This window comes from Manis javanica, chromosome 12 (assembly GCF_040802235.1).
Source record: "Manis javanica isolate MJ-LG chromosome 12, MJ_LKY, whole genome shotgun sequence".
Taxonomy (NCBI): Eukaryota; Metazoa; Chordata; class Mammalia; order Pholidota; family Manidae; genus Manis; species Manis javanica.
In genome coordinates this window covers 3552806-3674701 of record NC_133167.1, presented here as the reverse complement: position 1 = coordinate 3674701, position 121896 = coordinate 3552806, and the positions used below count along the sequence as shown (strand labels likewise).

Here is a 121896-nt window from a genome sequence, read left to right as displayed (position 1 = left end):
CCCCTGCACTCAGCAGCCACTGCGGACCTAGAGAGGGGTCCCCCTACGGCCACTGCTTTGGTGTCAGTGAAGGCAATGGGGTGCTGGGCTTGCTCTCCCATGTGGCAGTCCAGCTCCTCATCCTCCTACTGAGAACTGAGAGGAGAATCTCAGGTGGGAGGGAACTGAAGAAAGGGATTCTTTCAACCTGCATAGGAAGTGCTGGGCACACACCTGACTCCCCAGATGTGAAACGGACCTGAATGAACATGCCAGAAGGCTTGAGAATTAGACTGCAGCGTGGACCACCAGCCGGGTGTCAGGGTGGCCTCTGGACAGCATACAAACAAAGTGGACCAGAACAGTCCTGCCAGGGCTCCAGTCCAGATTGTCACAGGAGCCATAGCTCTCAAACGAAGGTCAGGACTTGTGTGCCAAACCCAGACGAGTGGCTGCTTTTAAAACAGGAGATTTGTAGAGGATCCAGATTGCCAGACGTCCAGTATGGCAGAAAACCACTCATCAGCTCAGGTGGTCTCTGGAATGTGTTCCCAGGGCTGCTGCACAGACTTGCACAGCCACACGGTCAGGTGGCCCTGATGTAGGACACCTACCCGTACTTCCATGTTCTGAGGTTTCAAACATCTCTAGAGAGAGCGCATGGGCACCTGCCTTGGCAGTGAGGGGGAGAGATTGCCTCCTCCAGGAAGGCACCTGAGGGCAGTGGGGGCCAGAGGACCAGCAAGGAGAAGGAGAGTCAGCTGCGAAGGAGAGGGCACTTCGGACCCTCCCCGGCTGTGTTTGGTGGCGTGGACACACCATCACTTTCCAATACTGAATAGGGTCCTTTCTTTGGGTCCAGCACGCGATTGACCATTTCTCACTGAAAATGCTCTTGACTTGGGTTGTGATTAAGAGCAATAAACAGACATTTTATCACTACCTGGATGTCTCTTCTGAATTGGAGAAAGGGTGAATGATGAGTTACTCCTGAGGAACTGGGCTCAAGAGCCCCTTGCTGTGCTTTACACCTCACAGTGGGATGGCGCTGCCTCCGTTTGACCTGTCATCTAAAACCTACAGCTCTGGCTTCGCTGGCTTGCAGCGTCCGTTCTGTGCTGCTGTTTGGCACCTGCCTGAGCTTTGCTAAGGGGATTTTTGCCTTGACCTCAGTTCTCCCTGGCAGAAATGTTTCCAATCGGTTATGGAAACAGAGGGGTGATGCAAACAGTGGGGAAATGGGATACATCTTTTAGATTCGATGACTGAAGCTTGGTTAGTACCCTTCCCAGTTTACAAAGCACTTTCCCACCCAGCAGCATCTCGTTTAAGCCTCCCACGGGTCTGCACTGGCTCCTTGGGCCAGCGGAGTGCTTCACTGTCACACCAGCTGTGATGAACGGGGTTCCATCACTAGACAAGAACTGAGTTAAACGCGTGGGTTTGATGTCAGGAGCTCTCCACAGGTGTATCTTTTATTTAAAAATGCCAATCATGCACCAAAGAATTTCACTTTTGATGGGATTTTAGGAAACTCACAGCTAAATTTAATATTAACTTGAAATAATAAGCTCACACGGGGTTGTTGTGACTTCTGCTTTCGCCTCTGTAAGACGCTCTGTAATCTACTACTTTCCATTATGCTCAATCACGCGACATCTCTCAGGCATGTAAGGGATTTTGGATTTTATCCAAATGGCAGTAGGAAGCCACAGAAGGGCTTTGGCAGGGAGATGCCCTGATTGAATAAGAATACAAGTGGATCAGTCTGGCTGTCACATGGGGAATGGAGTTGAGGGGTAAGGGTGGGAGGCGAGAGATGAGCGTGAGACACGGCAGGGTCCTGGAGCGGGTGGCAGCGGAGGAGAGGACAGACGCAGGACAGTTCTGGAAACAGGATGCCAGGAACTGGTAACTGTGTGGCAAGGCCACGGGGATGGGGCCGGTCAGCGAGGAGGGAAGGAAGTGCAGGAGAAGTTAGGGGACACAAGGGGGGAGGGTCGTGGGCACCTTGTCCACGCCGGTACCTAGACTTCCATTGCTTGTGAGACTGCAGAGAGAGGGAGACGGCAGAACGGCAGGGGAAGGGTGCCTCCTTTCTCAAGGGCGTCAGGGACTCGGGCACAGAGCAAGCTCCTCGGCATGGAGCTCTGGTCTCAGGCGTGGCCTCGGGAGGCGTGGGGTTTCTTCTCTGCTGAGTTCTGGATGGGGCCTCGCCATTTTCAACCCAGAAAGAAAAGCCCTTGGGGGTGGTGGGAGGCTGGGGGCAGATGTCGCCGTCTGAGCTCTCTCCTGGGCATCACCCACCACTCCCTTCCCTTTCCCCACCGGTGTGAGAAGATAAGGGGGCCGCCTGCTCAGTCCCTTGAACGTTGTCTCCTCTGCCTTATCCCCTCTCCCCAGCTGGGGACCCTCCCCGGCGACCTGCTCCCCCCACCTCTGGTCGTGAGCAGGACATGGTGCTGGGTGGAGTCATGGAGCGGCTCTGCCGTCAGGAGGGCTGCCCGTCTTTCCTCTGTCAAGTGCCACCCCTGCCCGGTTCTGTCTGTGGGAGATTCCAGTTTGTCTCTGGCTTGGTGGGAGTCCAGAGCCATCAGAGACCTGCGGGGGCAGGGGCAGCAGGCAGGCGGGAGTCCTCAGGCCGGTCAGCTGGCCCCAGGGGAGTGCGGTTGCCTTCCACGCAGCCGAGGCCTGAGTTACAACTGGGCAAGAGAGGGAAGGATGTCCCCACGTGAGCATCTCACAGCCATAGCCGCGTGGCACTCACCCAACAACGTGAGTCGGATAAACATCTGTTCTATAAGATTCTGTCTACAGTTTCACTCAGAGAGCTTTTCTAACCTAATTATGTGTGTCAATCCCGTGGCTGTAATCAGCGCTCTTAGGCTGACCTTCATGAACAGTCCAATTTGGATGGCTTTACGGGCTGTCTCGGGCAGCCCTTGGGTTACGCTGCACGTGAACTGATTATTGTGCGACGGGGCTGAACTCTGCAGCCGCTGACCTTTAATAGGCACGTTAATGGTGATGGAGTCTTGGCACCACCGTGCTGTTTTGGCTTTGTACGTTGAAGTATGGATAATGGCAGACATGTCTGGCAGATGATAGAGGGACCTGAATTGGCTCCAAGTTTTGAGTACTCGGCGAGTTTGCCTAAGAGGGAACTGGACGATCAGCTTTGCAGCCCTTCCCATCTCCCATCGCCCACCCCTCACCTACTCCCCATCCCAGCCCTGGGTTAAGTGGGGGGATCACAGGTTAACCCAGTTAGGCTGGCCAGTCAAGATAAAATCACGCACGTTGTCTCCTTGGAAACCCAGAAGAGTGAATAGCCACTTTTTTATTTTTCACGCTCTTTCCAGCTGTTTCTTATCTGGAATAAACATAAAGGTGGAACGTGAGTGAGAAGGGGCTTCAAGCTGATTTGGGTGTTTATATTGTTATTTGGTGCGTTATATCAAAAGCCTTTTCCTAGCCTTGCTAGGTTATGACTGAGTTTCTTTTATGTTTATAAAGCCACTTCTCTTTCTGATGGTTAGTCCTGTAATTCCCATTTGCTCAACTTCTCTCCTTGCCCTGGAGAATTCTGGCGTATAACATGGCAAGCCCATGGGCATCATCTCATCAAATGTGGTCATTTACTTTTAAATAAGAAACCAGTGACCCTAACGTTTCAAGTCAAGCTATGAAGCTACTTTATTTTTGTTCTTCCTGCAACGGAAGATAAATATAAAATTAGAACATCATTTCTTGAACGTAGGTAAAGTAGACTCAGTTGTTTTGGGGGACATTAACAATATTCAACCATAATAAAAACTTAATGGGTAAAAGCAATCCTGATATATAATAAAGATTAGCTTCATTTTATGAGGCAGGCTGATCTCCAGTGAAAAGAGTTGGAGTAAAATAAATCACCTTACCTTCTTCTGGCAGATAAGCATCTGGTTGTGTCTAATGTTGGGTACAGTGTGTATCCTTCAGGGCTCACAGTTGAAGCACTGACATTTTCTGTGCTATTGTGTAGCAACCCTGTCTCTTAGAAAAAAAGCAAACCCAAATGTACTCAAACTCCCCTTTGCCTTTTCCAGAGCCAGATTGTCTGGTTCTCCTGCCAGACTGTTTTTAACTCCTTGGCATTTATGAGACAAGAGTAAATAAGGTGCAGCAGAGCCCTGTAAGCGAGGTGGTGCTGCATAGGAGAAAGAGCAAGGGGCTCAGTGATAGGCCAGACGTGGCATGAGCTTGCTTGTAGGAACTGAATGTTAGATTGCAGGTACTCGGGGAGCTGGCTGATTCAAGTTGGTAGCTTGAAATTGGCCATCGTGGGAGTGTTTACACCATGGAAACTGACTAGTGCTATGAATCAGGGGTCTCCCTATCCAACAGCCAGCGAGGCTGCTAACGCCACCAGCACCACTGCACTAAGGCTCTAGGGGCGGGTCGGGGACCTGGACACTGCGTGGGTGTGTCAGCAGTCTTTGCAGCTGGGATTCCCTCATCCATACCCTGGTCCTGCTGAGTTCTGGGCCAGAGAAGCTTTTTGTGCTTGGTCCCTTTTCTGTGAGCAGACTTACCAAGCATTTAAAACAGACAGGAAAGTGCCTGGTACAACAGGAAGTCCCGAGGAGCAGCAGGTGGCAAAGCTGGGTCAGACTCAGTTCCAACCTCCAAACGCGTGTGGCTGTCACAGGGAAGGTTTAGGCAGAAACATTTTAGGAAACAGTGCGGGAAACTTGTTTAAAATCTATCATTTTAATCCTAGCTGCTGATCTTACCCATAGTAAAGAAAATCACGCTAAAAAGATGTTTTTGCGACGTCCCAGGCAGGTGATGAGGGAAGGGAATCATCTCCTTGGCTTTGGGAATGAAATTTCACAATGCGGAGATGTGGCTGACACGGGGGTTCCTGCTTGTGGATTTCTGAGCTAATTGCAAACCAGAATCAGATGCTTTGAAATCTCAGCTCAGGCTTTCCTGCCTGAAACCAGTGCCCAGGTGTGGCCATACAGCCAGTAATGAATCTGGCTCTCAAGTAGTTTGAAACTTGTTTTGACTGTCAGCCATGTATTTGAAGAAGTCTCAACACCAGCTATCCAATTTCATTTCATGTAAATGTTGGCTCTTATTTCCTCCCTCTTCCTGCCAGTTGAAATTATAAGAAACCCATCATTTGCAGGTGGAAAGAACATTTTGTGAAGTCATTTACTAAGCTGTGTGTTATGAAAACTCTTAGCCAAAAAGGGGAATCCTGAAGAAATTACGTTTCACCATTTTCCCCTCCATTCAGATCACCTGCCCCTCCTGTTGTTTTCATTTCAAGGGGGCCTGGGCATTTTTGCAATTTCACCAGCATAATCCTTTCAGGATTGCTTTCATTACTAATTGAGGTCTTTCGAAATACCAAGTTTTTTTTTTTCCCCAGTTAAATTAGTTTTAGGTTGTTAGTGGTTTCACAATCCGAAGCTGGAAAAAGTTACGACTTGGAAAAAGGTAGAAAGTCATGGAATCATTACGTTTAGAACCTCATGGTTGGAGGGACCCAACTCAGATTTTCTACCCCACTGGCTCTTCGTCAGGGTGACTCTGCTGCCCAGAGGAAATTAGCAATGTCTGGAGACATTTTTGGTTATCAGGACAGGGAGCAAAGTGCTACTGGCATCAGTGGGTGGGGGCTGGGGGCTGCTAAACACCCTGCATTGCACAGGACCCATCACCACCCCCATCGCCAAAGGATTAGCTGACCCGGAATGTCCATAGTGTGCAGGCTGAGACGTGCTGGGCTTCCCAGTGAATGAATCCCTTCTGGCCACGAGACAGCTCCAGGGATGGAGTAGCTCCACCAACCGTTTGCAGGAGAAGCGTTCTGCCCCAGGGACTCACCCACAGTATCAGGAGCAGGTGGCAGCAGTCTGAGCAGGAAGGGCCAGGGGACCCAAAAGAATTCATCTGGGGACAGGGAAGCCTTGGGTGCCTGCTGCCTGTCTCCTGCGCTTAAGAAGACATACACAGATTTATTAAAAGAGATGGACTTAGTCTGTTTGATTCCAGAGGGCAGGTTTAGAAAAGTTAGGCCCTGGGCAGGTGACAAAGTCTCACCTAAGAATGTTTTGGGGGCTCCCGGCTGCCTGTGGTCCCTCAGTTCACAGGTAAGAATGTCCCGTTTCCTCTGGGCCCTTTGTTTACTTATGTCCATGGCTTCCTGCTTTGTCCCGTCCTTGCGGATTTGGTTTTTTGGCCCAGGCAAAGTTCATGCTAGGCTGGGGGGCCAGGAGGGGACGGCGAGGACTGGCATTCCAGGGGCAGGCCTGTTGGACACTCGCAGCCCACAAGCGCAGTCCGTCCTGGCGCTGGTCCCGCTGGAACCGCCTCCGTGTCCCGTCAGTCAGTGCGGTGGGCTATCTTGGCCAAGCCTATGAATCTTTCCCAAAAGGAAAGAAGAAAAAGCAAGCCATTCATTTAAGGGTTAGTGGGAAGTGAGTGTGTGTGTGGATGGCTTTTAGGATATCACTTGCTCTCCCAGAAACTTTCAATTGCCCCATAATAAAAACACAGAGCACCCTGCTCTGGGCGGAGAGGGGGTTTGAGCATCTCCTGGGGGCGTCTTTGAAAGGCTGCCCCTCCGCAGCCCTAATCACTGCGGCACGTGGCTGACACTCAGCAAGCCTGCTTGGACTCACAGGATGGAGAGGCGCAGGAATTGCCCTCCGGAGAGCTGCACCTCCTCCCTCCACCGCCGACCCACCCTGCTCGTTGGCAACGCCCGTTTGGGCAGATGTGCATCATCTGGCGGGGCTGTTTGTTTGCCCAGCAGCCCCGGAGGCTGAGGACCAAGCGCCCAGCTTGACGCTCTTCCCTGCGGGGGGACCAGGACTTGGCGCACCGTGGTGGTAGTTGGGATAATAATAATGTTTTACGTTAATATCGCTGCTTTCATCCAGACGGATTTTTAGGCACTCCACAAGCTTTGTGAGGTAATTAGAACAAGTTGTAACAGTTCGTCTGTCGTTGAGCGTGGTTTCTGGGTGAGTCATGGGGTGTTCTGACCACACACAGTGCCAGGGTATTGATCATGGACAATGTAGAACCAGGGCTTCCTGTTGAGCTTAAAAGCAGCCAGGCTTTCGTGACTCAGAGGACTTGACGGTGGGGAAGGGCTGCCAGCGCACTTTACGCATCACTGGTGTTTGTTTTGTTTTTTTATCTGTCTATAAAGCCATGTGGAATCCTAATTTAAAGATAGAAAAATCCCCACAGGACTGACTGAGTCCGGAGGGCAGAGATTCAAAGGTCCTGGAGCCAAAGGGGGTCTGGTCTCCAGGACCTGTTGGGTGTGAGCCTTCAGTCTGCCCTGAGAACCCCTCAGGGGGTTTCTGCCATAGGGGCTGAAGGGTCACTGGGAGGCTGTGTACCTGGTCCCTGCCACCTGCCTCTGGCTGGTTTCACAAATTGGACTTCTATGCAGAATTTCAGCTGGAGGAAAGGTTGCAGTGTTAAAGAAAAATAAACTGTAAACCTGGTATTACAGGTGACAACCAGAGAGGTTGTGTGTGTGGTCTGAGGTCACACAGCTAATGCCAGCCAAGCTGGAACAGGACTGAGCTGTCTGTGCTGCCAGCCCAGGGTGTCACCAGTGGCAGTGCCAATTGCAGAAGGAAGGACAACCCTTTCAGGGGGTCAAAGGACTGGCTGACTCCAAGGGCAGGCTGACACGATGGAGAACCCCATTCACCAGAGCAGCTGAGAACCCCATTCACCAGAGCAGCTGCACAACAGGAAGGACCTCTTTTGCCTGCTAAGCTGTGCAAGGTCACCTGTGTGTTCCAACAGACTCAGTGTACACTGTGATAATTGACTGGCCAACCATCAGGCAGAGGGTGAGCTACAGTGTTAGCCCAGGTGCCTGACCCAAAGGCCCAGATGTTTCCACTGGTGCCACTGTTCATTCATTCAGTGGTTCATCCAGCAGGTATCACCAGCCCCCACCATGACCAGACACGATACCAGGTGCTGCGGTGAGGATGCAGACACTCAGCTCTGTTCCTCTGACTTCTGAACACACACACTCTCTATCCAGGGGTCACAACCTTAGATGTCTCCGCCGGGCAGGCATTGCGTAGGGGTGGGTGGTGCAGGAGAGGGCTGGGGTGCGGACAAGGTTGTCGTGGGCACCTGCCTCCTGGCTCATCTGTCTGTGGCCAGGCAAGAGTTCAGGCCCAGTGTTTTTTGATCACTTGGTTTTTCGGAGGAAGCCAGATACCTGGATTTTTTAAAGTGTGAAATAGCTGATAAATATTTAAAATCAGAATGAATTTCAAACTATTGGCAACTCATTCAGTTGTCAAAAATAGTGGAGAAAACAGAACATTTCCAGGGGCTGGAGTCAACCCACCGGCCAATAATAGTTAGCCTCTGTCTGTCCGAGCTGGTTTTGTTCAAACTGGAGCAAATGGCAAGCATGCAGGGAAGGGGAGAGGCCACTCAGCACTTGGCCTCGATGGAGTTTGCAGGCTGCTTTCTGCATCCACCACGTGAAGGGTAAATGTAATTACATACAGGCAGTACCATGTGGTGAAAAGTAGCTTCCATGAGGAATTTCTACATTTACTGGTAGAATTGCTTGCTGTTCTCAGTAAAAAGAAAAAAATAACATTTCAAGACAGCAGAAAATTTTCTCTGGCTCTTCATTTGAGTCCTTCTTAGGAAATCAAAGATGAATCATTTTCTCTTAAGTTGAACTTAGACTAGAAGTTTCAAGTGACCTGCAGGCTACAGTCTCAGGTAAATCGGTATACCCTGCGCTCGGGCGGCGGTGGATTTTTCTGTTCTGGTTCAGCCATCCATCCAGGTCGACTGTGTTTAAATTGCCTGTGTTCTTGGCAGAACCCAGACGCTGGGGGAGACCGCCACCTCCATTTGGATGGAGTCAGCCGCTGGCGGGAGGAGTGGGGGGTGAGGCTGGCTTCACCTTCTCCAGCTACAAGGAAGGCCTGGGAGAAGCTGGGCTGCCAGGCACGTGGGACAGCAGTTCCTGCTAGAACACAGAAGGGCTGTGGGGAGTCTCAGTAGGGTCCCCTGTCACCTTCCAGGGTCTGACACCCAGACAGTGGGGTGGGGCGAGGTGATTAGTCCTGAGTTGCGAGTGGTCATGCACATTTCTGTGTGGGGCATTTGGCAGGGCAAGGACCTGCCAGGACTCTCATTTTCCTGATCCCAGGCTGAGATGGAGGCTGCTGCTTTAGCCTGGTTCTCGGAGTGACTGAGAGCCTGCAGCTGTCCTTCAGCAGACATACGTATAAGTGAGAACTAGCCCCCTGTTGTTTAGGCACTGAGATATGTGAGCTGTTTATTAGGCAGCATAATGTAGTCTATCCTGACAGATAACAGGACCGGCTCTGTAATCCACTGCCCCTAAATCTCGCGGTCAGTGGCCCATGGGATAGTAGCCAAGATGGCACCATTTCCTGGAACTCCTGCCCCCTCAGGGAGCCCAGGGAGCCTTACAGTAACCAAGTTGCAGGAAGGTCACTGTTGGTCCATTCTGGCAGTCCCAGGGGATAGAAGCTGCTTGCATCCTGGCGGTCATTTGCACAGCAGCTGTGGTCCCCCCTGAGCACAGTGCAGTGTCTCTGCTGTCCCCTCAGGACATCGTGAGTCTGGCTTCCCTCAGGCTGTTTGCCACCCCTGGCACCTGGCTCCCCCGGTGTGCATGCGGCCCCTTCCCTTAACTCTTCAAGTACAGCAAGGCTGGGGCTGCCACAGCCCACGCAGGTCAACCAGCCCAGGCCGGCGGGGGCCATGCCCTTTTCTGGAGCCCACACGCCCTGCATTTGGAGGGAGAGCTGTGATTTCTCCTTGTCCCAGGGTCCTGTTGGTCTCCCCTGAGACAATCTTCCAAATTCCAGATTTTTCCAGGGTAGAGGCAGCCTTTGACCTTCCGTACCGCACAGGGCAGTTCAGCCCTTCCATCCAGCGTTCCTGTCCCAGCAGAGGGCTTTGCCTTTACCTTGCTTGGTGATGACTGGAGTGTTTTTTTAATCATATTTTTCCCCCAAAATAGAGTAGCAATCTGTGTCCAAAGATAAATCCAAGTGGCCAGCTAGGGAGACAGGACACTGCTGCCCCTGTACATGGTGTCCCCCACTTTCCAACCAGTAAGGCCTCTGGAGCTTAGGACTCGCCTCAGAGCAGTGTGTCACCAGAGCCTTCACGCACTGGCCTGTCCTTGGCCTCGTCACACACCTGAGTCTGGGTCTGTCATACCAGGGTCCCCATCCCCAGTCATTTTCAGTGTTCCTTCATTGGCAAGCAGCAGGCTGGAGTCCCCTGCGTGGCCAGCAAAGCCACCGTGTCAGGGAGGTGCTGATGGCTGCATAGCCACGCTCTCTCTCCCCACTGCAGCCTGGTGGCCCACTGGAGGGCCTGGGTCTGCGTGACATAGACCAGCACCGGGCTGGGGACAGTGTCAGTTTCATTCCTGAGTCCCTTCAGCACACCTCACCCCCTGGATCGAGGACAGGCATGCATGTCCTGTGCTGCTGGACCAGGGATGGAGGCACGTGGACGTCCACACCAGACCTCCGGGATCTCCTTCGGCAGGTCCCTGGGTTGTAGGAAGACCTGACACCTTTGCTGTCCCAGCACCTCTTGGAACTGGAGGTGGAGCTCCTGCTGAGGCATCTGCTGTTGGGGGGCCCACATTCCAGCCTCTCGAGAACTGAAAAGAATGTGTGTGTCAGCCCTGATCCTTGGGAAGCAGGGGAGAGTGGCAGGACCACGGCTTCTAGCACCCCGGCAGCAGTGCACTTCTGGACGTGAGAGCCGCACTAGGTAACTCTCACGAATGGGAAAAGCACGGAGCATGGGCGCGCCTCGTTGCTATCATCGCCTGTATTCTCTGCCCGTCTACTTTCTCTACATCATTTCACAGCCCCAGCATTTTCCATATTAACATAGAGTATTCTAAACCGCCTTTTAAATGGTTTGTAATTTCCCACTATGTGACTAATCATGATAATTGGACATTGTATGGGTTAAACTGTGTCTCCCCCAGATCCATATACTGGTGCCCTAACCCCTAGAAGGTGACCTTATTTGGAGAGAGGGGCTCTACAGAGGCAATCAGGTTAAAATTAGGGCATGAGGGTGGTGTCCTCTGACTGGTGTCCTCATAAAGAGAGTGAAATTTGGATCCAGAGATAGACCTACACAGAGGGAAGATCCATGGAAGACACAGCGAGAAGCCGACTGTCTGCAGGCCAAGGAGGGAGGCCTGGACCAGATGGCTCTTCATGACCTCTGAGCGACTAAACCTGTGGACACCATGATCTCAGACTCCCAGCCTCCAGGACTGAGAGACGATCCGTTTCTGCTGGTTAGGCCCCCATTGTGGTGCTTTGTTGCGCGGTCCTGGCAAACTCGTGCAGGCATTTCCATGTGTTTTGCTCTGACAAATGATCCCATGAGAGCATCTTCACTGTGTGTAAAGAAGGCTTGTGCTTTTGCCTTATCAGGATTCCCCCCGCATGCCCGCCCATCCCTGCAGGCCTTCCAGCACCCTGTTTTGGTAGTAGCCCCTCTCTGCATCCGGGGGCCCAGGCTGCTGTGGTCACACTGCCCAAGGTCCTTGCTGGACTTTTGAAACAGAAGTGTGGGGACCCTGTTTCAGACTCTCTGCACCCCCCTCTCCCAGCCCAGCCCTTCTGAATGCTCGGTGGGATCTGCTGAACCGGGGAACCGTGGCAGTGGCGTGGGCGCTTGGAGGCTGGTAGGGGCTGGTCTTTCCCATGGGCTCATGAGCCACCATGTGCATCACGGAGTGGGAAGCTGGGAGCTCCCGCATCTACCCTGGCTGGAGGGGAGGGTGCTGGGGAGGGCTGCCATAGGGGGGGGACACGGGCAGAGAGGGCAGCCCCAGGTCAGCCAGTGCCAGTGAGGGGAGGGGAAGGACACGCCGCAGCCCCCTGGCGCAGCCTGCTGTGACGGCCCCTCCCGGGACGGATCTTACCTCCTGATGGAGTAAGTTAATAAGTCCGTGTCGTGGAGTAGAATTCATGAGTTTTGTTGAAATGCTAAAAATCTGCTGCTTAAAATATTGTAGTGTAAATTTTTGAGATGGAAATGTCAGTTTTCTACACATAGTAAGAGTAAAGGACGTTTGCTGTGCAGCCAAGTTCCATCTTTAAAAAAAAAGGGTGTGTGGGGGGGTGTGGTTCATTGAGCAGCAGGGAATCTGGGCCTCTCCCAGGTGGACTGGAGCTTCAGAAAGGTCTCCACGCAGCTGGAACTGAAAACCAAGGCCGCGGCTGGGGCGCAGCGGCTGGGCGACGGCTCTGTGTGCGTGTGCGCATGCGCAGGGGCAGGGTCTCGGGGACCCACCCAGGGTCTGGAGGTCCGGAGGCCTCACTCGGGCAGCTTGTGCAGCAGCAGTGATTCAAGGCCCTGCGTGCTGGTGTGTGGGGGCGTCACACTGGCCCACTCCACCCGTCTAGGGCCCTGGAGGTCAGGCCAAGACCTGCCCGTGCACAAGTGGAAGTAACCATGGGCACGTCCAGCCAAGGATGGTTTCTTGCCAATAAGCCTGCATACTGTCAACGCAATGGCACCCATTAAGCAAGCTCCTCTGTGACCTGGGACTCGACGGGCTCCGGTAGTGTTGCCCTGGTACAGGGATTTGGAAGGTGACCCTGTACTGTCAGCGCTTCATTTCCTAGGCTGCCCGCGGGTGTGGATGATTAGTGTGTGCACGCATGTGTGGGAGCGTGGGAGCACATGCTTGTCTGTGCAGACATGTGCATGTGTGTGGGTGCATGCAAAAAAGAGTGTGAGAGTATGCATGAGTATGTGTCGGGGTGTGTGTACCTGTGCATGAGTGTGAGTACATGTATGCCGAGTGTGGACATGTGCACACGTGATTGTGTGCTCCTGTCTGAGGGTGTGCTCATGTGCATGTGCACAGGTGTTGGCTCTGATTCTGGGTTCATCCCTTCCCCATTGCACATGAAGGAAGAATATTCTTGATTTTACTCCTTCACATTCCTCAGAAGTTCTGATGAAGGCTAGAAAGCACCATTCCTGGACTCTGACACAAGTAAGTGCTGACCTTTCTGGGCAAGGATGTGCAGAGGGGCCGACTGGTATTTACACTCCAATTAGCTCAATGCCAGGATGGCTGGAACAATGCGGTGGATGTACGTTTCCTCCAGAGCCTGGCGAAGTCGGGACAGGATGCTCTCCGGAACGCCCACTTCATGCAGAGGAAAGAAGCCAGAGGACAGCCCGTGGACGTGCAGCAGTTAGTGGTGCCCCCTGCACCACCGCAGAGCTCTCTGGAGGGGTGTGGAGCCGTGGTGTAATGTCAAGCCTTGGTGGGAATCATGAGCTCAAGTGGACACCCTGGCCAACGTGCTGAAGACCACGGCTTCCAGATTGTTCTGCCATTGCTGTGTGGAGCTTACCCAGGGATCCCCCGAGATGCAATGATGCAGAATATTCTGGAGGGTGAGACCACAGTGGGTTGTGGGAGAGAAGGAGCCAGCAGCCCACTGGCCTCTCAGGCCCCAAGCTAAGTGTGGTGGTGTGTGAGCTCGTTCGGTCCTCATGGACCACAGGTCTAATGAGCTACTTGTCTAGGCTTCGGGACCAGGGAATCGGGAGAGCTGGGCGCAGCTCCCACTGTGCTGCAGACCTCCCACTGGTCTGGGCATCTGGCCCTCATCCTCATCAGGATGCTGTGGCAGGAGTGTGATGCCTGCTGCCAGCAGCGGTCTCCTCAGACCTTGGAATCCCATGGCCGCAGTTCCCAGCCCAGTGAGCCAATGGCCTCCTAAATCTTTGTGTGACGCTTGTTTTCTCTTGGATGGTGTGAGTTCCCAGACTTCAGGGAGCGGCCTTTGCGGGCCTTGCACTGCGGCCCTCACTCAGACCCTGCTACAGCTCAGCCGTGCTGTGTTGTGGCCCCTCTACTGCGGCTCAGGGCCATGTGCTTGGAGGAAAATGAACTTGTGAAAGATTGGGTGGATGCACTGGGGTCCGGCTGTGTGTGTCTGGCTCCAATTCCCATAGTTTCCTCGAGGCCCTGTTGGCAGCACCGATTTTCCATCCTTTCAGTCGGCTTTCTCATTTACATGCTCAAGTTAAACGCTGGGACACATGAGGTTTGCTGCTAAACACACCCAACTGTGTTTTGTGGACATAAAGTCATTTTCTTTTTCCGGTAAGATGATGATGGGGAAAAAACTTAGACATCAGGTTTGATTAAAGAACATTGTTCCAGAACATTTATTCTTGGTTATGAATGAGGGCTTAAGCATCAATCTGGGGTGATTTCCCTCCAGAAATGTATGCTTCTGGCCACATTCTCACTTGGAATGCTTTTGAGAAAAGTGGCTATGTAAGGCAGGAAGTTCACTGGCTCTCTGCTGTCGTTTTATAGAGCAGGAAACAGATACACAGACGGGATTGTTCTCCCACATTGTCAGTCATGACGGGAGGGGAGACCAGGCTCCAGAAACCCCAACTCCAGGCTTGGTTGGGATTTTCTCTGCACCCCACCATCCCTTTTGATTTTCCTGACAGACTGAATATCCTGCTTCTCAGTAATGGTAACCACCTCATCTTGTGTCTTGATAAAAACTCCAAATCATTGTGCACTCTTTGAGGTAATATAAAAGCTTTGAATTTGCAATTCTAAACTCCCTTGCAACTCAAGGAAAATCATGATTTCTTTATAAGATGTTAGACTTTAAAGTACATCTAATTTGATTGGAGGAATAGCTTTCTATGATCAGCTCACAGAAAATGGTTATTATTACCATGCAAAAGGAGTTTAGAACCACTGTAGCTATTGCTGCAGGAACTTACAAAAGGAAATCTTGGTTTGTCTCCATCTTAGTCAATCAATGGGGGTATTGATTTTTGCCATCCTTAAATCAATTTACACTCAGTCACATTGACTGTAGGAAAGTGCAAACAGGCTTATGGACCTTTATTTTTATTTTCTACTTTTTCTTTCCTCTATAAAGAATAGACCAAATAAATGGAAGATATGGAAATTTTGCTACAGAGTTGGCTCAAAATAATAGCACTCTTTCATGTTCTCTCCAGAGTTCCCTATTCATGTATCATGATGCCAAGTTTTGGCAAATAAGCCAAGTTTGGATTAAGTTACAGCCAAGTATGTTGCCTTTGCCCATTCAATTTATTCTTGGCAAACATCAGAGAGTATTTATAATGAAGTCCCATTTCGAGCATTCTATTGCCCCAGTGGAGTTCTAATAACACTGGGTATTTATTTAATGTCTAACTCTAGGAGTTCAAAGTGCTTTAAAGACATTCCTTAACTGATCTTAATATCCCTGCAAGATTTTACAGATTGGGAAAGTCAGTCGAGGCATGGAGACTTGTTTGAGATCACCCAGCAAGACCTCGGAATTCTCCAAATTAATCACACACCTCCCAGCATTTAGATGTTTCTGTACCTCAGATGGCGATGCATTCCCAACCTCTTATCTAAATGTTGTTTAATAGAGGGTATTTGTTTATTTCCCCATGGAGATCTCTAATTAAGGAAAGGAGGAACCCCACAAACGCTTCCATTGGTATGTCGTAGCACTAATTGGGCAAAATATCTTTTAAATACTTAATTCATTTTGGCAATGAAGTTAGCATTTTGGTAGCTAGAAAACAGACAGTTTGGGAGGCTTCCCATTTGGATAAAGAGACGGAGGTGATTTTTCCATGGCCCTTGGAGGAACTTCACACTCGCCTTGGGTGTGTGTGGAGGGGACGGAGATCACAGTCACAGGGCTGTGGGGTGCGTGGTTGAGAGGCCATCAGAGGGAGGTGCTCAAGTCTCTCTGGGCATCAAGCTGAATATTATTTCCATCCAGCTGTCTGCTGTTCTTGGGCACCAGCTATAAGATGGTTATTTAGCATTTTCTTGGCACTTTTTATGTCTGTCCAGTTACATGTCTGTTAAACTTCGTGTTTTGCCTGAAACACAGAACATACCGTGATGAGCTCATGGAAGATAATTGCAAGAAGGAGCAACGTTCGAAGTGCAGGTGCTGCTGGCAGGCAAGTGTGCAGTTCAGATGCTTTCCTGCGTCTCACATGTGGTGAGCAGTGGCTATTTTGCCCGATGCTTCTTTGAAGCTCGTGTGGAAAGGCCGCTCCCAGGACTTGTCCTGATGAGCGCAGGGGTGGCGTCTGCTCCACCAGCCCCGGCAGAGAGAAGAAAAGGCGCTCGTCTCTACAGCCCGCTAATTTTACAACTGCCTCATGGCCCAAGGGTCCTCTCTAGGAGTGTCAGTGGGAGCCCGGATTTGAGCGTGTACTGCCATTTCCCACATCCTTGTCACCAGGGAGCTAAATGCTGGAGTGCACAGCAGCCGGGCCAGTTTCATGTACTGGTTGAGAGGCCTAACGGGGCATTCAGGGGCCGACTCTGGAGCTGGACTGAGTTCGAGGGTCGGTGCCACTCAGCAGCTGTACCTCTGGGAGCAAGGCCCTCACATCTGCAAAGTGGGAATAATAACAGTGTCTGGCTCTTGAAGATGAAATGGGTTGATGTGTGTTAGACATCAAGACTGTTCTTGGCACATAATTAGAGCCTTGTTGGCTTTACCAGCTATTGGTGCCATTCCCGTGAACATCATGGGGGAAGATGAAGTGCCCGGCTTCTCTCCCGTGGAACTGATGGCACAGGTTAATGGTAAGACAAAAGGAGCCGGGGCCAACGTCAGCAGCACTGAAAGCAGAGGGCAGGCAGAGGCCAGGGACTGGCCGGGCCACGCTCAGGCCCCGGGGCCAGCAGTCAGCCGCCCGCCCCATGCCATGCCTGGGGAGAGAGCGAGCCCTGCTGCTGGGGCCCGGCGGCACCTGTGACGTCTCAAATTGACACTCACCCGAGAAGATGCTGCAACATGAGAGAAGGACACAGACTCATGTCGCAATCAACAGGAAGAAAACGTATTTTAAAAATTTACTAGAGGAAACGGTGGGGAAATGTGGACATCATCTTCTTTCCCCCCTTTCAGATGCTGTGCATGAGCTATGAGGCCATAAGATGGGGAACAAAGGGAAATGGAAGATTTAAGAAAACATGGTTAGAGAAAAATGAAGTTGTAACTGAATTTAAAATGGGATCCAAAAAGGTAAAAGTCAGGTAATTCTTGGACTCTTTCAGGATGAAGCAAAAGAAATGGAAGAATAGTAGAAGAAAATACAATAGCTATGGATGAGAGATACTGGTGTTTCGACATACTGATGACTTTTATTCCTGCAGAAAGATGTCTGATACCCGGAAGAATGCTGTGCGAGCAAACGAGTGAACTCATCTCCCTGGACTTTCACACCAACCAGACCACACGAGGAGGAGACACTCTAGCTTGACATTAGTGAGAAGAGACTTGACAGAAACAAATAGTAGTGGGAGGCCATTCCTTGGTTGTAAAGAGATCACATAAAAAAATGAGCACGTGGATTGGAGTGCTGTAATGAAGCCCCGTGAACCGAGAGCTCAAGTCTCTGGATGCCCTCTGCAGGGAGAACCCAGCACCTTCAGCTGCCCCAGGTGCCCTTTACCAAAGCTGGTATATATTTAGTTATCTAAGAAAACAAAACAAAACATAATTTTCAAAGAGCAGAAATAGTACTAGCCACATTCTTTGACCACACAATTCAGTAAAACTCAGGCGAAATGACAAAGCTATAAACAGGAAACTGCAGGCCCAAGAAAATTAAAACAAAGCAAGACAAAACAAAACAAAACATTCCTATGTAACTGTTGGGTCAAGGATGAAACCAAAGCCACAATTCTAAACTACTGAAATATGTGATGTGCAAAAATGCAGCCTCGGTGATGAAGGAGGTACAGTACAGCATCGAGGACATCACAGGACATCCGACATGCCTGACGGCGAGGAGCTGGGTGCAACATCATGACACGGCCTCACGTTATTGCAGTGACATACCATGTGGCCGTTAAATGTCTTTGCTGACCCAGAAAGATGGTATGTTTTAAGTAAGAAAGCCAGGTGTATAGAGTGATCCTACTTTTTAAACTGTGGCTGTGTTTTATCTGGGGATGATATTTTTTCCTTTCTGCTTATGGCTACTTCCTACTTTGTCTTGATGGGCAGATACTAATTAGGTATCAAAACAGACAAACATACACAGGTAAAAGAAGGGGCACTGAGGATGTGACATAATAGCTGAAGGAAACATCTAAGGACTTTATGTGGGTTCATGAGCGTGTGGAAGTCACTGTGTGGGACTCTGCCTGCATAAAACCTTTTGAGAATTTATGCATAATACACACTCATTTAGATAGATTTTCACTAGCAACTTTATGAACATCCTCTGAACAGGCCCCAGTGGATGATGTCCCCTATTTGTGTGATGACCATAACCCACTTACTAATCGTAATGGTTTAAGGATCCTGAGGCGAGTTGGTAACTCACTTGTAGGAATGCGGTGGCATGTATAAACCAGACACATTCCTCTGAGCTTCTTTCTGAATGATGACCGCAGGGTATGATCGCCCATGACACTCAAATATGTGCCTGGGTCCAGAATCTACTTGCCAGAGACTCTGACTGACAGATCAGGTGCCTCAGATACGTGGAGTTGGGAGCTATCCTCCAGCCTTTACATGATGATCCTCGAACTGCCCTAGGCCATACCCAAGACTGGATATGGCTCCTGGGCCATGGCTGCAGGGGCCACTGGACCTGGCTGGGCCAGTCAGAAGCTATTCCCATAATATGGACCTGGGATCCAGTGAATTGAATTAGTGTCCACTGGTGTGTGGGGTAAGAAGTGGATAAATGTGGGGCTGGGGAAGCCGTGAGCTCACTGGAGCAGAAAACACTGACTTGTGAGGGTGGGCATTCTACAGGGATGCAGAGTGCCAGTGCTGAGAGATTATGCAGAGGGAGAGAGAGACAGAGACAGAGACAGAGAGAGACTTGGAGAGACAATGGGGGATGGGTAGCCAGGCCCACGCAGAGGCGCCACCAGGCTTGTCATGGGCTCCACGAGGCAAACCTGTGCCCTCCTAATAAATTTCCCATTAACGCTAAGTTGTGATTGTGTTACAAGCAACGAAGCAATTAATAGCCAGGCCAAATATTTTGTGCTTGAAATTTAGCAAATTCAATTTCCACATTAGGAAACACTCAACAATGTGAAGCAGCCTGAAAATGTAAATAATACTTTAATGGTATTCAAGCTTTTTAAAAAAAAGATAACAGCATGCAAACATTATGCACAGACTTGGAAAACAAAACCTATAAAGCAAAAAAATGCTGAGCAATAATAGGATACATCTATGAGTTTGTACAATTAAAAAATTGTTTACAGGACCAGGTTGCATTTAAGAGTTAATGGAACATCTGTGGGAATGTGACGTCATAAACTAGAAATGTTCGCAACAAAAGTTTCTAGCTAAGAACCATGATACACAAGAAGCAGCCACTGAAACTGGTTGCTCCTAAATGGAGTAATAGAGTGATGGGATTGGCGTAAAGGAGGTCATTTGAGGATATTATTGGCAGGGCCTCCATCTTAAGTTGTCAGATTTAGCAAATAAATGTACAGGACTCTCAGTTAAATTTGAATTTCAGGTAAACATTGACTAGAGTTTTGTGGTGTATGTGTATCCTAATACTGCATGAGGTAACAGTAAAACCTTCATTGGTGATCTGAAATTCAACTTCAGCTGGGTGTCCTCTACGCTATCTGGCAATCCTACCTCCATCCCAAGTATGGCTTAATTAGTTTTCAGAAGTAATAGTTACTGCATCGCCTTTGGCTTGCTCTCTCACTTCGGACATTCTTGACCTTCACAGCTCTGTTTCTTGTAATCTCTTTCCACCAAAAGGTACCTTCATAATGTGCATCACAGCAAGAGAATTGAATTGCTACTCATGCCGCGTGACTTGGCATCGCCAGTGACACTGGTACATTGAACACGAAACACCTGCAAAGCAGGGTCCACGTGACTGGAATGGCCTCTAAATTTCCTTCGGAAGCAGGGACGGAGGGCGTCTTGGGAAGGCAGACAAACCAAGTGGGAACCTTCCTGAGTCCTCCCCTGTCCCAAACCAAGTGTATTAGAACCTCATATCTAAAAACACCCACCAAGGGTTATTTGTTGAATTGATGTATTAATAACATGGATGCGGCGGGACAAGCGGCTTACCAAGGTCGGTGAGAAGATTCAGACCTGGGGGCTCTCTACCCAGGCCAGCTGTGCTTGGTGGAACTTCGAATACCATCGAGACCTCAGAGACCCTTGGGTGGTGGCGTTCCTGCGGTCGGAAGGCCCTGTGAACAAACGACCAGAAAGTACCAGTGAGAGAATAAGGAGGTGCAAGAGTACTTCCGTGCCCTTACCCTTCTAAACCCGGCCACTGTGGGTTATATTACTGTTTGGTTTACTGGAATTCACCAAGAATAAAGAGGGTGTGGATCCTTTTTGAAAAGGGATTTTATTCTTGTTGCCATGCACTTGAGTCAAAAACTGAAAACAGACACCTTGACCCACCAATTTCTTGGAAGTAAGAGCCTGTAAAACTAAATTGGACTTGCTTCAAAAAGAAAACAAAGCAGCTTCATAAATCCTGGAGCCTGGGGCTGGTGCCCTTTGTAGAAGGAACTGCGCTGCCCCCTGTCGGCCATGTGATGCACTAGGGTCTCGTGCTCAGTGGGAATTCCGGCCCTCCACCTGCAGGGCAGGTGGTCATCACCCTCCTCCGCCTCGTGGATGAGCAGACTTAGAGTGGCGAGGCCACCTGCCCAAGGCCGTGCTTGCTGTGAATGGCAGTGCTGGGATTTAACTCTCCGAGGGTTGATCTGAGAAGAGGTCTCTTGGTCTCTCAGAGACAAAAAGGTAAGACAACTTGAGGGGCATTCTGTGTTCCAGCCTCCGGTTTCTAGGTCTTTCCCTAATCATGAATCCTGCCTGCTTCGAGCGCGCAATAGCCTGCCTCTCTCCACCTTTTCTCCCGTGAGGACAGGACTAGGATGAGCCCCACTACCGTCCCTGTGCTGTGGGCCCAGGTGTGATTGGTTACCCATTCCCACGCTCGCCAAGGCAGTGAAGAACTTGGGGTCTGGGGAGCCCACCAATAAAAGCAAGTGCGTGAACTCCCCTCTTTCCCCTTCATAGAATGATGTCTAAACCTGCTGAGCACCTCTTTCTTCCTCCCCTGCAGCATGGAGGTCATAGTGTCTGCTCCCAGGGTTCCTGTGAGAGTTAATGGAGACAATTCTGTAGACTTCAGCATGTACCTGCACAGAAGGAATTGAATATTCAATAGATATTTGTATTCCTAGATTAATAATGTTCATGTCTTTCAGCCATTGTTTCGCTTCAATCAGACACTTGCATTCTGATCCATTCTCCTGTACCGGGATGAAAAGACCCTCCGTATACGGCCTGCAGGCACTAGCAAGCACCTGGGAGCAGGGGGGCCCTGAGGGCACTCTAGGAATAAGGCTAGTCCTGTGGCTGGAGTCAAAAGGCTGCACGGTCCAGTCAAGCCCTGGCACAGCCCTGATGGACAGGAGGCTATTTGAGTCCATTCCAGCTGGATAAGAAGTCTGGGCCCAGTCCAAGGTCAACATAGTGGACGGCCCACAGGTTTTCCCTTCCAGCAGCCCACATCTCTGTGCCTCTTGTAAGACGGAGGGACCAGAAGCCTGCTGGCGCTGGCTGCCAGAAACCTAGTTGGAGAGGCTTCCAGAGGTAGAAGGCTCTCCCATTCCCGAACCTAAGTCAGTTATAACACTAACCTCGAACACTCAGGGCTGAAGGAGAAGGTCCATTCATTTGTTCCACCATCATGTGGTCTCTGCTGAGGGGCTGCACCTGGGCAGCCTGGCCAGCACCCTCTGCCCTCTGCCAGCCTGGCCTGAACACTGGGACTCCACCCAGATGTCCAGGGTGCAGGAGGAGCCAGCTGCCTCCGTATCTCACCTCTTCCACTTGCTCACTTGCTCATGATCTGAGCCTCTCCCAGGCCAAGCCTCTGGGCCCGGAATCTCCTGCAGGTGCACTGTCTTGGCCTCTTTCTCCCCTTCCCTGCACTGTGCAGGTCCCAGGACAAAGGGCATCCCTCGGCCTCCTGCCCAGGACCCCAGCCATCTTCCCCAGGCTGCCTTCTGCTCAGAGGCTCCAGCCAGCGGTGACGCTCTGACCCTTTCACCTGGCCCCCACTCCCAGGTGACCTTGCACCCTCCCACCCACCCCCAACCTTTCTTCTTGTGGAGTACCTGCAAAGCCTTTGCTGCCTGCTCCCTGCTGTCTCCACATGACAGCCAGGCAGATGCTTACCAAATAGACTGTCATCTCCTTCCATAAAGCCCCCTAAAACCTCAGTGTTGCTTTTAGAATGGACTCCCGGCTCCGCACCATGGCCAGTGCCTGCCCCGTCTGGCCCTGCCCCTGAGCTGAGAGCCCCACGGGTCCCTCTCCCCATCCTTTGTTTCTTACAATCATTAATTGTGTCAAGCTCTTTCCTGCCCCAGGACTTTCGCACACACGGTAGGTCCTCAGCCTACATCACTCCTACGCCCTCCGTAGCAGGGCCTACCCCTCAGCCTTGACTCAGCGTGAGTGTTGCCCCTCAGTGTGGCCGACCTCACCATCTCGGCTGGGGCTTCCTGCCCCTGAAGCGTTCTACCACTTGCCTCTTTCTGCATAGCACTTACTGGGTCACTGCCTCGGCAGTGAGTGGAGGGTCACAGAGACAGGGCCAGACCCTCCCTGGTCCCCCGTGTCCCCTGGGGCCTGCACAGAGCATCCTGGGACTGGTGCGTGATCCATGAACTCAAGCTCACCTCTGTCAGCAGGCGAGTGAGGCAGGCTCATGTCCACACTCTGCTTTCCTTCTGTGGTCTTCCTTATGACAGACGGTTCTCCTACCTCAGCCCCAAGTCGTCAGTCCCATTGCCTTTTGTAATGTGTCCAAACTGCAGCCCGGTGCTCATCAGGCAGAGAGGCTGGCACACTGTGGGCCCTTTGGAAAGACATCTGCTTTTGGGCCTTGTCTCTGTGTGTGCATGTGTGTGTGTACACGCCTGTGCACACCCCTTGGCTGCTAGCTCCAACGGGCATGGGCCCTGTTGAAATAATCTGCGGCGAACCAGTGTTTGCATCTGACCCTCAAAGCAGGCCCGGCTGGGCAGCTGGAGGCCTAGGAGGAGGCTGGAGTGTCGTGGGTGGACACAGACCTGAGACAGGAGCTTGGGGCCTGTCTGACGGCCTCCTGGGCAGCCCCACCACAGATGCTGCTCCAAGCTGGCCTCCTTGACCTGCTGTGCAGGCCTCTTCATGCCCTCCAGGCACACATGTGAAGTCGCCCCAGGCAGGACGTGGAGAAGGAAAGGCTCTGGTCACTCAGGCTCGCGGTGTGTGTGGGGCTTGTCGGTGCTCAAACACGGGCCCCGGGACCGGCAGCTGCAGGCTGGTGGCCAGGGCTGGGGTCAGGGCAGAAGGCAGGATGGAGCTGAGGCAGGTCCGAGCTGGCTGGCCACAGCAAGCCCTACTGGGGTGTTTGTAGAGAAGGAGGGGGTGAAGGCAGGGTGCAGATGTGGGGCCTCTGGGCAGAAGGCAGGGAGCACAGAGGGCTCAGGTGGAAGATTCTGAAAGAGTGTGCAGAGCCCAGGGTCTGGGGGTCTTGGGGTGCCTGGGGGATAGCACAGCTCCAGCAGTGCCAGTGCTAGAGGTTTCCAGCCTGGGCCTCCGAGGGGCTCAGACAGCTGACGCCCTGCTGGCACGGTCAGGTTACCCTCACACACCCAGGAGCCTGGTTTAAGGAGAACATGGAGCGTGTCCCCACATATGACACCTTCTCCTTGGGGCATTACACTGGCCACTGTGAGTCTGCACATTGCATGCAGAACAGCAGTGCAAAAAGATCTAGAGGACACTGTCTCTTCCTCAGTGCTGATGTCAGGGCGCCAGCACCGTGGGCTATCTGGGGCTCTGGGGCCCACTCTACTCCTGGCTCCCGCCACAGCCTGCATCAGACCGGAACATCTGCCCGCTGGCTGCAGCCCCTCCCGAGCTGGCCGGCTCTCCAGGACCTGAGGGCCAGGGGCTGTGGGTATGGCCCTACCCCTGGGGGCGCTTAGCTTTGCCTTTTCATGAACCCCAGGAAAGCCACCCATCCAGATGAAGCTGCTGGTGGTTCCCTTTGCAAAATGACCAGTAAGCTTTTGATTTGTCTGTCCTGAGAGTTGAGTTTTTCCCAGGTTTTTTTTTTTAGGAGGCAAAGCTGTAATTCAGTTCATTATGGAAACGATGGCAGAAACGTGCTGGCTTTCTTCCTTCATCTGTAAAAACAACCATGAGGTCCCCACCTGTCTCCACAGAAAGTTCCTGAATGCTGTGGGACTAGGAGGATGTCTGAGGAATTACTCTGGTTTCCAGGGCAACATCCGGGCCGTGAAACGTGGCCGCAGGTGGGGTGTTGTAGAAAGGACCTGGAGGTGGTCCAGTTTCTCAGGGCGGTCCCAGCCCTGACATCACTGAGGGAGGAAGCAGCCCCCCCTGTTAAAGGCTTTTATTCCATTTCTCTGGTGTCCATCAGGCACTGGGGACAGCACCCACCCCGCTCCCGGCACAGCGGCTCCAGGGGCCTCAGGAGACCCCGGGGTGGGCACCAGGCCTGGCAAAGGAACCCTGTCCTGCCCTCTTGGAAACAGGGCTCTGCGGGGTGAAGGCAGACCATGTTCCCAAGTGCAGGGGGCCCAGGAATGCTGGTCCCGAGTGGAGCATTGTGAACTGATTTGCATCCAGGCGAATGCATGTCCAAAAATACGACGGGCCTCCTTGTTGTGGACATGCACGTGGGGAAGCCACGCAGCTTGAGGGCCACCAGCGGACGAGTCCAACTGACAGCAGACAACAGACACTCCGTTTACACACCAATTCCCTTCTCCACTCGTGGGAATTGTTCCACAGGTGGAAAGGAGCGGTGTGGCCCCATGTCAGGGCATATGCAAGCGGCTGTGCGTTCTAGTCCACCTGTGCTGGACATGGGTCTCTGTCCTGGGCCCCTGTGGCTACCAACCCCGGTCTGCTGGTGCTTTCTGTCCTCATACGGAAGGACAGCGGGCTCTGTGGGAACGGGTGCCCAGCCCGTTTCTAAAGTGAGTTTTGTGCAATACCTGGCATGCCTCCCAGGGTGTAGATATTACGGCTGACTCTTAGGGCATTTGTTTTCCTTCTTTATTCCAAGTTTTGGGAATGTTCTGCATCTTTTATTGGCTGTGTGCTTTGAAAACAAAGGTCCTTAGATTTTCCTTTAAATTGAGAGTCTGTTCATCTATGAACTGCTCTCAGATTCATCTTAGAGGGTCTTTGCCAGAATTGTAGGAGTAAGACAAATGCCTCATTACGACGTAGGGAATCTCAATATCTTATTTTTAGCTTTAGAAACTTACAGGTCTCCTTTGGTCAGACTATATGCTTGTCACGTCTGCATCCCATTCTTCAGCATCTCTGGAAGGCAAAGGAGGCCGAGGGCGGGAGTGCAGCCCCAATGGACTCAGTTGGCGGCTGGGGTGGGGGGGCATCTCCGGCGTCAGGGCTGCGCTCCGAGTGCCCTGCGCCTACATATCTGCACTCTGCACTGGTGGCGGGAGCCCTGCAGAACCTGTCAGTCATGACAGTGATCACAGAGGAAGAGTGTTCTCTCTCTCATCCAGGATTTGAGCCAAGACGGGAATTCAGCCATGCCACCTGCCTTCGCCTGCTGCCCTCTGTGGGCCGGACCCTCCCTGCTGACCGTGCCTCTCTGCTCTCTGCGTTTGCACACAGTCCTGGAGAGTCAGCAGAAGGGACCTCACAACATCCAGTCAGCAGCCTCCGTTTCTGGGAAAACGTGGTCCAGGAGAGAAGCGGGCCCTGTGCTGGCCATTTCCTTCTCTGGCTTACTCTCTCACGGCCTGTGGAATCATCGTTCGAGAAAAAGTCAGGGAGATGAGGCGACTTGTCCAGGTAGAAAGGTACTTATTTTTGGTCTAGGATTCAGAGGAGATCCCTCAACAAAATGAATCAAAGAACCCTCATCTCTTCCCTAGGGCAGGTGTAATGTGGCCTTTGATGGCCTCTGATGGTTCTGGGCGCCAAAGGCACGAGAGGAGCTCCCAGGGCCAGAAGGGCAAGCCCCACGCCGGCCACGGGCACACAGGCCCCGAGCAGAATCAGCTCGATGCTGCAGGGGTGGGCTTGGGCCGACACATCTAGACCAACTTAATTTTGTTGCCACTGGGTACGTTTGAAACCTGTGGGTGGCTTGCTCAGGGTACAGGTTTGGGAGACTTTCTTATATAAGGGTTTCAGGAGTTGCACTGGCCACGAGGCATGGTGCGAGGAGTTTTAAACCAAGTCAGCCATGTTACCCTGAAGATTTCAAGGGCATCTATGTCAGCAACAGTCTCCCATCATCCCGCTGACCACGTAAAGGCAGCTGGGTGGATGGTCGGAGGATAGAGCCTCCCTAATAAATTTCTTAAACCAAAGGAAAAAAATAAAAAGAAACAACACAACAAAGGAGATCTCTCAAGGGCATTCATTCTTTCATTCAACACGTCTTCACTGAGCTACTTCTCAGGGGCAGGCCTTCAAGGACACGGGGGAGATCCTTTCTCCCCAAGGACACAGACAGACGGACAGCTCTCCTTTTCTGCAGCCCCTCAATATTGAGGTTTCCTGGTGTTTTGAACCATGCCTGTTCTTTCCTTCTTGCTCTCTGCAGCCTGTGGAGAAAGACCACCTTCCCCAGTGAACCGGCCTTCAGTGCAGCATAGAGTGATTTCCGAGGTCCAGTCCTCCCGGGTGTGTGCCTGCTGCTGGACCCAACCCCCAGATTTCCAGCAGGCAGCTCACCTTGCCCCCTGTGTGCTGACGCTGAACTTGGTCCCCCCTCACTCTGCAAAGAGCATCTAGCTCAGCACCAAGCATTTAGCAGCTGTTGTCCTTGCTTCCCCTCCCCGCCAGCTCTGTCCCGGGGACAACGGTGTCACTGCTCACCTGCCTTCCTGCCCTGGGCTCAGGACCTGTGCCCTGTCTTCCTCAGCCTCTGCAGTTAGTCCTGTTGATTCTAGCAGAAATGTCCCCTGCCCCAGCCTATGGTCCCCAGTCCTTGACTAGGGGCTGCTGCAGCTTCCTAGTGGGGAGGATGACCCAGCCAGCTCAGACACCCGAAGGGCGGCCCCAGCCAGGGGAAGCCTCAAGGCAGAGAGGATCTTCTCCCCCTTTCATCGAGGCCCTGGAAAAAAGAAAGTTTTTCTCTTTTTATTGACTGGCACAGTCCAGGCTGGTGCATGACTGCACAGAGGGCCTGAAGCCCCTTAAGCTGGCTCCTCTCTGCACATCTGGCTCTTCCAGCACACAGGTGAGGCTCCGGCCCGGTGGAGACCTCAGCTCCAGGGCAGGGCCTGTCCCACCCCTCCTCCCCCAGGTGTATGTGCCCGGCTCCGCACATGCTGACGCAGGAATGGAAGGGCTCCTGGAAACAGGAACGAATGGGCGTTCTGGGGGCAGAGAGAAGTGATAACGTCTGTTGAAGGTTTTATTTAGTGTGAAATAATTTCTCCCTTTATTTACTGAAGCTTTTTCCTTAGCAGTGAGTGTCCAAAGCCATGCTTAATTTCATAATGTATTTGTTTATTGCACATGGTGATGTCCAATCCTAAATTCTCTGAGACTTGGTACTGAAAGTTGGCAGAGGTAAATGCCATATGTAATCTCTTCAAAACTGGCAATTTTGGATGTCAAATAATAGATGTCACATGAATTTTATTATTATTACTTTTGTTACCTACTTGGGCACTTAATCACTGAAAATTAGTATAATTTTTATTTAAATAGATTTTCAGGTCCTTAAAAATGCACTGAGTTCTATTTTTTGGTTACTTAAAGATTTGATTCTTGAATAATGACTACCTACAGAAATTTAGAGTGGGAGGTGACCTTGAAGGACTTTCCCAAAATTTGGGTTGACAACTTTTGCAAGGGGCTCAGGGGAGATAGATTCAACCAGGTTTTCATCTCTGGGTGGTTTTCATGACTGTGAGGTCACCTGACACCCCAGGAAAGAGGTCTTTGTATTATTTCTTGCTCTGTGATGTCCGGTGTGGTCTTTGATCTTCTGAGCTGTTGTAAATTTTATGGTTTATGCAATTCAAACTGTCAGACAACTGCTAAGTACTTGCTCGGCAAAGAAAACTACAGCAGACCCCCTCTGCTGCACAGCCACCCTTTAACAAGCTTCTCTAGGGTTACTCCTGGAGGCATGGACAGTCCAAGCAAATATTTGCACAGAGAATTACATATTCCAAGGGCATGTACTCAAGTGAAATTCCCTTTCCAAGTGCCCGAGAGACTTAGGTATCCCCGCTATGTGTCTAGAAAGGTAGAGGTGAATGGTTGGTCCTCTTTGACTGGCCTTGAGTTGGTTCGTACACACTAAAGCAAACACCCCAAAATTTCCTGCAAGCTGTGAGAAGCTCGTGGACCTATGTTCTTCCTGGGGTAATTTGGTGAAGACCTCTAGGGTTATTGATTACAGACATATTCCTTGTAGTGTGTGTGTTTGTGTGTGTGTGAAATGCACTTTTCGCTTCTGCTGTGGACCGAATTTACTGTATTGTGTGTGTTTAATCTTAAGAAGGGAGAAATGGATGATCACCACAGTTTGCAGGACCAGGAGGGTACCCACAAGTCACTGAGGGTGGTTGTTACTATTATACAAATTCCTTTTGTAAGTGGAGGAAGGAAGCTTTGAACCACGGGGTCTGTGGGCAACTTATGGCAGGAGGACGGAGGGCAAGAACCGAGGAGAGTGGAGAGCAAGGGGCTGAGCGAGCCCGAGGGCTGGCTTCACCTCCCCTCCAGCTCCTTTAGGGGCGATGGTGACTGGAGCCAAGGGCAGAAATGTGGGGTGGGCGGTGCCCTTGGAGGCCTAGCACCCTCTGGGGGGGGGGTAGACAGGGTCACGCACAGCCCTCAGCAGGGGCCGAGTGGGACGCAGACCTTGGTGGACGTTGGGGAGGCAGAGCAAGGTGTCTCTGAGGCCCCTAGGAGGTCACGTCCCTCGCCCCTCCAGGGCCCTGCAGACTCTGGTGCCCCAGAAGGGAAGCTGGGGGGACTGGGTCTAGGGCTTGCCAGGTATTGTCCTGGGCACTTTCCCAATAGGAGCTTATTTATTTCTCAAAAGAATCCTTTGTGGTAAGTGTGACTTGCTGTGTTTTTATTTCTTGATTAAGGCAACAGAGGTTGGGAGGTGCCTGTAAGCAGCAAGGCCGGGCTTTAAATCTAGGCTGACTCCAAAGGCAGCTCGAGGGCTCCGCACGGTTAGTGCACCTTACGACGCTGGTCTGCGGCCTTGTGCGAGGCCGGGGGTGGGTGCTGTTTGCGCAGCTCATGGAGACACAGGACAGGGACCTGACTTTGGGATGCGAATTAGAAAAAGAGGACTAACATTCCACGAGCGCCTACCATGTACACAAACGAATTTAACAGCCCACTTGGTTTCCATAAAGCCCTTCAAGGGCTAGAATTTTCCCATTTTGCAGGTATAGAAGTGGGCATCTCGCTTAAGGTCACATGATTGGTGGGTATTTGAGCTGGCATTGCACTCAGGACTGTCTGGTTCCAAAGTAGTCCCCTGTTCCCTGCGCAGTATCGTGGCCGTGACTTTCCCCGCCCCAGGCAATGGGTCCCCCCTCTGGTGGCCGGCTGCCCAAGCCTTCAGCCTGAGGATGGTTCCCACGCAGATGTGGACCCATTGCTGGTCTGTGTCTCTGCCTTCATGGTGGGGTCCCCTGGCTCATGATCCTGACACTCCGTCTTCCCAGGAGAGCTGGCCCTGGGGATCAGGACAGAAAGCTGTCTGCTCTCGGCTGGCCCAGCAATGGATGGGGGAGCCCTGCCGGAGTCCCCAAGACAAATCCATCCAGACTGTCCTTGTCCATCTGACCTTGGGGTAACTCCAAGTGGGAGAGCAGTGCGCAGGTCGGGGGGGAGGAAAGCTGAGGATGTCAGCCTTACTCTGTGCCTTTGATGGGGCCGTGCATGCTCTTGTTCCTGAGGCCCTGGGATCTGTGTCACGAGGCAGGTGCTGCCCGGCAAGCCGGCCACAGTCCTTAGAATTTTATGGACTCCTGAGGGAAGGGTGCCTTTTAAAGCCACAGAGCTGGGGGCCACTTGCACTTTTCAGGCCCACACATGCTCTGGTTCCTGGAATGTAAATCGCGAGTACTTGGGATTCAAGTCCCAGTACTGAGGAGCTCGGGAAGCTGCAGGCACGTGGTTGTGCTGAGGTGACCAGCTGCCGGAGCTGCAGAGGGCAGGACAGGGAGCACACTAGGGCAGAGTGGCGGTGTGGGCACCAGGGTCGGGGGCTCTCACAGTGCAGGGGTACCAAGGGGCCGGTGGGTGGTCCGTGGTGGAGCATCGTGCTACTGCTCCAGGCCACGGTGGCCTTCGGGGCCTCAGGCTCTAGGGAGGCGCAGCGCCCAGCACCTGAGCCTGGCCTGGCCCAGGCTGAGGACCTGGACTGTGAGGGCCAGGCCTCTGCTCTCTTACTTAATACCAAGGGGATTAGCTGCTCTTTAGATCTACTTTAAGAATCTAGGTAACAAGTCATCTTTATCTGGAGCTCTGTGAAGGACCCAAATTGCTACATGGTGTTTCTGTTACAGGATATGACTCTTTGGAAGGTGGCTAAAGGAATATGGCTTGAGTTATGTTTTTCTATCACTCACTGGCTTTTCGGCTACTATCAGATGTATTTCTTACTTGAAGCTCAAAGGAGCATAGCTTTATATAGACATTTTTAACTGACATTTCACTGGCCACCTTCAGGTGTTAAAATGAAACAGAATTAACCTTTCTGTCCTGTTCACACATTATAATTACTACCACATTCCAATATTTATGTACACTGCTGGGTTACCATTTCTAGCAGGCCTTAATCAAATGGTTGAAAAAATACATTCTGCCTCAGGTCTGTCAACTGGCTGGTATTTTCCTATTACACATCATAATGACATGCAGCAGTATTAGAGCAAACCTGACCTTTACGGAGGAAGGCCCAATCAAATGTCAGACGCAGTATTCCAAAACGGCCTTGTAAAAACGCCTTCTCACAATATAAGCAATCTTGGGCGAAGCCATATCCCAAGAAAAGCCAACTCAGGATCCCATGAAAGCTTGTGAGGTTTTACTTTCCTCGATCAGATTACAACCCGAGCTTCCAAGGGGATTACAGATTACAAACCAAAAGCAAGGCCTTTTCTAAGTTGGAGGATAAACAAAATATTCAAGATGTTTATATTTCCAACAGCTCAAGTAAGTACACACACGTGCACGCACACACATCCTCACACACCCCTGAGCACATAAACTTAGTAGTAAGTGCCTGCAGGCCCGTTTTCTGTGCGTGAGTCTTCAGCATGGAAATCCAATTGCATCTGGAACAGTTCAGCACCGAAGAACTAAAGACCCTGAAATCTCTCCGCTTCCTTGAAGCCTGTCCCAGCTCCTCGAAAGTGACCCATCTGTCTCATAAAACTACTTCCCTGCAGATTTGAGAGTCGCCTCCCACCCACCCCTGCCCACCATCTCCCTCTGGGTTTCCAGGCCTCTTGGCATTGCTGCCCACCCATCTCCCAGGCAACGCCCTCCTTCTGCAGGTCTGGCCCTCCCTCCTGCCCCACCCCACCTCTCTGGTTATTTTATTCTGCTGATGTCTTTGCTAATATGACTCTGTTTCCTGATTACTAGTCAAAACCAATCTCAGCCAGATGAGGATTGCAATCCCATGTTCTCCTGATCCCTCCTCCCGCCTGCCCCACCCGCCCCCTCCTGTCAGGGTTCCCCACCCATCAGCATACTTGGCTTTGAGTCACAAGAACATCGATGACTCAATGCACTTAAATGTTATATATCTATCTTCCCGCACTACTCGGTGCACACCTAAAGGGCATTTAATTTTTAAAATATTTTGTGTCTTGCCTAGCATGAGATTTTATTTGCTTGATCTTTTATTTGTTGAAACAAATGAAGGAATGTATCAGGCATGCATGAGTGTGTGAATCCTGTTCCCAGGTCTTAAAAATGTGGGACCATTTCCATTTCACCATTTGTAGATGTAACGGCACTTATCTGATAGATTCTCCTGAGAATGAGATGAAAGAACATGGACATGGCCTTAAATATCAGGCACTCAGAAAACATCAGATCCTTTCCCGGTTTTCCCCAGTACCTTGTGTCTTCACATCCAGTATTCCACTGGCACCTGGGGGTGAGCCTGTGTCTTCTCTCCAGAAGGGGTGATATGTCCTCTATGTCTTGGCACCTTTGGCCTCCCCAGCAAGGACTCCAGCTGTGATTCCAGGTGCATGAGGGCACACGCAAACCCAAGGGCCGACCCGCCGCGCTCCTCACCTGCTGGGGCAGTGAGAGCCGTTGTGTGCTTGGAAGCGGGTTGGGATGCCAGGGACTGGCCAGGTGCAGTAGCAAGTGTGTTCTCAGCCACAAGGAGGATACAGTTTACGTCCCAGCTCAGAACACGCGCGCACGGGCGCACACACACACACACACACACACACACACACACACACCTGAAACAAATCTTACAAAGAAGCATATGGGTGCGTTCTGATATATTCTATTATTTTTATGCCAGTCCAGGCAAGTCTAGTCTATTTTAGTTTTTCAAAATGTTGGTCATGGCTCTGTACATTGATTTCACATTGATTTGCCTTAGTGGGTTGAGAGACCATCTATTTGCAAAACAATGTCTTGGGCAATTACCTTCAAGACCAGAGGGGGATTTTCAGCTCAACTTCGTGGGTGCAAAGGTGAGGGTTTGCAGGTAGCTGTGCTTCATGCAGTGTGGCCACAAAGAGGGCCGGTTCTAGGGCGAGGCCAAGAAGGCACTAATTTAAAGCCCCAGATCTGAGGAGGTGCTCACTCTGCCCTTACACTTATTAGTCATTTTCTGCCCACTGCAACCTGGGGTGTGGTTTGCAGAGGAGGAGAGAACCTGCCTTAGGGCTGCTGCCAGTGGCCTCGGAGCACCTGTGTCCCAGCTCAGCGGTCTCACGGCACAGCGTGTCTCAGATCAGGGGCCACCGGTGGGGTGGGAAGATCACTGAGCGCCCCCCAGCTGCGTTTCCTCACCAGGTGCCCTGTCTCTGCCCAGTCTCCTCGCGTTCTGTGCCCCCTTCTCTGGCTCCTCACACCCCCTGCAGACCGGCCCGACTCTGTCTCCCCAAAGCTTCTTTTCCTACTGGCCTGCCTTCTCCACAGCTGGCCTGCTGTGGTCCCTCTCCGGTCAAGGTGGAGCTTCTCTGCCTGGGATGGACTGCGGACACTTGTGGCTGAAAGAGCCTGAATCTGTATCTGACCCATGGGCCACCAGACACGGAGCTCTTGCAGGATCCATAACTTAATCATGAGGTCAACACAGTTCTCATCGAGCCCACCCGCCCACTGCGTGAGGACTGGGGGCTGTAACACATATTGAACACCTCAAATCCCCAGCTGGTTTGGTGTTACAGGGAAAGCAGGCTTGCTACACATGAGGACAAGCCCAATTAAGAAAACCCAGGTGGTGATTGAGAAACAGAGAAACTTAGGCTTCAAGTCAAGAGGAGAGGGTCCGTTTGCCTCTGCTCAGTGGTCCGGAGTTTCAGAGTGGATGAAATCTAGACAGAACTCCTGGTCAGTTTATTGAAACCCTCTGACCTTAAATTTTCTTATCTGTGAAAGTGGGGACAAAATAGCCTGGCCTCTGAGGGGGGATTTGAAGATTTAATGCGGTGTGAGTGCAAGCTTCATCCACAATCATGAGCGTCGGCCCCTAGTTCTGAAACTTGGGCTCAGCTGCACCCTTGGCAGAAGGCAGTGTTCCCCACGCGGCTTACAGGCGGCCAGGAGCTGAGCGGGTCAGATACCCCCTGTTGGCGGTCCGCCCCAGCCTGCAGGGTGGCTCTGGGGCTGTGGACCAACGCCCTTGCCCATAACTGGCAGCCCAGTCTGGAATCTGAGGTGGCTGTGGCTGGACCTTTTGCAGCCTAAAGTCTGGGTGGGATTCTGACACCAGAATTTTTAAATTAAAAAAGTTTTAAGCCTAAGTAGTCTTCAAAGGCTGAGAAGGAAGATGTGCCTCTCTGATTCCTATCCAGGGAGTCATAGATGAGATTCAGACAAATCTTCTCTCCCTTCTCCCTTAATCAGCAATTTCATACTTGCTTTAGGTTGAAAATTTGGAAAAATACAGAAAAGTGAGCACACACACACACACACACACACACCAGCCATAATGTCACTAACCAGAGGAAAGACCTTGTTAATATTTTGTTTCTGTCTCCATGAATGTATTTTTCTTTATGTAAATGAGATCCTTAGAGATAATTTTTAATCTTTTTTTTATTGTTTTCTAACATTATATTTTCCTGGTCTTAAAGACGATCCATAAACGACCTACTTAAAGTCTGCATAGCACCCACTGGCTGTATGCAGCATGATCTATTTGCTCTGTCACCTAATGTTGGACACATAGATTGTTTCAGAATTTTCTGTATTATAAACACTGGTGTGGTCGACATTAGGAATGTATTTTATATCAGATTCTCCCAACATGTTTCCTAGGTCTGATGCTGGTAATAAGAAAGGAGAAATAGAACGTTTATGATCTTTCCAGAGACAATGGTTGTCCCAAGGTAGCCTTTGTCATCAGTACTGGCGATGCCCTGGGCCCTTCCAGCGCTGCAGTAGGTCCTCCATGTGGGGGCTGGGGAGCACACAGATGCACTAAATTACAGGAAGTGACGTACTTTAACAACAATGATGGCTGCCCTGTAGGTGGCTGTTAGTCTTCACATCAGTCCTGTGAAGTGAGGCGTGGTTACCACTTTACAGATGAGCAAATATAAGATCAGAGACGCTCAGTAGGTCACCCGAGCCGTGGAGCTGGCGAGTGGAAGGTAAACTTGGAAAGAGGTGATGATCCCACATTCCCTAAGCAGATCATGGCAAAAGGTGGGAAAACAGAGCCAATTGCATCGATCCAGTCGTCTTTCCTGATGAGGGAGCTGCGAAGAAAAAAAGAAGGTAGTGGCAGTTCCGCTTTTGAGGCTTGATAAGATCAAGGAGGCAAACGCTTCCTGGCTTCTATGATCCAGGCATTCTTCCTGTCCATGGCTGAGTTAGTTATTAATTTGATCAATACGTATTAATGGCGCCTTCACCAGAGGCCAGGCTGGGAATATAACGGTGAGCAAAGCGAGCTCTCTCTGGTGACTCCCGGAGAGACACGGGGCCGTGTCTCAGGCACATGCACCCGTACACTTGAAGTACAATAGTGTAACTTCCCTAAAAGGCAGAAGCTCTTCTGAGATGTCAGAGAAGAGTTCCCTGGGGAAGGAAAATATTCACTGAACCTTAAGGAAGACCAGGAATTAGCCAGACAAAAAGAAAGAGGTCACACCAGCAACAGCCCAGAGTCCGAGAGCATGATGGGCGAACCACAGTGGGCGGTCTGTGGTGTCCACAAAGGCTTGTTGGAACACAGCCGTGTCCACGTGGGTATTGTCTGGGGCTGTGTTGTGCTGCAACAACAGATTTGGATACTTATGACAGAGACCCTGTGGGCCACTGAACCTAGAGTGTTTACTATCTGCTCCTTTATAGAAAAGGCTTGGCAAACCCAATTCTGGAGAAATAGGACAGTGTGTCTGGGGTGCACTAGGGGGGGAGGACAGAGGAAGGGTGACCCTACAGGCCACAGGTGCCAGAGACCATCTGAAGGAGTTTGGCACCTTCCTGAGCAGCAGCAGGCAGACTCGGAAGGTTTTGAGTAGAAAGCGTTTTAAGCAAAAATCTAGAGAAAGGATTATATTCATGATTCTAAAAGGTTACACTTTTCACTTGACAGTCTCTAATGTTCAGCTAGACTAGGCTTCCTTTTCTTGGTTTATAAGTCATAAATAGTGACTGAATGAATATAGAAAATCATTGTAAAAGCTTTCTGTGGTAATCAGATTTAATAGGATATAGTAATATCATGGGGCCCTTGATTATTTTGTGTTCACCTCATGCTATTTATTTTAGGAAGTGTGCAGCCCATAAATAAACACACCTCCTCAGATCTTCCTATTAACCCTTTCTACAATGCTGCCCTTTATTGTAATGACTTTGTATCAAAATTTTAGCTCCATAGCTAATGACAATTAGAGCCCACACTCACGTTTCCATTTCAGTGTGCCAGGTTTCTTTTGATGAGAATCCCAGTTCCCCAGCTGCACTGGGTGTGAGTCAGAAAGAGAGAGCTTAGGAGGAAGTTTGGTCTGATGGGTCCACCTGCTTAGTGGGAGAGAATGTGAGGTGGCATTTATGGGCCAGGGCAAAAGTGTTAGTTATTTTTCTTGGGCCAGATTGTCCTGCTAGAAAGTTCATAACCACTTCAGTCTGGCCCATCTGGCTAATATGAAAATTACCTACTGCTGCTGGGGTGAGGCCCGGAGGCCGAGGGGCGGCTCCCTGGGCGTGTACGTGCATGTGCTCACGCTGACGCTCACACCTGAGTGCCTGTGTTGTACTGGTCAGCGTGACAGTTCATTTTGCGTCAACCTGACTGGGCCGCTGGGTGATTCTGAGGGTCTGTGAGGGTGTTTCCGAATGAGACTCACATTTGCATAGGAGATAGCGTAAAGCAAATTGCCCTCCCCAACGTGGGTGGACCTCCGCCAATCAGCTCTTCTTGGGTCTTGAGCCTGATGGCTTCTGGACTGGAACTTCCCCACCGGCCCTGGGGGTCTCCAGCTTGTCAGCTGTAGGTCTTGGAACTTCTCAGCCTCCATAAGCATGTGAGCCCATTCTTTCTAATCAGTCTGTTTATACACGTGTGTGTGTACGTGTGTCTGTGCGTGTGTATTTAGTTGTTTCTCTGGAGAATAAGTAACCATTGTCATTATTTGTCACCTTCCTCAGCTTACTCTCTGCATTATTATTTTCTTAATGCTTTCCTTTAAATAGGCTTAGTGATTTTTACAATATTTTATTTTAAAAAGGGAATTTAGCATCACTGCTTGAAACTAAAAAACATGATCACTTACCATGGATGAACGGCAGACAACATCAGCCCCTCGGAGCATCTCTGTGGCCTGCTCTCTTTCTCCGCTCGACAGGGAGATAAGCCAGTGTTGGATGTTAAGGACAGGCTTGCAACAAAGTGAGGTGCAAAGGCGATAAAGTTCTCACTGCCTGATTTATGACTTGATGTCCTCTGCGTGTCCCGCCCTGGCAGAAACAGTGGCTGATCCCTGTCTCTGTGAGCTGACCCACAGCCTCAGCTTCCCTCAAGGATGGAGGTCAAGACAAGGCCAGGCAGTAGTTTCTAGATTTTCTTGTAACAAAAATCACCAGCGGAGTTTATTAGAAATGTAGTTCCTGAGACTGCCATCTCCAGAGGTTCTGATCTGGGGGGGACACTGGGAGGTGGCACCGTTCACAGGCGTCCGGGTGGTTCCCAGGCCCTCGAGCAGCACAGCTGAGGACCTGATCCGTGAAGGGCCTCCAGCAAACAGCAGGAGAAGTACGTGGCCCTCCGTCAGCCTGAGACAGCATCCTGGCCCGGGTCTTATAGGCAGGGTTTGGAAAGTAATCCATACGCTGTAAATGTGCATGTAATTCCACCTACTTCCAAGAGTGGTTTTGGCTTGTGGCACTTTATTGCTGAATTCCTGGAGTGAGGATTTGTTAGCTGTTTAGTTAGTGCGGAGAAGAGTTAAATAAAATGTAAAACGCATTTAAAACTATTTGAAGGTAAGAGGGGTGTATATCATCTGACTTCTGCGGTGCCAAATAAACCCAGGCAACAAGAACTCAGCCGCTCCCTGCTCACCAGGGTTCAGACCAGTGGTTCTTTCTCATCACCTGTAGTGGGCATGGTGGAGGCCCCAAGGAGATCTGTCCATGCCCTGATTCCTGGCACCTGTGAGCCTTACCTTATACAGTAAAAGATGGGACTAAGTCAAGGACCTTGAGAGGAGGAGCTTGTCCCTGATACCCAGAGTGCAGCAGGGGAGATTGCACAGAGGCCGAGAGGGAGGCGTGAGGTGGGGCAGAGGCTGGAGCAACATGCCTGCATGCTGAGGAGCCCCCAGAGCCCCCAGAGGCTGGAACAGGTGGGAGTAATTCTCTCCAGGACTCCTTGGAGGGAGCATGGCCCTGCCAACACCTTGAACTTGGACTTCGGGCCTCCAGAGCTATGAGAGAATAAGGTTTTGTGGTTTTAAGCCATCAAATTTGTGGTAATTTGTTACAGCAGCCTCCAAAGTTAATACACAACCCAGAGCAGGTTGTAGGAATGAAACTCAAGCGGTAGCTGATGGGACTTTGTATAAAGTAGGCAAAGCTCTCAGCTCCCATCAGGAGAGGCAGACTGAATGGCTGTGCCACTCATGGAGCAGGGCACACTCACACACATGGGTTTGCTACAAAGATGTGGCTGCTTTATGCTCTCACCTGGGCAGGTTTGGCGGAGCTGGTGACCCTGCCCTGTGGCTTCTTCATGGCCGGCCAGGTGTGGACCGCTCTCCTCTGCCCCAGGAAACACACAAACCTGCGGGCACCATTCATACCGGACTCGGAGAGACATTGGGGCCAGCAGATGAGTGTGGTGCACTCTCAGGAAAGGCCCAGCGCAGGGCCACCCAACAGAAACACTAAGTGAGCCACATACATGACCTTAAACTTTCTAGAAAATATATTTTAAAAGTTTTTTAGAAGTGAAATTAATATTAATAACACTGTATTTCACTCAACGTATCCAAAATAGTATCTTTTCCACATGTACTCTCTATACAAATTCCCTGTGAAGTACCTTGCATTCTTTTTTCTTGTACTAAGTCTTTGAAATTCAGTGTGTATGTTTCACTTAGAGTGCATCTCGATTTGCACTAGCTGCATCTCTGGTGCTCGGGGACCATGGGACCAGCGGCTTGCATGCTGGGTGCCACAAGGCCAGAGCTCAGCAGCAAAAGGGGTGGGTGCCCGGCACCGCTCTGATTGCTCTTGTGTCTCCCAGTTCTGACATTTGATCCACGTGGCCCTGGCAGGGCTCCCCTGAAAGTATTTGCAGAGCAGCTAACCTGTGTGTGCATTGAAGTGTGGCTGAGGTTTGGGGTGCAGGCCTTGCAGAGGCCAAGGAAGAACTATGAGTTTCGAGAAGGACCCTGAATGAGCCAGCAAGCAGATGGCCATGGTTAGAGTGATGGCTGTGGCCCCAAGAGCTGCAAATCCTTCTACCAGTTCTGAGTGAATTCCTAGGGGTGACAGGATTGGATCTGGGCTGGAGCCCTGAGTTCTTAGATCATGAAATCTTCTAGAACAAAATTGCCTCATATGGCATCAGTTTGTACTGGATATTCCAGACTGGAAGTATCTTTAGAGAGAGGATGGGAGGGGAAATTGGTGCAACTCACTTTGAATGTAAAGTTAATTGCTTTTTGGAAAGCTCTTTTCAGCTAGATGAGGACCACACAGAGGAAAAAAAATGCCCTGCCCTGGGATGGGAGCCTAGCCAACAGTGACAATAGCCGCCTGCTTTTCTGAGTGTGATGGACATTGAGGGCAACCCAAGGCAGAACCATTGTTTATCCTGACAGCTGAACAACAGGCTTGAGGAAGAAGAGGTTGTGCTGGCAGTGGGGAGCCGCAAACACTCAATCCGTCACAGAAACTTCTAGGGAATCAGGCGCCATGGAGGCCAGACCAAACCCTTACTGGGCGGGTAATTCACCGTCTCGGGCTGCCCACGTCTGCACGCGTTTGATGCAGCCCAGAGGTGCTTTGGGAGGGACCGCCTGCTGCAGTGTGTGGGGCGTCCGCCCCTGGAGAGGTGGTAATATGATAGATATTCACCTGTCCACGGTGCTTGTCTCATTTATTCAAATTAACTGGTGCCCAGAGCTGGAAAGAAATGGATCTGGACTCAGACAAAGATGAATTGCAGTAAAAATGGAAATTACAACCCAGAAAACTAATATCATCAGCCCACTGGGATTTTATTAGCTAATCATGGCTGTGATATTGGACTTCTGAAAATGTTGCTTTGATTGAATTTTCACCTTGTATCCAAAGGACTTGTCAGGATACGTGTTTGGTGATGCAAGGAGGGAATAGCATAGACTGTAATGAGCTGCTTCACACCCTCTTCTCTTTCTAACCTTTTTGTTTTTTGCCCAAGTACCATAGATTTCTTGCTCTGGACAGTGCTTCCGGTTGTCATCTTAGACCTAAGTGGCAGCCCACTACCTGAGACCAAGGTCATGTGTTATTTGAGTCTCTCAGGGATGGCCACCCACCTCCGCCAGGCCTGAGATGCTGCTGTTTTCTGGATGTCAGTCGGTGAGAGGAAACAGTGAGACAGCTCGGGAAGTTCTAGCTACTGCTGCTGGCGTCTTTAGCTTGGGAGCGCTCCAGATGGCTGGTATGGGGCCCTTTTCCCTTGGTTATATCCTTAGGACTTCGACTAGGGGCATCCACACAGGCCCTGATGATTTCATCCTCACCACCCCTACAATCTCAGGACTGACCCTAACCCAGGCCCCTTGAGTCCCAGCCCTGGCTTCTGAGCCTGCACTGGGTAACTCGTGCCCTTCTGGCCTTCCTGACTTCAGTCTGCTTGTGATCTTTACCTGACAGCATCCGGCACGAGGAGTGTGTGTCCTTGTCTGCCTGGGGCTTCCCCAGTGGGCAGAACCTGCCAGGAGCCTGTTCATGTGTGGGGAGTTAGTGCCCAAAGAGGCACTTTTCTCTTGTTAGGTGAAGGAGCCCATGGATGAATGCCTGACTCCCTAGAGGGAAAATTCCAAGAGACATTCTATACTCTTCTTAGAGGGTCCCACCAGGATCAAAGCCCTGTTTCCCTCCAAGAAAATCTTGCTGCTGAGTACTTTTCTCAGGTCTCTGCTTTCTGGAGGAAGTGGAGGGTTGGGGAAACTCAGGCTAAGCACCTGCTAAGTTCCAGGCTTCACCAAGGGCGTGAGAAATGATGGTAGCTCATAATTAAGGCACACAACCAAGATGCCAGGCACTCTGCCATGTGCTTCATAGGTATTACTTTCTTTAATTCCCACCACTGTTTTGCATGAGGGGTACTATTCTTATCCCCATTTTACAGATGAAGATACTGAATCACAGAGGGGAGAGGCAGCTTGCTCAACCACGATATACCTGTCAGACTGGGTAAAACTGGGATTTTCATTCCAGCATCAGGATTTGGCTCTGCGGCACGAAATGCTGCATCCACTGTTTATTTGCTTTTTTAAGATAAATGGGCTCGCCTTGTGCTCCTTGAACCTACGAGTGTCCTAGGCTGAAAGGCCGAGTGAGTCTCTGACACTCTGCAATTCAGCCTGTGCCTGGGATGAGGACGCGCAACAGGGAGGCAGTGGTGGAACCGAATTCCTGCGGAGGAGGGACTGGCCCAGCCAGTGTCCTTGCTCTTATCATTTCTAAGGATAATTAGGAATGGATTGAAATCCAGAGAGTCCGGACTCCCTGCAGGACATACGCTTCCTCCCCAGGCAGCAAATTAAGGGCTTCTGCATTCATTCCGTGTAAGGGGATAATGCTGGTACAGTCATCTGTCACCGCCCGGGCTGTGCTGTCTTGTCAGAGAGTGTGACTGCAGGCTCTGCGTCTGGCTGATCCTGACACGCTTTAATTAGGGCTTCCAGAACCGGGGCCTGGGCTTCTGGCAAGGGGGGAGGGGCCTCCATGAGCGTTGAGCTCCTCCCTCCCCTTAGACGCATACATGATCCAAGAAATATGAAAAGAGGGAGGAATTCTGTATCTTCCCTGGAAAATAGAAAGACTGCCACCAACAGGCTGGGCTCACAAGGCATTTCTATGGCTTGGGGGCCTAACAAAGCACAATTCCCACCAGGTATCACCTGTACCCTGGAACTGCTATGTTTACTCCAAAATCTCTTTTTCCCCTGTAGTGTTCCTCAAAGCTGAGCCTGGGGACCACTGCGTGGTCATCTGATTATAACTTGTGACTAATCTCAGGTGTATTGCACTGATGCCAGAATCCTTGAGGGGGTGTGTGTTCCAGGAATCTGCATTTTCCTTAAGCGCCCAGGGATTCTCTGCACACACAAGACCGACTAATTAAATCAGCTACACAGATGTTTTTATCCCAGCTGATGTAAAACGTGGGGACTTGAACACACATATTTGGAGCATTAAGGCTGCGGGTGGCCAGAGCTGAGCATTTTGAGGGTCCCTTTTTGTCCTCATTGGCTAAGAGACCACTGTAGTGACTTAAACCATCTCTGGGCTTCTCCCCCCGTGATCTCATTTCTCCCCCTGCTGAGGTTCTTTGACCACCAGGGACCGGGGATGAGGGGCTGCAGCTCATCGTGGCCGGGGTCGGCCGCCTCCAGCCTCTGCTGATTTTCAGAGATGTGGGTCCCATCCCAGCCCCTGGAGCTGTGTGCAGGGTCCGGGTCTGTGTCTGGAGTTTCTCAGCTGTGACGTGGAGTTTGTACAAAAACTCTTGGGAGGTAAGGGTGTAATTAAAGTGGCCTCAGTTATTGGCATTAATAAGCAAAAGCGCACATGTTCCCGAAAGGAGCCATGCTTTCCCCCTCTCCTTCCTTGTGCCCCAGTTCCCGGCAAGTCTTAGAGTTCGGGCCTAAATGAGGAGGGGACTGTCTCACTTGACCGGAAAGGGTCTTGTCACAGGTCAGGGCAAGTCGGCATCAAGGCCGTCAGAGCCCCGACTGACAGCCCACGAGGCAAAGAGTGGCTGGGAGGACAGGCCTGGCTGGCCGGCGTCCGGAGCAGGGCTCCGACCTTCAGTTCAGGGCGGTGGGGCACGTTGGGGTCGAGGCCGGATCCCTGACTGCTACCCGGGGCACAGGGTAAAGCAGGGGGCTGGGTGGCCTGTGCTGGCTGGACCTGTGGGCGGAGAGGAAGGAAGCCAAGTTGAGTGGACTGAACTGACAAAGCCACATTTATATTAGGGTTCAGGGGTGTCCAAGGGACCCCAAGGTGGGGGGCCACCGGGGGTGGGAGGGTGAACACCAGGAGCTGGAGGCCTTCCTCGCTGTGTCTTCTGCCTGTCTGTCTGTCTGTCTGCCCACCTGCCTGTCCATTTGTCTGTCTTCTCTCCTCCCCGCTCCTCCTGCCCTCTGCTCCTCCAGGCTCTCCCAGCTTCTCTGGCCTGCACGGCGCAAGCCTGGCGGGCTTCCCAGGCCGGACCTGACCAGCTGCGCCCTGGGAGGGCAGGCGGTGCCCCACGGCCTGCTGGGCCTGATGCTCTTGGATACAAGATGACGGCAGTGCAGGGAAGAGGCGTTGCCGCCCAGAGAGGATGCACACCTCCCAGGGAGGCAGACGGGAGCTGCTGGGCGGGGCAGGAGAGGCGGAGGGTCCCAATCTGCGGGGCTCTGATGCCTTTCAGCCTCAGAGCAGCGGAGCCGAGGGGGCTGAACCTCGCCCTACTCCCCGACCCTGTCTGCAGGAGAAACGCAGTTGTGACACTTGAGAAGCCCGTGACCTGGAAATCATGGGGAGGCGTGACTCTGGCTAAGGGACAGACAACAGCAGCACCCTCGGGCCCTTCCACCCTCATGGAGAAGCGTGGCTGGCAGGAAGGTGTGTGCAGGGGTGTGCAGGGTGACGGGCACCACAGGCCTTGGAGGCCTGGATGGACGCCTGTAGCCGTGGCTGTTGGAGGAAGTGCTGGAGCGCAGCCCAAGGCGCTGAGAGCAGCCCTTGACGGGCAGGTGACCCGAGTTTGCCGGATGCTGTGGGTGGAAGGGGTCTCCTGCCCCACCGGGACTTTCCCATGCTGGTCAAGGGCAAGCCCAGCTCTCGGTCCCAGTGGAGCTGCTGTTTGATACGAAGCTTGCCATCTGCCCTTTGCCATCGTCTTTAGGGACGTGTGTAAGGTCTCAGGGCGTGCTGGTCTCGTCAGTCACAGTGAATGGTGTGCAGGTCTTCGGGCAGCACCCCCCGGCATCACTAGAGCAAAATCTTGCCATCGGTCTCTCATCAGTGGTTCCCAGAGTGGGGTCCCAGGACCAGCAACATCAGCACCACTTGGGAGCTCATTAGAAATGCAGATTTGCAGGCCCTCCTGGACTTTCTGATGTGGTTCCCCAGATGATCTGGATGCAGGGTGGAGTCTGAAGACCACTGAGGGAGACCCCTCCCCTTCCCACCAGCCCCCACCCCTCCTGCCAGCCAGCCCGAGGTCCCGCCCAGTCTGACGTCCTCACCTGTGCTTTACCAGCGCACCTGGAACCGGCGCCCCCTCGTCTCCCGGCTTCTCCTGTCTGCTCACTGAAGCCACAGAGATCCTCCTGAGAGGGAAGTCTTAGTGCACAAGGGGCAGTGGGAACAGGAGAGAAGCAGGAAGCGTGACCCACAATATGTCTATGCCCCACTCCCCACAGACCTGCCCTCCACCCCCTGCAAACCCATCTAATGTCTCTAGTGATCTGAGATGTATATGTATGTATATTTTGGTCTGTTGTTCCAGGTATGAAAATCCCCCTGTCACTTATAATTCCAAGATCAGTCTCATTCTGATGATTTCAAAAATCCCATGAGGTGTCCAGCAAAAACTTTAAAATGTACCCAGTTTTAAAACGTCTTTCCTTTCTCCAGCCTCCAGCCTCAGGCTTCAGGGAGAAGCAGCGCATGAGGGCCTTGCCCACCTGGGATGGACCGGGGCGGGGCGGGGAGGGAGGGTTCGGCCGCACAGGACCTGGCAGCTTGTGGGGCTGTTCAGTGCCTTTGGCAGTTCTGAGTCTGTCTCTGCTGGCTTCAGGGTCAAGTCGCCATGCGTTGCTCATCAAAACCCTCTGGACAAACTCAGCATTTCCCTGCAGGCCCGAGGACACTGACCCCACGCAGCCCCGAGGCATGTCCCCCTCCCCGCAAGCCCAACTCACTTCCTCAGGCCCGCTTTTCTTGTTGGCAGTGGTTGGAGCCCTCCCCGCATCTCCCGGCCTGGCCACATCCTGCTCATCTTTCATGTGAGATGTCTGGTCCTTCCTGGATGAACGTGCCCACCCGAAGGAGCAGCTGGCCGCCCCCACCCTGTTGTAACACATAAGCATAAGAGGTACCCCTAAAATAGTTGTGGATTGAATGAAGGAATGAGAGTCAGGATTCTGCAGCCCTGAGCCGCTGAAACCAGGCAAGCAGGCAGCTCTGCAGACCTCGGTACTGACAGACAGGTGTCCAACCTGGTCAGCTGCCTTACAACGGCACCTGCAGGAGCCCACGACTCAGTGAGTTGGTAAGGGCTTGTATCTTGTTTGTCTTAGTGGGGTCAGTGTTTAGGCTAGTGTCCCCAGACTCCCAAGTGTTTGCTGAAAGAATGAATGGGTAGATGGATGGATGGATGGATGATTAAGTAATGTAAATAGAAATCTGACTTAGGAACATTCAGCCTATTTTTTGGTGTTACGACCCACATTCTGCTTTGGGTTGAAGATTATATATTTTTTAATAGACTATGTTTTGTGTCAGTTTCTTCTGTACTAACCCTCATGCCAAATATAAAAATATGTATGATTTTTCTTAATCATCCATTCATTTATTCATTCAGCAAATATTTGTTGAGGTATACAGCTAATGCTTCCATTATTTAACTGAAGAAACTGAGCATTAACCATTACAAAAGCTTGGCTCTGATTTAATTTCATGTTAGGCTTTCTCTATGGAATGAAATTCAGGATAGGAGTGACTCCAGACGGTTTTGCAAATCCCCAATAAGGCGATGCTTTTTGAAAGAGAGTGACGTCATCCTAATAGAACAAAGTAGATAACAGAAGACACTTTATTGTTGTTTTACTTTTTAAAAAGCATAATACACCTTTTCTTATGTGGTTTATTAACTCTGTTTTCCAGTGTGAATGTGTCTCTGTATCTATCCATCCAACCATCTATCCAGACTGCACATTTATACTCTGCATAAAATATTCAAATATGTATATAAAATAGTTCTCTAAATGTAGAACACTATATTAAATGTACAAAATGTATTTATAAAGCATACCACATATATACCTTACATTTTCAAGTGCGAATAATGAACTTTAATTACTTAACCAGTTCTGGTGATTTGAGATACAAGTCTTTTCCATTTGGGTGATTTTACTTTAAGCTACCATTTAAGTTTTCCAATGCACACGAGCATGCTCGGGGCACGGGCGGAGAGTCATCAGACGGCCTGCCAAGTTGGGTCTGGTCCCAGAACAGCAGAAAGCCCCTCCTCCCTAGCCTGGCAGTGCCTCTGCTGTGACTTGTGATGATGTATGGCTGTGCCACAGCTTGTTATGTCATATCCATTGATGACTCTGTATAATTAATTTGATGCCATCTGATGTAGCAGCAGGTTAGACATTTAAGAAATAAAAAGTTGTCCATGCCCCATGGAGCACATCTGCTTAATGGCATAATTCAAATTAATTTCCAGCAAGTCCATAAAAGCTCAGGGAACTGTTCTGCATTGCAGCCCGACGCCTCCCGGTTGCCACAAATGAGGCTCTGTAGAACCACTCAGCTTGGCAGCTCCCGAGTCTATTCACATGAAGTACATTTTAAAAAATTGTTTTCATTTAAAAAACCATTTCAGAACTACGCGACTGTAAAAACAGTCCACAGAGTCCCCGAATACCTTCCCTGAATGTCCCCCGATGCTAATGCCTTGCCCGATCGCACTACACTGATCGAAACCAGGAACTTGCTGTTGATTCAACCCTGCCAACATATAAACCGTGTTCAGCTTTCACTAATTGTCCCTGGTGTCCTTTTTCTGGTGCAGGATTTAGTGGGCATCTTCCCGAGTCACCTCCAATCTGGCTCGTTTCTGTCAGGCTTTCTTTTGCGACCCCAACACTGTTTTTCAGAGTACGGGCCTACATTTTTTTTTTGTTTTGGTCTGTTTTTTTTTGTACAGTGCCCCTTGACTCGAGGTTTTCTGTCTCCTCTTTATTAGACTGAGGTTATGCACTCTGGGGAAGAAAACCACCAAAGTGCTATTATGTCCTTCTACTTGAGCAGGGGGTAAATGACCCTGTCTTATTACTGCCAAGGTTAATCTGGATCCCGTGGTTGAGATGGTATCTGCCAGGTTTCTTCCTTATTATTTCTTCTTTGTGTTATCAATAAGTATCTTCCGAGGTGATAGCTCATGAGTATTCAAGAGCCTGTTTCTCATTATCCTTTGCCCACTTCAATAGGCGTCCATCAACGATTCGTGTGCTCAGTGGTGTTGTTACAAAATCATGATTTTCCTATCTTCTATTCCTTCTACATTCATTAATTGGAACTCTACTAAAAAGAAGAGATTTTTCTTCTGCCACTTAATTATTTATTCAATTATTTCTTTATACAATATGAACTAATAGACATTTCTTTTATTATATGGGTTGTAATCCACTGACATTATGATTTATCCTTTTGTTCAAAAGTTTCAGTTGGATAACAGTGTCTTTAAGTCTATTTTCATTATATATGCTTATTAGGTAGTTACTTTTTCACAGCTAAAAGGACTTTCTATGGTTGTCCCACTTTGAGTGCAATGGATTCCAGGCCAAAGGGTTGTTTTTACAGTGTTTGTGTTCTCAGAACCCAGTGGGACCTCTTTCATGCGGTGGGCACTCAATACACTTGTCCTGGGAAGCTGGATGAGTGAGGGAGTCAGTGAGCGGATGGGTGTGCGTGAGAGGGGCCGACGTGGGCTGAGTGCCGCTCCCGGCGTCCGATTCTCCTGCCGAGCTCACACGAATCACCTGGGGGCTTTTTGGGGCAGACACTGGTTTGGTAGGTCTTGGAGGGGCCCGAGACTCTGCATTCCCAGCAAACTCCCATGAAACATGCATTGTGTTGGCTGAGGACCTGACGTTGAGCAGCAAGGTGCCTGGGTTCACGTCTGACCATATCTACTACCTGCCAAATAGGTAATCTTACGTGGGTCACTTGACATCTTTTGACCTTGTCTTCTTCGTCTGTAAAATGGGGATAGCCATAACAGCACCCCCGTCTGAAGACTAATACAAGCATTAAGAAAGATTATGAGTGTGTCTGGCATATAGCAAAAGCTGATTGGTGATCCTATATTGATAACTGTTAATTAGCAACAATGAACAGTAAATAATCTTGTTCATAAGCAACAACATAAACACAATCTGAACAGTGGTCCTGATTAGCCTGCCCCTTCTCCTGCCTTCAGGTACCTCTCCTGTGCTTGGAATCTGGAGCTCACCGCGGAGTCCCGGGAAGCAGCTGACTGGCAGAGAATCCCCGCCCCCTGCCAGGTGAGCAGGCTCGGAACCCTCTAGTCGTACCATCTGGCATGGGTGCTGACAGAAAGCCAGCGAAAGGCTGCAGAGGTGAGACAGAGCCCACCCTCACGGACGGGACCTGGGGAGGGATGGGCACGGTAGGCACACACTTGCCAAGCCTGCTTCCCTCAGGTGGCCGGAGGGACGGTCTGGAGACAGCTGAGCTTGCAGAGTGGCCTGATTCCTCTGCCCCTTTCTCAGGCTCTGGGACCCTCAGCTGCGTGAGGCGGTGCTCCTGCCTGCGGAGGCTCAGCACGGAGGGCCAGTCACTCGGCCGTCACTCTGCCCAGGAGCCTGCGCGTCTTCTTTCTGACCGAGCACAAGCTGCCTACTTTGAGGGACAGAGGCAGTGGTGGTTCGTGTTTCTGGATCTGCTCATACCTGGCTTTTCTGCAGGTGCCTTATCCCTGGGAGGGCAGATTAGGACTGAGTACGCGTGTCATGGATGCCAGGCCCCGGGCGGCATGCATTTCTCCCCTTGGTCCGCACCATGTCTCTGTGAGGGGTAATCACACCACACACTTAGCAGAGGTGGGAGTTCCCGCTCTGAGATGTAAAGAAAGTGTCTGGAGTCACACCTTCCATGAGTGGCAGATTAAAGATGCTCCTAGTGTCACCAGGTCCCCAAAGCTTCTCTTTGTGGTACACTTGCTGCAGCAGGAGGCAAGCTGGTCACACCTGTACCTGTCCTCCAGGTGCAGAAAGACACCACAGGGCAGGGCAGACCTGGCACCACGCCCAGAGATGTTACGTTCCCATGGCCAACGGGAAAATCCATCCTTAGCCTGCCCAGCAGTGCTAACCTGAGCCGGGCATTTGGAAAGCATGAACGCCCCTCCAGGCTGTTTGGCGCAATGACTGCACACGCCTGCGGTGCTAAACTACCCACACCTGTGTGCCGTGGTCAGGAGGACTCGGCCTTGCTCTCAGCTGGGAGGGGACATGTGTCTGCATGGTGCGGGGAGGGGGGCTCCACCGGATCATTTTGTCACAGTTAGAAACAGGATTCCCCTCACTTCTTGGAACAGATCCTCACTGGCAACATTTCTCTCTGCCTTTGCCCATTTGTGGGGTGAGAAAAACAGATGCTCCAAGTGCTGGATCCAAGAGCCCCGTGGAGAGGGAGGCCATGGCTTGAATTGCTGCTGCCTCAGCTAGAGGGGTCCACGGACCACCATCGTGTCCCCTCTGTGGACACCGTGTCCCCTTCCGGTGTATTTTTAGCCTGTACCCTGGAAGCCTCACACACATAGTAGACAGCTGGGGAGAGACCGACATGGCCCCATTTATTATTGAATAAGTATTTCAGTTCAGGGGTTTGACAATGAACAAGATAAGGCCCAGCCTCCCGGGCTTTCTGTTTGGGGATGGGTCAGACAATCAATAAGTGGAGGTGTAGCTGCAGTAAAGAAATTAAAACAGGGTGATACGGTAGAGAAGTGGGAGGGATTGGACCAGGGCACAGGGAAGGCATCTCTTAGGATGTGACACTTAAACTGCCTAGTGTGACAAGACGTAGCCAGCCGTAAAGAGGCCAGAGAGCAGGGGCTCCCCCAGAGACTGCCCTCCACGGCCCAGGAGTTTGCTCAGCTTGGTGCCCCAGGGCCCTGCTCTGAGAATTCTCTCTGACTGTGGGTTTACCTGGAGTCTGTTCCAGTCTTCCTGCGTGTCTGATACATTGATCACCATCAATGAAGGCAGTGTGACACAGCGGCAGAGGCCTGTGGGCCACACAGATGGGGGTTCACTTCTACTTCTATCACTAACTTTTTGGGTGACCTTAGACAAGTTACTTAACTCAGATCCTCAACTTTTTCATCTCTAAAATGGGAATGATATCATCTTTCTTGCAGAATTGGGAGGAATATAGGGAATATAATGTATAATTGAATGCAATGCCTGGTCCACAAAACGTGCTGAATAAATGAAACACACATGAATGCATACCACTATGTCCATGTATGCTCATTACCAGGCATTTATATGTAGTAAGTACACGTGTGTCTGATGCCTTATGCATACACGTGTGCACACGGCTCAGCAGCCGACACACTCTTGAACCACAGATTCAAGTAGGATTTATGAAGGAAACTAGGCAAAGGAAACAAATATTCATTAAAATCTGATCATTTCTTGTTTTCTGCTTAATGCTGTTTTCCTGAGCCATCTGGGAACAATTTATAGAAAACCATAATCATGCATTAAATATTTCGATTTGTTCCAGGCCGCATGTATGGAATAAGCGATATAGAGATCGACTGTAGAGTCAGCAGGTCGGCGGCCCCACAGCATTTGTTCCTGCAACATGTTTCACCGTCTCCACGGTTCCCTCCCATCTTTCAGGATCCCATCAGAAAAAAAATGCTGGTTTCAATAAACATATTGTGCAGGAGAAAACAAAGAGTAAAGGCATTTCTGTGTTTAGTGATTAGGAAGGCGATTCAGGATGAGGTTGGCTGAGAACGGCATTTTCTCTTTATTCGGATAGAGGGTCTCTGGGGACCCCTCAAGAATGGCACAGCCCCGCCCCAGGGAAGGAGAAGTGCTCTGCAGACAGCACAGGCATCTCAGTCCCGTGTCCCGGCCTGGGTGAAGGGCTCACCAAGGCGGCGGGGCTTCTGGAGAGCTGGTGACTGTCCCCGTCGCTTCGTGCACCTCCGATGCGGGTGCCCGTGAAGCAGCGGGCGGAGGAGAAAGGGGCCGGGTCGCCTGGAATTTGGGTATTCCATCGGGATGGAGGGGATTGCTGCTGGCCATGTACCGGGGTTCAGCTGGAGAGAACTGCTTTCTCAGCCCTGGACTTGGATTCGAGTGAGAGCAAAAGGAAGCCATCAACGATGAAATGATGGGTGAAAATGGGGCAAGAAGCCCAAACTGCAGGGACAGGAACACAGAGGGGACCAGCCAGGCTTTACATTCTGTTATGATTTGATGCAACTCCAGAGAAAGTCCTAATACCACCATTTCCACATGTGGACTTGGGGTCTTGAGGACTTAAGGAACTTGCCCTCGTTTCCCCACTAGCAGGTTTCAGTGGGACTCAAACCTCAGCCACCTGGTTCCACGCAGGGCATCTCAGACCCTCATGCTCCTGGGCCTCTGGGGTGCAGAGTGGTCTTGGGAGTGTCCCCACTTCTCTCTGCTGGCACCCTGCCTGCCTTTTTGTGCTCAGGCTCCCGTGTGCTGCTGTCCCCATGCGAGGGTCCCCCTGCAATGTTGCCGGGAGCCTCCCTGAGCGTAGGCTTGTCCCCTTGCCCACAGTTCGGCTCAGAGCCCTAAACATGTTTGGGACCAGTGAGTGCTCACTGGGTGGCCAGGGACAGTGACGGATGGGTGAGCCAGCAGAGCCCGTACCAGCGCACCACCAGCCCTCCCTAGAACTGACCCTGCGTCCCTAGGTGCAGGGAAACCCTTCTCTGGGCACCTTCCCTGCCCTGGAGGACGCGGCGTTTCCCTTCCTGTTCTGCTTCTGCCGCTCTGACACCCACCCTGCCCACCCTGCCCACCCTGCCCACTCAGCTCACTCGCCGTGAAATCCCCTTCCAGCTTGTCATCAGCAGGCAGAGACTTCTGGAAAGAAGGCCGACCAAATGGGGAGCGACACTTCTCTGGTCCCTGTCCGAAGGCTGACGTGGTCGTTCTGCTGTGACCTCAGGCCCATAAGCTCTGGGACGAACATAAATGGGCACTCTCTGTGACCTTCTTGCACAGGGGTCATTTGTTCAAGATGAGGAGGGTGGTGAGTTCTGCCTTCCCCAGAGGAGAAGGACATGAGGGTCAACAGGTGGTGTGGGTGAATGGCCAGCTCCCCACCTGTGTCCTGTGGAAGGCTCTGGGATGGTAGCTGCACCTGCTTCTCACTGTTAAGGTCGCAGAAGGTCAGAGAAGGCCTCAGAGCTGAGGGAACACAGACCCTAAGCACAGGGAGGGAGGAGGTCTGGACTGTAGCCACCAGCTGGCCGGAGGGATGGGGCAGTGGGATAGGGAACCAGGGTGCCGCATTGTTCTCAGTGCACGGGCGATCCCATGAGGGATCAGAGCGACTGGCCATCTGGATGACCCTGGCAGCACCCCCCACCCCTGGGGCAGTAGTGCGCTTGGAGGCCTGCCTCACTCTCCTCCCAGCCGGCCGGCCCTGTGCCTCCCTGGCTGGTGGGGTTTCAGAGGGCAGACGCGGGCAGGTGCATTTCTTCCCGCTTAGTCTCAGGTCCGTGGCCTGTGGAGCCTCCTGGAGTCGTAAGCCCGGTGCGCTGCACCTTTAATAACAGGACCTTCAGGGGCATATCAGAAAGTAAGGGGAGGGTGTCTCAACTTTGTTAAATAGATTTTTACAAGGTATAGATGCGTGTGTGTATGTAGGTGTGCAGAGAAACACTCCAGAAAATAACAAAAGAAATGAAGTTAACAAAATGAAATAACAAAATTAAAAGTTATATTTGGTGGTAGTTTTCCCCCCTTTATTTCATAATTGTAAAATTTTCTATAATAATGAAAAAGAAGGAAATACCATGGTTAAAACAAATGATTCGGAGTGGCATACTATATTGAAATATATCACAAGGGCACTAGGACATGTTTTTGAGGGTGAGGTGTGGTGGATACCCTTGAGCAATCCTGCCTCGCCTACTGTGTCCAGCTGTGAATGACCTGTAAATTCCCACTGCCTCAGTTTCCCTGACTGAAAAATATAAATAGTATTCGCACCTCCCTGACAATGTTGTTGTTAACAGTTAAGAAGTTAACTTTTGTACTTATGAAATGTACTGTTATGCATTGAATCTACTTAGCAGCATACTTATAATTCATTAGTTTTTAAACACTACGTTTTCAACCAGGAACACAGCACACCTTTAAATGATTACATCGAATACTAATAGGGAAGAGGGTAAAGGGTGAGTCCATCCGTGACACTTGTTGTCCTTTCATAAAGGGCAAGGGGTGAAGTTGTCGTGGAGAGGAGGCCACTGCTTCAGTAAGGTTTGAACCTGCCACCGCAGGCTGTGAGTTAGGCAGGGGAACCTTCTTTGCTCACGTCTGGGGCAGGGAGACCGAAGGGCAAAGCGGACCAGATGAGGTTGTCAGGGTCACCCGAGGCTGCGAGCCCCAGGCGGCTGTCCCATGAAGTCACGGGAGCTGGAGGCTGAGCCCTGCTGTCCCACGTTGACCTTCCTCCTCCCCGTTTGGAGCCCTGCTAAATCTGTGAAGAGGCTCTGTGGGGGAGAGCAAGTCCCCGGGGGCATCCGGAGGAAGTCCTTCCACATCTGTGTTTCCACGGGCTGCGTGCTGCTTCCCCAGCCAAAAGCCCGCCTACCTAGGATGGGATATTCAGCAAATAAAAACAGAGGATGCCTAGTTAACCTTGAACTCAGATACAGGACCTCTTTTTTAGCCTAAGTAAGTCATGTGCAGTGGGTGGGAGATACTTATAGTAAAATAAATTATTGGTTGCTTCCCTGAAATGCGGTTTTAGCGGGGCGTCCTGTATTTGCCCTGGCGGCCCTAGGGCACACACTCAGGGCTGCACTGGGATGGTGCTGCTGGGCGTGGTTAGAGGGGAAGGGAAGCAATACCCACTCCAGGGTGAGGTAGACAGTTAATTTAAGGCCAGGGTCAGCAAATTACAGCATGGGCCGAATGCGGCCCAGCCCTCGCTTTGTGAGTGAAATTTTCCTGGAATGCAGCCATGCCCGTTCGGTCGCAGATTGTCTGTGGCTGCTTTCATCCTGCAGGGACATGTTAAGGAGTTGCCATAGAGACCGTGGGGTCCAGAAAGCTAAAAATATGAACTGTGTGCCCTTAACAGAAAGAGTGTGCTGAGCCTCATTCAGGACGTCGATGGGAGGAAAGAGGGCCGCAGAGAGGAGCCCGCCCCGTTGGGGCCACTGTCGGGGCTGCACGACCCCTCCCGCCTGCCAGGCTCACTCTCTCCTGAGTGGAGGGACCGAGGGAGGCTCAAGGAGGCCAGCGTTCTCATCCAGGGCTTGAGGCACAGGGCAGTTGGGAGGACAAAGGTCTCAGGAAACCAGCTTCCAGAGATCTTGAGCCGAGGACGTCAGGAGGCCCTCCCCTGCCTCTCCAGCCCGTGCGGCCACACCTGGTCACCAGAACAGGTTCCTCTCTCCGGAGCTTCCTCCCCAGGTGGCTCATGACCTCGAATAGCAGCCTCGGCCCCTGAGAGTAAGGACACTGAGACTCCATGTGACCCACTTCATCTTGCTGTCTTTGTCCTGTGCATTGACCCTACGAGACAAAGAGAATCTAATGGAGGCATGTGGCCAGGCAGCGGGCACTGGCAAGCAGGGTGGGGACCTCAGCAGACTGGCTCGCTGTCCCGACAGTCACAAAGCCTGTGAGGGGCTGATAGGCTTTGGGTCCAGACCCTCATCACTTACCTCCCCACAGAGGGTGGGGCCGAGTAAAGAGGGAACACCCCCCAGTGTGAAGGTCACGGGGCAGAAACCCTAAGCCTCAACAAGGTCTTTGCCATCCAGTGTTTGAATCCAGCTGAAACTCAGCAGAAATTGCAGCTGGTGAGAGAGGCAGAGTATCACCAAGTACCCTCGTCTGGGACAGGCTGCCCCAGGTCCGTGTGCAGGAGCCAGATTATGGGGACAAAGGGCAGGAGTGTTTAGGGCCGAGGCACGTTGCCCGTGGAAAGAGTTGTGTCCATTTCGGGCCTCCCCGACCCCGACCCAGCAAGGGGTGGGTCTGTTTCTCCCCACCCTGAGGTTAATCAGCATTATCTTCCCTCCTCCTCTGACCAAAAGGCAATAGAGACAGACCAGGGAAGCAACCCGGACCTGCCACCTGCCCCGTGTCCTCCCCGGAGGGCCCCTCTAAACCCCGGGAGCTGGGCAACTGATTCTCCAGCCAAGTGCGCCTGGTGGGAGTGGAAGCTCTGTTGCTTTGGCCAGGAAGAGACCCTTGGGAGGGGAAAGGGGCAGACAGTCTAAAAAGACAGAGAGAAGAGCAGGCCCATGACAGCGTTAAACAAAGGGACCATGTGAATATAAAATCCCTGCCTGAAATAGACAGAAGCCACACACGGTGCCTCATGTGAGGGGAGGTGACTAATGTGGCCAGCTGACTTCCTGCTGGTGACCTGTCCTCCCTTCTTGAGTGTCTGGGGGCCAAGCCGGAGGTCACTGGAGGGGATGGGTCGGCCCTGGTCGTCACAGGGGGGGTCCTACATGAGCCCAGATAGTCAACCTACACTTTCATTCTTTACTTCAAATCTTCACCCTTCGCCAGCATCATTGATAACCTGTAGGGGGGATTCACCCAGTCACCCATCTGCTCTTTCCTTCCTTCATTTGTTTGAATCATGTGTTCAGTAGGCCACTGCGTTTCACACTGTTAGATTTAGTCCTTTTCTCTAGGACTAAATGGCTTTTTTAAACCTTAAGCAGCAAACAAAATCTTATCCAGGATCCCAAACATTGAGCACATAAGAACTAGGTGATACCTTTGGGCAGATACAACTTACTGCTTGTGTATGTATGGGAGTATGTACATATTTGGGGATTATGTACAGGGCAGGATTCCTTGAGGCCCTGGCAATCTGAGGGCACCACCTCCCCCAATCTCTGCCCTGGGCCCCCATCTCCTGTCGGGGGGAGGGTGTCCTGACTTTGCAGCACTGAGACCTTAGAGAGTGGTTGGCTGACTTGAATAAAATTCAGCTGAATTTCAAAATTCAGCAGCTGCAGGTAACAAAAGTGGATTGTTGACCCTCAACCCCAACTCTTGTTGAGAAGAGAGTCTGGGGTAAATAGGAGAGCTTGCTGTCTGGCTGAATTACACTGGCTCCCCTGGACCCTGGAACTGTCAAGCTGACCGCTGAGATGATTCTCAAGGGCAGGGCCCCACAGTGTAAGAGAGCAGCCCAGGGAGGCTTTCTGGGCACAGTTAGAAGGCATCCTAGCTCCACTCCATGTTTTATTCCTTCCTGAAGCCAAGCATAATGACCGGCGGATGGGGGCCCTTTACAGGAATCCTGTATGCGGGCTCACCCACCTTCCACCCAAATGCTGTCTGTGTCATTAGCCCTCCAACTGGGTTAGTTATTCAACGCACCCCACCTCCCTACTGCCATGGACCTGAAATCCACAGGCCATAGGAAATCAGCCCAAAGTTTGCTCTACGTGCCTGCCCTTCAATTCTTAGACGAGGGTTCTCTTATTCTCCTGAAGTCTTTTTCTCCCCGCATCATCATCTATTCTTTCTATTGTTTCTCACATATTGAGGTTTGGGACTTTTCCTGGAGGTGCCCTTTGAACACCCTCCAACCTGCTAAGCGTGCTTGGGGCTCGGAGTTCATAGCTAAATCCAGCTCTTGGTATTTGCATTTTCTGGGGTGGAACTGAGATGACCATGGCCTTTGACCTGATGCCATGCTCACGGCGTGATGGCAATTTTAAATATCATGATGTAGGCTTAACACAGAGGAACTTTGAGGTCAACTAAAATATCTAAGACTTTTTACATATGTGGTTCATCAGGTCATATCTTTTTTACCGGATGCATGTTTAGATATATTACTGAATCCAAGTACAGTCTTTAAATGATCACTGTTAAACTGTACATTTACTTTTTTGTTTTAGTTATCAAGATTTGTATACGCTTTCTCTTGGTCCTTGTACTGAGTTGAATTATGTCTACAAAAGGTATCTTCAAGTCCTGACCCCTTGTACCTGTGACTGTGACCTCATTTGGAAATAGGGTCTTTGCAGATGTAACAGGTTCAGACAAGGTGACACTGGAAATAGGGTAGGCCTTAATCTAATGACTGGTGTCCTTATAAGGAGAGGAAAATTTGGACAGACACAGTCAAGGGGAGAATGCAGAGATGGGAGAGGTGTAACTGCAAGCCACGGATAATGGCAGCCACCAGACACTGAGTAGAGGCAGGGAAGTCCTCCCCTGGAGCCTTCAGAAGGAGCGTGGCCCTGGCAGCATGATTGATTTCAGGCTTCTGGCCTCCAGATCTGTGCGAGAATAAATTTCTGATGTTCGAAGCACCCTATTTGTGTACTTGGTCATGGCAGCCCTGAGAAGCTGACACAGCCATCTATTACACTGAATTTCCAAGTTTTGTGTCATTTGTCAGATTCACAAAATTCCATGTTTCTTCACGTGGAATTCTCTCTGTTGATCAAAATGGGAACCTGCTGGAGTTCGTGTGACGTCAGCACCCTGGCAGTTAGCACAGCGATCCCCAGCTTTGCCTCCTGTCCCTCACTAAGAGCAGTGACGCCTGTCCCTGTGCTGGCAGTTGGCCCTCATGCCTTCCCGGTATGACATGTAAGTCCACGATGGCCGGGTGACCAGGTCACAATGTCATTTCCAAAGTCCCAACTCTGTGACTGGCACTGCAGAGGTCCCAGGGGTGGGGAAGAATATTCTGAGACACATTTCTTTGCAAAATTTGGTATTTGAAACAACAGCAAAACATGCATAGTGCAATGGGGCCACATGAAGTTTACAAAAATCAGTGAATCAATGTTCTTCTAACAGTAGATAGAATTCCATGATATGTACTGTGCGATTGTGTCGAGGAGGCAGAATAGAAGAGTGGCGCCGAGAAACGAGAGCAGGTTGGACAGGCCTGTCTTGCCACTGGGAAGGGGTCGTGAACTTTCAGCACCCCTAGTTTCTACATGCTGGGACCATACAGAGCTACATGTGCTCTGTGGAAATGCAGTTCCCCTAGATGTGCTTTAAAATACGGTTTCTGCGGTCAGACGAGTTTGGGAAATATCACATATTATATTCTCCTCCTGGAGATTCGTAATTCACATTGCAGTGTTAAAAACTACAAAAAAATGCTGCAGTAAATACAAATATTTAAACTGTGTTTAATCAGTGATTTATAAGCTTGTGTGGGCTCTTTTGTTATTTAATACCTATCGCCGTCCTAAGGAATTACTGCCGTAAAGGACTTATCTTGGGAAATGCTGCGGTACGATTTTCTCACGGATTAAGCTCATTTTCTTTGTTTCCAGGGTCCCCACTTTCCTAAGTGCCGCTTGGATGCAGGTGGCCTTGGTCACAGTGGGGCCCTCTGTGGGGGCGCCAGGCGGCACTCCGTTGTAACTGTTGTCAGTACAAAGACATTAGTCAAGCCAGAGGTTCATTCTAAAACTGTCATTAAAAATTTTTTTATCAGTATTAATGGTTTTTAAAAGAGGAAACATGATACACAGTTTGAGTTGATATGGAAATCCTGAAAGTTGTCAATCCCTGTGTAACATAACGCCGTCAGCGGTGCCCGCTGATTTTCTCCAAGGTGCTAAGACCGAGTACATGTTCAGGAGCGTGGCCGCCTGCCCCTGCCTCCTGGCCTGCACGCTGACTTGGTGGGTGGTGGACGCTCTCAGCTGTGCTTGCCGGCGGGCATCTGGACTGTGACTTCCTCTCCCAATCTTCCGGCGTCCACCTAGACCTCATCCTGGTGTGGAGCTGTTGTTCACTACCTATGCAGGTGGAAACATCTGCACATTTGTCACTGTTGCTCATTCCTTCTCCACTAGTGGGAGATGCTGTGCATCCTTGGAAGGACTTTGGGGGTGGGGGTCAGGTGGGGAGACCCACTTTGCTGGTTTACCCAGTGGAGCTGGGTCCCTCTTTCCCCGTGTCTGTAGTGTCCCTTGGGGGTTGAATGTGTAGTGACAGGGAGCCTAGGCCTCCTGACAGGCCCCTGCTTCTGGAGGTGAGAGCGAGGCTGGCAGGGAGGACCTGCAGGCAGGGCCGGGCCACTCAGCCCCTGGGGAGTCGGGCTTTCCTCTGAGCGGCCGTCAAAGCTGTGCCTGGGGCTGCCGTCTCCAGGTAAGGAGGTTGCACCCTCCTGTAAAAACTGCAGTGCCACTCGCCCCACCCTCCTGACAAGAAAACGTCTCTGCCCTTGATGCCTTTGAATCTCTCCCCACCGTCTTTTCATGCCCAAAAGGTTTTACCTCCCACGCCACCAAATGAAGGCTCTCTGAGGGTAGCAGCAGGGTGCTTTTCCTCTGTGGGGACGCCCTGCAGCGTGCAGTGTGGGGTGGAGAGGAGCGCGTGTGCTTGTACACACCCGCAGAGGACGCCAAGGGGTTTTATTTGTCCTTATGATCTGCATTTTGTGCTTGGGCCAATATAATCCTTAATTTCAAAAAATGTTCAGACACGGAATACATTTGAAGGCATGGCCAATTCGCAAACTGTCTGTATGAGGAGGTATGACATTGTTCCCCCCTGCGCACGGCCTCTACCCCCCACCCCCACCCCCTGCTGCCCCAAATGTTAGTTCTCATGTTTCCTGCTTGGTTGGATTTCATGTTTGTTTGTTTCTCTGGCCAGCTTTCTGTCATCTCAAATTCCAAGTTATTGGTTTAGCTCATGGAGTCATAAAGTATTGTTCTTTGAGGACAAAGATGTCACCAGTGACTGACTGCCAGCTGGACAGGCACTGTGGGTGGTTTCTCTGTCTGGAAGGGTATATTTCACTACGTTATCCTTAAGTAAAGTTCACCAGGTCAGCAGGTAAGAGAATGGGTGGATTGATAGATGGGTGGATGAATGGATGGATAGACAGATGGATGTGAGTAGGGAGGTGGGTGGGTGGATGGATGGGTGAGTAGGTGGGTGGGTAGATGTATGGATGGGTAGGTGGGTGGGTGGATGAATGGGTGAGTAGGTGGGTGGGTACATGGATGGATAGAAGCATGGACAGATGAGCTGGTAGGTGGATGGGTGGGCAGAGTTGGAAGGGATGGTACCTCAAACGCCGCCTTTCCCAATAACAGTCTAGTAACAGTCATGTGGACACTGGAGAGTGACTGTCTTTGGTTTGAACCCCAACTTCACTGCTGCTTCACCATGGCACTTGGGTAGAGGACTTACTGTCTTTGAAAATTTATGTTCTTACCTGTAGGGTCAATAGAATAACAGTATTCACATTCCGAGCTTCCCACAGGAGGCTCAGGAGGTAATTAGAACAGGGTCTGCTACATTAAAAATCAGAAGTGATAAGTGTTATTGTTTTTTTAGTTCTTATTTGTGGTTGAGTGAGGAATATCCAGGGAAGTTTGAGAGAATTATCTGAGTTTCACACGGTGAGATCATATGAAACAAGGTCCCTCTGATTCGCAGGCTGTGCCTTCCATTCTAAGGTGGTATCTTTCTGGGTCAAGCATATTCAATGGCCAATAACCAAGGAAAACAGAGGTCCAAGTGGCTAGTCCGGATGCTAATAAGGATGTATCCAGATACCAAGGGCTGGCAACGAGTGTCCTCATCTGTTCAGCAGTCATTTCTTGAGAGCTACCGTGAGCCGAGCACTGCTCCAGGTGGAGGAAACCCAACAGTGGGAAAAAAATGAAGAGGCTGGACAAAACCCCCTTCTTCATGGAGCCTGAATTGTAGCAGGGTTAGGCAATAAAAAATTGACAAAATAAGCAGGCAGGATATGTAAAATGTTGAATTGTGCTGCACGCTGAGAAGAGCAGAGAAGGTTAGAAGGAAGTGCGTTCGTGCATGTGTGTGCATGAGTGTGCATGCGTGTGCATGCGTGAGCTGGAGGGTGTGATCTTAGACCCGGCGGCCCCGGAAGAGGAAGTGGTAGAGGCAGCCGAGGGAAGATGGCAGAGAGCGGGCGCGTGCACGGGGCCAGAAGGGAGGCCGGGGTCTGGAAGGACTTCGGTTTTTCCTCCAAGGTGGGAAGCCACTGGGGGGATTTAGGTTTTAGCAGATTTGACCTCTATTACTTATGATTATTATTTCAATCTTTCATCAGGTATATTAATAGTCTTCCCTTTCTCCTTTCCTTATAAAATCGTTTGGAGGTCGGGCCGGCATTTGGAACCAAAGACTGAAGAAGGGACGTGGTCACACGGGTCTGAAGGAAAGCCATCAGACAGGTTCAGCTGGAAACAGCGCCGGTGCTGGCCTCCGAGGCTGCCAGCCCTCGGCCCAGCCCGGCTCATCGTGCCGCAGGAGGACTTACCTTAGGCCCCCGCAGGCCTGGGGCCTCCCCTGGAAGCTCCTCTCCAGTGAATCGGTGGGGAGCAGGGGGAGGGGCGGACCCAGCTGGGAGGCAGCTGGGCCTGGGGTGGCCTGTGCCCAAGAGGGCCCTGCAGGGCCTCACCCCTGAGGCACCCTCTCTTCAGCTGTGCACCAGGAAGCCTGCCCTTCAGAACTGTGGGTGCTTGTCCAGGTCACCCCTCCTTTCAGGACAGAAGGGTGTTCCAGCCTGCGCAGCCCCGGAGGTTATCCTGGCGCCGGGCGATGAGGCAGGGAAGGCTGCCTCCCTCCAGCCTCTTGCCGTGGACTGCGCGTTGCTTTTCTCTTGCCTTTCGGCGAATGGACATGAAGGTCAGGCTGTCCTTCATCAGCTGTGCTCATTCAGTTCAGCGCTAGATCACGAAGCAATGAGGCTTTGCGACTGTGGTGTCTTCATCTTGGGTTGTGTATTTAACTGATGTAAAACGGCCAAGTCATGCTTTACATGTGGTTATATAGCCACCTCCTTTCGTTTTGCTTAAATGACTGATACATGCTTTTCCTTTTTCATTTTTCTGAGTTGTTTTGTTTGATGACTCTCTTGGAGGCAGTATTTGGTTGGATTTATTGTACAACCAAAAATAAGTTCTGGGACCTCTTCCTGCAGACACACGGGCTCTCTCCGAGTGAGGGGGCTGGAGCCGCGGAAGGCATTAGGATCCTGCAAAGTGGTTCGTATGGAATGACGCAAGTTCTCCTTTTTCTTCTTCGCTGTTGCCCCCACCCACCTAGGGGAGTTTTCCTACACAGTTTCCTGGAATGTTAGTAGAGGCTATACGAGGGAGTGCTTCCATTTTCCTCTGGAATTCTTTTGAAAAAACTTTGCAGTAACACTCCTACCTCCAAGACGCTCCACAATCCGCTGAGAACACAGTTGTTTGGGTGCAGTCCGCTAGCGGCATCACCCTAAGGGAGAGGACATCTCGGTGCCTCACAGAAGAACATCCATGTGTCTCCAGAGACCAGTCTTACACTGCGGGCAGATCTTGGGCATTGCATTTGAGGAAGTGCTCTTGCCAGGAAGCCCCAGCAAAGCCTGCCTTCCAATTGAGACCCTGCAGCCCAATGAGGCACACCCAGCCCCGGAAGCACCCTGGAACCACCGCAGAGGGAGCAGCCTGGCCACTGATGCCGGAGGTTTCCGGAAGCAAACATGTACTCATGTTCTCCAGCGTGGATGTAGCTCAAGGCGCCAAAATGGCCTTGGCTCTGCTCTGGTGATAAATGATGACAAAAGTGGGCTGATGGGACAGGAGGAGGTTGTCTGAGACAAGGAGGCTCAGGGTACCTGCGAGCGGCAGGCAGGGCTGTCTCCTCAAGCTGAGCAGAGCCCAGATGCCCTGCAGGGGGACTGGAATGGCTGCTCCCCTGACCATGCATTTGGTCCTTTCTCACCACTAGGGACATGAATCTAAGTTCCTGTAATGCCTACTTTTAAAAATACATCATCTGTTTTCAAAAACGATGGTCTGTGATATAGGGACTGAAAGGAAAGAGGGAAGAGATGAAAGAAAAAGAGGCACTGTGAACCCAACAGTCCAGGCAGGTGTATTGCTGAACCTGAGAGGCCCCCTCTGTTGTGGCCAGCAGAACAAAGGAAAGAGGGCCTCTAATAGGTCAAGAGGCTGTTTACAGCCAGGGTTTTCGGAGGGCTCTTTGAGGGGAGGGGTCAGGGGAAAGGTGGGCTTGTGGCCTGCTGACATGTCCTCTGGAGGATGCTTGTAGCCTAGGGAAGATGACACCCAGGTCTCCCTGAGATGGTGGGTGGGCTTATTCGAAAGGTGGTACTTAGGTCCGGATTCTATCCGGGACTACATCCCCAGAAGTTAGCAATATAACAAAATAAATTAGAAAGTAGGAACCTAGAAAGAGGAAGTAGAAAACATGAGCAGGAAAACAGGCATTACATTCAGAATGAATATTAAATTTGGCTCTGATCATCCCAGAAGATAGAAAAAAAATGGGGAAAAATAAGTCATGATGTCCATTATCAGAATATAGGAAGTATTTCAGTTCCTTGGGGTTGACCGAGTGTTTTCTGGCAGCTAATCATTAAAATAAGAATTGTCACGGACTTCAATGGTGGGATAACATTGGGTAACAGAATGAGAAGAGGCCTAAGCAGTGTTTTTACAAGAACCCAACAGCTTTTATGACTGTTTCTTACAGTGAATCTTGGTGAAAGGACAGGACAAGGCATGAAACTATAACTCAGCAGAGAGGATTCTGGATGAGGCTAAGTTTGTGTAGCCCAAGTGTGTAGTTTGGACCCTCCAACTTGATGTAAAGATTGAATGTGAGGAGACCAAGGGAAGTGAAGGGCAGTGGCCAAGACTGATCCTCACTTCCTGCAGGGACTGGCCTGCAGCTGCCATGAAGGGCCCAAGGTCTGCAATTCCACGTGGCTGACGGGGAGCAAGCCCCTGCACTCGGGCGCCCGGAAGCTGGGGAGGCAACCCTGGTCCTTCCTCCCAACACTAAGGAGGCAGATGCAGGCTTCAGCTTGCCGAGAGCCCTTGCAGGAAAACCCCTAGGCCTTCTTCAGGCAGGATCTGGGGGACTGGTCTAGCTTTGAATCTTTAGTGAGAGCCCAGAGTTCCATGCTCGCTGGAGTCTGGCAGGGACAATTCGAGCCTGAAATGTCTTCAGAGAGAAAGTTACCATGTGTTGTCATTGGAGGTCCAGGAAGATCTTGGAGATCCGAACGCTTGTGTGCATTGCAGCAGTTAAGCGTGCCGAGGAATCCGTCAGGATGACGGAGCCTGACGTGCTGACTCACCGGTGAACTTCCTGAGTGACAACTTACTGGGTTTTGGAGAGTGTCTACACAGACAGCGATGTCAGGTCTGGGGCAGTTCAGCCTGAGTGGTTCTTCCTGGTTGTGGTTAAATCTTTCGAGGTCACTCCTAGTTCATGATAATAAAACTGTGTCATCAGCAGAAAGAAGGAGATTTATCTTCCTCTGTATTTTGCTGGAGAGCACACGTCCAGTCCTTTACAAGCTCTGTTAGACTATTAAGATGCAAGTTCATGAGAAGAGAGGAGGAGAAAACCAAACTGCAACCTGCTCACACCACTTGTGACCCTGATCTGGTCTGTTGGGCTGCCATTCCCACCTTTTCTCATGTGTGTCATGGTTTTAAAATGCAAAACTTGCCAAAGGTGGCAGAGCTGAGGACTTCTATAATGATTTTGTTATACTTATTAAAAAACAAAAATTCAACTGAGCAAATTAAGAGTTCAAATTGGCTTTATTCAGTGATTCATGAATCAGGCGGCATCCCATCTAGCAACAGAAAGGAGCTCCACCAAGCTGCAGAAAAGGAAAGGTTTTTAAAGAATGTAGTTTGTAATTAAATGTCATTTCCTAAGGTTAAATCTGCCGAGGCTTCTCCTAACTGCAGCTACAGCTCTAGCCTTGGGGCGGTTGGGACCAGCAGAGCCGCTGACTCAGGCTTTACGCTATAATAGGCAATGGCCCTGTGTTTACTACCGGGTCCTGGCAGGAGCATTCCCAGGGCTTGGTTATGTCTTTCATGCACAAATAAGGTGACAGGGTTTAAGTAGTTAGCTAGCCTTAGGCCAGGCATTTCTTGGAGCACTTGTTTTAGTCTTTAAAAGGCCTGTTCATGTTTATTGTCCCATGCAAGGGACTCAGAGACTGACATTTTTTTTAAGTGCGTAGATTGAGGAAGCCAATAGGGAAAAATTAGGAGCCCGTAGTCTGCAAAGCCAGCTAGACCCCGAAATCCACAAAGCTGTTGCGGATCTACGAAATTCTTGGATTAGCTTAATACTTTCTGGAGACTGCTGGATTCCCTCAACACTTAGATTATGACTTAGGTAATGAACAGTGTCTAGAGATAATTGCAATTTTTCCTTAGGGACTTTATATCCCCTTTTAGCCAGCTGTTGTAGCAAATAAATGGCATCTTTCATGAATGTCTCTTTAGTAACTGAGCATAGCACAAGATTGTCTACATATTGTAAAAGTGCCTGTTCCTGGGGAATTGGAGGGTACTTAAATCTTGGTGAAGCACTTGGGAGAAATCAGAAGGGGCGCTTGAGGCACGGCTGTCCAGGTATATTGCTGATTGCTCCAAGCAAAGGCAGATAGTGGCTGCTGGGTCTGCGGGGATGCTGAGGACAGCTAAGCATAGTCCACAGCAGTGAACCACTTTGAATCAGGGGGGACTTGTGCCAGAAGGAGTTTGGGTTTAGAACACCTCGGAAGTGGAAAATAACTGTCTTGTTGACAGCTTTCAAGTCCCAGACAAAACACCTGCCCTATCATCAGTCTTCCAGACCAACAAGATCGGCGGGTTACAGGGCTGGTACAGAGAATAGTCAGTCCCTGGGTGACCAGGTTTTTGTTATTGGTGTGAGGTCCTGTGTGGCTTCAAGCTTTAATGGATATTGAGGTGATTTAGGAAGAAGTTTAGTCATAACTGTCTGGATTTTTATGGGCTCTGTACTTTTTATTCTCCCAATGTCAGTATAGGAGTAGCCCACAGATTTTTGGGTGCCTCAATTAAATTAGGGGATTTTTGTTAGAATTCTTCCTCTTCTCTATCAAGGACCGATTGTAAAGAACAGAAAGATGAGGTTCAGGTTGGTCCAGAAACTCTAAGGCGATGTCTCCTTTGGAGGCAAAATTTAACGCCTTTTAATTTAGAAAGAAGGTCTCTAAGAGATTTACTGCAAGGAGTTATATCACCTTGCAAAAAGGAATGTTTTTTGGTGAAAGGTCTCAGAGTCATTGGTACTGGTTGAGATAGAAATTCTCTCTGAACTTGATTACATATCAGCATTATGGAAACTTGGGAACATTGAGGAATTGCATAGGACCTTTGAGGACAATTTTTCTCCAATGCCCCAATTTACAATTGAGATATCAGCTCCAGAACTAGACTGTTTATGATGGGCCCCTAGGAAGGTGTGATACGGGATGTCAAGGTGTTGTTTTAGTCTCTGGCCTTGGGGCTGTTGTGGCTGTATGGCTCTTAGTTTAATGACCTTTGTTTATGATCTTGGTCCAAAGTCTTTTCAATGTGTCTGGCTGTGGTTATGGGTTCAGTCAGGCTGGTGGCCTCCCAACCTCTTTTCTGCCATTTTATTAATGCGCTAATCTCAGGAGATTATCCATTTACAAATAGGGAAGCTGCAGAAGGTTGGGTGACCTCATCTATTATACGGAATCCGAATGCCTTGGGAAAAGCCTTTCCGAATGGGCCTTCAAGTCTGCCACAGACTCATCTTTCTTCTGTTTGCATGTTTGATTAACAGACCGATCAATGTGGACAGGGAAAACTCAGAATGGCTTTTAGAAGATCAGGTGCTGTATTGTGACCTTTTCCTGGTCTGCTAGAGGACCATGTTGGAGACTGAGGAGCTTGAGTGTCATCCTTGGAGGCCATTCTACTTCCTGCATCATCATGGGGCTCCCCCAGGTCCTACCGACGTACAAGCTGCTGATGGTCAGGCAGCCTTGGGGCATAGGCCCTGATAAGGGTTCTAAACTCCTGAAAAAACTTCCGGGGCTCTTCCCTGGGTTCAGGAAATTCCTTAACTACAGCCCTTGGTCTGGCCTTTCACAAAGGAGTGAAAGATACCTGAGAAGGATTGCCTGACACCTCAGGCAGTTTTATTTTAAAAGGTAACTGTTTAATAGTCTTTTCGGAGTGGAAAAGCACTTCGGACAGAGGGTAAAACAGGAGCGCTCGGGACAGGACAGAGGGCAGCAGGAGAATCGGTGGTCTGACCTCTTGTTTCGGTACCTCCTTAATTTTTCAGTGGCCATTTACAGTGAATCTTTCAATGAGGCTGCTTTGGAATCTTGAAGCCTTTTGGAACCTTCCGCACAGCAATTAAAATCTGTATCCCATTCTGCTTGTTTAATTCAAGAGCTCTCACTTTCAAGTGCATTTCTTGAATGAATGATCTCATCTAATGGGAACGATACCCATACTTGGATTTTTAGGTCGCTTATAGTAAGATTTTGCCGTTTTTGCACATATTTATAGCTTTTGGACCATAGTTTTTAGACATAAAATAAGCAGGTGTGTAGGGAGGTGGTGAGGTGGTGCAGTTCACTTCAGGGTTTAGAGAACCCAATAGCTGAGACTTTGGGTTTCAAGGAGCTAATCTAATATCCAAAATAGATGTGTCTCAGGGCTGAAAATTATGCAGTGTTTTACAGTTACCTTGCTGCACGGAAATTTTCCTGAGGTTCTTGGGTGACTTAGTGTCAATCCAACCAGTTCAGTGACAATTCAGCCTATCACAGGAGTCCTCTTGAGGTGGCAAATGTTCTCACAACCTTCAAATGCTCAACATGTGCCCACCAATTTTTGTGGCTTTTTGGCTTCTGAGATCCCTGTTAATGATAGCCTTTATCTCCACAAAACAAGGTAAATGAACATGTACACCTAACATAAAGAGGTAAGCAAGAGATGTTATTGAGGACTGGCCAGGAGAAGGTTGTGCACACTACTAGCAGTTCCCGGCAAGGACTGAACCAGCAGCTTCCAGTACTTGGGGACTGTGGACTGCAACTGGGGGAAGGACTAAATCTGCTCACCCCAGGAAAAGAGGGCTGCAGACTGGATCTAGGGAGAGGGGTTCCAAACAACTGTGGAATTTTGGACTGAACCACGGGCTAAGGATGTGGGTTCCTGCCACTCGAGCTGACCCACTAAGCCCTGGACTGGAAATCCAATTAGTTCAGTTGCTCACCACACAGAGAGCAGAGCTCAGAATGGAGAGAAACTTACTCACAGCCTTTGAAAACAGCAAGAAAGACAGTTAACTCAAAAAGGGGTTTGCAGGAGCCATGTCTGTGTTTCTTGTCCCCAAACGCCTTCAGAAATGTCCTTGGGTTCTTGTTATTGCCACCAGAACAAATATTCAACTGAGTAATTTTAAGAGCAAATCTTAAAATCTCTTCAACGATTCAGGAATCAGGCAGCACCCCATCTAGCAATAGAAAGGAGCTCCACTGAGCTGCAGAAAAGGAAAGGGTTTTAAAGGCAGAAAGGTGATGAATAAAGAAAATTACTAGCGAAGAGTGCATTGTTTCAGCCAAGGTGGCCCTCCTCCTACGGAAGCAGAGGGCCTGTGGGGCAGATTACCTCCCTAGTGATGACCGGGCAACTCCAGGCTGGTTGGTGAAAGGTCACATTGTGGGGAGAGACTGAAACCGCAGTTAGTTTAGATACTAAGTCTCGTTTTGCCGATGTGGGACTTGGCACCAGCGACTCCATTTGGAGCCTGCTGTCTCCTTTTCAACATGCTCTACAATTCTGGTTTTTAATTTTCTTCCGATTTCTAAATTGCAACAAATTGACTTCCTTAGGTACGTGAAAGAATATCATGCTACCAAATTCACTCCCAAGGTTGTCCTGAAGAACATCTAAGGAAAGTAACTGGAATGCATTTTACAGATGGAAAAATCAGAAAAATCACCAATATATCCCATTCACAAATGTTTCTGTGTGTTAGCTGCACTTCATTAGTTACAGACCGTTCTTAAGTGCTTCATTTTGACCACAAATATGGAGTTGCTGACCAGGGAGTTCTCTCCGAGAGAATCACCCTGCCCAGATGCCCCAGCCTGCACACAGGCCCTCAGCACAGACCCCTTGGCCAGGAGACAAAAGACAGGGGCTGCATGCTTTCATCAGTGTTTTAATGAGGCCCACAGATTTCTTATTTCTGTGCCAAAAATAGTAGAACAAAACATGACATGGTCAAGGATGCAAAAGTGGGAAACCCTTTCATTTAGAAAGAAATAGAAAGAGGTACAGAAAGATGCAGCTTGCTGAGTTTATCCAAGGCTTTGCTTTAAACATATTCCTTCCGTGTTTGCCCCAGATTCCCACTTGTCACTGAACTTTGGCTAATGGCCTTGAAGAATAAGAATGAATGGGGCATTCACACAAACGGGGGGCTGGGGCAGCTACTGGGTGTCACTGCCAAGGGTTCCTGCATGCACCAGGCCTTCTGCGGTCCAAGAGCTCGCCCTCCCCCACCCTCAGGTGCCCCCACTTCTCACCAGGATGTTCCTTAGTGCCGAGCTTCTGGAATGGAATTTAGCCTCCAACCACAGTTGTTATTTTTCCTCCAGCTAAAACCTTGTATTCTTCAAACTGGGTGGTCTATTAAGCACGATAGCTATAAGAATGAAAGTGATTTGTGGAATTCATAGATATTATCACCAAAGGGCTAAACCAACATATGCTTCAATTCAGGACATAGATGTTTCATTCTTAGGTCACTGGATAACATCTTCAAAGGTCCTGGGTAACTTAGGGAAACACAGCAATGCGAATCTCTGTTTCCATGAGCTCCTCAGGGCTCTCCCTCTTCCTGCCTCGAAGGCAGCTTTATAAAGCTGTGGACAGTCCCCCTGAGAAGCGGCTCTGGAGACCAGGCCTGCATGCCTACGTCGATGTGCAATTTCATAGTCACTGACTTGAGAGGCTAACACGGTCCTTCCTGAACATACTAATCTAAGGGCTGTTCAGATTCGTGCTGTTAGATTTTGGAGAGCCACCTCTCTCCCTCTAGAACAGCAATATGACTCAAACCAAACCAAACAAAGCACTGGGTTAGAATTTCTTGACATTTGATGAACATCCAACATGCCCTTGTGGAGCGAACTGACCGAGAAACTGACAAGTGACAACTAACGAGGGCGGCTGTCCGCAGAGCCAGTGACGTCAGGAGAGCAGGAAGGGCGAGTGAGGCTCGTGAGCCGTTGGGATGGCGCTGCTGCTCGGGGTGAGATGTTATGGGGATGCAGAACCGTTGGAAGGCTAGAACCCAAGATGACTTTATTTAGGGTCTAAAAATGAACTGCAAAATTCACAGAATTTCTATCAGGAGTTTGCATCTCCTAATTCAATTATTCCAGTAAGTCCACTGAACCCATATCTGCTACAAGGGAATTACCCACAGTGGGACCACCACCTTGTATCTTAAGACAAGGACACATAGGTCTATGCCCTGCCCACGCTTTAAATGGAAAAGGGAAAGAATCCTTTCTCTAACTGTGGTCTGCACTGCTTCATGAGTTTGCATGTGCAGATAGTACATATCTGTTCTGTGACTGAGCTATGCAAGCCTTCAGGTAAGGAGGGTGGGGCCCAGTTAACAACATATGAGTGGCCCTATCCCCAGGCAGAATTCTGAAATACAGGCAGGTGCCAGCTTGCAGGGACTCTGCCCTATCCTTGATGATAGCTCTCACCCCTAAGACTGAGACTGCGTGCCCGATCCTGCCAGCTCCCCAGGCAGCGTGAAGGGGTGGCCAGGCCTGGAAGATCTTAGGACCAGCATGTCTGCTCCTTTGCTGGAGATAACTGACGTTTTGTGTTTGCTTAAAACATTGTTTCTATGTTTCTCTTATTACAATCAGCAGTGTTGGGCTCCCCTAAGTTATTCTTAGCTTAACAGACTGAAGCATGTCAAAGAGCGGAAGTGTCATTTAAGTTATAAAGTGGAGAGGCAGGTTCCAATCTCATTTCCTGTAAAGATATGATGATGGGACCAGGCAGAAACCTGTCTCTCCAAAGAGACAATGGAAAGAGAAAAATCAGCTCATAAAATAGAAGAGATTTGGCCAGAGCTGGCAGAGAAATCAAGGAGCAAGGATGTGTTGGTAGAATGGGCCGGCATCCGTTTAAGAACGTGGGGTTGCAAAGAGGCCCTTGGTTTTCTAGATGAGGACCTGTGAAGTGAAGGGGCAGGACCATCTTCCCCTAGTGACAGAGCTGCTTCTAGAATCCTGAAATGTCCCAAAACCTAGGGCACCATAACACAGGGTTTCCTAGGGATGTAAAAATGTGGCTGAAACAAGAAAGACTGAACTATTTACAAACCTTTTCCCTATTCCAAGACCCACGTTGGCACATCGCAAGTGCTCCAATCATTATTGCCATAAATGATCTCTCAGTCGGCTCACAGGCCACAGCAGCTGTTTCTCTGCAGGGTGGATGGTTGTCACAGCAAACAGAGCTTGACTGTTGAATGTCTTCATCCCTAATGTTCTTATTTTATCTGATCTAGGACTTCTTGGTGTGTGACCAGCTGAAATGTGGCATGCTAACTGTGTCACACCAGACCCTTGGTGCCTACAGACCTTGGATGGAATGTGCTGGATGCAACATCAGAAGTCCTGAATAATTGGCAAGGAGTCCATAATTGGTTTCAGATGCTCCTACTTGGAGTTCTCTAACCTTTTTACGTCCACGGAATTCACAAAAGCAATGGTATCCCAGGGGAAAGCCTGAGTTTGCCGCTGACCTCTGAGGCCTGTTGCGTCCACCTTGCAGTTTGGACGTCGTTGTCTGCAGACGGCCTTCGCGGGGCGGGCCCGTCCCAGGCCTGGGCTGCACTGGGATCGTGCTTCTCCTCGGCGGCTGCTCTGGGTCTGATCTGGTGTTCCTTTCTCCCCGCTGTTTTATTTGTTGTTTTCTGCCTCACCTCTTCTTCGGGTCTCTTCATTAAATCAGCCTCCACTGAGAATTCCTTTAAAAATCTATTGTTTCCAAAATGAGAACACATTCATCATTTCTCTCTTCACTGTCTGGCCATCTTGAAATCAAGTCTGCTGACAAATTTCTAAGACCAAAACTAAGAGCGCCGGGACACCAAGAAATGAGGCTTTTCATTCCTTTTTATTTATGTCCACTAAAGGCAACAGTGCCGTCTGCTTGCCTGATTTTCACAATTATGGTCAGTGTCCTGGACGCCACTGGCTCCTTAGAACACCTGGGTGGGAGGCAGGCTGACTTCCCTACTCTCTCCACAGGGGAGGTGAGCTCAGAGGGGACCGTGAGGTGCTGGGGTCAGCAGGTGGGCCAGGTGGAGTCAGACGTCAGAGGTCCTGCACTTCCCGTAACCTAGAGGCCCCGGAGCCCCACAGGGACTGAAGCACTGGGAGTCACTGTATCCCCGGGGCAGGAGTGCCATCTGAGAGCCCGTGCAGGGGCAGTGGGGGGGCTGGGGAGCGGGAAGTCTGCGGGCTGCCGAGGGACGCTCCCTGGATGCTGAGACCAACTCTACCCCACCTTTAAACGTGCCTCTGAAATCCAGGATGTAATTCCCTGGACGGTGGACGTCTCTCCTCATTCTGTTTTAACAAAGTATCTGCCAAAGCCCGTAGCCAAATTAATTAATGGTCCACAGGAGCCAGTCGATGGCGTTACAGCATGGTAGGAAGGAATCGGGGGACGGGGGTCTCCTTGGAGTCTTTTGCATTTCTGCATTGACCCTGAGTGGGAATTTCTTTGTCTAATACTTGGTATCTTTATCTGTAAAATGAAGAGTTTGTCTTCAATTATTTTTAGGGTCGTTTTCTAATTAGCAAACTAAGTTGAGGTGTAAATATGTATGGGGCACAGAGGTATGTGTCCAGAGGCAAAGGACGTCACGTGGACGCCTGATGGGGAGAGGTATCATGGGGACAGATGTGGGATTTGCCCTGGGTGATGGGTGGCCCTTCAAAGGAGCAAGTAAGGACAGGCCTGAGCGCTTGGTAGGGGGAGGGAGAGGGCAGCGAGGGGTAGAAAGGAGGCTGATAAGGGGAAATCTGAAAGCCCCATGACATGTACACAAAAAGTAGCTTTTCACGCCCGTGTGCCATCATGATGAATGCAATAGACAGGCGGAGCTCTTTTTAAGGGCCTCCCCTTCAAGGCTTTCAGTGTTCTCCCCAGAGTCTTCGCTCCTTCAGCTATGCCCCCAAGTGACCTCTAAGTTTCCCTTTGGCAAACAGAGTCACCGAGGTGGCACTCTGGCCAAATTCCCCTGGCAAGGGAGGAGGGCCTGGGACTGGGTGCAGGCTCACCCCCTCAGCCCTGGTGGTCTCTGCATGGAGAGATGGCTCCCTCTGAAGCCAAGCGAGGCCAGCACAGGGGGGCTGATGACCCCTCCTGCTGGCTCCCCCCGAGGAGCAGCTGGGGTACAAGCACTTAGCCCTTTGACATCTGGAGTGGCCGCCCAGGGACCCCGTATACGACTGTCCCATCCAGTGAGCTTGCCCACAGCCTGGGGCTTATCCGCAGGCCCAAACTCAGGGCACCCAGGTGGAGGCAGACCTCCTTCTCCGCTGGCTGCTTTGTGGCCTTGCAACTCTGTCCACTGCTGATGGACTGTGGGTACCAGCATCCCCCACCCACTGCAGACAGAATCACTGGACCCCGGACATGTCACGGAAAGAGCATTGCGTCCCCTCCTCTCTTGGTTCCATCTTTCAGGCCACCAGCAAGAGGGGCCTGGCTGGGACCTCAGGGTCTGTAGGAGTCCTCAATGCGCTGGGGTCTCAGTCTCTTGATGTTACGTTTTGCCTTTTGGAATGCCACCCTGCCCCCAGCTCTAGTTGGGGGGCGTGCCTCAGAAAGGCAGTGCTAGCCACCTCTGCAAGCACCGCCTCAGTCACCTTCCTTTTTAATGCAGTTCCATGCAATGATTTTGGCCCAGGGGGCTGTTCAAAGAAGGAAAACATTATGATCAGGAAATATCAGCTTTCAGTGATTTCCCTGGTCCTCACTTCCTCTTTCAGCGGAATCCCAGCAGCGCCTCACAGCCTCCCAAGCCCTTTCCCTTCGTCGGCTGCTTTAGATCCAGTTCCAGGACCTGACTTGATCCTGGCTGTGAGCATCCTGTGCCCCGATCTCTCCTTTGAGTCCAGGCTATGGAGCCTGAGATAATTTAAAATTACAGGAGCTTAAGGCTGGAGAGCAGTTTGACAGGCCCCTCAGGCTGAAGCTAAGTGCCTCTCTTGTTTCGCTGAGTGGAGCTGAGAGCAGCGGGTTCCCACAGTAGGTGGGTGTGCGTGCAGCTGCTGGGCGGGCTCCTGCAGTGACAGCCCCGGGGCCCCCTCACCTGAAGCTGGCTGGATTCTCCACGGGGCTGTGGGCTGGGCGGAGGGTGAAGGTGCACAGGACCAGGCTCCAAAGACGTCAGCGGCAATAATGGCAGTGCCTGGCTTTAAGCACGATGTGGACCGCGTTGTCTTCTAGAAGGTAGAGCTCGCTCAGTCCGCTCAGATTCAAATAGCATTTGCAAAAACAGTTCGTGCAGTTACAGTGTTCTAGCTGTGGACTGGCTGGTGCTGGGGGCAGTGTGACAGCGTCACGTCCAGATGCGGACCCTGTACTTCAAACAGTGCCTGCATCAAAATCCATTACTTTTTAGCATGTGGTTGATGGAAGCCTCTGATATTTTTCTGCGGAACGCTTATTTGATATTTGGATTAACTATCTTATTCTTCCGATAGTTAATGACAGCCCTGGGGGTTTCGTGTCTAGCCAGCGGAAGGGCACCATGCTCACGTGGCCAGCCCAGCCCAGCAGGTGTCCCCACCACACAGGCTGGTGTCCAGGCACGATTGTGGAAAGTGGCTGGAGGGAAGGCAGGCATGCCTGGGCAGTGACGATGAGGTGTGGAAGGCTCCCGAGGAGAGAGGATGCTCAGGAAGACCTCCAGGACTGCTGGTGACAGCCAGGGAGGGACAGGAACTCCCAGGAAGGAGAAAGATCTGTGAGAAAGCTTGGTCCACAGGATACGCCAAGGAGAGAAGTTCACAGGTGGACAGGAGCTGGAGCACATGGGCGGAGACCAGGTAGGGACATGCATCCATGCTGCAGCGATGGAAACCTTCAAAGGCCTTTCGTCAGACAGGGTGCACACCAGAGGGGCCTTTGCATAGGGTCACTGGGATGGTGTGTATGGATGGGGTGGTCTAGTGGAAGGGAAGGGCTGGCAGGAGGCCACAGCCCTGGTGCAACTGAGGGACGGTGTTTTCAGTGGCATGATGGGGCAGCCACGGTAGGCGTGTGCACGAGCCAGAGAGGACAGGACACGGTCATCGCCCAGGAGACAGTTCCACAGCGGGTGAGGGGGACTCCTGCTTGGGACGGGAGCAGGAGCAGCAGAGGGGGCTGGCAGAGGGGCCAGGAGGACTTGGCTGGAGTTCTGTGGGAAGGGCCTTCGAGCCGTCCGAGGGAGGCGTCAAGCGGACAGTGGCTACACTAGAGAGTCAGAGTTCACTCTCAAACAGGGACACCACGGTGCTCACAGGAGATGCAGGACCAGAGGTGCATGCGTGAGAGCTGTCTGTTGGAGCTGTAATTGACACCCAGCCCGAGTCAGCCTCGGCCCGTATATGGAGGGGGCTCTTGCAAAGGGGTGAGGGAGAGGCCAGCCCAGGGCCCCGGGTCTCCAGTCCTCAAGCGGGGGCTGCAGGTTAGCTGGTCCATGATGAAAATCACCAGGGACCGTCCGGTCAGTTCTTGTGTTTGGGCCCTGCTTTAAGTGATTCTTGGGTGTGACCTCCCGGAATCATCCCACAGCCGCATGGGGCCGATACGCCTGCACTCCCACCTTGGATACAGAGGAACAGGCCTACAGAGATGAGACCAGCCAGCTCAGGAGATCTGTGCCTCACCCCTGCCCGTGCCCCATCTGGGGAAACAGAGCAGGTGGGGGCTGGGCATCAGAGAGGTCAGCGTGGCCTGGTGAGGCTCGGGGCCCCTACTCAGCTCAGTCAGCTCTTGACGTGGGAAGGATATGGGTCACAGACCCTATGAGTTTTTAAGAGGTCTGGATTTTTATGTCGTTTCCCACTTTTAAAATATTGCCAATCTGCACACATTTTTACAAAGCACCAGGGTCAAAAAATTACAGGAGCATCCTTCAGACTGTGTTTCGTCTCCGGTTTAGAGGTTGGTAGAGGAAGAGGGGCTGGCACAGGCTACAGAGAAATAAGGGTGGCAGAGGGGCGGGGGTCCTGGGCGGTGTGCGGGCTGAAAACAAGGGATGGATCTGCCGAAGGGAACTGCAGTTCACGGCTGATTTTTCTGCTTACACATGGCTCTTCCCTCAGCGGGCACAGACCTTTTCTCCCTCTTTGTGGTCCCTTGTCTGAGTGTCCTTCTACTTACTGTATGTGGTCCCTCCATTCACTCTGTGCTCCAGTACAGGTGGCATGGAGCGCGATCTGGGTCCCAGAGTGACTCCCGTGACCTGTGACCCAAGGCTGAGAGGGAGGCTGGGTGCTGGTTCCCGTGTCCCGGGGGTGCAGGGGTTGCACACTGACAATTCACAGGCTGATCTGGGCTCACAGACAGGTGGGTTTGGGCCACTCTGTTGGAAATCTTTTTCAATGTTTAACATCCACAGGAAGTTACATGCAAATTTGACTTCAGGGTCTTTCCAACAAGGTGATGATGGGAGCCCTGAGTTCTTCCCACAGGGCCACAGCCAGCTGGAGTTGGGGAGCAGCTGACCCTTTTGACCCTTTCTGAGTAACCCTTCCAGTTAGTCACAGACCCTACGCCCATTGCCTTCCAATTGGCTTGCTGTACCGATTTCCTTACCTGTCTGCTCTGGCCCATGAGTTTGAGACGCTGTAGGAAAACACAGCAAATCAGCCCCAGACCTCCCCAGGGCAGGAGATGCTGGTGAAATGAATGGGTGGATGCATGCATTAGTGAATGACCAACCAGAGCCTCTGTGACAGCCGGCCCTAGAATCATGTGTCCCTAGAATCTCTGTATGAGGGACAGAGCTGGGATGTGATTTCTGGCTCCTTACCTATTCCAGGGTCCCACACAGGCTCTTGGGTCTATGTTGGGTACTGCCTACCTTAAATCCAGGGGGTAGAAATTACTGGCAAAAAGCCACCGTCTGAAAAAACAGTGGGTATGTCTGCCTCCCTTCTTTCCCCCAAATCTCTTAATTCTGCATCTTTTGAAATGAGAAGAGCAATGAGGTCTCCTGGGGCTCCCTGCCCCCAGGGTCTCCCCAGGTCCCTGCGGTTTTTGAAGGGGTTTATGCTCGCACAGTTCCCGGGAGATGGGGGGCCTGGGCTTCTCTCCCTGTATCCCTCCCAGCTCCCCTCCAGTGCCTTGTGCAGGCCCAGAGGAAGAGAGGCATCCTGGTCACTGGAGTCTGTGTTACCCCCTTTCCCGGGAGCCCCCAGCTGAGACAGATCACTGATAAGGCTCTGGGCAAATGTGCCGGCCCCTCTGGGCCACCCCAAGCTGCGGGCTGGGGGCCTGTTTATTTTGGGTTTGATGAGCAAATCATGTGGAACAAAATCAAAAGCTCTGCTGAGGCCAGCACAGATGACATCTGTCACTTCCCCTTAATCTGCAGGCAGTGGGGGACAGATCCCTGGATCAATCAGACAGGCTCTATAAAACGTTTGCCAGCAATGACTCAATGCCTCTTTTTGTAACGTGCTTGCAAGTGACAAGAATGAATTTTCCCAAGTTTCATGTCTGAGGGTCAAATTTGGAGGTCAAACGTCCCATGTAACCCTTTTCTCTTAAGAAAATGCACATGCGTTGCAACCACTGATGTCCAGTGGGCCTGGCCTGGAAACCAACTATTCTTGTTCTGTTATGAAATGTGTCCACTGCACGGATCTATCGAGGCATTCACAGGCACTGAGTAGGTGCACTGCCCAGGCCGAGCTTCCTGGAATGGAAAAGGGAGGCCTCCTCTTGGGGTGGGGTGTCCAGTTGGATTATACGGCACACTGCTGTCTGTTCTGCCCAAACATGCCACGCCTCTGGAGGGCACACTGCTGCTCTCGCCAGCCCCGCTAGCTGTGCCCATGCACGTCTCCTACTGCATGTGCGTGGCTGTGAGCATCTCTTATTCACTGCATGAGGGCTTCTGACCTCAGGAAACTGCCTGTCTGCCACAGCCTTTACTTCGAGACAGACTCAGGCACGGACACATGCTGAGGACCCCAAGAGAGAGCAGACCCTAACCTCCTGGCTTGTCCCAGGCCCTTGTTCATCATCACCGGTCACCAGTTTGCTGTCTACTATAAAACGTCATTCTCTCCACCCCATTCCACTTGCAGACCCCTGGCTCTTTGTCCAGTTGCACTTTCCTGAAGCTGGCCGTGTCCTCGTACAGTCTCCCCAGCAGCAGACTTTGTGTGAGAGCTGCTGACCTTTTGTATACTTCTGCCTTGACACCTCAGCAGGGGGAAACTGAGGCAGGCTAGAATGAGCCTTGGGCTTGCTGTCAAGAGACTCAGGCCCGAGTACCAGCTCTGCACAATTGGAGAGTCGTTTGACCTCTGTGCCTCTGCGTGCTCATAATAGAGTAAGCATAATAATCTTTCCTATAGAGTTGTTGTAAGTGTTACTATAGAAGATGTGTCCAGAAGGACCAGCCCTTTCCAGGTGACCAGCGGCCAGTTGCTGAAGTCAGGGCAGGGCCAGCACAGAGTGAGCGTACTAGAGGACCATCTTTCCAGATCAAGGAGAATCCAGGAGAATTTGTCATTCCAGTGGGCTTATGTTTTGAGTGTGAATCTGCAGGAACTGGAACATAAGGAAAATTCTCTGCTGAGCAGTTCTCTCAGCAGGAGAATCATGCTGAAGGGGCAGCTCAGGAGCTGAGGGCATGAGTCATGTGGCTGGTCATTCTTTCCATGTCAGTCTTGAGATTTCCCAGCTCTGAGGTCTTACCATTTGAGAGTTGCCATCCTGAGGTATTCAAACTCAGGTTCTTTCTGGAGGGAGAGGTCTCATCTCTCCGTTTTAAGCCAGAAGTGAACTAACCAAAGATGAAACCAAATTTCCACCCACTTCAACTTCTGAATCTCTCCCATTTCTTATTTTGCTGCCAGCCAGAGAAACAGCTCATACGGTTAGATTCAGGCTCACCCAGATAATTTGAAACAATCTCCTTATTTTAAGGGCAGCTGATTAGTAACCTTAATTACATCTGCAAAGTCCTTTTCACCACATAACATATTATGGGATTAACATGAGGGAGCAAAGGTCCTGGGGCCAAAATTCTGCCTACTCCATTCCCTATTTTAGAATCAGTAATTAACAGAGAAAATAAAATCCTCTTAAAATTATGTGTATCCCTCCAGTTCTCATTAGTCTGCGATAAGTGAGGAGAGGAGGGTAAATAGGTACTGCAATTTCCTTAATCCCTGACCCTGTGGTGCTTTCTTCTCCTGAAAGGGTAGGAGAGGCCCAAGGGGACAGGTCCTGTCCTGGATTGCACAGCCCACTCAGCAAAATAGAAGCCCTGAAGTTATCTAGACCCTCATCTTCTTAGCTATTGATGCTGCCCACAACTACCAGCATTTATTGTGCATTCATTCTATGCCTGGACTTGAACATAATCCCATTTAATCTTCTCCAACTCTGCAAGAATGGCATTAGAAAGTGATTGGAAGGTCATCTGTTGTCACTGGAGCAGGTCCCTGCGGCACGTCCATACCCAAGGGACTTATGAAAAGATTCCCTCCTGTCATATGTGGCTGATTTCTCTGGGAGAAGGGTGGCTCAGCAAAGTTGTCACCCTCTCCCTGCACACTGGATGCCTTCGGTGCCTCTGACCAGTGGGTCACTGTCTTCCTGGCTGACCCATCACTGGGCTGACTGAATCAGCACCCTTCTCCTGATGGTCACTCAGAGCTAAGGGCCCAGGGAGGGACCCTTGCCCATTGGTTTCTAAACCTTTTCAGGTTTGGATGGGTTTCAAAACCTTTCCTGGCTTTTCAGACCTTTCAAAACCTTTCAAACCAGGACACAGAAGCTTTTGTTGGGAATGGGTGGGATATATGAGGGAGGAGCAGACCCTTCTCGACTGCCAGCTTGGAGAGAATTCTTGGCCTGAAAGAAGGTGGCAAGTGAAATAAAGAGATGTCGCTAAGGGGCCGTCTCTCTGCAAAGGTCTCGAGGCCTTCTGGACCTCCTGCAGGAAGATCTAACTCTTGCTGATGGTTATTAATCTATAACACTACATATTGTGTCTGAAAAATGATGAGACATTTTACACATTATAGAATATGACATTGGATAAAAAGGGAAATTGAAGTGAAAGAGAAATAAGGCTAGTACTCCAAGTTCTGGGCACTTTCAGAGGTGAGCTCAAACCAGGCTCAGAAGTTCTGAAAACAAAAGGGTCCTATGGTCAAATATGTGTCGGGGATCCCGCTCACTTCGTCCGGGCTTTGGAGACACCCAGAGCTCGTCAGGGTGTTGCGGGCTCTAGGTTTGCTTGCGATAAAGAATCTGATTAGCTTACTGTCCACGTCACACACACACACACACAAACACATTGCTTGTTTTTCTGTGGTTTTTATAATGGTATGAACCTAATATACTGTTTTCAAGCCTGCTTTCTCCACTCAATAAGATTTCATGAATATTTTTCCAAGAATAATTTTTTCCAACATCTTCCTTAATATTAGTGTTCTGTTTCATGGTTATAGCATAATTTATGCCCTCAAGTCTTATTATAACATGTTTAGGTTGGTTCTTATTTTCTTTTTTACCTATGAAACTCCCGCTGGACAAACAGCTTTAGAGCTAAATTTCTGTAGATATTTATGATTATATTCTTAGGACTTATCCTTTGTAGTGGCATTTCTGGGCCAAAATGTGTATGAATTTAAGGTTCCTGCACATATTGCCATTGTTGAATCTTTACAATAATTTAAGCTTATTCTTTTATGTTTTATTTTGAAATAATTTTAAACAAAAACTTGTAAGACATGCACAAGGGACTTTTCTCCTGAGCGATTTGGGAGAGGGCTGCAGCCATGTAATCCCCCATCACCCACAAACACGTCACTGTGTGTTTTGTGCAGCAAGGTTATTCTCCTACACAACGATAGCACAGCATGAAGTCAGGAAATTAAAGCTAATATATCACTACTATTCTTTGATTCTCAAACTCCTTTCAAGTTTTATCAGTTGTTCCAATAATGTCCTTTAGAGCAAAATGATTCAACCCAGTCATGGGTAACATCTGTTTGTCCTGTCTCTTTCAATGTCCTTCATTCTGGAACAATTTCTTTATCTTTCCTTGACTTTCATGATCTTAATATTTCTGAAGATTACAAGCCAGTTATCATGTGACATGCCCTTCAATTTTGTTTCATCTGACAGCTCATGATTAGATTCAGAGTATTTTATATTTGGCAAGAACATCATAGGCACAATGCTGGGTTGTTCTCATGGCATCCCATCAGTGCCAGATGACTCCATTCCATCCCAGTTCTGGTGATGTTGACATTCATTAGTAGGTTAAGGTGTTGTTTCCCAAGATTCTCTACTGTAAAGCTGTTTTTTTTTTCCTGTTGTAATTAATTGGTATTTTGTGAGGAGATATTTAAATATCCTATTTCTCTTCAAATTTTCATCCATAAATTTTAGCATTCGGCGGTTTTGTAGGGAATGAATCATTATTATAAGTTTGCCAAAAATTATGATTTCCTAATTCCATCATTATCTCCTGCATTTATTAGTTAGCTTTCAGTATAATAAGGATCTTTCTCTTTTGTCTATTTATTTCTTCATGGATTCATATTTTATTCAATGAGATATGATACATTTTTTTTTTGATGCTCAAATTGAGCCATATTTGGTAGGTGGGAGCCCCCACTATCTGGCATCAGGTCCTTTTGTCATATCCCACCAAAGACTAAGCACTTTATACTTTCTGTTACAGTGAGATGTTCTAGCCTCCCAGCCTTGAAATCAGCCATTTTTCCAAGTGGCTTTGGTTCCTTTCAGTATAGAGAATGGTGATTAGACACCAGCATCTGAATGCTAGGCATGCTCACTGCTGTTGTGGTGCTGTCACTTCATGTGTTCTTCCAGGACAGAGCGGGAACCTACATGTATATCAGTTTACTCATATAAAGGGTACTTTAATTCCGAGCCAACCCCAAAGCATCCATCTTAGCTTCTTTCCCATATTTGTAACTCTATCACTTCACTATCTTCTATATGTTTGCTTGTTTCATCTGTTGTATGTAACCGATATCTTGACCCTGTGCCCAGTTGCCCCCGTGCTCCACATGGACTCTCCCCTCTCCTGGCTCGGGCTGCAACCCCAGGGTGGGCTGGTGCTGTCGCCATCTTGCCTGCTTCTTCCCACACGTATGAATCTTCCTCATCCTGCTGTGGCTCTGACCCTGGCTGCCACCTTGCCTTTCATGGACTTCTACTTAACTAAGCCCCACCTAATGGCTGTTGTGTTGAATTTATCCAGGAAGCAAGCAAGCAAGTAAAGAAAAGAAGACTACGATCATTCGTTATGAGGGTCATCATGTCGATAAAGAGGGCAATTCTTTTAATTGGGTTTTTATTTTTGCTATTTAAAAATTTTCCTAAATGACTACATGTTAATTATGAAATAGGAAAAAGTACTTAATTTTGAAATATCATGAAGACACAAGTTAAGAGGAAAAAAATGTGTGTTGAGGAGTGGGAAAAGTGATTCTACAAGTTCAAACCTGAAAAAAACAGAGTCCAGAACAAAATCCTGACATCTCATCCATTAAGTGATTTTTAAAAACTAAATCAAATGACTAAATCAAATGTTTAGGAAGCAAATCTGGAACAGTCAGCAATGGAAAGGAAAAATATAATTAATACATTTTAATTATAATACACTAAATGTTGTAGTTTTACTGTAGGAAGGTTGGTTGAACATCAGTCTGTTCCCATAATTTGTCACGTTTAGAGACTGAGGAGAATTAGATGATCCTAATTAATGGCATATAGCTTTTGGTGAAGTTGAAAAGAGAATTATTCTAAAGCATATAGTGAAATATGAATAGAAAAATGCTTCCGTAAGTAATAAATAATGTCTATTCAAAACCCATAGCCAGCACTAATGAGGATGCATGTAGCATTTCATTCTAAAATCAGGAACACATTTACATGTCAACTATTATAGAGACTGTCCATTGTTTTCTTGGAAACTTTAGAAACTTCATTAAGAAGTATAAAATAAGTGAGAAAAATATGAGACAGCAGGGGGAAGATTAACTTTGTTTACCCGAGTGTCTATTAGTAGTGAATCAATTCAATAGATTGATTGATCAACCACATCCAAAATCTAGCTGTAACATCTCTAGTATAATTACAAAATATGAAAAAATTACTCTATAACAAAATGCTATAATAATTATGCTATAAAAATTATGCGACAAAGAGCAGTAATAACTTAGAAATCAACTTTTAAAAAATGTTGATACATTACAGGAAAACTAGAAAGTATAGCTGCAGTGAGAAATTTCAATGACCGAGACTCCACGGATGAGACTGCCTTCGTGATTTCAGCGCGGCTTGATAAACCCACTCCTTTAAAACGTTGGTCTAAAGCTTTGTGGCCATCATTCTTTCACAGCATTAAATGTTTCCATGCTCAATTCCCATGTACTTACATGTTAGAGAAGACCCCTAACGATATTTTAAAATCACATTGGTTGTAGAATAATCAGTCTTCAAGTAGTAAGATTTACCTTTGTGGTTGTGTAGCTTGGTGAGTCTTGACAAACACGTAGCTGTGTAACCGCCACCATCCTCTGCCCTAAAAGCTTCCCTTAGGCTCCTGTGCAGTCAGTTCTCACTATGCCCAACCTCTGGCAACCCCTGATTTGATTTCTGTCCCTGTAGGTCTGCCTTTTCTAAAATAGCATATGAAGGGAATCCCGCAGAGTGTAACCTTTGTGTCTGGCTTCCCTCACTTGGCTTAAGGCTTTTGAGAGTCATGCATGTTCTTGCACTGATTACTAGTTCCTTCCTTTTTACTGCCAAGTAGCATTCCACTGTACCGATATACCAGCACCATTTGTTTATCCATACCCCAGTTGAGGGACATCTGGGTTATTTCCAGTTTTTGACAATTATGAATCAAGCTGTTATAAGCATTTGTGTATATATAGGTTTTTATGTTAACATGCATTTTACTTCTCTTGGGTGAGTGTTAAGCAGTGGGGTTCCTTGGTCATATGATAAATCTGTGTTTAAACTTATTCAAAATTGCATTTGGTTTTCTTATTCTTGGCTTCATGTTATTTCTCTCACCTTGATTAGCTCTTCATTGTGATTTTATGTACCCTGACTTAGAATAAAGAGGTGTCTTCCTAGTTCTCAACCTCAGTTGCTCATCTGAATCACCTCCACCATGTAAAAACTGTATTACAGATGCCGGGGGTATCTAGTTGGTCTGAGGAGGGAGGGATCTTTCATCGGTATTCTTAAAATGCTCTGTGTGTCATTCAGGTTATCAGTTAAGGCTGGGACCTCTTCTCTGAAGTCTATCACTTAAAATTGTGGAAGGTAAGTAAGAGAAACCCTAAAGATGATAGAACAAAACACAAATTAGAAAAGATGGAGGGGGGGAGTGTGCTTGCACTGAACCTTTCACCTTTGGAAGGGAGAAAAAGTGCCAGCTGCACGTGGGTGACAGGCTTGGGAACAGATGTCTAAGGACATTGTTTAATGCTGTAATGATGGCCGTGGGAATGACCCAAACCAGAAACTCTTACGAAGGTCGTCTCTGCAGTGTGGATGGGGAGGAGGGAGAACAAAGGATGATGTTTTTACTCTTCATTTGACATCTTTCTGTACTGTGTGAAATATTTTTTTTTGCTGTGTTTGTGTATTACTTTTATAATAATAATTTAAAATATGAGTTTAATTAAAAGATAAATTTCTGGGGGGCGGATATTGGCAGGTGGTGGTATCTGCCGGAATGAGTGCCCACCAGGAGTGTTGGGAAGGGATGGGATCCAGAGTCCAGACAGAGAGGCCACTGCGGAGAGGAGGGGAATCTCCCCTGAGGGGAGGCGGTGGGTGTGGGAGCCATGCTTTGAGTGGGAGGGGTGGTGAAGGCTCCGGGTACTCTGCTGGGGGTGCTGTCAAGTCTTCGGATTTACTGAGGAGGAGACATGGATTGATGATTTATGCAGGAAAGGCCGGTTGTGGGTGGTGGGAAACTACTAGGGAGACAGTGAGTGATGGCCAGCAGCCCTGGTCAGGAGGAATAAGGCTGACCAGATGGCTGAACTGTGCGATGTCCAGATCTCTGGCCTAATTCTCTTGGAAGTTGATGTTGAAGACTGTAGGGCACTGGGCAATGAGTTCTAAAGACCCCATGACTATACTAATGAGCCTGAAGGCCCTTGAAGTCCCAGAGTCTCAAGGTAAAAGCAATTATGATTGTCTTAGAATAAGGGTTCAGGTATAGGATTGGAAAGGCAGACCCCATTTGTCCCCTAAAGATTCTGTCTACCTCCAGTCCTGAGATTACAAGGCGCAGTCACTGGGGTCAGGCCAAACCCCCCTGGCAGGCTGGCATCTTAGCTTTGCTCTCTGTGCTCATGCTGACACTGTGTCCCCGGTTCCCACCTCCTTAAATTTGCTGCCCAAGTGCCCTGCCCACGTTGCCTGAGACCAGGCCCTACTCACTCTTGTGAGAAGCCTAAATATATAGGAAGCACAATGGAAACAGCAAAGCAGAACTTTCCTTCTTGGTCTTCTGAACATACCAGTTACTTTGGTAATGAGTGAATAAAGGCTTATTCTACATGAGGAGATGACTTTTCACCCCTAGAGCACATTTCTCCTTGTTCTACTTGTGTTTTGGATATCTGTGGCAAAGAGAACACTCGAGGTGTTGAGAAAAATAATGAGAGTGCCATAACTATTCACATTTTTAAAGAAAATTCACAGAGCAGGTTTGCTCCTTCCAGACATGATCATGCATGAGCACAGTGGGACACAAACTACATTCCCAAGGACTTGTACATATTTTTAAGATAAAAGCCTTACATTCACAGGGAGCCAGTGATGTAAAACTTTTGTATTTTACACAGAGTAAAAGATGCGAAAAACAGCATGTGGATCCCACTTGCTGGATATATTGTGACAAGATCAGCTCATCTTTATGCATTAAAAAATCTAAAACTCCCTCAGTTTCTAAATTTGCTTTTGCAAAGCAGTGAATGAGCAAAGCTTGATATAAATATGTATATGTATTTATGTATTTATATAAGAATTTCTGGCTTTGAATCATTTTACCTAGTGTTTTTTGGCTTACTTTGCCAATCGGTCCTGTTGGAAAAATTAAGATCCCAACATGTACGGAGAGAGACGAGAGCCGAGGCAGGCGTGCAGATGGCCGAGCTAGCGGCCGCCTGGAGCCGCTCACATTGTCGGGAGCTATGGGCGCCTGCTGTGTCCTTTAGAAAATACGGACTTAGCGATGTGACTGGTGGTGTTTCTCCTTAAATTGCAGATGTGAATTGTAGTGCCTGTGCTGTCATGTACGCTAAATAACACGGGTGGACGCTCTGCAGGCCCACATATGGCTTCCACGTGTGCTGGTCACCGTCTCAGAAGCATGACGACAGCAGACAGCACTGTGATGCGGTTGGGGGTGAGTTTTCTCCTTAACTGCGTAAGACTTCCATTTGCCTGGAGAGGCAGATTCAGGGCATGAGCCGACTGTCACACAGACCTGCCTTTCCCGTGCCGTTCCGGCGTCCCTGGATGTCAGGTGGTCAGGGGTGTGGGTTCATTGTCCTGTCCAATGAGGAGCTTGGTCTTCATGACTGTAATGCAGCAGCTAAGCGAATTGCAGCGAGTAACTGACGCTGCGGCCTGTGTATACAGGTGGTGATGGGTGAGGGAAGATGGCTGACGTGGACAGGTTAGTCCCCCTTTCCCACACAATCCCAAACCATCGAGACCCTGTGCAGGTGGGCCGCCCGGGGCTTCCCGCAGGTGTACTCCCTGACAGGCTTTCGGCTCTTGCTTTCCCTGTCGGCTCCATCAGGTCCTCCCATGACTGAGCTCAGGAAGCCACAGGAAAATGCCTGCTCCCACCTCCAGGCTTGTGCTGCTAAATGTCTCTGTTCGCAGAGTGAACGGAGCAAATTCCGCATGGCATGGTGTGCGGTCGCCCATCCCCTGCGCCTCTGCACCCCTACTTCCAGGAGAGCTCCCGGGGCTGGAGGCTGACCTAATCCCAGGCTCCACAAAGCCTCATGGAGTTCACCTGGAACAGGCGCAGGGAAGGCGGCTTGCAGGTGCGTGCACTGGGCGCCAGCTCTCGGAGGGGATGGACGTATGCTTGCTTTTTATTCCCTTCCCCTCCCTCTGCCAGGGCTCCCTCCCGCTCTCCCTCCCTCTCTCTGTCAAAGCTTTCAAAGATTTCCAAAATGTTCACATTCTCTGGCTTTTGTTTGTTATTTTTTAAAAGAACAGAGCCTGGGCCTGCTGGCCAGCCTGGCCTGGGTTGCCCTCATTGCGCTGGGCCGCAGGGTCCAGGCGTTGGGCCCTACAGGTTTCAGCCAAGGGCCAGCCCCTGTGCGGACCTGCCCTCTGTACCTGCAGCCTCCCCCCACAGCACCGTGAAAAAGCCTCCTGTGCAGACACTGCAGCTCGTCCTTACCTACTGGCCTGGGGCTGAAGCCACGTGCTGAGAAAACCAGGTAAGAACGGCCCTCTTCCTAGTTTCCTTTCCAGGAATTCACCCTCAGGTGTTTGGGGCCAGCTACACAAAGCAGCAAATCCCTCATGGGCTTTGTTGCCAAGAGGTGACACGGGGCTGTTGGAGTGTCCAGCCTAAGACACCAAGAGGCTGAGGCGAGGGCCAAACTAGTGCTGAACATGGGCTCTTCCAGCCTGGGAAGCGCAGGTGCGGCTTCCCGGGTCCTTTGTCACCACTTCATTGTTCCATTAGGTGCATGACTGCCGATTTGGAGAGCCTGACCTAGACACCAGCACCAGTCTCTGCTAAACCACTTTTTACTCTTCCCGAGGAGGCTTTATTCTCCTCTGACTGGTATCATCTGATCCCACCTGGCCCAGCTTTGCGTTCTTAATCCTTCTTGTTTACAGTGGGTTTAATCTCTGCCATATTTAGCATTCAGCCAGACAAATCCCACCCTCCCGGGTCTGACCATGTGACCACATCACTTAGGCCCATGACAGGGATTTTAAATGTGTCTGTCTCTTGAAAGAACAGAGGGTGTTCAAAGCCTTAAGCCCCATAAACAGTCTTTAAAGGGCATCGTAGGCTGGAGTGATCAGGGACCACCCTGGTATAGGATAAACCATGTTTTAAAATGGAAAATGAGTCAATTTCCCTATTCAGTGTGTGCCTATGAAAAGACTCAGACCAGTTTTGTAATAGTTTTATACTTGAAAAAGCAAGAGAAATTTGATCCATATGGTTCACTGGTTAATATTTAGACCTCCTGGCCCCTGAGTACTCTGTCCCGCTTGGAAACATCCATGTCTGTGCCTGCTTAAGGGTCCGAGGGCCGTAAACCAATTAGTCCGTAAACACTGTCAAGGGTCCTGGGGGTGGTTTGTGGTGGTGAAAGCCCCCCGTTCGTCTCAGGGCTGTGCAGTGGGGGCTGATTTTCCTTTTTCCCTCTGGAAACTGGTAGTTGGTTCATGGAACAATTACTCTAAAGGCTAGTCTATGGAGCCCAGCAAAAAAGAGCAGTTAAGACAGAGTCACACACGTGGCTCATCAGCCAGGGACAGGCAGCAACTCCTGTGCTGATTGGTCCACAGCAAAGCTGCTTCTTTCATTGGTGACTTGAATTCAACTCATCCTATGAAGACTTTTTAAAAATTGTGGTAAGATATATATAACATAAATTGTGGTGACGTACCACATAAATCCACCACTAAGACCACTGTGAGTGCACAGCTCAGTGGCACTGAGCACGTTCACACTGTGGCGCAGCTGTCACCACCATCCTCTCCACCCTGAAACACTAATTCCCCACCACCCACTTTCCAGCTCTATGAATTTGCGTACCCTAGACCCTCACAGAAGTGAAATCTCAGTGTTTGTTCTCTTGTGATTGGCTTATTTTACTCAGCACAATGTCCTCAGGGTTCAGCCATATCGTACGTAGTACATGCAAGAATGTTCTTCCTTGTTAAGGCTGAATGGCGTCCTGTTGCATGGATGGTCGGCGCCTTGTTTATGCATTATCTACGAACAGACCCAGGTTGCCTTCCCCTTTTGGCTGTTGTGAATAATGCTGCTATGAACATGGGTGTGCAGATATCCACTCAAGTCCCTGCTTCCACTTTTTGGGGCATGTACCCAGAAGTAGAATTGCTGGATCACACAGTATTTCTATGTTAAAATGTTTGAGCAGCTGCCCTATTGGTGGTTTTACACTCCCATCAACAGTGCACAAGTGTCCCAATGTCTTCACACTCTTGCCAGCTCTTGTTACTTTCTGTTGTGCATTGTGTGTTTTTAAGTAATCACCCTCCTAATGGATGCGAGGTGGTATCTCATTGTAGTTTTGCTTTGCATTTCTCTAATGATTGGGAATTTTAAACATTTTGTATGTGCTTCTTGGCCATTTGTGTATTTTCTTTCTGCATTCCAGCCTGTTGCCGATCTTTGAATTGGGTTGTTTGCTGTGTTGAATTGTAGGAGTTCTTTGTATTTTCTGGACACCAATACCTTATCAGATCTGTGATCTGCAAATATTTCCTCCCGTTCTGCTGGTTGCCTATTCGTTCTGCTAACGGTGCCCTTCCAGGACGGATGATGAGCCCAAGAGCTTTCATGTACATAGACAGCCCTGCAGGTGGAACACAGGAATGTTACGGGATCAGGTGAGATGGAACCGTGGCCTGATCCCTGGCCATACGGAGCAGGGAAGCAGACAGGTTACAGTATGAAGTTCCAGACCTCTTGGGACAATAAAAAGGAAACTGGTGGGCAAATCCTGGCATTATGTTTAATAATCACTTGTATGGGCAACCCCCCTTACTAGACTGGGAGGCAGGACCCCTCTAGGTGTCCCACAAGCCCATGCGCATCCCCAGGAGCCTCTCCTGCCTCTGCCCAGGGAATGCACCCAAGGAGCCCAGCGTCACAGGACTGAGTGACCATGGCAGATGCAATCGGTGGGCGCTGTAGGTCTGTGACCTTGTCTCTGTGCCCGCGCTGGCCATGAGCCCCACGGCCTCCAGGCTATTTAACACTTACATGGGAACTAGAAGCCCTGAAGGTCACGGGTTACACATGAAAGAATTCCTACCTGGGGGGAAATTCAGGTAATGGCCTCCAGACATCTCCTGCCCTTTATGCCTGCCTATGTTTTAGACCCCAACTCTCGAGAGTTAACCTACTGGTCCGACCCAGCCCCTGGGCCTGCAGCATCTGTGGTGGCTGATGGGAAGCTGAGCTTTGGGGTCACCTCTTCTGTCTCTGCAGGCTCTGACCATCCACTACTCAGCCCAGTCTGAGATACAGGGCGTCCTCTCTCGCCCTTTCTGGCTGGTGCACCCAGATGTGCTTAGAGCTGACGCCAGGCTCTGAGCCTCCTCTGGGAGTGGGGTCTGCTGACAATGCAATGCTTACGATTCCAGATTTGCCTTCCAGAACCCTTTCCCTCAGTTCTACACCACGTTATGGGCAATGGATTTTGCCCCAGATCTCTCTGGCCTGCATAGGTTTTTCTGATGTTGTGGAGAAATAAGTTACATGATCCGACTCAGGCAGTGGTCATGCAGTGGGTGTCAAAACAGCCAAGTGCCCTGGGTGCTCAAGCTTTGGGGAGGCCCCCTGTCTGCCTTCACTCCTGAATGGCCCACCAACAAGCCGGAGTGGAGGGGACTGGTCCTCCTCCGGAGTGTTGCTTTCCAACAGAAGCCAAAACACAGTCGGTCCCAGTTCTGCACCCCAAAAATGGAGTCAGCCTCCGGCTGGATGAGTCCCTGGGCCTTCTCTGTGCATGACTCCAGGGCTTGCCCTGCAAAAGACCAGCTCCCTCAAGGCTGTATTCTTCCCCCTCCCTAGCATGAGAAATTTTTGTGGTTTTTAAAGTAATGCTTGTTTATCCCAGATGACCTGATGCTGGCAGTGCCGTCGGGGGGTGGGGCACGAGGAGCGGTTTCCCGGGGAGGAAGGGGCTTCGCCTCCACTCAGAGCACCAGGGGCAGGGCCGAGAGGAAAAGGGGCTTCTGAGTGTCTTATCAGTGAAATGGTGTGTTCAGGGAAGGGGGCCACACTGGGGGATCATGAGGGCTAAGGCATGTGCGTGCTGGGGGCACAGAACGAGGACACTGGGGGGATCTGGGATCTAGAAGTTGTCCTGTAGGTTAAGGAAAGTTCCTGTGGGAGTGATATGATGGGGCTGGGCCAGGGTGAGGCTCCCCCAGAAAGTGCTGAGGGGCAGGAAGTCAGAAGTCCCGCCCAAGGGCTTAGACATGGACAGAGAAGTGGTTGCCCATGACTTGGGGGGTCCTTTCCCTTGGATGTGGGTGCCATGAGGGCAGGGGTCTAAGTCATACTGGCACCACCATTTCAAGTACACTGTCAAATGCCCCCAAGGAGGGCCTGGGCCCAGGCTGGGGTGTGGGATAACGGGAGGGCACAAGGGAGCCCGGAGAGGAGGAGCCCCTGGGCTGTGAGGACAGGAGACGGGGAAGCTGAGCCCCGGGCTCCCAGCGGAGGAGCTGGAGGCAGGCAGGCATTTGCCAGAAGCCTTCAGATACAGGATCCTTTGGGTGACATTTTGGAGTCATCCACATCTAAGGTGAGTAACGACTGCCGGCAGGTGTCTATACTGGGCTAGCTGGGGAATTTTGGGGGGCTGGCAGCACCCGCTGTTTGGTGGTTTACTGCCCCTGCTCTCCAAGGCCCTTAAGGAGGAGGAGGGGGCACTCCCATCGCTGGACTCTGGACAGACAGGAGCTGACAGGGTGGAGCCAGCCTGATGGCCCTGGGTTGACAGATGCAAACTCTCTGCTTTGGTGTGTGTTGACCCCAGGTGAGCCCCGGACACGCTGAGCTGATCAGTGGGACAGGCTCCGAAGGATGAGTCCTCCCCGGGGCAGGTCTGTGCAGGAGGAAGAATGCAGAAAATGCTGGCTGCACCTGGTTTGCAAAGCCTTCCCGCCCTGGGCGTCAGCGCCCCACCTGGGCCGGGGCCTGGGCGTGTGCATGTGTGAGTGGGGGGAGCCCACGCTCTCTGCTCCCGGGGAAGGGACACGCCCTTCCCTGCATGTACCTGAAGATGGGAGCTTCTAGATCCAGTCAGATGGAGCCCGGGAAGGCACTGCTCATGCAGGAAAGGGGCAAGGAAGGGCACCTTCCATCCATCTCCTCCCCAGGGGGGAATCTTGCGCACTCCGGGTCAGAAGCTGGGTGCGTCACTAAGGGCACCCGCACACACGGGCTCTGCTCCGGGTGAGCAGAGCATCTTCCTGAAGAAGGGTGGGGCGATCCTGCCCTCTGTGCCCTGTCGCACTAGGGGTATTTTCCCCTGATTCATGTGTGACTCACCCTGCCCAGCTCCACTTTAGGGACATCACTGTGGCCACTTCCCAGTGTCACCACCCGCATCCTGTTACCATCACTGAGACTTCCTTTATAATGTGTTTATTTCCCAGGCGGAGGTGTTCTGCAAGCACTCTGCTGACGGACTGAGGTGACCACACATTTGCCGATTCATTTATTTATTTTTATTTTACCAACTGAAGCCCACGTCCAGCTAGCTGGCCACTTGGCTGGCTGCTGTGAAGCTGGTGCTCCGGGGCTGACCCCACGTGCGCTCTCAGGAGCAGCCTGCTCTGTACAGAGCTTCTGTTCCACTTTTGCCAGAACGCCCACCTGCCGGGTGTCTTTAGGAACTGTTACCAGAAAAGGGAAATCAGAACCACCGTGAGATATCACCTCACCCCAGCCAGAAGGCTGAGTACCAAAGACACAGATAACGAGTGGGCCAGGATGTGGGGGGAAGGGCGCCCCCCTACGCTCTTGGTGGGAATGGGAATTGGTGCAGCCACTGTCGGAGGCAGTGTGGAGGTCTCTCAAAAAGCTGAAAATAGAAATACCATACAACTCAATAATTTCACTTCTAGGAATTTACCTGAAGAAAAGAAAATCACTAATTTGGACAGTTGTATGCACCCCTACATTTATTGCAGCATTATTTACATTAGCCAAAATATAGATGCAGCCTAAGTGTCCATTGATAGATGAATGAATAAAGAAGACGTGGTATATATACAATGGGCTATTATCCAACCATAAAAAAAGAATGAAATCCTGCCCTTTGCAACATGGATGGGCCTAGCGGGTTATTATGCTCAGTGAAATAAGTCAGACAGTAAAAGCCATATGACTTCACTTACATGTGGAATCTAAAAACAAAACAAAACAAAACAAATGTGCAAACAAAACAGAAATAGACTCATAACGTCGGACAACAGACTGGTGGAGGCCATGGGGAGGGGAGATGAGGAATGGGGGAAACAGGTGAAGGAGGAAAAAATTAAAATGTTTGATATCTTGATCTGGGTGATGGTTACATGAGTGTATACATGTGTCAAAATTCATGGAGCTGTACTGTAGATTTGTGCATTTAATTATATATACCTCAATTAAAAAAAATAGACTTCCTGGAGCCTGGGTCCCCACTGCTGGTACGGTCAGTCTGTTAGCCTGGCACCGCTTCGGGCTGAATCCCCATCTCCACACTGCGGGCTGCCTCCCAGGCCCGCTGCAGGAAGTACTGCAGTCTAGTGGCCTGAAATGTCAGGCAAATCCTCTCCAGCTCTACAGGCCCTGGGGCCAAAAGCCAGGTGCAGCCAAGGCTGTGCGCCCTCGGAGGCTGTGGGGGAGGACTCTTCCTGCCCTTCCAGCTCCTGGCGGTGCCTGGCACTCCTGGGGTTGTGGCCGCATCCCTCTAACTTCTGTCTCGTCATATGTCCTTGTCCTCTGGGTCTCTGTGTGTCTTTTAAATGCCTCTGCTTCTCTGTCTCTTACCAGGATTCAGCTGCCCTAACCCAGGATGATCTCATGAAATAAAGGTAACTTGATTACATCACCAAAGATCCTTACTCCATGTAAGATTGCATTCTGAGGCTCCAGGCAGACAGGTCCTTTGGGGACACCAGTCAACCCTCTGCAGACCCTCTGTAGCTCTTTTCCTTTTTATATCTCAGCAAGCAGGGCTCAGCCTCAGGAACAAAGGGCTGGAGTTGGAACACCCCCAAGCGCCCTCTCAGCACCGGCTGCTGTTCCACATGAAAGGGAAACCAGGCCACTCTTAGATTCTTATCTTAAAAGCTTCTGCCAAGGAAGAGGCATGAGATGCCATAGATCCCAAGTGAAAGTCTCCGAAAAGTGCCCTGGCTGGCATGGTGTAGGTGGCCGTGGCCTGGTGGGTCAGCGTGGCTGCGGTCGGATTGCCCTCCCTCAGCACCCATGCAGAAGGGAGGGGTATTGCAGGGTGGCCCCGGAGATGGCTGTCTGATGTGGGGCTGGGCAGAGTCCCTGTCTGGGAGAAGAGACCTGCTGGCTGTTCAGAGCCAGTCAGAATGTGAAGGACTTGACAGAGGATTGGAACGAAAGAGCTGCTCTCAGTGCAGAAAGTCAGAGGTACGTCCGCAAAGCAAACACCAGACTTGTGGAAAGCATTTAAGGGACGCTGCTGCTTTCTAGGGCTGCTTTGATGATTTTGAAATGGCTGCAGAGATAAAGCAGGGCCAGGCCGCCTGCAATGGGACTGGGTATTATTTGTTGTGCTCAGTCTTGTCATCACTAACTGCCCTCGTATGGTGCAATGGCAGGAAGGTTCCTTGAGGGGGTGGGAAGGCATGTGGGCACCATGTCCCAGCTGCAGATGGGTAGGCTTCAGGGCTTTGCCTTGACGGTGCTTTCATCTCTGAAGAATCCAGCATCCTTCTCTTAGGTCTGCACACCATCGCCCGTCCTCACATCCACTCATTAACTCGTTCCCTCAACAAATGTCTCCTTGTCACCCCAACCTTTGCCACAGTGCTCAACACCCCCCAGGGAGTGGGCAGCCTGCGGGCAAGTGCGTGCTGAACCTTACTTCTCTTTCTCCATCGGTCTCCATGCGGAGCCTTGGCTGGACCACCAGGCGGCCTCGGCAGAGCAGGACCACCCTTTCTGAACCAGTGTGGCTGATGACATCCCCCTGGAATGCGCTGTCCCTAACTTAGACTTTTCCTTTCTTGTGTACATCAAAATCCATGGCTGTGCTTCCTAAATCTGGAGTTTGGTGGTTACAGAGTGGGGAGAGTCGGCTCTAATTTGCAACTTCTGCTATTACAGATCTATGTTTTATTGTGTCAACAAGTGAAAATGGAAGTCACTTCAGTATTTTTCTTATTAGAGATGAAATATATGCTCATTGATGTTATTTAGAAAATAAAGAAAAGTGTAAATAAGAAAATTATAATCACTTGTAAAATCACAGTTAATCGCTGTCAACATTTTGATACATCCCCACCTTTTAATTCTTCATGTAATTAGTGGTTTACAGACACGTTTGTTGAAGTCGAATGTGCAGAGAATTGCCTGGAGATCTTGTGAAAATTCAGATTCTGATCAGGTAGGTGTACAGTGAGCTGGTCCCACATGTCTGAGATTAGATCATGCCGATTCTCCTGGACTAGGAACCAGTCTCTGCAGGGATTGAGCTCAGGCACGGGGTTCAAAGGTTGCTTTTCCTGTGCAAAAGGGCCAGGAAGCAGTTTGTCTTGCCTCACTGAAACTCAGTTTTCTCATTTATAAAATGGGGGTGGGGGCATCTTCCATGTAGAGATTTTATAAAGAATAACTGAGATAAAGTATGCAAAGGTTCGCCTGTTTCCTGGCATATAGCAAGTGCTCGATAAATTAGAACTACATTAAAAATAAATGAATTATTTCCTGAACACTGTAGTTTGTGTGTGCTGTTTAATGTCCTGCTTGCTTTCACTTAAGATCATATGGTAAATGTTTTTCCCATACTAAAGATTCTCTTAAAAAGCAATTTTTCATAGCTATACTTTAATAGGCCCTGCTGTATTGATGGACTATCATTTATTTAAGCATTTAAGATGTGGAAGCAATTGTTTACTTGTGTATTTCTTATAATCCAGTGAAATCCTATTAATGTAGTAGCTGTTTTATGGGAATGAAGAGTTCCAGGTTTTAAAAAAAAGTATGTTGTGCTTTTTCCCCTCTAGAAAACATGGGTCACAAGGCATTTTGAGAGAGTAGCTGTTGTAATTTCACAGACCAGACAAGGTTTTTTTTTTTCTTAATTTGAGAGTTTCTTGTATCTTATGGGCTCTTGACAACAACAGGAAAACCTAAAACCCCCCAAAACACAGAAACCCAAAAAACCAAACTTTATAGATCTGACCTAAGTGAAAAATTAGGGATTTTCAGACAAAGCGGATATTTCACGTCTTTGTTTCTAGTAATGGAGAAAATAACTGGGGAGAAGAAAGTGAGTGAACTTGGGACAAATCTTGACATTTTAATGGACTTTCAAACATTTGGGGATCCTTTTGTCCATGGAGAGCTTGTTTGTTTTATTGGTGATTTCATAGCCAATAACACATTTGCAAAGACAGGTCATGGAATTTACATTAGTCCTTGAGAAGAATGTTTATTTGGAATCCTTCCCAGGCATTTTACGAGGTTCCCTCTTCACGGGCATAGGGCAGCTGATTTGAGCGTGTGTCCCGCTGAAGGTCCCGGCTGGGCCCAGGCCAGCACAGTGGCTGCTCGGGGGACCTGCACAGACCCTTGCCCACCACGGGAACACTGGGGCTGCTTTAATGGGCTGCAACTTTTGCCTGTAGCTGAGTACATATCGCGATTGGTTTGATATCTTTAATAAGGATTGCAAAATGTCCTAGACTTTGTAACCATTGACAGGGCAGTGGCTGGAATCCCCCATTCACTTTTCCTGGGAAGGGTGAGGCTAGCTGCAGGGGACCCTTGAAGATAATCTTTCTGCTGAGATTCATGCGTGGCAGATGTGAACTCTTCATTCCCAAAAGGCCTGTGGGGGAAGAGCTGTTACTCCCAGCAAATCCCATTTTTCTCTGGCTATGGGGTCTTTCCTCACAGAAGGGCAGAGAGGACACGCTAATGCTATGAGCACGGTCACCTGCTGCGCACCCTCACATCCGCTCATTGATGCTATTCGGAAAACACAGAGAAGTGTAAATAAGAAAATTAAAATTCAGAAATGGTATCGCAGGAGCCGGATGTGAGGGCTCTAGAACCGCAGACCTTCTGGTTAGGCCCTCCCTCTGCCCCGATAGGACCGCTGTCTGGATGACCGCCTGGAGGGTTGCCTTGGCGTGAGCCATGACTTGTTCCCTCAGAGGGAACTGGGAGCCGGGCCCGGGGCCCGTCGGTGCCAGCACTCACCTCTCTCCGGGTTCCTGCAAGAGCTGGAGACTTCTGATTCTTTTTTTCTCTCTTGCCGACATCCAGGAGAAGTTTGGGCTCCGACTCAAGTGAGCCTCAGAAATAAGTTGGTTTTGGGCTGTTTAACTCTGACAGCCCATTACATAGTCGTCTATCTGAGGCCACGTATTTTTTATCAGTGATCACGTTTATCCTGGGCAGCTGTTGCCAGAACAAATACGATTCCACTGGCAGCATCTGCCCACTTGCGCTCTGATACTCAGATTCCTCCTGTGCTCTGACAGCGAATATGCATGGATGTGCCCCCAGGACAGTCACCCCAAGTCTGTAACCTGCCGCAGAAGGTGCTTTTCACTGCTGTGGCAGGTGTGCATTTCTTCGTTGTTTTCTGAGGTAAGGGTCGCTTCCTTTAACAAGTTTAAATGATACCGAAATAGACTGACAAATAGTTCTTCCTCTGCCTCCGCTCCTGTCCTCGGCAAGACCGCCTCGGGTGAGGTGTTCCCCGTAGATGCTGGCAGCTTTCCAGGGCTGCAGAAAGTTGACATTCCTGTCTCTTAGCAGCAAAGTATGTTTCCTTGGTGGACGTGATGACCTACAAGCCACAGGTTTCTGCGTCTGAGCGGGGCGAGGCCAAGCCCAGGAGCCTGGGCTCAGGCACATGGCCACCTTGCCATGGCAGTGACGGGTGCTGGTCCTTCTCAGGACAGCCAGGCAGGGCACTTCGGAGGCCAGGCGAAGGGTGGGCTGCACGCCTGAGACAGGCACCACCCAACACAAGGGCCACGGAGGGCGGTGTGTGTGGCACTGGTCCTTCTGCAGAGGCCCCATGTGTCCTGAGCAAGAGAGTGATTAAGAGGCATCGCGACCCCTGGCCTGTGGCCTGAATGTGAATGGATCCTCGTTCTGTTCTGTGTCTATTCAGCTGGTTACCTCATTATCCTCGAGTCCCAGCTCTGTGAGGAAGGACAGGTCGCGCTCCCACTGCAGCCCTGAGACCTCGATGGAGGTGGGAAGGAGCTGGTAGTAAACACGAGGCCGCATTTTGCTCCTGGACCTGCTGGCTGTGCTTCCGGTCATAGAAGGACCCCTGCTGCCAGCAGTCTGAGGCTAGAAATGTGTGTTTTCCATGGAGTGGTTGTCTGCTTGACTTGCTAAAGGCACTTTGCTAAGAGGCCAGGTTTTAAAAGGATGGGTCCAGAGTATCTTTAAAAATTACGAATGTGACCTATGTGACACCTAAAGGAGCCGTTCATCTTCGCTTCCCTCCGTGGAAGGTGCTGGTCTGCGGCCTTATACACAGTCTTCTTTTTTAGGAGCTGTTCTGTTGCCAAACGGGCCCCAAAGCTGCTGTCTCCTGAGAATGGCTTTCGGTGTTTACCCAGAGGTCCTTGTATAGAAAGGATACTAAGAGGCAAAGGGAAGAGCTGAAAAAGTATCATACATTTGAAAAAAGTCGTTTCTTAAAAACTTTTTGTTGTGGTAAACTAAATAGCATAAAATTTACCATCTTAACATTTCTAAGTGTACATTTTAGTAGTGCTAAGTACATTCACATTGTTCTCCAACCATCACCACCACCATCTCTAGAACTTTTTCATCTTCCCAAATGGAATCTCTGTACCCATTAAACCCTGACTCCCCATTTTCCCTCCCCCCGCCCTGCCCTACCCGTCTACTTTCTGTCTGCATGAATCTGCCCAGTCCAGGTCCCTCACACAAGGGGGTTTATGCAGTATTAGTTGTTTTGTGACTGGTTTATTTCACTTAGCATGATATCCTCAAGGTTCATCCTCGCTGAGGCACGTGTCAGCATCCCCTTCCTTCTAAAGGCAATATTCCATTGCGTGTATGGACCATGTTTGGCTTCTCTAGTCATGTGCTGATGGGCACTTGCACTGCTCCCACCTTTAGGCTACTGTGAGTAATGCTGTTGTGAACATGTGCATACAATTATCTCTGAGAGACCCTACTTTTAATTCTTTGGGGGTACATATCCAGAAATGGGATTGCTGGATTATATGATAGTTCTAATTTTAATTTTTCGAGGAACTTCCATACTGTTTTCTGTGGTGGCTGCACCATTTTACATTCCCACAATAATGCACAAAGATTCCAATTTCTCCACATCCCTAACACTTGTTCGCTGTTTTTTGATAGCAGTTATACAAATGGGTGTAAGATGATGTCTCATCGTGGCTTTAATTTGTATTTCTGTAATGATTATTGGTATGGAGCATCTTTTCAATGCTTATTGGCCATTTATATATTTTTGGAGAAATATATATTCAAGTCCTTTGCCCATTTTTAATCAGGTTGTTTCTTTGGTTGTTGCATTGTAGTTCTTTACACATTCTGGATATGAACCCCTGTCAGATACATACTTTGCAAATGCTTTCTTCATTCATAGGTTGTCTTTTCACCCTGTTGATCGTGTCCTTGGATGCAGAGAAGAGTTTTAGTTTTGATGTAGTCCAACTAATCTATTTTTTCTTTTGTTCCCTATCATACAATTGTTAAAACAAAAACTTCTTTTGGCCAAAATATCAAAGGGCCAGACAGAAATGAGAAAGTGCCTGATGGCGACAGATTTCCCGTGATGTCCAGAGGTTGTCACGGTAACTGAGACATTGTTCAGAGGTGTGTGAGGTGAAGCCCACGTTTGCCTGACTCTCCGAGGGAGGAGCAGCCTTGAGCTGACATTCCTTTCACACCCCCATTCCACAGCCCTCAGCCAACACAATAGCCCTGAGCTCAGCTGCGGAAACATAAAGGATCAAATGCACTCTGGTTGCGTAACCACAGACACAGCCCATTGGAGAACCCAGCCCTTCCTGTTAGGCATCATTTCCATACATCTGTGCACACTGCGCACACTCACACACATATACACACACCGCACACACACTCGCGTAGATTAGCTCCTAGTCTTCTCCTGTTCTCTTAATGTAAAAACATCTGGATATTTCTGGGCTTAATTTTCATTAAAATTTTGAAAGGTGTATGTTCTATACCGTATCTATTATGTTTCTATCAGAGGAGAAATTCTACCCAAGACTGAGGCTCTGATGCCAAAATGCAGTTCAGCAAGCTTCTGAGGCTCAGCTGTCTTTCTTTTCACACCAGAGGAAGAGGACGCTCACAGACGCGCCGAGAGCTCTTAGTTCTGTCTTCGCTGGCATTGTCTCCTTTCTCCTTCCTCCCTCCCTTCACCCTCTTTCTCTTCCTCCTGCCCCACCGCGTGTCATTGTTCAAACCTGGATCTCCGTCTCAGAAGTTTCTCAAGCTTCACCCTGCGTTTGAGGTGGCTTCACTCGCCCGAGAACCTGGCTGGTCCACTGACACCACAGCTCTGCCCATCAGAGCGGACTTAGCATCCCTCCCTCCCCACACCCCTCACACACTGTATGTTCCTCTCTCCCACTGATTCAGATTTCTGTGCGTGGCCGTCTCACCCATGGGGGATGTTCCCTGGGCAAGTTCACTCTGGATGCAGTGAGACTGAATAACAACAATGGAATGTTAGGGGTAAAGGGTTTATACACAGCTTTATTCTTAAGGTGGCAGGCCAAGTGCTGGAATCACGTCTGCCTCTGGGGCACTCTGCATGCAGCAAGCCCATCTCTGTCTCTGCCTCTGGGCCTCTCCACCACCCTGCAGCCCCTGCCTCCACTCCGGGCTCTGCCTTTGTCTCCAGCCTCTGCCCTGCCCCAAGCACTGGGCAGAGTTATTTATATAGCAACACAGGTAATATTGGCTTATTGGCAACGGGTGTGTGAACAGTAGCCTAGCAGTAGGCCAATTACATCGTCAAGTAGATTAGGGTCAGGTGAGGGTCCTGCCCACGGAACTTCCGTTTCCCTGCAGTGGCACAGTCCACCTCTGGGGGCCTGGTGAGTATCTGACTGCTCTTCAGAGTCCCCATCTGCTATCCCATCTGCCACCTCTGGAAGGTCAATGGGTTTTTTAAAACATTTCTTTCTTCTGGCCCCCTTTTCTTCCCCACACTCATTGCCTTAACCCAATTCGTGGGCTCTTTCCCAGCAGCCAGGCTGCTTGTTTCTCTGCCTCTGGCTTCTCCCCCACTGCCCTCTTGCTGAGATCCTGGTACACATACAGCTCTGGGTATCACTGAACTGGTTAAAATGTCCTTCCATCCCTTTCCAAGAAAGTCCCAGGCCCCTCAACCTGGTTGCTCATAGCCAGAAGTGACTTGACAAGGAGCCAAGGGTCTGAATTGAAGTGTGAGAGTCAGCGGTGACCCCCAGGCAGGTCAGTGTCCCAGAGCCACCCAGCTCTGCTCGATCTGAGTTCCTTCTTAGGACACGAAAACACTTTCCAGCTAATGTTCAAGCAAATCAGAAATCAAAGACAAAAGGGTTGTCGGCAAGCAAATAAAATAGCTGCAGCTGTGTAGTAGTGCGATCAGAGGCGAGGAGGATGTGGGAGGAAAGACCAGAGATCGGAAGTTAAGCAGCAAATTCACTTGGCCAGAGCCACAGTCGGTTGGCAATCTGTTTTGTCAGGGTTTTGCTTTACCTTCATTGCTTTGAAATAATGCCCCTTGAAGCAACACACTAAGGAGTTATTCTCTGTAGAGCAGGAAGTACTGATTTAGTCTATTTTGCAAAATAGGAAACTAAATTGAGTGCCACTGCGCTAATTGCTTTGCAAGGAAGAATGATGCAATGCTTTAGTTGCGGCACCAAATTTCTTATATTTGCTCTTTCCATTTGATCAGTTTGCATATGCACTGCAAGAAAGTGAGTTGTAAGAAAGCCAAACCGTTCATGTGCTCACTAAGGAATGTTGCCTTTGTTAGTTCTGTGTTAAAACAAACACGAAGTGTATGGGCTGCCATAGAAATACTAAGAAGTAACTGTTTACCGGCCAATAACATTTCTCTCATTTCCCATGCCTTTTACATTATTTATTTCATCATTTTCTAGGAACTCCAAAGCAATTGATTCCTGGAATCCATGTAGCTTTAGGATTCTGGTTACACATATGCTTTATTTGATAAGGAATGAATTCATGCAGCTCTCCAAAGCCACTGGTCCAGAGCTGAAATCTTTGCCGGAAAGAACAACTCCCCAGAGAAGCAGAAATGCTATGCCCTTTGTAGTGATGTAATTGGTTTTTAAAGTGATGTAATTTAAAAAAATACTGGGAAGTTTTGCAGGGACCCATGCCGTAAGTCACATAGTTGATATCCATGAATATTTGGCCTCAGGTATCATTGACAAAGCTTTTGACTCTGTCGTTCTGAGATCCGTGCTGTCACAGCCAGGGTTTCCCTGAGAAGGCTGACTAGTGGGACCCAGACTTTCCAGTAATGTCTCCCTCATCCACCCATTCACACGTTCATGCAGCAAATATGTGCTGAACTCTTATTATGGGCAAGGCAACCAAAAATGATGATTTTTTTTTTTTCCAGGCACATGTGACAATTCAGTCAAGTGTCAAAAGAAATGCAACTGCTTAGCAAAAATCGTTGGCACTCCTTGCTCTGAACAAATAGACCATGTGACGGGGATTGCAGAGGACTGGGGGCCAAAATCTCCCTGCATGCCCTGCAGAGAGCATGGGGGAGCTCAGCTCTCCCTGTGGGCACGGCCCCCACAGCCCCCAGCCTGTGACGTGTGGAGCGGCTTCTGTACGAGGGGACTTAGCAGCCTGAGGGGAGTTCTGAGCGCCACCCTGCGTCAGCAGGTCCCGTCCGTCACCTGCAGGGAGCAGCTCCTTGAGGAGGACAGATGACAAACGGACATGACGGCTGACGTTTTAACCCAAACAGTATTTGTCAGTTGAGTTTGATAAACTGGAGCCCCAGGTCCTGGGTGAACGTACGGGAAGAAGGAGCCAGTCCCTCCTCTGAAGGCATCGGGGGTCCAGAGGGACAAGCTCTATTGCTGGGTGACATGTCACCCACCTCTAGAGCAAACGACAAGGAGCAAGATGCAGCTGAGTACTCCTGCCTTCCAAGTGTTCTCCGTGGTGGTGCTGCCTGGATTGTTGCAGGCTGGGCGGTGCCCCCCACTGTTAGATGTTGGGGTGCTGGCTGCTCCTTGCTTACTCTGTTAGCAGCGACATGGGGTGGATTCCTGGAGTCGGGGGGTGAAAGGCATCAATCACCCGGAAGCTCTTCCCTGGTTCTTCTCCTTGGCTCCCGTCTCGTTCCTCATCCCAGAGCAGGCCCTCCTCCCTGCATCTGTGAAACACACTCTGGTCCTGCCAGTCTCGCCTCCGCCCCCACCTTCACCCAGCCAGCCCTTTTCATGCCTGTGCTGCTGCAGCAGCTTCCTAACAGCTCCCCCAGTGTCGGCTGTGTCCCTTCACAGTCATCATCTGGCAGAGCTGTGGGACTGTTCTGTGCAAATCAGGCCACCCCCACCCCTGAGCACCATCTGTCTCCAGTGCCTCATTTCACTTGGCCCAACCTGACCCGGCCCCAGCTCTTTCTGTGCAAAGAGCCAAGATGATTCCTGCCTCTAGAATTTTGCATTTTCTGTGTCCTGTTTCTGGACAGTTTTCTGCTCCTCTCCCAGACACGTTCGAGACTGCCTTCTTCTTATAGAGTTCTCAGCTCACCTTGTCCAAACCGCCATCTCTGCCCATCAGTGCTGGCAAGAGGCAGCCACTCCCAGCTGCCCCAGGGGTGAGTCAGGTGGCGTTATTGCCTTTAGTTACTTTTGCTCATGTGTTTGTTAGTTTGTTTAGTCTTGCCAGCAGCCCTGTGAGTGAGCCATCTTGGGAGTGGATCCTCGGCCCTGGTGAAGCCCTTAGCTGACTGCAGCCCCGGCTGATACCCTGACTGGAACCTCATGGGAGCCCCTGAACCACAAGCAGCCAGCTGGTCCCCTTCTGAATTCCTGACCCACAGAAACTGTAACATGATAAGTATATTTAATGTATTAAGTCTCAAACTTCTGGGGTAATTTGCTATTTAGAAATAGTTAACCAGATTAATAAGATATTACAGAATTCCCCCCAAACAAAAGAAAATACATTATTTTGTGCCTTGATAGTTTTTGGACTCTTATCCAGTAGATCCCACAGACGAGTAGAATCTGATCCCAGTGACCACACCCTTGGGATTATGGTCTCTTGGGGACCTTCCCCAGAGGTACCAGGGAGCCTCAGTATGACACATGTAAGTCAGGAGCTGGGGCTGACTCGCAGGACAATCCAGAGGTAAATCTCAAGGACGGATTCATTAGCGGACTCAGTTCTGTCTTCAGGGTGTGACCACTTTCATATTTTCTTTCAAATTCCATTTCTCTTATCTCCTTTGGCTGCTGTTACTCACAAGCATTATCCAGTGTTTTCCTGGCTACTGACCAGTCTGAGTGTCCGTCCCAATTCCCCTTCCCTCTTTGTTTTAGCCACACCCACATGCCTGTCTGACGGTCGCTGGAGCCCCAGTCTTCAAACCTTCCTCCTCCTCGTCTCCGCACCTGAGGAAGGTGCCTGGGCTCTCCCTGCTGCTCCTCTAGGCTGGAAGTTTGTATCGGTCGGGATGACACGAACTGTGCTGCAGTAACAAGCGAGTCCCAAACGTCAGTGATTAAAAAACGTTGCTTTTGTTTGTTTGTCCCCCACCCCCAGGTCATGCGACTTGCCCATCACTGCTTTGGCTGGGGACATGGGCTCATCTCTCTCTCTTGGACCCAGACTGAGAGAGGCTCCATCCCTACATCTGCATGATTGGCAAGGCAGAAAAAAGGGAATGTGTTCAAATAACACATTTGCTTTTAAAGTTTCTCCCTAGAGGTGATTGATGCCTCTCTGATCGTGTTGCATTCACCGAAGCAAGTCGTGGCTGCAGCTAACTTCAAAGGGGGGTGAAAAAGTGCAACCCTAACACATGCCTGAAAGATTGAGAATCAGAGATATTTGGAGGGTGTCAGTGACATGTGCCAAAATGCCTTTGGTCCTTGGCCTGTCTGGCCCCCTTCCAAGCTTTCTGGTTTTATAGACAATCAGATAAGGTTCTTTCAGTTGCAACAGGCAGAAATATAACTCACACTGGCCTACAAAAAAAAATTAATTTCTTGATTTATGTGACAAAGTTTCAGGGGTAGCTAAATCTAGTTTTAGGGGAAACTAGTTGAAGATACTCAGGCGATATCGACAGAAGCTGGTCTCTGTCTCTGAGTTCTGCTTTCATCTGTGCTGGCTTCATTCTCAGTTGGTCCCCCAGAGATGGAGCTTCAGGTGTGCAGCGGCCAGAGGGGCTCTTTCCCAGGAACTTCAGCGAGTCTCAGGCCTGGGGCTCAAGTCTGCTGGCTGTTTTGGGTCCAGTGCTGTACCCCCCAAGTTAATCAGTTAGGCTGAACTGCTGTGCCATCTCACTGGCTGGCCTACTTCATAGTCTTTGCCCAAGAGCCGGGAGTGGGTCAGTCTTGCATGAAATACCGCATCTAAGGGTGGAGGAGGGGTGGTCCCAGAGAGGAAGTCAGTGCCCTGCAACCTAAAGAGGGGGAAGGGAGTGTGGGGCAAATTACCAGATGTCCCCCACAGATATTGTTCATTTCCCAGGCCACAGAGAACATACCTGGCCCCCCACCCCCATTCTCCCTGACTGCTGCAGGCTCCCCTCTACCAGACCCCAACTTTGCCCGCTCTGGGTTGGCCCTAGTGGCAGTCGGAGAAGGAAAGCGGCCCCAGGTCGTCGTGTCTCAGACAGCAGGGATGAAGCCAAGAACTCGAAGGTGGTCTTCCTTACTTAGACCAAGGCACTGCGCTGTGTCGGGGCATCAGGGCACCAGGGCAACGTTCCAGTACAGGCCCCAAGTCTTCTGAATAGCCAAGTCCAAGAAGATTGTTTTGAAATCACTATTATGAAAACGTATGTCCTCTTTCTTCTAGCACTGTAACTGGAGACAGAATTCTGTTTTGAGCAATTGGAAAGTTACCCAGATAATCAGGGTGAGGACATAGTGCTGGCCTGGTTTTAGCCAGCTGCACCTGGGTGGTGGTAATTTCTGTAAAGCCTGCGGTCCATGTGAAAACTCTGACATCACACTTCCTATGAAAAGAGGAAAATGAACCATCTCCTTCAACCACAGATCTATGAGCTGAATCCATGGCGAGAATTTGGAAATGACTTTCAACCAGCTGATTTATAAGGGGATCATTTGAAGCCAGTGGGAGTTCAGTAGGGCCAATCATATGAGATTAGTTTCATTTCCACGTTTTGACAGGGAAATTGAACTCACAGAGCTAAGGCCTTCCGTAGACATAATATATCTGGATCAAAACAACAGTTCTGGAAAAGTTTCTCATGGTATCCTTTGGAGATACGAGCTGGGGGGTCACCCTGGACTGGTAAGGGATTAATGGCTCTGCTAAATGGAGCTGATTGCTCTCAAATCAGAGGTCAGCCCCTGGCTTCCCCCCGGGCTCTGTCCTTCATCCTCTGCTGTGAAGTCTTTCTGTCCATACTAGAGATGACATTGATGACACACTGGGTGTTATTATTAATACTGTTAATATTTCTTATTAATGACAATAGGGACAGGGCCAGCCACAACTGCAGCTAGCAGTCACTGAGCTTGCGCCACGCTGCAGGCGCAAGGCCCAGGGCATCATGTGGATTACAATCCAGGAAGGTAGGGGCTATGAATTTCCCACTTTGCTGAGGAAACAAAAGCTGGCACTGGGGAGAAATAATCTGGGAAAAGTCAGTTTAGCCAGTGTGTGCCGTAAGTGGTTGTCACAATGCCCAAGGCAGGCAGGGGAAGGCGGGTGGGGGTGGGGGTTAATTTTGCTTCTCATCCAAGGGGTCCCGTTTAAGGGGGGCCCAGCGGCTGGAGCCTCACGGCAGTTCTGCTCCCAGCAGCCCTCCCCTCGGAGCTTCTGTCCTGATCCTGGGGAAAGTCTGCCGGTTTTCCAAAGAGCCCCAACCATGGGCTAAGGGGAAAAGCAGCGATTCGGGGCTTAGGAAGGCACTTGGTGAGTGATAAGCAGGTGTCAGAGCCTGTTACAAAAGGGGACCCTCAGAGCAGCACCCTGTTCCAGCAAGGGTACTAGGTACAGGCTGAGCAGGCATGGAAAGTGGGCACCCGGGTCCCCACCTCTGGGCGGGGCCGGCAGAGTGGTTCCTGATCCGGGGCCCTGATGGCAGGGGAGGGCGCAGGCTTTGAGTGTCAGGGTTCAGCGTTTGGGCTCTCTTCAGGAAAGAGCAAACACAAACAGTTACCGAATTAGGTAAGTGAGTTTCATCTGCCCTGGAAAATAAGGCACAGTGGGTCACAGCGTCTGGAAAGCCGGCAGAGACACCCAAGTCCCAAAGTGCACAAATCGGTCCTGTTTCTCACCCCTGGGAATCACACTTAATCTATGTCTTTCTAACTGCCCGCCTCTCGTCTCCACTACCCTCCCCTTCCCTCGGGCTGCCTGCTCTTTGGTTGAGTCCGTATTCGGCAGTCACGTTGAATGATTACTTTCTACAGAGAAACTGGAGCACCAACGTGGTCCTTCCCTTGGCAAGGTTTGTCAAAACTAGTTTTGCATTTCTGATGGCCGGGAAATGTTTTTTTCAGCTTCACAGCCCATTACTGGTCCCAGCTAATGTCAAGGGGCACATAACAAAAACTCAGCTAAGCTTTGAGGATAGTTGTCAGATTTGGAGAAGAGGCTGTCAGAACTCCTCCCTGAGTGATTCCAAGGCTTTTCCATGGTCCTGGTACAGGGCCTGCTCTTCATACCGGTCTGTGTTGGTGACACTCATATCCAGTTTGTCAAAGTTCAGGTGTTAGCAGGCTGTGTGGGCAGTCGAGGGGCGGTAGGGGAGGTCCCAGAAGCTATTCCTAGGCCAGGATGGTGGCCGATAACATAACTTACACACAAGTGGCCACAAACCACCCAAAGCTATCCTGTCAACCCCAAACTAAACACTTCCAAACCATCTTCCCCTTCAGTGGATCCCCAAAATGCAGCTGGCCGCTCCAACCCCAGCAGCAGTATGAGGGGGAGGAAGCTGGAGGGGAAAGAGACTGTTGGCATAACCAGTTGTGGTCCAGACATCGCCCTGCAAATTGTACAAGATGAGTGTCATGGGCACCCACTAGGCCCCTCCCAGGTCCTGAGCCTCAAGCTCCGGGCTCTTCACAGTCGGCCTTGCTGCTGTTGGGCCTGGGGACCAGGGGGTGCACATCCCAGCAGCTGGGCACGGCCGCAGGAGCTGGGACCAGCTGCAGGCAGGCACGCGGTGGCAAGGACCCTCAGTGGCAGGGTTGGCTGAGATGGGTCTCAGGTCTCTACAACCGCCTGTAAGGTGAGATGCCATGCACAGTCCATCCACCCACCTCCGAGTGTCAAGCAATACAAACAGAATCTAGTCTTGGGCTGGTTAAGATTTTTGAACATTTGAGACCATTACTGATAGTGTAACCATCTGAACGTCAGCCACGCAGGGATCAGCCCAAGATTTGGATACCGTTTTGTTCTCATCGCTGCAGGAATGCACAGCCAGCTCCGAGTGACCTTGGAAATCCTGGACCCCATTCGTGGAATATTGATCACCCTTCAAGCTCACTTTGAGGGAAATAGAGAGGGACAAAGGGTGGAAGGACATGGCTATTTTTGCTTTTTTCAATCTACTGCAGCGTTGAGTGCGTTCACGTGCGCCCTGAGCTGGAGGTCAGGCGTGGGAGGGGCTCCATCATGGGAGGGGGCCTGAGGGGCAAGACCCTTGTTGAAGGGCATCAGGCTTCCTTATTTGTTCTAATGTTGACGTTCAGAAGCACAGTTTGTGCCGTCAGAACCAATGCCTTATTTCCCAGGTTTACACATGGAAATGCATGGCTTATCAACATAGCTGCCACTTTGGTTTATGATATTTTAACCTTACGAATCCATTATGCATCAATTTTATTTACTTATACACCTACCTGTTTCCACAGATGATTTTAAATGATTTCCACAAGATGGGTATGTGAATTAGGGGGAAAAAAGAACATGAAATAATGTATCAGGACCAGGGTCACCACGGCTGGGGGAGAAGTTCAAGACGGCAGAAGTGTGGGGACTGAAAAGACAGAGGAACCGAGTGGGACCGGATGATGTTAGTCAAGCCAATGCTGAGATGCATGTTCGGCTCTGAAGCTCCTGAGACCCCAAAGCAGAAGCAGAAACGTACATCTGCTGTTAGATGTAGATGTGCCTCAAGAAAAACAAATGAGCCACTCGGGGAAGCAGAATCTCTCCTGATGTGAGTGTGAGTGTGTGTGTGTGTGTGGGTCTGAGATACCATCTCTCCCATCGGGCTTCCTACATGATGCAAACAGAATGTCCTCAATAACTCAGGGCTCTTTCCCTCTTTTGTTATCGCTGCCCCGCAAGTGGACAGTTTGGTGGCAGAGCGCAACTCCATGTGGAAAATTCTAGAATCTGTGGGGGCCTGTGTGGGCTCCATGTCCTTCAAGTATTTCTCGACAGGAGCTTGGGTAAAGTTGCTCTGTAGATGGATGATCGCCTCTGAAAAGTGCACCAAACCTGCATCATTTGGGTTATTGGTCACGGTCAGACCCAGTTACCTCTGGCAGCGTATTAGGCGGTCACATCGCACATCTGTCTGGGGAGCTAAGAACCCAGGCCAGGACTCTTCACCAGAAATAAGCGGAGGGGCGTTAGGAGCACAGGAAGAACCAGTGGGTTTCCCAAAGCTCTGATTCCAGATGGAACACCAGAGAACTTACTTGAGCTGGGAATTTTTTGTGATAGGCCCCTCATCATGGCCAAAGGGGGGAAAAAAATCTCAGTAGTATCCCCACTGAATTCTGTATGATTTCTCAGTGAAACTAGAAAAAAGAAACTGAAAAATGTACCCTAAACAGCTCTATGTCATGGTGTTTTCTGAACAACGTCTGCTGGAATGAGGATTTTAGTTTGAGACAAGTTGATATCACACTGACATCTCTGGCAATAATTAACCAGCAGGGCTGGTTTCACCACTGAGGTGACTGACAGCTCTTGACAGTAAACCATGCAGCCTGTATAAGAGGAACTTATCCCAGGCTTTCCCAGCAGGAGGGCGGGCAGCCAGCACTGCTAAAGCCCTTGCAGGTACAGGGGTGGGAGGAGGGGGCACAGCAGCTCTGTTTTATGCCCTTTGGGATTATAGTTTGATTTGTCAAGAGACTCATTTCACGCAGCAGCATTTACCTGCGGATCCCACGTAAACACGAATCCTGGAATCTGCTGGGAACACTCTGCTTAGCCTGGTTGGGTCCTCTGTCAAAGGCTGGGGACAGGCCAGTGAGAACTGTTGAACATTGTGTTGTTTATTAAGAATTCTTCAAAAGGGGATAACACTCAGGTTTCCTGAGTGATGTGAACACAATGTCCCGTTCTAGGCTGTTAGACCTGTTGCCGTGCCACCTTGACCATCAGTCTTGGTGTGAGTTTCCTCTTGTCTTCAAGGTGAATAAGCTTGTAGACACTCTTTGCTCAAATAATTAATTACCTTGCATAGCATTCACCCTGTAGTGGTTTTTAGAAGTTGCGCTTTATCCATTCTTCTCCCTTTCATATTTCCTTGAAAAACAATGAAAAATTTTGGTATTTTCAGAGAAAATAATTGCCCAGATTTTTGAAGAAAACCAATTTTAGGAGCACATGTGACTCCCATCCTGCCTGGTTTGGGGCAGCTGCATACGTTACAAGGATTCTCTCAAAGCTGAATTTGCACATCTAGCCGAGGGGTCCCACAGTGAGGCCTGCAGCTCGTTTTGAGTGGTGTTCCTACTCGTACAGAGTTTGAGTCCTAACCAAATCCCCTCAACTACCTTAAGCTACACCTTGGCAAAGCAGTCAGTGGGCTATGCCCAGCCTGCCTGTTCTTGGGACCCAGGGTGTGGGCGGAATGGCAGGGGTGGCTGTGAACACACCCAGCACTGAGCTAGCTCTGCCTGTGTCACTGTCTCTGGTTCTCACACCACCCTGCGTGCTGCATTATGGGCCAAATTGTTATGGAGCCCTGCTCCCGAGGATCCTTGAATGTGACCTCAATGGGCATTGGGTCTTTATGGAGGTAATCAAGTTCAAACAAGGTCGTTAGGGTAAGCCCTGATCCATATGACTGGTGTCCTTATAAACGGGGGAACTCTGGATCTAGAGACCGACAGACACAGAGGCAGGGCCATGTGGGGAGCTGCAGGGAGAATGCTGGGTGAAGACTAGAATGAGGCTGCCACCAGCCAGGGGTGCGGGGGGCTACCTGAAGCTGGAAGAGGCCAGGAAGGATCCTCCCCTCCCGATCTCAGAGGGAGTGAGGCCCTGCTGATAACTTGATTTGGGGCTTTCAGCCTTCGAAACTGTGAGATAATAGATTTCTATTGTTCTAAGCCATCCAATTTGTGACATTGTGTTATAGCAACCTCAGGAAACTAAGACACTAAGAAATACTATGATTTCCATTTTAGAGTAGAGGAAACCGAGTCTAAGGCATTTCTCCAAGCTCATACAGGTGGAGTTGTGGAATGAATTCAAGTATGAAGTTATCTTCAGAACATGGTGGTGCCTCCCATCCAGCGGACAGGCGTGCTGCCTGCCGACATCAGCCATTATAGATGCAAGCGGCTCCACTTTCTGGGGAGTGATGGTGATAAACATCCCATCCCATATACCTTGCATTACTGCACAGGAACTACTTCCTTCACTGTTTATGTTGTGGACAAACTCAGATACTAAGAACAGGTAGGCAGGCATTGTCACAGTGATGGAAACCCTTCCCAGAGATTTTGGCCTCCGTTTTGGCCAATATACCAGAAATAGATGCACCAAACACCTCAGAGGACTTGGCAAGAGCAGGCAGGTGTGTGACTTAGGGATGAGAGGAAGAACCCTTCACAGAGCAGAGGAAATGATTCAGCCTGACAGGCTTGGGAATCAGAAGGTGGCATCTCAACAACTGGCTTTGAGTCAAAGATTGCAAGAGCGGGGTAACTTGTCAGCGTCATTCCTGATGACAGCCCGGGAACGTCTGGGCTCAGGTGTTCGTGAAGCTCTGATACCAGGCAGCAGGCAGGACTCCATGGGAGAGACCAGGGTTGTACGAAACCCTGGGGCGTGATCGGCACTGTATTGTATTTCCAGCAGCTTCTTGATCACGGCAACCGTCTGCATAATGTACGCACCCTGAATCCATATTTTCAGTAATTGTAACCATAGATCACACAAATACGTTCACATGGCACTCAAGATAAGAGATGAAGAAACTGCTTTATGCATGCAAATCAAAACTGCTTGTATTCCTGAAAATGATGATAGAAAAAAATGTGAGTTTCCAGATGTGCTAGAGAGAGATTTTCAAGACATACAGTCACTCTGTAACACATTCTGATGAATTTTTCAGAGATGAAATATGCCTTTGATTAAGGAAGGTTTTTCTCTCCTTTTTGATAAGTCCTGTGTGCATTGGGGTACTCATTTAGTCATGATATCATATGCAAAATGAAGGGAATAAAACCTTCACTTCGATTTATGATCATGGTTATTAATTTCTGATGCAGCTTTTTGGTTTGGATTATTAGGGGGTGGAGGGATTTGGCAACATACATGAGAAGCCTGGGAGATTTACTGGCATAAACATCACAGCAGAGGTCTAGCCATAAATAACAAAACTTTTAAAAGAAGTTTTAAATCTCATTATTAGTGGGTATAGGAAGAAACTTTAAAATGTAAAAAAAATGAGTTGGATTTCTGCACAGGTAACTTCCAAAGGGCACCTCATATGCAAAAATTGAGATACGTGCTCTCGTTTCCCATAAGAACAGTATCGCAATCCCGTTTGACCAGAACGGGGATGTCGCCTGCTGCTGGTACCATCGGCTAAGGCCATACCTGTGGTTAAGTTTGCTAATGACCAGGGGTCACAAAATATAACTTTGATAGGCATTTCCTATTCCCTTATGTGAAAACGCTTAGTAATGATCTGGCTGTACCCAAATTCCAACTTTGGGTACACGCGAAATTTATACAGTTTTCAGTCTGGATGTATCAGGTGATGCTTTGTTTGTGGCTAGGCGGCAATGAGGGTGTCAACTGGCCTGGCAGGAGGGAGTTCAGACCTGGCAGTAGTGAGGGTGAGGGGGTGCCAGGTACCTGGTGCCACGTAGGACAGGGCCAGCTGTCCACTCAAATTCTGCTTTTCTCAGGACAGTTCTGGCTGGTGTCCACAGCCATGGGATGTGCCTGGCCTGGGGTCTCTGGGCAGAACTGGGGATGGAGTCATGATTCCTAGGAAGTTCAGCTCAAGCTCCCAGCAGCTCAGAGCATGAGTCTGGCCTCCAGGGGTTCTGCCCGGCTGGTGTGTGTGGGGATGTGCTGAATGGACAGGCCCTTGGGTGAGTCCCAGGTGGGTTTGAGGTGGAAGCCAAGGAGTAAGAAGGTAAGCAGGGGGCAGGAGAGCCTAGTCAGGTGCTGGCACATGTGGTTGGCGGGGGTGCTGGGGTGGGAGAAAGAAAGCCCTCAGTTTGGGATGCTCTGCCTGTCTTGTTCAGGATTTGGGATTTCCCCCCAAACACCAAGGGTTGAAGGGCCCTGGAGAGGGACAGGAGGATCCGGGCACAGGTACAGAGGCCCATCTCCCCTCCCCCACATGGTTTATAGAAGTGCCAGTGGCACTATGTCAGAGCAATGACGAGAGGTGGGGTGTGCCAGTCACAAGCCATCGCAAGTGTGGCCGGAGGGAGCCTCTCGGTGGGCATTTGCTCCCGTTTCCTAAGTGGGTCTTGCTCTTCTCCTGGCATTGCACTTCCGTGCTGACAGCCTGGAGAACTTTTGCCCCTGTGCTTAGCCAGATGGGAAAAGCACCCCTGCCTGGGGTCATTTATCCAATATTTTCCAGAAAACCAGAGCATGGGATTGCCTTTTATCCATGTGAACCAGAACGAGGCTGGCGGGGGAAGGGAGTATGAGGCGGGGGAAGCTCCCTAAAGCTGCTCAAGGCGCATCTCCGTGCAGAAGTCTGAGAACACAGAGCCGTTCTGAATTACCTGAGAGCATTTGCAGGGGAAAGCAAAGACAGGAGGTGGCTTACAGGGCTGGCTGGGGTCTTCATTTCCCCAGCTGACTGTCCTCTGAGGCCCTGGCAGAGAGGACCGAGCCCTTCGCTGGGTCTCTCTCTGCTCCTTTGTCAGCCGCCGTGGTGACCTGCTGGCTGAGCCCGATGCCGGCCGGCCCGCCTCCCAGGTGGAGCTCCGGGGTGAGGTTTTATCCCACGACGTCAGCCAGCTCAGGCCCGTCAGAGTATCTCTGCAAGAGGCAGAATAACCCCATTTCCTCTGAAATGCTAGCATGGATTTGATCTTCAAGGCAGAAAGAAAAATTTAGGAGCAAGGAAATAAACTTTTAACCATTGCAAATAATTAATCATAAAATTAGTTTATCCTCCCAAGCTTCCGCCTAAATAAATTATACTTAATTAAACAACTGGTTCAAGTTGCAACAACTAAAATTTAGGCGAAACCAGATTTTTTAATGAAGTTTTCATATGAGCAGATGAGTCACAGAAATCACAACTGAGTCAAAATTGTCAAACCAGAGTGCAATCACAAATAAGCAGAAGCTACTGCCTTTTTTAACAATTTCATACTACTGTGTGAGAAAACCAATATATTTAGAGGATTCTTTTGTTTTTTTAAGTCTGAGACATATTCAGTTTGGAATTCTCCACAATAATTAAGATTTGTGGGAGGGAGGATTTTAGAAACTCAAGTCCTTCAAAACGTTTTGTTGGAAATACGGGTACATGGGCCGTTCATAATTGTGTGATGAAACAGAATCAGGGGTCCCTCCAGACCAGGCTGCCATCTTCTGAAGCTCCATAATGCCATTGTGGAGCCCCAGGGAACATTTCTGGGCTGTTCCTCAGCCCCAAGCACACACAGGCCAGGCCGGGCAAGCCGCAAGTGCGGAGGGAAGTCTTAGGAAAAGTTAGCAGCGCCGGCAATCGGCTCAGGTGGCTAAAGCCCCGCGGGGGGCTGACGCTGCCCTGGGCTCCTGCTCACCTCAGCCTGCTGCTTCCCCTGGTCAGGTGTTCCAAACCACACACATACGGGCTGGACACTAGACTCCTGGACGAGTTCCACTTTCTTAGTTCCAGCTCTCTTCTCTGCTCCAGGTTTCTGGATAACTGAGCAGAGACAAGGAAATGAAGGGTCGCTCTCAGGTTGACCAGCCACCTTTTCTCTTTACCTGGGATTCTGTTCTGCTATGGTCGTGAAGATGCCCTGTGTCCGTGAAGTGCGTCTCTCCTACGGAACCATCCATCCTGTTTGGGCTCAGACAGCTTCCTGCCGCCTCTCTGGAGCCCAGTGAGGCTCGCTCTCTGCCTCCTTTGTCTCTCTCAACCCGAAGTCCTGTTGTCCCCGCTGTGAGGTCACTTCCCACGGGGCTGGGTCCCCAGGAAGCTTGCTCTGATGGAGACAATAACTGCCACTCCAAAATGCCCGCCCACCCTGAGACTCGATGATTCGTTGCGGCCAGAAGGCCAGTCTTGCTAGAGCCTGTCAGAGACACACGTGCCAAGCGTCCCAAAGCAGATTCAACTTGGCACTAGGGTGCTTTGCTCTTTGGATGATTTAAATAAGTGAAGTTTGGGACATGGTGTCAAAACCCCCGGATGAATCGGGTCTTCCTGATGAAGCCATCTCTCTTTCTTTCTCAGGCCATGGGAGGAGGTGCTGGACACAGGTCATGAAGCTGGTGGCTTTGGGATGCTGATTTCACAGAGAAGCTACATCACACAGCTTGCCGGGGATATTTTGAGGTACCTCCTCTGAGAACAGCTCCTCGGCCCTTTTCTTTCTCTAGGATATAAATGAGGCCCTCAAGTGACAACGATCCCATTGCATCTCAGGAGCACAGTGGAATACAATCAGGATGAGCTTTCCTTGCCGACATGGGCATGGAGGTGGGAACCGAATGAATCAGAGGTGCAGGGACACAGAGAAGGCTCAGGCAGGACTCGGGCAGGGCCGGGGCTCAGCGCCTGCAGAACTCTGAAGGTGCATCCAGTCCAACAGGGCTGAAGAAGTGCTGAGGTGTGTGAACAAATCCCAGGACGGAGGGGTGACGAGACCCAGCAGCCCCTGTGTAAGCTCAGCTGTTCTAGCTCGGCCACACCCATCATCCGGGCTGGGACAGGTTCTGGGGCCAGGGGAAGAGCTGGGGACAGCTGCAGGCAAGAAGCAGGGCCCAGCATCCCACCGCAAACCATGACCCATCTCTGCCTAAACCTGAGCACTTGGTCAAGTCATGGGGCAGCAGGTGAAGATAAGGAGCTGCAGGGCCAGATCAGAAAGACGTGTGCAGGGAAGCGGTGGCCATGGGCTCAAGGCCTAGGCAACGGGAAACCTCATTCTGGGGGAGACTGTTCAATGGCCCCTCCACTTCCCTTTACTTTTGCACCCCACTCCTAATTTCTGTATTGTAGCAGAAAGGGATACATTGAGAGACTGTCAAAAATGTAACTTTGTCCCATTCCTATTTCCTAGTCTAGCAAGCTTTTATTTTGTTATTTTTAAAAAGAAGTTACAGCAATACAACTTCTTTGCAGGCTGATACTGGCTTTGACTGACCCTCCTGGCACCCAGGTGTCTACTCTATCTTCTGATCTAAATCCTGCTGTTGTAATGTGAAAGGACACAACAGGGGTGTGGAATTGTACACACAGTGTGATCACAACTGCATTTTTAAAATTTTGCATCTAACACAAACTGGTAGAAAGCATAGAAGGATGTCAACATTTGCCTTTAGGTGCTAGGTCTTCGAGGTAAATTCGTTTCCTTCTTTTTCTTTCTTCTTTTCTTCTGTTTGGTATATAAAAATTTTCTACAGATTATTTTGCTCTGCTTTTATCATGAAACATAAATCAACATTAAAACAAAGTAACAGATCATGAACAACCCTTGGAGGGCAGGCCCTGGCCCTCACTGGGCAGATGGGTACATAAGGGAATTTCAGAGCTGGTAGGATTCCAGCATCTACCAACTCAGAGGCGTCACTGCTGTTCAGAGTTCCTTGGAGTAACCGGGACTCAAGCCCCACGAGGCTTGTCCACATTTTAAAGTCTCTACCTTCTGAGTCCTTCCTGCCTCTGGCATTTTCCCTTCCAGGAACAAATGGTCAAAGCGAAAGAAAGTCCCTTTTATAATGAGCTGTTTTTCCCATTCTTGCCTTATAAAATCATAGGAACTCATGAAGTCATGGAGTATAAGATCATCTATTTCAACTACTTGATGTTATAAATGAGATGCTCAGAAATACCAAACAGAGTCCTTCAAATTAAAAGAGGATTTGGATGGGGGAAGAACACTGCTGGCTCCTCCGTATCCATCACTTTCACACTCATTCATTTTGCATTTTTGTGGAAGAGACATTAGAATATTTCATCAGAAAATAGGACATATCTGCTCATGTGCAGTCATTAGGACTTAGAGTGCAAATGCCATTCCCCAAATTAATTTGGTTTAGACTTTAATAGAGAAAATGCCTGTCTGTGGCTTCATTTTTCATGGTGGAAAGGATTCAGTTCTTTCTCTTTGCAACCAGGGAGGGGAGCTGAGGGGGCAGGGAGCAGCTGCTGGGAGGAGCCGGGGTTGGGGGTGCCTGAGGGTTCTGGGAATCAAACGGAACACAAACAAATTGCTAGGGTTAGGGCCCCCCACCCCCACCCACCTCCCCATTTAGATTATAGACCATTGGAGCTGAAGGTGGGGACAGAGAAAACAGCACTGGGGTGGGGTGCATGGGGTCCAGTGGAAGGGCCAGCAAGACACAGGGTACAGGGAAAACACACAGGAGCTGCTCCACCTCCATCCGCGCACGTCTGTGTGATGTCTTTGTAGTCTGCTTGTAGCAGATGTTCAACACTCATCAAATTGAATTTTAAATGAACTTTAATACTTTTCTGGTCTTTTTACCTCCTTAGTTTGCATTTTTGTCTCCTCTTCCTCCTTGTCCCTCATCCCTCCATCCCCAGGCCTTTCCTCTTCTCCCTGTCTCTCCGTGGTCTCTTTCTTCCTCAGGTCCAAGTCCGTCCCCAGTGCCAGGGCTGCCAGGCTTCTTCTCTGTCCAGGTGTGTCAGCCTCTGATCCCAACCCCCGTAGGTTGCCTCAAAGTCAGTGTAGCCCAAACGGGCTGATAAAGTGGTTAAACAAATCAGTACCATCCCCAGAAGTTGGGTAGTTGGAAGGGGTGGAGGCAGAGGTGGGATGGAGGAGAGGAGCTATTCAGAGGCCAAAGGAAAACAGACGCACACTCTCAGTAGAGTAAGTTAAGGGAGGCTTTATTGCAAAAGGGCTTTTTACAGATGAGTGGGTGCTGGAGAAACGCAAGGGGGCCAAGAGCAATCAGAGCCCGTGGCAGCTGAGGAGGGAAGGAGAGGAACAGGAGCCCGGGGAGAGGGCGGGAGTGAGCCTCGTGAACCGTGCACCCCGGAGCTCGTCAAGACGACCACTCCGTGTCAGGGCGGGAGCCAGAATTCCACTCATCTCCTTAGGGACTCTCAAGATGGACCATGCTCTGGGCACCAGGGTAAAGACTCAGCTTCCTCGAGGGGTGGGGGCCTCTGGCCGCGGGGCAGCGGGCGGTGACCTCACCAGAGAGGAGAAGCGAGCTGAGGGAACAGGGCCCTGGCCTCCCTCCCCGCCTTCCTCCCTCAGCTCCCCCTGTGCTCCTCATAGGAAAAAGCCAGCCAGAGCACATGCCTGCTGCGTCCCAGCGCCCGGAGGGCGTGTGGCAGAGCCGAGACAGGGTCTGCAGGGAAGGAGGACGCCTCGGACCCAGTCCCGAATCATGCAATGGCCAGCTCCGCTGGAGCGAGAGCCCAGGGCTCTTCCCCAGCCTGCCCCGCCTCTGCTCCTGCGGCGGGGGCCAGCCTTGCTAGTCCTGCCTGCATCTTCCTGGCACCATCCCTGGGCAGGGATCCCTAACCAGGGCAAACTGCTCCCAGGGCCCCTGCCCAGCTGCAAGGCTGCATCCGGGCGCCGAAAGGTCTGATTCAGAAGCTAACAAGTTGTCGCCTTGCTACGGAAACTCACCGCAGTTTTGTTCCTCAACAAGGTCACAAGGCTCACTGGAGACAGTTTCTACCCTTTTGTTCACGTGTACCTGCCATGGCCTCGCTGTGAACAGGCAGCACTCGGCATTCACTGACTGACAGACATGCTGCCTTGGGAATGGGCCAGAGGATTCCCTGCCAGACATGCCGAGGGGCCATCTCAGACCAGGGCTTGTTACCTGCCCTTTACTGTGGAGGGAGCACCCTGGGCCTGCTAAGCTCCCCACCCTGCCCCCACCAAAAAGTTACGGCAATTTGTATAAAAGATATATGGGCTTTAAAAGGAAAACTGCATAATCAAAATGAGTAAGTGTTTAAATGTCTACAACAATGCCCGTAACAACTGATCAGCTCAACTCAGAGGTTTGATGATATATTTCATCTCTCTGATGATGCGCTCCTGAGCAACCCCCCACAGTCTGAAAGCCCTGAACCTCAAAGGTCTTACAAGGACTCAGTACAAGCACTCTGGTGCCACAGAGCTCGAGCTGCACACTGACCGTAGATTTCCTTCCTGAGCCCTTAAACACACAGTTCAAGATGATGCACATGGCATCTATAACAGGAAAATCACTGCTGATTAAATTATTAGGAAAGTAAGAAGAGGGTTTATGGTATCTATGAATGCTACTGTAATAGTCGCAGCTTCCCAGTTTTATGAAATTCTATGTTCTGTCCTCTAGATATATGCCAAATGGACAGTCCAAGTCCCAGTTTCCCTCTGGCAAATCCCTTTGCTTAGAGGTTTAGCCGAATTTGATTCCCCTTGTTCTCTTGAGCCAGACTCTTTAAGTGTCAGAAAGCCTTTGTGGAGGGCCTGATAACAACTTACTAACCGGCTGGGCTGCCTGGGAGGTAGTGCTGGGGGTGGAGTTCGGAATGAAGAGGTTGGTTGATGTGACACCGTGAAAGGGAAGGGAAGGGAGCAGGATGGCGCTGAGGGAGCCTCGCCGGGCTGTGGGGCGAACCCTGCAGAGGGCCTGCCTCCCAGCAGGGAGGGAGCTCTGAAGCGCGCTGCCCAGTTGCTCCCCAGCAGGAAGAGCCAGGCCTTAGTGTGGCCCTGCTACGTCATTGGCTGGGGGCCACCTGAAGAGGAACAAGACCTTGGCTAAAAGCTGAGATGGACCCTGAAGGAGCCCACTGCTGGGAGTGTTGGACAAACAGACCCCTCCAACTATCCCGTGAAGGTTCATACGAGCAGTATGTCCTCATGTCAGCAACTGCTTCCTCCGCACCTGGATGAAACCCTGCTTTGTTGACTACCATATTGGTTGATAAAATGCAGAAGTTCGCAGATGGAGGATCACATTCTAGGGAATTACAATGCCCATCTCTGGAACTAGACCCTCACCAGGGAATCTCATGGCCCTGCTTTCTCCCTCCATTCTTGCTTGGGCTTCCCAGAGAGGGATTTTCCCATGCAAATTTTGATGGAATGCTGCAGACTTCTTTCTGCTGAGGATATAAGAGTTCTGGGGGAGCAATAAGCCCAAGAGTTCCTCAGCACAGGGTCTCATTTCCTGAGAGCAGTGACTTTGGCAGCCAGGAAATGTTAGTGTACCATGGGACACTGGGCAACCACTGCCCCCCTGAGGGGTTGATGACTGGGGGGAACCAGACCTGCCAGGGGCACATGCGTAGGTCTGATGCATCCAGGCCAGAGTGGCTGTCACAGAATGTTTAGTATCCAGAACTGTGCTCCCTGACGTCTGTGTTTATTCCATCATTTTCAACCCAGCAGATGGTCTCTAGTTCCCATAGCTGTGGAAAACTTTTCTGGCTATGAATTATTATAGATTGGTATTTTCAAAATTTCACTCAAAAATAATGGATTTGGGATGGTTCAGAGCAAACTTTTAAATATGTCAACACTGCCTTTATCCCTCTTTTTCAACTTTTGCCTACTCAGGCTGGAATTGCTTAAGAACTATATATCCAGTAAAAGAACGTTCTGGTGTTAAAATCGCTACAGAAAAAAGTAATTAAAAATAGCATTAATTTGCACAATACTTATACATGAAGCAGTGCAGAAGATTAAAATGATCTCATCAAGGCAATCAAAGGATTTTATGATTGGAAGGATATTGATTTTCCACAATGATTTTCCAAAACAAAGGTCCTGCTGTGTCAGATCACCTCTCCTTCAGGCACCGCTTCAAGTGTTTAGGCCAATGACCCAAAGCCCATCAGGAAGCTAAAACTGTGAACGTTTAAGGCATGTAGATAAGGTAGGCGGGAAAATATAAATGTCTGCTTTTCCAAGTTCCTTAACCATCGCACACTAGCTATGAAGTTTTAAAAAAGTTTTGTTTTGCTTTCTAATCACCACACTTTATCCCCTTTCAGCACATGGATACCATGACTTTACCCTCCA

General features: G+C 50.0%; 2 long non-coding RNA genes across 9 annotated transcripts; one reads left to right on the top strand and one right to left on the bottom strand.

The window, feature by feature from the left end:
* Positions 1-1480: 1480 nt before the first annotated feature.
* On the top strand, positions 1481-50780 carry LOC118970783 (uncharacterized). 8 transcript variants are annotated; one of them, XR_012123429.1, is made up of 6 exons: positions 1481-1890; positions 19863-20873; positions 45013-45333; positions 48274-48433; positions 48587-48781; positions 50610-50780. It is a non-coding gene; the product is annotated as an uncharacterized lncRNA (long non-coding RNA). The 8 variants fall into 8 exon arrangements; XR_012123427.1 differs by lacking the exon at positions 1481-1890 and adding an exon at positions 2620-2754; XR_012123431.1 differs by lacking the exon at positions 1481-1890 and adding an exon at positions 17865-17990.
* LOC140844902 (uncharacterized) lies at positions 2573-4059 on the bottom strand. The gene is made up of 3 exons (XR_012123434.1): positions 3900-4059; positions 3279-3352; positions 2573-2681 (listed from the first exon to the last, which is right to left on the bottom strand). It is a non-coding gene; the product is annotated as an uncharacterized lncRNA (long non-coding RNA).
* Positions 50781-121896: the final 71116 nt, after the last annotated feature.